This window comes from Eschrichtius robustus, chromosome 13 (assembly GCF_028021215.1).
Source record: "Eschrichtius robustus isolate mEscRob2 chromosome 13, mEscRob2.pri, whole genome shotgun sequence".
In the NCBI taxonomy this organism is placed as follows: domain Eukaryota; kingdom Metazoa; phylum Chordata; class Mammalia; order Artiodactyla; family Eschrichtiidae; genus Eschrichtius; species Eschrichtius robustus.
Genome location: NC_090836.1, coordinates 26,929,287 through 27,073,465, shown reverse-complemented (window position 1 = coordinate 27,073,465; position 144,179 = coordinate 26,929,287). Strand labels below are relative to the sequence as shown.

Below are 144,179 nucleotides of genomic sequence, written 5' to 3'. Positions count from 1 at the left end.
AGGGCTCTATCCATCCCAAGATAATGCAAATATTCAACTAGGTTTTTTTGGTATTTATTGTATTATTACAAGTGTTTCGACATTTCATTTTGCTCCTCTATATTTTTGTATTTTAACTTGAAAGATAATTAAAAATGAATAAGAAAAATAAAAATACATATAGGAGGTACACTGTGTCGAATAAATAATAAAGTAGACAATAAGGGCAGAAAGAGGGAAAAAAGGATGAAAACTAAAGGGTGCTAGATACAAAGTCCTTGCAATCTTGAGAAGATAAATATTTAGTGTTTTCCAGTAATGCAGATTTGTTTTAGGCGTTATTATCTTAAAATAAGGCTTCGTGAAGGAGGTAGGATTGATATAGGTCTTAGAGAATGGAAGTAATGTAAGTTAAGAGGAGAGGAAAAGGAGAGCAGAAAGATCAGGGGAAGGAAAAATGCAACAAAGAATTGAGATTATCTTAAGAGGGAAATAAGTCAGTTTGTCTCAAGTATAATATTTAGGCAAGGAGAAAACTAGGGTCATAGGGTCCACATTAGAACTTGGAATTACGATTTAAGGACTTTTACACTTTAATCTGCAAAACTCAGAGACAAATTGAAGAACTGACTAGAGTTTTAACTTGCATTTGCAAAGGAGACACCTAATCAAGAAAATAAGATGCATTTGCGTAGAAAACCACAAGGTCAGGCGATAACTCAGATTGTTACATGGTAGTGGACAATTCTGATTGGGTAACATTTGGCTCCATTTTGATAAAAAAAGGAACAAAATGTTTCTGTCTTTTGAATAAAAAACAACTTTATGGCTTATCTTGGAATTCAAGGCTTTTAGAATATTCCTGTTTTTCATGGCTTATCTTAAGGTGCAAGGCTTTCAGGAATGTCAGCCTTTTCCAGGCTGTGGTACAGGATGGGCTTGATTAGCTGTTATGGTGGACAAGGTTAGACAAGATATCAGTATTCTTTCTCATGTTGTATAGACTAGAGTGTAGAACCTCAAACGCCCATAGGCTTTAGCAAGACCACCAGGTAGAGCAGTGCTGACTGTACACGTTGTGCACAACTCTAGGGAGTGCTATGCGCACAGTCCCCCTGGAGTTATACAATGCAGTCTGCTCAGCCATACTTGGAAACCTGGAGGCCAGGCAGGTAACACAAATCAGTGAAGCATCTAAAGGATTCCAACTAATTAAAAAACAATGTTCAGAACACTGAACACAGAACACAGAGCACAATTTGCAGACTATGTCCAGCCTTGGAGCTCCAGTTTGGGACCTCTGCTACAGAATGTAGAGTCAGTCAATATTTTTGAGCAGGGTAATGATACATTAAAGAGGTTTATAAAATAGATTACAGAGAAAAGAGACTAGAAAGAAGGAGACCAGTCAAAAACCTACTTCAGTGATTTAGTGTTGAGGAAACAGGGACCACCTGGGCCAGGGCCATGGTAATAGGAATAGAAAGGAAAGAAGTACTAGGATAGAATTCAGATTTGATTCAGAATCAAGTCAATTGAGATGATTTCCCATAAGAAAAAAAGAGAAGTGGTTCAGAGTAGTGCAAGGTTTTGAACTTGAGTCCTTAGAAATATACTTGGAGGGAAAATATTTAACTCTGAAACAAATTCAGATATTTTCTTAAAAGGTTTTTAGATTTTAGAGCTAAAAAAAATTAAATTTTACAAGCAAAAAAAAAATTGAGTTTTGAAAGATTATGTAGGACTTCCCTGTTGGCACAGTGGTTAAGAATACGCCTGCCAGGGCTTCCCTGGTGGTGCAGTGGTTAAGAATCCGCCTGTCAATGCAGGGGACACGGGTTCGAGCCCTGGTCCGAGAAGATCCCACATGCCGCGGGGCATCTAAGCCTGTGCGCCGCAACTACTGAGCCTGCGTTCTAGACCCTGCGAGCCACAACTACTGAGCCCATGTGCCACAACTACTGAAGCCCGCGCACCTAGAGCCCGTGCTCTGCAACAAGAGAGACCACCACAGTGAGACGCGCCATGCACCACAACGAAGATTAGCCCCCGCTTGCTGCAACTAGAGAAAGCCCGTGTGCAGCAATGAAGACCCAACGCAGCCAAAAATAAATAAATAATTAATTTTAAAAAATTATATAATGTTATGGTACTGCTTACAGTTAAATATGTGGAGGGAATTCCCTGGCGGTCCAGTGGTTAGGACTCTGCCCTGTCACTGCCGAGGGCCAGAGTTCAGTACCTGGTCCAGGAACTAAAATTCCTCAAGCTGAGCGGTGCTGCCAAAAAAAAAAAAAAAGTGGAAAAAAAAAAGCAGATGAGGGCTTCCCTGGTGGCGCAGTGGTTAAGAATCCGCCTGCCAGTGCAGGGAACATGGGTTCAAGCCCTGGTCCGGGAAGATACCATATGCCGCGGAGCAACTAAGCCCGTGCACCACAACTACTGAGCCTGCACTCTAGAGCCCGCGAGCCGCAACTACTGAAGCCCACGCGCCTAGGGCCCATGCTCTGCAACAAGAGAAGCCACCGCAATGAGAAGCCCGCGCACCGCAACGAAGAGTAGCCTCCCTTCCACGCAACTAGAGAAAGCCCACACGCAGCAACGAAGACCCAACACAGCCAAAGATAAATAAAGTTCATAAAAAAAAAAAAAAAGCAGATGAGAGGGAGAAGGAAATTGGAAAAACTATGCAGAAATGTTAACAGGGACTATCTATGCAAAATGTGATTACAAGTTATAATAATTCTCTTCTTTATGCATATATGGAGTGTCCAAAATTTCTACAATGAATGTGTTATATTTATAATCAGAAAAAAATATTTGTAAATATCCTAAGGGATTTGCCTTTCACATAGTCCATAAATTAAATCTCCACTATTTGTTTTGGTGGCAACCATTTGCAATAGCAAATGTTAATAGGTCAGCTTTTTGGTGCTGGGAAAATAGGTCCTATTCTAGGGTGCTAGATACAAAGTCCTTGCAATCTCAAGGAGATAAATATTTAATGTTTTGCTGTAATGTAGATTTGCTCTAGGCATTACCTTCTGATTCAAAAATTAATTTCAAATGTGTTAATATTTTCAAAGACATAGTTTTTCTTTTTTTCAGCATTAGCTATTAGCTATTAGCCTTTCTCAAGCTGTATTCAAGACTTAAAGCCTATCATAGCTTTTGCCAAGAACATAAAGATTCAAGGTAATAAGGAATGATAATAATATCAAAAATAAAAATAATAATATGTTTATAATACTGTAAAGTTTTAAAAAAATGGCTTCACATATATTTGATGTGAGGCTCATATGACCTTTAAGAAAAAAATCAGGATGTGGTAATAGCAGGGTTTTTTTATCTCCGTTTTGTGGAAGAGACATTGAGACCCAGGTAAAGACTCTTGTTCAGTATCACTACTAAATAGTAAAACCAGAATTCAGGGAATTCCCCAGTGGTCCAGTGGTTAGGACTCTGCACTTTCACTGCTGAGAGCTTGGGTTCAATCCCTGGTTAGGGAACTAAGATCCTGCAAGCTGTGTAGCTTGGCCAAAAAAAAAAAAAAACAACAACAACAATTAAAATCAAGGTCTTCCATTTTCAAGCACTGTAACTTTTCCTACAGATTATGAATGGGAAACCATGAAAACCATGCCTTGCCCACTGGGTTAGACGTTTCTCTGAAATGACAGTGGAGCCTGTTAATCTTGCCCCCTTTGCCCAGCCCCATGACCTGGTCAAGCTCCAGGCTCTCACAATGGTCCAGCCTGTTCCAACCTAGCGAAATCCAAAATACAATAAAGGAAAATAGAAATTGGTTAAAAACTCTTTCATTAAGGAAAAAACCCACTTTCTTTAAAATTTTTAAGGCATATTTGTCATTTTAAATTTTTCACAATGGTTTGCACATAAGTCCTTACTAAAATGAATAAAAGAGTAAAGGTCTGAGATAAATAATGGAAATGATTGAAAAATTTGCAAGTTTAGTACTGTAGTAAGTCACATCCACCAGCAAAATAATTTTTTATGCTTGACTCTTTTACTTATCATAAATGGTTAAAAGGGGAGGACAACTCTCTTGGATAATCTGAAGCAGAACTTCAAGAATCAATTTCAGTTCCACCTGGTTATACCCTCAAAATTAGTTTTCCCTTCATACCTTTTTTATATGATCCCTTTTGGCAGTCACACCCTCTTGCTGGAAGAGTTTCTCATTGTTCTGTGATCAAGGGTATTCATTTGTCTTAACTGGTACTCTACTGTTCGTCATGCAAACATGATTTTTGCTTTGAACACAATTTTGATTTGATACATTCTTAGATTGTTCTTCACGCATGTGTGGGTTTTTAGTATATATCATTTTTCTCTGCCTGGATAATTCTCACGTATGCTATCTGGTTATTTGTTCGTGCTTTTATGCTAACACCCATACTGCTTTGTTCAGTAAAGGCTTATTGCTGGATAATTTGAATATAGTAGCAAATAGTTCACCTATCAATCACTCTACTAACCACTTTAAAAGCAAAATTGCTTTCTCTAAAGTTTATAATAATGTCACATAACACATCTTTATCAAATGAATGATTAAATGGATATCAGCTAAGAGAAGAAGTATTATGGCCAACTTTGAGTGGGATGTTACAAAACGTAGGAGATTCTAATGTTTTAAATATTTTTTGAAGAGCAATAAAAATGGTTTAAGTCTAGTCGTAGGTTAGAATTTGAAACATTTTAAGAAATCATGCCTAAGCAATAAAGGGTGAGCAGGAGGCTCGCCCTAATAATTAGTTTCTGCAGAGAATGGTAAAAGTAAGAGCTGCACCCAACTTCATGTCAACTCCTATGTGCCAGCACCTCCTTCAGATGCTTCCTGGTGGCTGTCCCAAGACTCCAAGAACCTTGCTGCATTCTGTCCTCCTAGACAAAATTGCTCAACTAAGACCAAGTTCTCCCTGGAATGCTCAGGGTTTCCTATGTAAACTTCTCCTCAATCACGGTCGTGAGACCAAATTCTAAGAGTTATGTCCCACAGTGTGTTGTTAGCATAGACACTGAGTCCACATCCTGCAGCTGTTACTACTACAGCTACTCCTGCTGTCCCTACATTTCTACCTATAAATGTGCTGCACACAAGGGTTCATCATGCTCAATATTACCGTAATGCCCAATCACAGGGTACCAGGGAGCAGCCCGCTGTTCATAGGCATACAAGATCAGATATTTTAACATTTCCATGTTGGTATGTGCCCTTCCTCAAGAGCAAAACCAGATGTCAGGTGGACAGGTGTTTTCTCTTATTCAAGACTTGATCCTTATTTTTGCCAGTGTAATCACTGGCATTGAGACTGAGCAGTCAGAACTTCTTATGCTGCCCTCTCCAGAGCCTCCATTCTAAGAATGATGAAACCATCTCTGTACTTCAAGCCCATCTAGTCAAAAAGACTGCCCAGAAGCCAGTCAGCAGTGCTACTGCAGTCCTGAGGTTTAAAACTGATCGGGGGAGGGACTTCCCTGGTGGCGCAGTGGTTAAGAATCTGCCTGCCAATTCAAGGGACATGGGTTCTAGCCCTGGTCCGGAAAGATCCCACATGCTGCAGAGCAACTAAGCCCGTGCGCCACAACTACTGAGCGTGCACTCTACAGCCCGTGAGCCACAACTACTGAGCCAAAGTGCCACAATTACTGAAGCCCACGTGCCTAGAGCCCATGCTCCGCGACAAGAGAGATCACTGCAATGAGAAACCCGCGCACCGCAGCGAAGAGTAGCCCCTGCTCACCGCAACTAGTGAAAGCCCGCGTGCAGCAATGAAGACCCAACGCAGCCAAAAATAAATAAATAAAATAAACAATTAAAAAAAAACTGATCAGAGGTAACAAGAAGAAACTCATGTTTCATCCAAGAAAAATATCTAAACACTGAAAAACTTCAATAGTGTGTGTGTGTGGGGGGGGGGTGATTACAAAATAAAATGAAATTTTAAGTAGAAAAAAAATTGGAACACATAGACTGAGAAAATGCCATGTCTAACAAACAATGCTGGTCCTAGATTATTTATGTAGCTTTAAAAAAGCAGAGAGGAAGGAAGGAAGGAGGGAGGGAAAGGAAAAATATAAAAAGGGAGCCTCTTTATCCAGAAATCAATGAGAAAGGTACAAGCCTTGGTTCTATATACCCTGAAACTACCTTTCCAAGTTAGTTAACGTTCCTTCATAGCATAGTGCTACTTCTTTATTTATCATTGGTATTGCATAAATTTACGGCTGATGTGCTTTATACTGATATGTTTGTATTTTTGTTGAGAATGCTTTATAGACTCTTTTGTAACTAAGACATAATTCACATCCTTTACTACATAAATTATTTGTAGCCATATGTAATCTTGATGTTCTGATGATTGACTGGGGAAAAGGCACAAAAAATTTCAAATAGTATCTCTGGTGCCAGGACAAACCAGGAGCATTCTGATCCTAACAGTTGTTCAAAGACTGAATAGTACTGACTTCCACAGCATACCAGAAGCCCACAGTAAGAAGATAAGCTACCAGATATGACCTTCACGTTTGACATCATCAAATTAGGAGGAAGAATTTCAGCAGCAAAGCAAATTACAACCTCACTCCATTGATCTACCCAGTTAACACTGCATATTACAGAGTGGTGCATATGTGCAAAAGGAACCACTTCGAGTATCACAAACACTATAGGATGCAGATAATGGTAAGGAGACTCTGATTAATGTTGTAAATTTGGGATGGCTTTAATTATATATGTTATTTCATAAAGTTCTTCTTACGAGCAGGGCTTAAGAAATCATGATACCGACGTGAATCACAAGATCAATAAAACCTTCCAAGATTCTGCAAACCTCGCACCTCTGTCTCCTTGACATTCTCCTGTTACACTTGAGGCAGGCTGTTGAGATTGAGGGGGAGGCTGAATGGACAGCTTGAAGAAAATTGTAAATGTTTGTTAAAACCTGATTGAGGGAAGTTTGGAGAAGCAGATGGCTCAGAACAAATAAAAACCTTGCTAAGCTCTGTTGGAGGTTCACCTGAGTTTAGAGGTCACAGATTTATTGTGGTGTTTGCATGCCAGACCCCTTAAGTTTGTTTTCACATTTAATCCTCATGACATCCATATATGTAAATATAATTTTCTTGATTATACAGAATTTACGTTACTAATATAAGCTTCCACTGCTAGTTAGTTAGGGTTTTATGGTTGTAGACAACAGAAAATTACTCTGGCTAATATAAGATAAAAGGAATTTCTTTTAAAGGATGTGTGCAAGCTGACAAAACAAAGAGGAGGCTAGTGAACCAATATGTAAAGGATGAAACTAAAGCATTTTCACAGGTCTCACTAGTAGAAATGGATAGACTGATTCTTTAGGTCATAGCTGCCTGTGTAAATCACTTAATGTCTTTGGATCACTCCACTCCAGAGTCCAATTCCAGAGAGAGAGAGAGAGACTGTTTGCCCTAGCAAAGGTCATATGCTTACTTAGCAGGGTGCCTCCAAGATTGGAACACAGTGTTGGAGAGTTAATTCACCAAAGGAGAATTGGGATGCTGTCACCAAAAGAAAAGGGGCTGCGATCTCTTACCATACTAAGATATTACATAGTTATTGACTAAATTCCCAAGCTGTACATTTTATCCCTGTGACTCATTTATTTTGTAATTGGAAGTTTGTAACTCTTAATCTCCTTCATCTATTTCTCTTCTCCTACACCATACCCTTGCCCTCTGGCGTCCACCTGTTTCTTCTCTGTTCTATGATTCTGTTTCTGTTTTGTTATGTTATGATAATTTTGAAATGTATAGAAATATTGAATCACTATGTTGTACAATAGGAACTAACATAGTGTTGTAGGTTAATTACACTTTGAAAACAAACAAAAAACCAAACAAACACATAGAAAAAGAGATCAGATCTGTTACCAGAGGCAGGGGGTGGGGGAGGGGGAATTGAATGAAGGTGGTCAAAAGGTAAAAACTTCCAGTTATAATATACATAAGCACTAGGGGTGTAATGTACAACATGATAAATACAATTAACATTGCTGTATGTTATACACAAAAGCTGTTAGGACACACACCTATGGTCAATTCATCTGTGACAAAGGAAGCAAGAATATACAATGGAGGAAAGACAGTCTCTTCAATGAGTGGTGCTGGGAAAACTGGACAGCTACATGTAAAAGAATAAAATTAGAACATTCTCTAACACCATACACAAAAATAAACTCAAAATGGATCAAAGACCTAAATGTAAGGCTGGACACTATAAAACTCTTAGAGGAAAACATAGAACACTCTTTGACATAAATTGCAGCAGTAACTTCTTTGATCCACCTCCTAGAGTAATGAAAATAAAAATAAACAAATGGGACCTAACTAAACTTAAAAGCTTCTTCACAGCAAAGGGAACCATAAATAAAATGAAAAGACAACCCAGAGAATGGGAAAAAATATTTGCAAACAAAGCGACTGACAGGGATTAATCTCCAAAATATACAAACAACTAATGCATCTCTATATCAAAAAATAAGCCAAACAATCCAATCAAAAAATGGGCAGAAGATCTAAATAGACATTTCTCCAAAGACATACCAACGGCCAACAAACACATGAAAAGATGCTCAACATCACTAACTATTAGAGAAATGCAAATCAAAACTACTGTGAGATATCATCTCACACTGGTCAGAATGGCTGTCATCAAAAAATCTACAAACAGTAAATACTGGAGAGGGCGTGGAGAAAAAGGAACCTTCTTGCACTGTTGCTGGGAGTGTAATTTGATACAGCCACTATGGAAAACAGTATGGAGGTTCCTTAAAAAGCTAAAAATAGAACTACCATATGACTCAGCAATCCCACTCCTGGGCATATACCTGGAGATTCAAAAAATATATGCACCCCAATGTTCATTGCAGCACTATTTACAATAGCCAAGACATGGAAGCAAGCTAAATGTCCATTGACAGAGGAATGGATAAAGAAGATGTGGTACATATATACAATGGAATATTACTCAGCCATAAAAAAGAATGAAATAATGCCCTTTGCAGCCACATGGTTGGACCTAGAGATTATCATACTAAGTGAAGTAAGTCAGACAGAGAAAGACAAATATACGATATCACTCATATATGGAATCTAATTTTTAAAAAATGACAAAAATGAACTTATTTACAAAACAGAAACAGACTTACAGATATCAAAAACAAACTTATGGTTACCAAAGGGGAAACGTGGTGGGCGGGGAGGGAATAAATCAGGAGCTTGGGATTAACATACACACACTACTATATGCAAGATAGATAACCAACAAGGACCCACTGTATTGCACAGAGAACTCTACTCAATATTCTGTGATAAACTCTATGAGGAAAGAATCTGAAAAAGAATGAATATATGCATATGTATAACTGAATCACTTTGCTGTACACCTGAAACTAACACAACATTGTAAATCAACAATACTCCAATAAAATTAAAAAAAGAAAGAAAGTTGTTAGGAGAGTACATTCTAAGACTTCTCATCACGAGGAAAAAGTTTTTTTCTATTTCTTTAACTTTGTATGAAATGATTGATGTACTTAGTGTGGTAATCACTTCATGATGTATATAAGTCAAATCATTATGCTGTACACCTTAAATTTACAGAGTGCTGTATGCCAATTATATCTCAACAGAACTGGAAGAAAAGAAACAAAGAAAAGGGGTTGGATGATGGTGAGCAAAAGTTAGTAAATGTCCACGGCAGATAAAATAGCAAAATTAAGATGTGAATTTGTCAGATGTAAAACCTAATGTTGTATGTTCTTTACCAAGTTGCCTCCTGATAGGAATGGAGAAGGTAGATTGCCATTGTGAGGTTAGAGCACAAGTGAAACAGAAGAGTAAGAATGTGCAAACTTTGAGAATGCAGGAAATGATGATGACTGATGGGGTCTCTGAGTGAGGGAAGAGAGTGAGGCCAGGAGGGGACTGGAAAACCAGGAGAAGTGGAGGGACAAGGCAGTAAGACATGCGAAGTGAGGACATTTCTGAGAATGTTCTGAAATGATGCCAGAAATTCTATTATGTAAACCAAGCTAGAGATGTCCTGAGAAGTTGAGTATGTCATGAAGGGTCATCAAAGAACAAATACATTTCTCATTGTGTTTTAGTTTCTGATATGATCAGAAGCACACTAGTTATTTGGTTTATTGAAAAGTTCAGCAGGAGGGAGACAGTTAATGGCCATAGACATCTTAAAAATAAAAGCTGCCCCAGAAATATTAAATATTATGGCTTTGTGTTAAAGAAAAAATGAAAACTATATTGATCATGATATATATATATATATATATATATATATATATATATATATTTATTGACTGTGTTGGGTCTTTGTTGCTGTGCACGGGCTTTCTCTAGCTGTGGCGAGCGGGGGCTACTCTTCGTTGTGGTGCATGGGCTTCTCATTGCAGTGGCTTCTCTTGTTGCGGAGCACGGGCTCTAGGCGTGTGGGCTTCAGTAGTTGTGGCATGTGGGCTCAGTAGTTGTGGTTCCCGGGCTCTAGAGCGTAGGCTCCATAGTTGTGGCACATGGGCTTAGTTGCCCTGCGACATGTGGGATCTTCCTGGACCAGGGCTCAAACCAGTGTCCCCTGCATTGGCAGGAGGATTCTTAACAGCTGCGCCATGAGGGAAGTCCTTGATCATGATATTTAAAAAGTAAAGAATGTCTGAAGAATGTTTTATGAGTGAACTTATTTTTCTACCCACACCCTTTCCCAAAGAACTGTGCTATGATTCTAGGTAATTCTCTCAAACAACAGAAGTGTTAACAGAAACCTAGAGGCAATAGGTTTTAGGTGCCTAAAGATAGTCTTACTGGTTGGAAAAAAAAAATGTAAAAAGGTGTCTTCATTTGCTTTGTATGAAAGAAAGGAAAATACATCAGAGGAAACCTGCCATTTATGAAAAGAGCAGAGCATACTTAAAATGAACCTTCCTAGAGAGTAGAGAAACGGCTGTGGCTATAAAAAGGCAACATGAAGGATCCTTGTGGGGATGGAAACCCTGAATCTTGCCTGTATCAATGTCAATATCCTGGTTGTGATATTGTGCTATAGTTTTGCAAGATGTTCTTATTGGAGAAAACTAGATAAAGACTATATGGGTTCTTCTCTCTGTATTATTTCTTATAACTGCATGTGAATCTATAATTATCTCAAAAGGAAAAGTTTAATTAGAAAGGAAAACTACACACACACACACACACACACACACACACACACACAGAGTGAACTTTCTCTCTGGCTGCACATTTGTTGCCTGGGTGACTTCAAATTGCCAGGAGGGCTGAGAATCACTCAGCCTCTCCCCACCACTCCTTTACTCCTCTCCAGGGGAATAGGAACAACTAGTTGGGCACATGAGTTGGGGAGAACAAGCAACTTGGCCCTTCCTCCCCACTTTCTAGACCTATGTCTTGGAGACAGTGGGTCTGCTCTCCTAACATGAGCCTCTATTGTTCTACCAGGAAGCCTGTGTTTTTCAACTGTGCCAGTGAGTAGTGCATAAGTCTGGGGAAAGTGTGAGTGTGCCCACTTGGCCACGTCTTACAGTCAGCTTTATTAAGACGATATTTTGACCTTCATCTGTCTGACTCATATCTCAATTGATTCTGAATTCAGGAGGAAGAATGGGACAATATTTATTAGGTACCTGGTGCTTGCAAGGAAAGTTTTTTCAGCTGATCTGAATTCTTAGATCAGACCCAGCGACCCTGTGGATATAACCTTAGATTTGCCTTCTTGCCACTCTGCTCTCCAGAATGTAGCGATGTAAGATAACTGTGGAATGTTAGTGGGTCAGATTACACCTGGTTTACAGAAGCACTCACTGTGAAATCTCTGACTGATGGGTTGCAGCTGCACTGGGAGGCATGTGACCTGGCACTCACTCCTAGAGAGACCATGCAGCAAGCATAGGACACACACAGGCAGGGAAGAGGAAGGGTGGCTGCCCTAAGGTGAAGTTGCCTGCACCGGGCTCTCCCTCATTTTTGGGACTGAGCCCTGAGGTGTGGAGGAGAGTAGAAGCTGCACCTAACCTGTTGCCAGATGTCAGAAGGCCTCTGCTATTTGGCTTTGTGCATTGTTACTGTGTATCTTTCAAAGCTAAGTAAACTGGTGTAGGTGTGGGGAACATGTCTTGATCTGTGAGTCTTTTTATCAATTTTGAACATAGGACCAACCAGTATTGAGTAACACTTGTAGCAAATAGTCCATGAAAATTCCAATACCTGCTACCTGCTCTTCAACAACGAGATAAAGTTCTTTGTTAAGTTCACTTGGTTGTTGCAGTCCTTCTGTAGGTTAGCACATATACCACTCATTTCAACCTTTATTTCAATTTTCCTCCTTTTTTTAGAGAAGCAGGAAAATAAAAAACTTACCTTCTCAGATTTCCTTTCCGTTAGAGGTGATCTCATGATTCAATTCTGGCTAATAAGATATAAACTGAATTTTTCTGGTACTGCCCCTTCTACTTCATTATTCTTCCCCGGAACACATGTGTGATGCTTGAGGCTTGGCAATCATTGCTAAATATGGTAAAGTGCAAGACAAAAGGGGATGGTTTCCTTGATGGCATTACTGAGCTACTATACCAGTCTAGGACCTCCCCTTTCCCAGACTTCCTGGTACATGAGACGAAGAGATCCTTTACTGTTTTAAGCAGTCAAGTGCAGTCTTAACTGATATATTCATCAGTTGCATGTGTCGTAGGCAAAATAGTGGTCCCCTAAAATGTCTATGTCCTAATCTCTTGAATTTATGAATATATCACCTTACATGGCAAAAGGGACTTTGCAGCCAGGATTAAGGATCTCCAGGTGAGAAAAGTATCCTGGATTCTCCGGGTGGACCCAATATGATCATAAAATTCCTTATAAGTGAAAGAGAGATGTGACAACAGAAACAAGGTCAGAGGAATGCTATGTTGCTGGCTTTATAGGAGGAAGGGAGCCATAAGCCAAGGAATGTGGGCATCCCCTAGAAGCTGAAAAAAGAAAGGAAATATTTATTTTTCCCCAGAGCCTCCAGAAGAAACTCAGCCTTTCCAAAACCCTGATCTTAGCCTAGTGAGGCCTGTGTCAGACTTCTAACCTTTTATTTTTTGGCTGCGTTGGGTCTTCTTTGCTGCACGGGCTTTCTCTAGTTGCAGTGAGCGGGGGCTACTCTTCATTGCGGTGCACAGGCTTCTCATTACGGTGGCTTCTCTTGTTGCAGAGCATGGGCTCTAGGTGCGAGGGCTTCAGTAGTTGCAGCACGCGGGTCCAGTAGCTGTGGTGTGTAGGCTCAGTAGTTGTGGCGCATGGACATGTCCTCATTTAATCTTTTCCTGTATAAACTTTTTTTTTTTTTTTGGCTGCATCAGGTCTTGGTTCTGGCATGCAGGATCTTTTCGTTGCTATGAGCGGGCTTCTCTCTAGTAGTGACGCACAGGCTCCAGAGCGCACGGGCTCAGTAGTTGCGGCACACAGGCTTAGTTGCCCTGCAGCATGTGGGATCTTAGTTCCCCAACCAGGGATCAAACCCACGTACCCTGCATTGGAAGGCAGATTCTTAACCACTGGACCACCAGGGAAGTCCCTGTGTATAAACTTTAGAATTAGTCTGTCTCTTAAAATTTTTTTCTTAAAATAGGGGTGGGTTTTATAGATTAATTTAGAAAGAATTTTAAGTTTTATGATGTTAAGTTATCCTATCCTATGCCTTTGCATTTATTCAAATCTTCTTTTGTTTCCCTTGGTAGTTAGTTAAAAGTTTTCTTTGTTTATTGCACGTTTTCTGTTAGATTATTCCCAGGAATTCAATCTTACTTTTGCTATTGTAAGTAGAGCTTTTTGAACGGCTTGTTGTTTATATGTATGAAAATGAGTGATTTCTGAATATTAATTTCATACTAACCCACCTCAATTGTCTAATAATCTGTAAGATTTTGTGTTTTCCTCTTAGATTTTCTGGGTATATAATCATATCATCTGCAAATAATTTATAAATTTACCACTTCCTTTCCCTCAAAATTATTTTTTTCCTTTTTTGAAAAGTTGGCTACTATACAATAACTTAAAGCTTGGCAATATTTTTGAGATATAATTAAAATACAATAAAATTTATGATTTTAAAGTGTGTAAGTTAGTGATTTTTAGGATATGCACAAAGTTATACAACTATCACCACTATCTAATTCCAGAAGATTTTGTCACCCCAAAATAAACCCCATAGCCATTAACAGGCATTTCCCATTCCTCCCTCCGGCTAACCTCTGGCAACCACTAATCTACTTTCTGTCTCTATGAATTTGCCTATTCTGGACATTTCATATAAATGGAATCATAAAATATGTGCCTGTTTGGCTTCTTTTACTTAGCATAATATTTTCAAGACTCATCCACATTAGCAAGGTTCATTACTTTTTTTTTTAATTTTTATTTTTGGCTGCACTGGGTCTTTGTTGCTGTGTGCAGGACTTCTCTAGTTGCAGCGAGCTGGGACTACTCTTCATTGCGGTGGGCAGGCTTCTCATTGCAGTGGCTTCTCTTGTTGTGGAGCATGGGCTTTAGGTGTGCGGGCTTCAGTAGTTGCAGAATGTGGGCTCAGTAGTTGTGGCTCACGGGCTCTAGAGTGCAGGCTCAGTAGTTGTGGCACACGGGTTTAGTTGCTCTGCAGCATGTGGGATCTTCCTGGGCCAAGGATCAAACCCGTGTTCCCTGCTTTGGCAGGTGAATTCTTAACCACTGCACCACCAGGGAAGTCCCAGTTTCATTATTTTTATGGCTAAATAACACTCCATTTTCTGGATATGCCACTTTTTTATCCATTCATCAGTTGATAGACGTTTGGGTTGTTTCCACTTTTTGACTACTATGGATAATGCTGCTGTGAACATTTGTGTACAAGAGCTTGTATGACTATATGTCTTCATTTCCCTAAGGTACGTACCTAGAAGAATTCCTTGGTTATATAATAACACAAGGTTTAACTTTTTAAGGAACTGCTAAACTGTTTTCTGTAGGTGCTGAACCATTTTTCATTCCCACCACAATGTATGAGGGTTCCTATTTCTCCACCTCTTTGCCAACACTTGTTATTGTCCTTTTTTAAAATGACTATAGCCATCATTGTGGGTGTGAGGTGGTATCTCATTTTATTTTATTTTATAAATTTATTTATTTATTTAATTATTTTTGGCTACATTGGGTCTTTGTTGCTGCACATGGGCTTTCTCTAGTTGCAGCAAGCGGGGTCTGTTCTTTTTTGTGGTGTGCAGACGGCTTCTCTTGTTGTGGAGCGCAAGCTCTAGGCACACGGGCTTCCGTAGTTGTGGCACACAGGCTCGGTAGTTGTGGCTCATGGGCTCTAGAGCACAAGCTCAGTAGTTGTGGCACATGGGCTTAGTTGCTCCACGGCATGTGGGATCTTCCCAGACCAGGGCTCGAACCCGTGTCCCCTGTGTTGGCAGGCGGATTCTTAACCACTGTACCAACAGGGAAGCCCCCTCATTTTAGTTTTGATTTGCACCTCCCTGATGATTAGTGGTGATGAGCATATCTTCACGTGCTTATAGCCCCTTTGTATTTGGAGAAATGCCTATTCAAATACTTTGCCCATTTTTTAAGTTGCGTTGTCCTTTATTGTTAGGTTGTTAGAGTTCTTTATATATTCAAGATACTTATCCCTTACCAGACATATGACTTGGAAATACTTTATCTCATTCCGTAGGTTGTCTTTTCAGTTTCTGGATAGTGACCTTTGAAGAACAAAAAATTTTAATTTTAATGAAGTCCAATCTATCTTTTTTGTGTGTGTGTGGCTTGTCCTCCTGGTGTCATATCTAAGAAACCATTGCTTAATGCAAGGTCACAGAGATTTATATCTATGTTTTCTTATAAGAGTTTTATATATATATATATTTTTTTTTTTGACTGTGCCTTTGGCTTGGAGGATCTTAGTTCCTTGACCCAGACCCATAGCAGTGAAAGTGCCAAGTCCTAACCACTGGACCACCAGGGAATTCCCAAGAGTTTTACCTCATATTTAGGTCTTGATCCATTTTGAGTTAATTTTTGTATATAGCATGTGGTACTTGGGTTCCAAATCGTTCTTTTGTTTGTAGATAATCCAGTTGTCCCAGAACTGTTTGCTAAAGACTATTCTTTCCCCTATTGAATTGTCTTGACACCTTTATCGAAAATGAATTTATCGTAAGTGTGTGGGTTATTTCTCAATTCATTCCATTAAGCCAGTACCACACAGTTTGATTACAGCAGCTTTAAAATAAGCTTTGAAATGTGGAACGGTGAGTCCTCCAACTTCTAATTTCTTTTCCAAGATTGTTTTGGTCATTCAGGGCCCCCTGCAGTTCTATTCAAATTTAAGGGCCAGATTTTCCATTTCTGCAAAAAAGACTATTGGAATTTTCGTAGATTAATTTGGGTGAATATCATCAATATTAGGTCTTCCAATCCATGAACACAGATATCTTTTCAATTTCAAGTTTTCTTTAATTTCTTTCAGTGGTGTTTTGTTTTTTGAGTATAAGCCATCCACTTTTTTTTGGTTAAATTTAAGTACTTTATTCTTTTTTATGTTATTGTAAATGAAATTGTTTCCTTAATTTCATTTTTGGATTGTTATTACTAGTGTATGGAAATACAACTATTTTAGGGACTTCCCTGGTGGCACAGTGGTTAAGAATCCGCCTGCCAGTGCAGGGGACACGGGTTTGAGCCCTGGTCCAGGAAGATCCCACATGTCGTGGAGCAACTAAGCCCATGTGCCACAATTACTGAGCCTGCACTCTAGAGCCCGTGAGCCACAACCACTGAGCTCACGCGCCTAGAGCCCCTGCTCCACAACAAGAGAAGCCACTGCAATGAGAAGACTGTGCACCACAACGAAGAGTTGTCCCTGCTCACTGCAACTAGAGAAAGCCCGCACGCAGCAACGAAGACCCAGTGCAGCCAAAAATAAATAAAGTAATAAAAAAAAGAATTAAAAAAAAAAGAAATACAACTATTTTTGTATATTGATATTATTTCTCCACAACATTGCTGAACTCATTTATTAGCCCTAATGGATTTCTAAATTCTTCAGAATTTTCTTAGAATAAGATTGTTACCTGCAAAAAGAGATAATTTTACTAGTTCTTTTCCAATCCAGATGTCATTTATTTCATTTTCTTGCCTAATTGCCCTGGCTAGAACCTTCAGTGCAATGTTGAATAGAAGTGAAAAGAGCAGGTATCCTTGTGTCCAGTATTTTTATACTTCTAATTTTTCTTCAAATTATAAAGATAATCACATTAGCTAGAAAATGTTAGTGGAAATAGTAGTCATCATTTTTTAAAACTTTTGTTAATGAGAGTGGCTCTAATATTTTCCTATTGAACATAAGCTGGCTTGGGGGTTAAAATAGATTCATGTTAAGGAAGTGTTCTATATTGTTATTCTTCTTTTTTTTAAAACATCTTTATTGGAGTATAATTGCTTTACAATGGTGTGTTAGTTTCTGCTTTATAACAAAGTGAATCAGCTATACATATACATATATCCCCATATCTCCTCCCTCTAGTGTCTCCCTCCCACCCTCCGTATCCCACCCCCCTAGGTGGGCACAAAGCACGGAGCTGATCTCCCTGTGCTATGTGGCTGCTTCCCACTAGCTATCTATTTTACGTTTGGTAGTGTATATATGTCCATGCCACTCTCTCACTTCGTCGCAGCTTACCCTTCCCCCTCCCCGTGTCCTCAAGTCCATTTTCTATGTCTGCATCTTTATTCCTGCCCTGCCTCTAGGTTCTTCAGAACCTTTTTTTGTTCAGATTCCATATATATGTGTTAGCATACGGTATTTGTTTTTCTCTTTCTGACTTACTTCACTCTGTATGACAGACTCTAGGTCCATCCACCTCACTGGACAGCTACATGTAAAAGAATGAAATTAGAACACTCCCTAACACCATACACAAAAATAAACTCAAAATGGATTAAAGACCTAAATGTAAGGGCTGACACTATAAAACTCTTAGAGGAAAACATAGGCAGAACACTCCATGACATAAATCACAGCAAGGTCCTTTTTGACCCCTCTCCTAGAAAAATGGAAATAAAAACAAAAATAAACAAATGGGACCTAATGAAACTTCAAAGCTTTTGCACAGCAAAGGAAACCATAAACAAGACGAAAAGACAACCCTCAGAATGGGAGAAAATATTTGCAAATGAAGCAACTGACAAAGGATTAATCTCCAAAATATACAAGCAGCTCATGCAGCTCACTATCAAAAAAACAAACAACCCAATGCAAAAATGGGCAGAAGACCTAAATAGACATTTCTCCAAAAAAGATATACAGATTGCCAGCAAACACATGAAAGGATGCTCAACATCACTAATTATTAGAAAAATGCAAACCAAAACTACAATGATGTATCACCTTGCAGCAGTCAGAGTGGCCATCATCAAAAAATCTACAAACAATAAATGCTGGAGAGGGTGTGGAGAAAAGGGAATCCTCTTGCACTGTTGGTGGGAATGTAAATTGATACAGCCACTATGGAGCACAGTAAGGAGGTTCCTTAAAAACTAAAAATAGAACTACCATATGACCCACCAATCCCACTACTGGGCATATACCCTGAGAAAACCATAATTCAGAAAGAGTCATGTACCGCAATGTTCACTGCAGCTCTATTTACAATAACCAGGACATGGAAGCAAGTTAGGTGTCCATTGACAGATGAATGGATAAAGAAGATGTGGCACATATATACAGTGGAATATTACTCAACCATATTCTTATTCTTTTAATGACATTTTTTATTCAAAAGTAGATGTTAAATGTTTTTATCAAATTCTTTTCAAAGTCTGTAGAATTGATCTTTCTCAGATCTATTCATAAAATATATGTCCTAGTATTTAATCATCCTTGTACTCCTGAAATAAATCCGATTTTGTCATGTTATTTCTTTAAGATATTGCAGGATTCCCTTTCCTAATATTTTATTTAGTATTATTTCATCAGTATTTACAAGTGAGATTAATGACCAGGTTTTTTTCCCTATAGTCTTTGTCAGATTTAGTATTGAAATTATTCTTGCTTTGTATAAAGAATTTGGAAGGTTTCTTTCTTTATATGATGGGATAGCTTAAATAATCTTGGCATTATGTGTTCCTGAAAGGTGCAGCATAACCACCTATGAAAAGCACCTGGTGCTTTTTTTGTGCTTTCTTTTATGGTAATTAATTCGTTTAGACTTTCTTTTGAGATCAGTTTTGGTAAATGACAGTTTCTTTAAAAAGAATCCATTTTGGGACTTCCCTGGTGGCCCAGAGGCTAAAACTCCATGCTCCCAATGCCGGGGGCCTGGGTTCGATCCTTAGTCAGGAAACTAGATCCCACATGCTGCAACTAAGAGTTTGCATGCCGCAACTAAAGATCTCGCATACCTCAACTAAAGATCCTGTGTGCCGCAACTAAGACCTGGAGCAACCAAATAAATAAATGAAATAAATAAATATTAATTAATTAATTAATTAAAAAATAAAAAGTATCCATTTTATCTAGAATTTCCAAATTTTTGCGCCAAGTATATTTTTGCTTTTTTTCTTAACTTAGCCAAAAGTTTACTTTTTCAAGCAACCAGCTCTTGGGTTACTTAATTCTACCATTTTTGTTTGTTTGCTTTCTAATTAAGTAATTTCTACTTTTATCTTTTTAATCTCCTCTTTCTGTTTTCTTAATTTTTCTGATCTTTGTTCAACTTCATTTGGATACCTCATTTGTTTTCATTCTTTCTTATTAGTTGATATAGTGAAATTTTCTAGATTCTGTGTGATTTATTCACCTGTGAATAAGACCTAGTTTGGAATATTTGTAGAGCAAGATTCTAGGATATGTTTGTGTCAGCATAACTTGGAATATATGCAATTTATATCTGCTTAAAAACCAAAATCATTTAAGAAGGCACTGACAGCCAGTGAAAAGGCTGGTCAAACTTAGCTTGACATAACTTTAGTCTGTTAAAGTAAGGTTAGGCCCTGAACTTTATGCAAACTTTCTACACTATAATTTGTTTGCTCTATCTAAGAGCCAAACTCCACCCCATGTGCCTAACCACTGACTAGTATTTCCTGCCTTGATCTTCCTGTTTTTGCAATATTTGACATAGTTCATTAAGTTCAGGACTTTCCTTACCAATTTTAATACACCACTTCTTCTTTCCACAGCCACCTGTCCCATGGTCTCTGCATATAAAGCTATGCTTGGGCACTCCTCCTCAGAGATGTTTCTGGCTTCAGTTTTGAGTATCTCCCTATTGCAATAGTCTCCCTTAACGAAATGTTGCTTTGCAGGCTCACAGTTTTGCCTTGATACCAGAAGAGTTTGAAAGACACTTTGATTCCTAGAATTACATTGACTTTTCTCTAAGTTGAAGTATAGTTGGTTTACTATATTATTTATATTAGTTTCAGGTGTACAGCATAGTGATTCAGTATTTTTCCAGATTATACTCCATTAAAATTTATTACAAGATAATGGCTCTAATTCCCTGTGCTATTCTTGTTCCTTACCATTTTATACATAGTAGTTTGTATCTCTTAATCCCATTCCCCTAATTTGCCCTTCTCTACTTCCTTCTCCCCTTTGGTAACCACTAGTTTGTTTTCTATATCTGTGAGTCTGTTTCCATTTTGCATATACATTCATTTGTATTATTTTTTTAGATTCCACACATAAGTGATATCACATAGTATTTGTCTTTCTCTGTCTGAGTTATTTCACTTAGCATAATACCCTCCAAGTCCATCCATATTGCAAATGGCAAAATTTCATTCTTTTTTATGGCTGAGTAATAGTCCATTGTATACATATATACATAGCACGTCTTCTTAATCCAATAGTCTATTGATGGGCATTTGGTTTGCTTCCATATCTTGGCTATTATAAATAGTGCTGCTATGAACATTGAGGTGCATATATCTTTTCAAATTAGTGATTTTGTATATTTGCTGGATCATATAGTGGTTCTATTTTTAGGTTTTTTTTTTTTTTTTTTTGGCTGCACCATGTAGCTTGTGGGATCCTAGTTCCCCAACCACAGATTGAACCTGGGCCCCGGCAATGAAAGTGCTGAGTCCTAACCACTGGACTGCCAGGGAATTCCCTATTTTTAGTTTTTTGAGGAACCTCCATACTGTTTTCCATAGAGGCTGCACCAATTTCATTCCTAGCAGGTACAATGGTTTCCTTTTCTCCATATCCTCTCCAACATTTGTTATTTGTAGACTTTTTGACAGGTGTGAAGTATTACCTCATTGTTGTTTTGACTTGCATTTCTCTAATAATTAGTGGGTTGAGCATCTTTTCATGTGCCTCCTGACCATCTGTCTGTCTTCTTTGGAAAAATATTTATTCAGTTCTTCTGCTCACTTTTTGATTGTGTTGTTTGGTTTTTTGGTATTGAGTAGTATGAGCTGTTTATGTATTTTGAATATTAACCCCTTATCAGTCATATCATTTGCAAATATTTTCTCCCACTCCATAGGTTGTCTTTTTGTTATGTCAATGGTTTCCTTTGCTGTTGCATAAGCTTTTAAATTATTTAGGTCCCATTTGTTTATTTTTGCTTTTATTTCTTTTGCCTTAGGAGACAGATCCTCCATTGATTCTTGGATTATAATTTTGCTGCTAGTGATTTTTGCATTAACTAGTATGTTTATATATGTAGTAGGTTTTTGGAATCCCCTAGTACAATCCTTAGCTATTCTGAACAAATCCAGGTCAATATATCTGCTAGTATGGCATACTATAAAAGTACTTAAAGTATGTTTCCTCTGAACACTGCTTTAGCAATATCACATATGTTTTGATATGTAATGTTTTCATTGTCACTGTTTTCTAAATAGTTGTAATTCTATGAGGATTTTTCTCTTGGGCTCAAGAACTGTTTAACCTAAGATATTTTACTTCCAGATGGATGGAGGATTTTGTTTTCTTGTTACGCCTTCTAGTTTTATTGCATTGCTACTAGAGAAAGTTGTCTGTACTGTTTTATCTTTTTTAGAATTTATTGAGGTTTCCTTTTTAATTGGGAATATAAATAGGAGGTATATTCTCTATTTTCAGAATCACAGAATTTGATATCTATCAATTAATTTTACCTTATTAATTATGTTATTTAAGCCCACTATATCCTTCTTTTTTTTTTAATATGCTTTGTCTGTCATGGACTGAGGGGATGAATTAAAGTATCTTGCCACTAATGTGTTTCTGTTCATTTCTCTGTGTAGACTTTAACTTTTACTTTAAGGGGTATGTTTAAATTGATGCTATGTTATTTGTACATAGATATCTGTAAACACTCTCTCTCTAAATTGGGCCCTTTAGCATATGAAGTGCCCTTCTTCTTATTTAATGCTTTTTGTCCCAAACTCAGCCATATTTGAAATGAAGAGCATGACCACTTTTTTTTGCATTAGCCTATTCAGGTTTGCCCACTTATCATTTTTTTCTTTTCATTTTCTATTCTTTTGATGGTTTTAAGTTTCTCATTCTTTACAGTGTTGAATTATTTTTGTTTTGTATCTAAATTTGACTTTTCCCCTTTTACTGGATGAGTTTAACTCATTTATAACTATCATAATTATTGATATGAAAGATATATTTAGTCATGGTTATGTCATGTTATTTTGTGTTATGATTCATGTTTTCAAGGTTAAAAAGTAATTTCCTGTGTGAGATTTTGCATGGTTTTATGTTCAGTCTTCTGATGATTATGAATGTTTGTATTTTTATGTAATGTTTAATCTTCTTTCTTTAGACATTATAAATGCCCTATTCTGAACAATAATTAAATTAGTAGCTTTCCTCTTCCTTCTCCCCTTTCTCTCCACAACTTTCCAATTTTAGTTAATTAGATTATCTTTCTTAATATTATCTTTCTGTTTAATAACAATTATCCCCACATTTGTTTTAGTTTTAGTCTTATTTATCTGCAGTCCTTATGCTATCTACCTTATACTTTCTAGTCATCTCTTTGATAAAATGTGTCCACTGGCAGATTATTCAAATGAGTTCATGGAAACAGTACCCCTAAAATCTTGTGTTTTCAAAATTGTTTGCCTTTATACCTAAGCAACAGTTTGACTGGTTATAGAATTCCTGGGTCACACCTCTTTCCTTGAGGATTTTGTCTGTATTGCTATATCTACAATGTCTTCTAGGAGTGAATATTGTGATGAAATACAAAGTCAGCCTAAGTTTTCCTAATTATAAGTAACTTATTTTCTTTAACTTTCAAAGAATACTTTATTTTTGAAATCTAATAATGTTATGAGGACATATATTGGTGTTGACCATGTGGGATCATTTTTTAAATTAATATATGTCCTTTTACATTTTCAGACTCAAGTCTCCTTTCATTTCTGCAGTTTTTTCTTGAATTATTTTTTTCCTATTCCATTATTTTTTTCTTCTTTGCTTTCAAGATCTGGATTTATGTTTCTCATCAGTTCTGGAAAGTTCACAGTCATTATCTCTTTATATATTACTTCTATTCCTTTCTCATTTTTCTTTCTATTTGGAACTCTAACAATTGTTAGATCATATCGTTCTATCTTCCATGTCCTTTAATCTTTCTTTCATATTTTCCTTTTTTGTTGTTGTTTCTCTTTCCTGCAGTTCTTCAGATATATCTTTTGGTTCACAAATTCTCACTTGAGTTATCTAATCTAGTTAATCTCTCCACTGAGGATTTTTTTTTTTTTCTGCCAACAATTATATTTTTTATTTCTGATTTCTTTTGAATTGTTTCCAAAATATTTCTGTTCATTCCTGAGTGTTTTCAGTTGAATGTTCACTTTTTAAATTGCATGCTTTATTTAACACACTTCCCATATATGTGTTTTATGTTATATGTATGTAATTATAACTCCAATACTTGAAATCTTTGGGAAATTTAAATCTGTTGTTTCTTGTTTCTGCTGACTCTCACTCATGGTTATTGCCTTCTTGTGTGTTTGGTAGTCCTGTTTGTGAGTTCATTGCTTGATCATAATATGTGGGAGTCTCTGAACCAAACTTGGAGAGCTCTCCTTCAGACAAGGTTTGCTTCTGTTTCTGTCAGTAACCAAGACCACTCAATCCTTCTTGGAGTTTGGGCTTAGAGTGTTCTAGGTTCAGTTTGTCCATACAGCTGCCATTCCAAGGTTTGATACCCACTACAATTGTATTGCTATAGGAATACTTCCTCAGGCCAACACTGTACTTTCTGGCTTCCTGCCCACCCAGGCAGCTTCCTGCTACTCTGGCTCTCTACTGTTTTTCAAGCCATCAGGAATTTGGATTATGACCCAGCATTCTGTGTGTGAGTTTGTTTGACCTTGACTTCTCCCCAGCCAATGGAGATAGGCCATTACAGGGATGTTTGCAATGTAAAGTCTCTCTTCTCCCTGACTGTCACAGATGCAGACTGTTTTCTGCAAAAACAACTTGTCCATGTGATACGTATGTTGCTACACTTTCTCTGCTTCTTGGAACTGTATGGGGTCTAGAGAAGCTCCTCCAAACAGCCTGTGAATCTCATTCCTGCCTCTGAAATGAAAGATTTAGGCTCTAATAAGAGATTTAAGTTATGTCCTTACCCTTCATGCAGTATATTTATCTACTTAATCCTAACCCTGACCCATATCCAATCCCAAACCCCAAATCTAGCAAGATCTTTCTAAAATATGCACTCTTAACATCCTCCCATACTCAGCCCTTCTACTTTTTGTAATTTAGGGATTTGTCTCATAGTTTCTTCTGCTCATTCTTGTCACTTCTGAGTGATACTCCCCCAAAAAGGAAAAATTCTAACTTTACACCGCTGTCTTCAAATCTTAAGTCCCACTATATCTTTTGTGATAATTTCATTTTTGAAGGTACAAGATGCACTTTAAAAACTGTGTTTGGCAGTTTGTCTCCACTAACATTCAATTACCAGGTGCAACTCATCTTGGTTTAAAATATTTTCACAAGACTTTAACTTTTCGTGTGATTACTGTTGTGTGGACTTCAGTGTTTAAAAAAAAATGTTATCAAGGATTTTGAAAGTGTTTTACTAAAGCAAAAACATAATGATAAAAATAGTAATGTAAACATTAAAGTTCAGAATGTCATAAATGTAAAAAAATGAACAGGACTTCCATTTTTAGGTAAATCAAGAGGCAAATATAATAATTTCATACAAACAAGTGAAAAAGAAAAAATATAAACACAAGTATGAGAGTGGATATCTAAAAACTCACAATCCAGCTATTTTTTTCCTCACTGTATTATCTTCTGAGAAAGTTGGTCAAATTTTGGCATGAAGTTAATGCTTTCATCTCAATTTCTAACAAAACACTGTGGCTTCTGGTAACCCAATTAAATTTTTCATTACTAAAACAAAAAATATGGTACAAAATTAAATAATTATTTTGCTAAAGTCAGAAAGAGGCCCAAACTGCAGATATTTTATACAAAGTTGCACTCCTTATACACTAAAACAGGTAGTTCTTACTGTTCTTGAAAGGTTTGTAAAAATCAGCTGCAAAGTTATTGAAAATACACTCAGAGAGAAAGCAAAACAAACTATTGGCAAAATGCCATTGTCGTATTATTTATCATTGTGTAATGTCAATGCCATACAATGTGAAAGAGGAATTATCGTCCTGTGTGTATCCTACCAAGTATTGTTTAGAGCTGGATGAAGCCACTAACCACTAGAAAATGAATCAGTTCTTGGCATATATGTGGTATATGAAGGAGAAGTGCTAAAGTAATTTTTGTTCTGCTCATTACTAAAATCCATTGCTTCAGGAGAAAATATTTTTATTTAGATTATCAGTATTTTGTAGGCTATAACATAGACTGGAGTAGTATGCTGGATTCAGTTCTGATGCTACACCAGCTAAATACATGTAACAATGCAAGGTGCACTTTAATGCCAATACATGCGTTGCTTTATGAAGAAGAACAGGTGGTCAATAATATGCCTACAGATCTTATTTAAAAGAAACTGTAAAAAACGTGAATAAACCAAAGGTTGGCCACTTGTCCAACTCCCCAGTGTGTCGTGTAAAGCCAGTCAGGCTTTTATCTGCATCACCAATGAAATATCTCTTATCAAAGTCGCCAAACATTTTTATCTTGTCAAATCTAATGATTAGTTCTCTGTCCAAATCATAGTTAATCTCTTAGCAATATTTGACCATTCTTTTTTCTTTGAAACATTTTTCTCTCTATGACACATTTTTTTCTCTAAGCCACAGTCTCCAAAATTCTTCATCACTGGCTGTTCCTTCTTAGTCTCCTTTCTAGTACCTACCTCTTTCTCTGCCTATCTTCTAAATATTAGCACACTCTAGAGCTGGGTCCATGATACTCTCCTCTTCTTTGTCTATACTCTTTCTCTATGTAATCTCAACCAGTCCCATGGCTTTAGGACAACAATATGGTATAGACTCCTATAGCCCTGCTTCCCTCACTAAACTCCAGATTCATTTATCTAATTGTTTGTCTTTTTTTTTTTTTAAAGAGCTTTTATTTATTTACTTATTTGGCCACATCATGTGGCATGCAGAATCTTAGTTCCCCGACCAGAGATCGAACCCATGCCCCCCTGCAGTGGAAGCACAGAGTCTTAACCACTGGACGGCCAGGGAAGTCCCTCCAATTGCTTTTTTGACTTCTCTGCTTGGGTATTGAAAAAGCTACTCAAAATTAACATATCCTGAAGATAATTTTGTTTCTCCCCCCCAAACCTTGCTCTTTCTGCATTCATTGCTGTCTCAGTTATGGCACCACCATCCACCCTTTTGCTTCATCCAAAAACACATGAGACATTCCAAATGGTGTTCCTGATTTGTCTCTTGTTCCACTACAACTGCTCTCCACACACAGTATCCAAAGTGATCATTTCTTATTTATACTTTTAAAGCTATGAAATACAGTCTACATACAGAAGAGTATATACAATACGTTATAAAGTAAATGTCCATGTATCTACACACAGCTTTAGAAATTGAACACTATATTCAAAAGAATTATGTTGAACTCTCTACCTCCCACTATATACAAAAATTAACTTAAGATGTACCAAAGATCTGAATGTATGAGCTACAACTGTAAAACTCTTTGAAGAAAATATAGGGATAAATCTTTGTGTCTGTGGATTAAAATATGACACCCAAAGTATAAGCAACCAAAGGAAAAATATATATAAATTGAACTTCATCATAATTAAAAACTTTTGTGCTTCATAGAAATAAATGGAAGTTCTATGCTTCATAAGGCTACTTCCTACTCATATCTCCTCCCTCCTGTTGAGATAACCACAGTACTTATTTATTTGTGTTTTGGATCATTCTGTTGCTTTACTTCAGTTTTACCATATATATATAAGTACAATATAGTTTAGTTTTATCAATCTTGAAATTACATAAATGGAATCCAACTGTATATGTTCTTTTGTGACTTGCTTCTTTTTTCTCAGTATTATGTTCGTAAGCTCCATCCATCCTGATGGATATAGCTGTAGCTCTGTATAAAATTTTATAATATAACATACCATAATTAATACCATTAGATTATACTAGTCATGGACTTTGGGATGTTTTCAGTTATTAACAGTGCTACAATGAACATTCTGATACATGTCTCCTGGTACTTATGTGCAAGTTTCTCTAAGATCTTTATCTACGAGACTGTAGATATTGCACTGTCTAATAAACATGAAGGTATGCATCCTCATTTTTCCAAAATAGTTACACCAATTTAATACTCTGACAACTAGTAGAGGGTGAGTTTGCATTGATATTGTCAATGTTTTGGTAATGTCACATTTTTTCCCACTTTTACCAAGCTAGTGGCTTATACAGTTATGTTATTGCAGTTTTTTTTTGGGGGGGGGGTGTGGCTAATAAAGAGCTGGCCTTTATTTGCCTCAGAGATCTCCAGGCATAAGTCTCCTCACATAAATTAGGTCTGAACCATTTGACCAAAGGTTAAGGTAAGAGGGGGCTTATAATTAGACACAGAACGGGCCAAGCATCTGAGTAACTGAATGTGCGTGTTTCTGAGAGAAGCAGTCTCCAAACTAACCAGAAATGACTATCAAGTCTTCTCTTGTTTGGAGTTTTTGCCTTACTATTTCTCTCTTCCTTTGTTATAGACAATCAGTAGCTTAATGCGCAGGGAGAATTGCAGGCGTGGAAGCTTTGTATGCTTTTATGACGGAGCCCAGCCCTCTACTGGGAGTCTATTTGAGATGATTCCAGAGCAACTAGCTGAATGGAGCAGATTTGATTGTTATAATGAGTAGAGCAGAACTATCCAGAAAACTGTCCTTTACATCACATCTCCCCCTTTGGAGTTTTCTCAGTGTTAGTGGAGGTCGTTGTCTTTGAGACTCAGCTTCTTGAAACCTTGAAGAGCATACATCCCACCCCGGATTTGATAGACTCTTCTCCTTTACCCTGTTCCAGTATTGAGCTCTAGGCCCTGGGCAAGATCTCAGAAGGAGAAGAGCTGACCATGTCCTATATCGACTTCCTTAACGTCAGCTAAGAATGCAAGAAGCAACTGAAGAAGCAGTACTACTTTGACTGCACGTGTGAGCGCTGCCAGAAAGGGCTGAAGGACAACCTCTTCCTGGGTGTGAAAGACGACCCGAAGGTACAGGCAGCCCCACTACTGGGGTGCTTCTGGACATCTTCCCCAAGAGCCAGGCAAAGGCAGATTCCACAGCTAACCAAGGTACCGCCGCCCTTATGGGTGGTGGACAGAGCACTGCAGATGGGTCCCAGCTAGCGTCCTGGTACCACTGCTTGCCAGGTGTTTGAGTTTGGGGAAGTTACTCTGTTTTCTCATTTGTAGAATAGGAATGATGGCCCCCACTACAAGGGGTTGTTATGAGGATTAAACAAGATGATATATGTAAAAGCAGTGGCATAGAGAGTAGACACTCAGTAAATTTAAGTTCCTCTTCTTGCCCCTTTGCAGGTTAAGTGATGCTGAGAATTTCATATAAAGAGACAAGATGGGCAAAGAGATTTGTTGTCTGGTTATCACAAAGATAGTCCTAGTCCCGTGGAAATGGGCAATGTGGAGATCGGGCAATGTTTAGATTGCTTAATATGCTTAACTCCTGAGTAGCTGTTGCTTAATTGATGGTGAGGCCACTGAGCATTGGAAGTCTTACCAAGGGGGATGTCAGGGGCTCTGCTGAGTTGGGAGAGAGCTAGGCTGCCAGGTGTCAGATTAGTCGATGTAAGCAGCAAGGCTTTAATCACTTCCTATGATGGTAAAGCAGGAGGCTGAGACTAGAGCAGGTGCCAACTACCCGTGGTCCATTTTTCCCCCATGGGAAGGCACACAGGTAGAGGGTCAGATGGATCAGCACAGATGTGAGGGTCAGCTCACTGCGGAGGGACCCAGAACAAAAGGCTCCAGCAGTTTTAGGGACCCTGAGGAGCATGTGTTGGGGAGGAAGGTGGGGGAAGGGTGAGGAGTGGAAAAGTACTGGGTACAGAGTCAGAGTGGGGAAAAGTGTCTTCAAATCTCTCCCAACCCTCCCTTCACAATAAGCAGGCCTTAGTAGAGCCTCCTGAAAAAGACCTCAAGACCTCAGATAATCAACTATATTTCAATTAAAAAAAGAGAGAGAGAGAGAGAGAGAGACTTAGGAATGAAGGCACCTGGGCCAGGAATGCAAATATGCAAAGAGCATGACCTGCCAGGGGGACCTGAGTCCTTGGCTGCATCTCCCTTCACAGACTGCGGTGCACTGGCCCTGCACCAAATCCCTTGTGGGGAGGGCAGCTTTCCCCCCACCCATGAGGCCTGCCAGGTAGAGCCTTTGTAATTGCCTATGGCCAGGTCTGAAAAATCACACATAGGTTTTTAACCGGGAGCCATTCTCCTCGGGGAGGCTAGCCCTGCACTTCTATATAATTCACAGTTCACCAGAGCATTTAAGATAAAAATATACTTCTGAATTAACTTCTGCATCCTAAGTGTGGGCAGAAACTTGTCTCTGGTTAGAGCAAAGGCTACAAGCAAAACTGACTTCTAGGTTCAGATGGTGGGACCCCTCTCAATAACTTCATTACCCAGTAGTGTCAGTGCTACTGTCCAGATAACTCTATTCCCCCACTTGATTCACCTTTCTTTCATTTTCTGGCTATTCGAGGCTTCTTTTGCCACTAACTTATTTTTATTCTTAATATATAATATTTTTTACCCTTTGGCCAAGCAGTTCTAAGAATTTACCCTGCAGATATACTTGCATATGTGCACAAAGATATATGTATAAAGAGAGTACATTATGGCATTGTAGGGAACAACAAAATATTGAAAAAAAAACTAAATAACCACCAATAGGGAAATATTTAAGTTAAGAAAATAAACTAATGAGGTAGATCTTTGTGTAGAGACATGGAATGAGCTCTATTTCTTTTTTTTCCATTTATATTATTTTTTTAAATTGAAGTATAGTTGATTTACAGTGTTGTGTTAGTTTCTGGTATACAGCAAAGTGACTCAGTTATAAGTAAATATATATATTCTTCTTCATATTCTTTTCCATGATGATTTATTACAGAATATTGAATATAGTTCCCTGTGCTATACAGTAGGACCTTGTTGTTTATCATTCTACATGTAATAATTTGCATCTGCTAGTCTCAGACTCTCAATACCTCCTTCCCCCTTGGCAACCACAAGTCTCTTCTCTATGTCTGTGAGTCTGTTTCTGTTTTGTAGATAAGTTCATTTGTGTCATATTTTAGATTCCACATATAAGTGGTATCATACGGTATTTGTCTTTCTCTTTCTGACTTACTTTGCTTAGTATGATAATCTCTAGGTCCATCCATGTAGCTGCAAATGGCATTATTTCATTCTTTTTTATGGCTAATATTCCATTGTATATATGTACCACATCTTCTTTATCCATTCCTCTGTCAATGGACATTTAGATTGTTTCCATGTCTTGGCTAATATAAATAGTTGAGTTCTATTTATTAAGGGAAAAGAGTTAAGGGGCTGAACATTGACATATGAATACGTTTCCTAGGGCTGCCATAACACAGTACCCCAAACTGAGTGGCTTACAATAGAAATGTATTGTTTCTCAGTTCTGGAGGCTAAAATCTGAAATCAAGGTCTTGGCAAGGCTGGTTCCTTTTGAGGGCTGTGAAAGAAGAATCTGTTCTAGGCCTCTTTCTTTGGCTTGTAGCTGGCCCTGGGACTTTTCACATGGTCTTCCCCTCATGTGTGTAGCTTTCTCTTCACCTGGCATTCTTTTTTTTTTTTTTTAACATCTTTATTGGAGTATAATTGCTTTACAATGGTGCGTTAGTTTCTGCTGTATAACAAAGTGAGTCAGCTATACACATACGTATATCCTGATATCCCTTCCCTCTTGCGTCTCCCTCCCACCCTCCTTATCCCACCCCTCTAGGTGGTCACAAAGCACCGAGCTGATCTCCCTGTGCCATGCAGCTGCTTCCCACTAGCTATCTATTTTACATTTGGTAGTGTATATATGTCAATGCTACTCTCTCAGTTCATCCCAGCTTAGCCTTCCCCCTCCCTGTGTCCTCAACTCCATTCTCTACATCTGTGTCTTTATTGCTGTCCTGCCTCTAGGTTCATCAGAACCTTTTTTTTTTTTTTTTAGATTCCATATATATGTGTTAGCATATGGCATTTGTTTTTCTCTTTTTGACTTCACTCTATATGACAGACTCTAGGTCCATCCACCTCACTACAAATAACTCAATTTCGTTTCTTTTTATGGCTGAGTAATATTCCATTATATATGTGTCACATCTTCTTTATCCATTCATCTGTCAGTCGACACTTAGGTTGCTTCCATGTCCTGTTACTGTAAATAGTGCTGCAGTGAACATTGTGGTACATGACTCTTTTTCAATTACGGTTTTCTCAGGATATATGCCCAGTAGTGGGATTGCTAGGTTGTATGGTAGTTCTATTTTTAGTTTTTTAAGGAACCTCCATACTGTTCTCCATAGTGGCTGTATCAATTTACATTCCTACCAGCAGTGCAAGAGGGTTCGCTTTTCTCCACACCCTCTCCAGCATTTATTGTTTGTAGATTTTTTGATGAAGGTCATTCAGACTGGTGTGAGGTGATACCTCATTGTAGTTTTGATTTGCATTTCTCTAACGATTAGTGATGTTGAGCATCCTTCATGTGTTTGTTGGCAATCTGTATATCTTCTTTGGAGAAATGTCTGTTTAGGTCTTCTGCCCATTTTTGGATTGGGTTGTTTGTTTTTTTGCTATTGAGCTGCATGAGCTGCTTGTATATTTTGGAGATTAATCCTTTGTCCATTGTTTCGTTTGCAAATATTTTCTCCCATCCTGAGGGTTGTCTTTTCGTCTTGTTTATGGTTTCCTTTGCTGTGCAAAAGCTTTTAAGTTTCATTAGGTCTCATTTGTTTATTTTTGTTTTTATTTCCATTTCTCTAGGAGGTGGGTCAAAAGGATCTTGCTGTGATTTATGCCAAAGAGTGTTCTTCCTATGTTTTCCTCCAAGAGTTTTATAGTGTCTAGATTTACATTTAGGTCTTTAATCCATTTTGAATTTATGTTTTTGTATAGTGTTAGGGAGTGTTCTAATTTCATTCTTTTACATGTAGCTGTCCAGTTTTCCCAGCACCACTTATTGAAGAGGCTGTCTTGTCTCCATTGTATACTCTTGCCTCCTTTATCAAAGATAAGATGACCATAGGTGCGTGGGTTTATCTCTGGGCTATCTATCCTTTTCCATTGGTCTATATTTCTGTTTTTGTGCCAGTACCATACTGTCTTGATTACTGTAGCTCTGTAGTATAGTCTGAAGTCTGGGAGCCTGATTCCTCCAGCTCCGTTTTTCTTTCTCCAGATTTTTTTGGCTATTCGGGGTCTTTCGTGTTTCCATACAAATTGTGCAATTTTTTCTTCTAGTTCTGTGAAAAATGCCATTGGTAGTTTGATAGGGATTGCATTGAATCTGTAGATTGCTTTGGGTAGAATAGTCTTTTTCACAATGTTGTTTCTTCCAGTCCAAGAACATGGTATTCTTCCAGTCCAAGAACAAACATCTGTTTGTTTTGTCTTTAATTTCTTTCATCAGTGTCTTATAGTTTTCTGCATACAGGTCTTTCGTCTCCTTAGGTAGGTTTATTCCTAGGTATTTTATTCTTTTTGTTGCAATGGTAAATGGGAGTGTTTCATTAATTTCTCTTTCAGATTTTTCATCATTAGTGTATAGGAATGCAAGAGGTTTCTGTGCATTAATTTTGTATTCTGCTACTATACCAGATTCATTGATTAGCTCTAGTAGTTTTCTGGTAGCCTCTTTAGGATTCTCTATGTATAGTATCATGTCATCTGCAAACAGTGACAGTTTTACTTCTTTTCCAATTTTGATTCCTTTTATTTCTTTTTCTTCTCTGATTGCTGTGGCTAAAACTTCCAAAACTATGTTGAATAATAGTGGTAAGAGTGGGCAACCTTGTCTTGTTCCTGATCCTAGAGGAAATGGTTTCAGTTTTTCACCATTGAAAACAATGTTGGCTGTGGGTTTCTCATATATGGCCTTTATTATGTTGAGGTAAGTGTCCTCTATGCCTACTTTCTGGAGAGTTTTTATCACTAATGGGTGTTGAATTTTGTCAAAAGCTTTTTCTGCATCTACTGAGATTATCATATGGTTCTTATCCTTCAATTTGTTAACATGGTGTATCACATTGATTTGTGTATATTGAAGAATCCTTGCATTCCTGGGATAAACCCCACTTGACCATGGTGTATGATTCTTTTAATGTGCTGTTGGATTCTGTTTGTTAGTATTTTGTTGAGGATTTTTGCATCTATGTTCATCAGAGATATTGGCCTGTAGTTTTCTTTTTTTTGTAGTATCTTTGTCTGGTTTGGGTATCAGGGTGATGGTGGCCTCATAGAATGAATTTGGGAGTGTTCCTTCCTCTGCAATATTTTGGAAGAGTTTGAGAATGATGGGTGTTAGCTCTTCTCTAAATATTTGATAGAATTCACCTGCAACACCATCTGGTCCTGGACTTTTGTTTGTTGGAAGATTTTTAATCACAGTTTCAATTTCATTACTTGTGATTGGTCTGTTCATATTTTCTATTTCTTCCAGGTTCAATCTTGGAAGGTTTTACCTTTCTAAGAATTTGTCCATTTCTTCCAGGTTGTCCATTTTATTGGCATATAGTTGCTTGTAGTAATCTCTCATGATCCTTTGTATTTCTGCAGTGTCAGTTGTTACTTCTCCTTTTTCATTTCCAATTCTATTGATTTGAGTCTTCTCTCTTTTTTTCTTGGTGAGTCTGGCTAATGGTTTATCAATTTTGTTTATTTTCTCAAAGAACCAGCATTTAGTTTTATTGATCTTTGTTATTGTTTCCTTCATTTCTTTTTCATTTATTTCTGATCTGATCTTTATGATTTCTTTCCTTCTGCTAACTTTGGGGTTTTCTTGTTCTTCTTTCTCTAATTGCTTTAGGTGTAAGTTTACGTTGTTTATTTGAGTTTTTTCTTGTTTCTTGAGGTAGGATTGTATTGCTATAAACCTCCCTCTTAGAACTGCTTTCACTGCATCCCATAGGTTTTGGGTCATCATGTTTTCGTTGTCATTTGTTTCTAGGTATTTTTTGATTTCCTCTTTGATTTCTTCAGTGATCTCCTTGTTTTTTAGTAGCATATTGTTTAGCCTCCATGTGTTTGTATTTTTAACAGTTTTTTTCCTGTAATTGATATCTAGTCTCATAGCATTGTGGTCGGAAAAATACTTGAGATGATTTCAAGTTTCTTAAATTTACCAGGGCTTGATTTGTGACCCAAGATATGATCTATCCTGGAGAATGTTCCATGAACACTTGAGAAGAAAGTATATTCTGTTGTTTTTGGATGGAATGTCCTATAAATATCAATTAAGTCCATCTTGTTTAATGTGTCATTTAAAGCTTGTGTTTCCTTATTTATTTTCATCTTGGATGATCTGTCCATTGGTGAAAGTGGGGTGTTAAAGTCCCCTACTATGATTGTGTTACTGTCGATTTCCCCTTTTATGGCTGTTAGCAATTGCCTTATGTATTGAGGTGCTCCTATGTTGGGTGCATAAATATTTACCATTGTTATATCTTATTCTTGGATTGATCCCTTGATCATTATTAGGGTCCTTCTTTATCTCTTGTAATAGTCTTTATTTTAAAGTCTATTTTGTCTGATATGAGAATTGCTACTCCAGCTTTTTTTTGATTTCTATTTGCATGGAGTATCTTTTTCCATCCCCTCACTATCAGTCTGTATGTGTCCCTAGGTCTGAAGTGGGTCTCTTGTAGACAGCATATGTACGGGTCTTATTTTATTTATTTATTTATTTTTGGCTGTGTTTGGTGTTTGTTGCTGTGCACAGGCTTTCTCTAGTTGCAGCGAGTGGTGGCTACTCTTTGTTGTGGTGCATGAGCTTCTCATTGTGGTGGCTTCTCTTGTTGTGGAACACGGGCTCTAGGCGTGCGGGCTTCACTAGTTGTGGCACACGGGTTTAGTTGCTCCACAGCATGTGGGATCTTCCTGGACCAGGGCCAAACCTGTGTCCCCTGCGTTGGCAGGCAGACTCTTAACCACTGTGCCACCAGGGAGTCCCCATGTCTTGTTTTTGTATCCATTCAGCCAGTCTATGTCTTTTGGTTGGAACATTTAATCCATTTACATTTAAGGTAATTATCGATATGTATGTTCCTATTACCATTTTCTTAATTGTTTTGGGTTTGTTATTGTAGGTCTTTTCCTTCTCTTGTGTTTCCTGCCTAGAGAAGTTCCTCTAGCATTTGTTGTATAGCTGGTTTGGTGGTGCTGAATTCTCTTAACTTTTGCTTCTCTGTAAAGGTTTTAATTTCTCCGTGGAATCTGAATGAGATCCTTACTGGGTAGAGTAATCTTGGTTGTAGGTTTTTCCCTTTCATCACTTTAAATATGCCCTGCCACTCTCTTCTGGCTTTCAGAGTTTCTGCTGAAAAATCAGCTGTTAACCTTTTGGATATTCTGTTGTATGTTATTTGTTGCTTTTCCCTTCCTGCTTTTAATATTTTTTCTTTGTATTTAATTTTTGATAGTTTGATTAATATGTGTATTGGCGTGTTTCTCTTTGGGTTTATCCTATATGGTACTCTCTGTGTCACTTGAGTGACTATTTCCTTTCCCATGTTAGGGAAGTTTTCGATTATAATGTCTTCAAATATTTTCTCAGACCCTTTCTTTTTCTCTTCTTCTTCTGGGACCCCTATAATTCGAATGTTGGTATGCTTAATGTTGTTCCAGAGGTCTCTGATACTGTCCTCAATTCTTTTCATTCTTCTTTCTTTATTCTGTTCCCTGGCATTTATTTCCACCATTTTATCTTCCAGCTCACTTATCCATTTTTCTGCCTCAGTTATTCTGTTATTGATTCCTTCTAGAGTATTTTTAATTTGAGTAATTGTGTTGTTCATCACTGTTTGTTTGCTCTTTAGTTCTTCTAGATCCTTCTTAAATGTTTCTTGTATTTTCTTCTTTCTGTTTCCGAGATTTTGGATCATCTTTACTATCATTACTCTGAATTCATTTTCAGGTAGTTTGCCTATTTTGTCTTCATTTATTTGGTTTGTAGGTTTTTACCTTGCTCCTTTGTCAGTAAGATATTTTTTGTCGTTTCTTTTATTTATTTATTTATTTTTGATGGGTGGTGCTGTATTCCTGTCTTACTGGTTGCTTGGCCTGAGTCGTCCAGCCCTGGAGTTTGCAGGCAGTTAGATAGAGCTGGGTCTTGGTGCTGAGATGAGGACCTCTGGGAGGCCTCACTCTGATTAATATTCCCTGGGGTTTGAGGTTCTCTGTTAGTCCAGTGGTTTGGATTTGGAGGTCCCACCACAGGAGCTCAGGCCTTACCTCCAGCCTGGGAACAAAGATCCCACAAGCTTCGTGGCATGGTAAAAAAATAAAAAAATAAAAAGGGCTTCCCTGGTGGCTCAGTGGTTAAAAATCCACCTGCCAATGAAGGGGACACAAGTTCGAGCCCTGGTCAGGGAAGATCCCACATGCCATGGAGTAACTAAGCCTGTGTGCCACAATTACTGAGCCTGTGCTCTAGAGTCTGTGAGCCACAACTACTGAGCCCACGTGCCACAATTACTGAAGCCCACGTGCCACAACTACTGAAGCCCACGTGCCTAGAGCCTGTGCTCCACAACAAGAGAAGCCACCTCAATGAGAAGCCTGTGCGCTGCAATGAAGAGTAGCCCCTGCTCACTGCAACTAGAGAAAGCCTATGCACAGCAACAAAGACCCAATGCAGCCAAAAATAGATAAGTAAATAAATTTTAAAAATTATTTGAATAAAAATGGTTAAGATGGTCAATTTAATGTTATAAAAAAAGGAAGAAAGAAAGAAAAAAAGGAGCAGTACAATATCAAATAACAAAATTAAATTAGAAAGATAAAAAAATTTTTGGAAAAATAAAAGCATAATTGAAACAACTGCAACAAGGTAAAATAAAACCACAGCAGAGAAAAGAAAAAAAAAGGGTGGGGGGCAACAAGCCAAAAGGAGAGATCACTAACAAAGTATAAACAATAAAATAAAATTAGAAAAATAAAAGCTTCATTTGGAAAAATAGAAATATAAAAGAATCAACAACAATGAATCAACAAGGTAAAACAGAACCCCGGTCTAACAGAGGAAGAAAGAGGAAAAAAAAAAAAGCCTTGGCTATGGGGGCGGAGTTTAGTTGGGTGGTGGAACTTAGGCAGGGGCAGGGTTTAGGTGGGGCGGGACCTAGGCGGGTGGGGGGGTGATGTTTGAGCGTGGGGCAGGGCCTAGGCAGGGCAACGTTCAAGCATGGGGTGGGGCCTCTGCTTAGGACCTGTGCAGAAGGGGAGAGGCAGCATGTGGAAAGGAGGGCCTCTGGAGTGTGGAGTTCCGGAGTTTGGAGGTAGGGCCCTGCGTGAGGGTGTGTGGGTGGGGTTTAGGCCCAGCTCTGTTGGAGGGGCTCTCCGAGTGCAGAGGTAGAGCCCTGGGTGGGGGTGTATGGGGGGGCTTGGGCTCTGTGCGGCAGAAGGGAGGCTCCGAGGGCAGAGGATTAGGCCTGGGAGCTCAACAGGCTCCCCGGTGCCTAAGTGGACAGGGAAGGCGCTGGCCCCGCTCTGTTCTGTTCCTTTGCACCCCTCCCCCACCGTCTCCCCCCAGGGTCTCCCCCTTCCCCACTGGACCTCTAACCGTGGGTGGATCCCTCTGGGTGTAGGAACTCCTCCCCTCCCCCAGCTGCCCCTCAGGGGTGCCGTCCCAGAGGCCCAGCCTTTACTTTTGCTCCCCCTTCCCTCCCTCAGGACCCACCTGGCTGGAGGGGGCCTAGGTGGGCAGAGGATCAGGCCCAGGATCTCAGCAGGTTTCTGGGGATCCAAGTGGTCAGGGGAAACCTGACCATGCTCCCTTTTGATCCTCTGTCCTCCCAATGGTTCCCCATTTTCCCGCCTTCTGGGGTGGGATCCCTTCCCCTCCCCAAGCCGCCCCTCAGGGGTGCCAGTCCCGTCCCACCTCCAGTTCTCCTCCCCTTTCACTCCCCCCACACCTCACATCCTACCCGGTCGCTGGGGTTTCCTCCCGTCCCCTTAGGTGTCTATGGTCCCCCACAGGTGCCTGGTAGATGCCCTAGTTGTGAGGAGATGCTAATTCCATGTCCTCCTACTACACCATCTTGACTCTGCCCCCATTATTGCAGTTTTAATACGTATTTCCCTGGTTAATTAATAAGATTGAACATTTTTCATGTCTTTATTGACTATCTGCATTTCCTCTTTTGGAGAACTGCTTACTCAAGTACTTTGCAAATTTTCTAATTGTGTTCTTTTTCTTTTATCATACTGATTTGTAGGAGTACTTTTAATACTCTAGGTACTAGTCTTCTTCAGTTATTTGTTTTGCAGATACTCTTCCCAAATTTATGGCTCCAAATTGATCTGTTAAAAATGCCTATCAGATCTAGTCATATCCTTGTAAAGTATATAATTTAATAGATTTTAATATATTCAGAGTTGTGCAACCATCACCGCAGTCAATTTTGGAACATCTTTATCCCCCTCAAAAGAAACCCTGTACCCATAAGCAGAGCATTTGCTCTTTACACGTGAATGCTAGTCTCCAGGTTTCATAAGACTGACAACTTCTTGACAAGTCTCAAGTAAAACATTACCATCTCTAGGGAGACCAACTTACTGCCCCTTTTAATTATTCCCTGACTCTCTGTGGATGACAGTGTTTGTTGCTTACACTAATTCCCTGTGCCCTCCTCTTCTCTTTTAACAGAACCCTGATTTTGTTCAAGTGGCCATATGCTACAAGGGCAGTCAGGCCCATCCCCAACCCAAGAGATAAAGCACGACTGATCTAAGCCAAAGGTGATGTCTCATTTCCCTTGGCAATGATTAGTTTAGTCATGGTATGTGCTATAATACAAGGGTACTGCTGGGGGTTCTTCTAGGCAAATATTTTGTGCTCTTAGAAAGGGAGATGTGAGAAAACACAGTTCCATTTTCCCTGCCTCCAGACACCTTAGCTTGAGAATATATTGCTTAGACCCACAGAACCATCTTACAAGCATGAGAGGAAAACTCAAGAGAATCACAGAGATGCTGAGCTGGAGTCACAATGCCATTGAGCCACTGAGTAACCAGCCCTGGAACCATCCTACTTTGACTTTTCATGTGAGATAAAAACCTTAAAGTTAAAGCATTTTGCATTGGGTTTTCAGCCACATCTATCCTACCTCATAATCTATTACATCGCCCTCTTTTGTTTTCCTCTTAGCACTTAGTTTCTGTAATATTTTGTTTATTGCTTGTCTCCATCAATTAGAATGAAAGCTCCTTGAGATCAGGGTCCTTCTCTTGTTTGCCACTGTACCTGAAGCATCTTAGGTAGTACCTGGTATCTAGTCAATAACCAGTAATTATTAGTTGAAAATGGATGAATGAACAACACCTTTATTTCTCTCTTCCCCTTACTTCTAGTCCTTCAGCAGCTCTATTGGTTCAATCTTCAAAATATAACCAATTTTGACTACTCTGACCATCCCTGGGGCTGTCATCAGTGCATGTCCAGGTGGGAAGTGTTGTCTCGCCCTCCTGTTCACCTGGTAAACTCCCCACTCTTCCTATTTTCACTGACTCTACTTTTGCCAAGGTACATGCAGGGCATTGGCTGCCCGTATGAACCCACAGTCTAGTGGGGGAAGTGGGAGAGGGGTACTGACACAGATCTTTTCTGTGTGAGATATGAGGAATGCAGAGGTGGGTATGGTGTTCTGGGCGGGTGGAGAACTGCAGTCCCCACTCCAGTTGCACAGAAGACTAGGCAAGAAGAAAGGAGCCCCTCCTCTGTGCTCTGTGTGGGGGTAGGGGTGGGGCTTAGGATTGGGGTCAGGAACATTTCTGTTTCCTTTGTGTATATGAGGAGAGGCCAGGCAAACCCTTGCACCTGTTCTTCCCCTCAAATAATATTCAAGACAAAAATAATCCCTCAGTCCAGAGTGAGTATATCTTGTCATACAAATAATTAAGTGGGACGGCCCAACCAGCTCCATTTGACAGACAGAAAAACTGAGACTCATCAAGAGGCCATTTCCCCAGGGTTGTGCATCTCTTCTGCAGTAAGGCCACAAGCAGACCATAGGCCTTTTCATTCAAGAGCAATTCACATTACAGCTCGCTGAGCACCCAGCCCAGAGGCTCCCCAGAGCAGGGGCTCAACACCTAGGTGTTTCTGACCCTTTCTGGACTCTTCTGAGAGGCCCTCCTGTTAGAGATGGGGAACCTGAGAGGAAAAGTGACTTGGCAAGGAATAACAGAGCAGACAGGCTGACCTGCCCCAGGAGCTCTGATTCTAATCATAAGAGTGGCCAATATTTATGGAGTACTCCTGGGTGGTAAATCCTATTCCAAGCGCATTACACATGATATCTTTTTTCATCCAACAGCAACCCCGCAAATTTATACACCTCAAGCTCACAATCCCTAATCTGTAATTCGGAAACAAAAAACCTCTGAAAACCAACAGACTTTTCCTATATTTGCTGCCCAAACTCTTCTGGTGGCAAGATTTGTCTCAAACAGATGTGAGGCTATTTCAATTATTTATAATTTTTTATATCTTTTATTTATTAATTTTAAAGATCAGGGAAAAGCATGAATAGCCATACCTTTATTCGTTTTCTATTGCTGTGTAATGATATTACTACAAAGTTAGTGATTTAAACCAACTCATATTAACTGTCTCTAAGTTTCTGTTGGTCAGGAGTCTGAGTGTGGCTTAGCTGGGTCCTCTGCTAGGGTCTCACCAGGCTTCAATCAAGGTGCCAGCTGGGACTGCAGTCTCTTCTGAATTCAGATGGGGAAGGATCCACTTCCAAGCTCACTTGTGTTATTGGCAGAATGCATACCTTGAGTTAGTAGAACTGAGGGCTTCAGTTCAGGTGTTTTTGTTTTTGTTTTTGTTTTTCTGCCTGTCAGCCAGAGATTGCCTACATCCTGATTGTGTGGGGTCCCCTAATGTCATCACATGCTTCCTCAAAGCCGGGAAGAAGTGGGGCGAGGGGAGGCTGAGACTGAGACTCCAGCAAGATGAGTGCTGCAATCCTATATAACATAATCACATAATCACATATGTCTAATCATATACATCCTATTACCTTTGCCTTATTCTTTCAGTCAGAAGAAAGTTACAGGTCCTGCCCAACACTTGAAGGGACAAGATCGCATACCACCAGGAGGTGGGGATTATGGGGCCATCTTAAGAGTCTGTCCACCATAATTTTGAAATCTTTCAATGCAGAAACGTTAATGTTTTGATTATGCCCTAGACCCCCATGGGGGTGTCTCATAATATCTGGTATATGTACCATGACATCTTTCTAAAATCCTGAAAGTTTTGAATTCTGAGACATACTTGTCCTCATGGGTTTTAGGTAAGGTACTATATTACTATTGCCATTTTACAAGTGAAGAAATTGAATTACTTAGGAGTCAAGTGACTCAGTCTAAGGAAAACTCACTTCTGTGTTTTTCTCCTCTACTCTCAATACTGTGGTACTCCATGGACAAAGAACAAGATAAACTCAAAGGCCAACATCGCAGGGACAGAGAGTTACCAGACTCTTATCACTCTGTCACATAGTGACCATTACAATATCCCTGAGCCCTCCCAAGCAGCATGCCCTGCTCCTTTCCCATCCCATATAAGGAAAGGTATTTGTCCTGTTCTTCTCCCGCTCTGCACACTGGAAGTATGCATACCCTGCCCAATCAGCAGGTGAGTTGCATGTTCCTTTGTTCCCTGGCTATAAAAACAGGCCAGTAACTGTTGCTTGGGGTCGGCTCTCCTGGATTATCAGGAAGTCGGCCCGCTGTTCTGGCAGTGACCCTTCCCTTTAATAAATTCTATCTTCTTTATATTCTGCCTTGTGTCTGGAAATTCTTTTCCAACCCACATTTGGACCACGATAAATACTACACTACTACACTACTTCACTTCTGACCCCAGCTGTGTAGGTTTTCCACACATCAAGCAGTTCTGCAGTTCCAGCTGGGTGTCCTACAATTAAACTGAATTCTGACACTACCTGGAGACAGCATCAGATCCCATAGGTTAAGGATTCAGTCCCACAAGACTGCCTTCCCACCAGATGCCAATTGCAAGTCCAGGTTGTCACCTGGGCTTCTGACCTTCTAGCTATAAATTGGAGGTTCCCCTCCCTGGGTTCATTTATACTTGCTAAAGTGGCTCATAGAACTCTGGAAAATATTTTACGTACTACCTGTTTATTATGAAAGGATATAACTCAGGAACAGCCAATGGAAGAGATATATAGAGCAAGTTTTAGGGGAAGAGGCATTGATCTTCCATGCTCTCTCTGGATGTGCCACCCTCCCCAAATCTCCATGTGTTCACCAACCTGGAAGCTTTCTGAACCTCTTCCTTTGGATCTGTATGAATGCTTCACTACACAGGCACAATTGATTAAATCATTGGTCATTGGTGATTGATTCAGTCCCAGGCCACTCTCCCCTCCCCAGAGGTTGGGGGGCAGGGGCTGAAAGTTCCAACCATCTAATCACTAGCTGGTTCCCTTGGCAACCAGCCCCCATCCTTAGGAGCTTTCCAAAAGTCAACTCATTAACATAAACTCAGGTGTAGTTGAAAGGGCCTTTTTATGAATAACAATGTTACCGAACTCAAGTCCCTGTGCCTAACTCACAGTGAGGCCAAACAATACTGAAGTTCGGAGTTTGGAGCAGAGAAAGGTTTATTGCAGGGCCATGCAAGGAGATGGGTGGCTCACGCCTTAAAAAGCCCGAACTCCCGGAAGGCTTTCAGCAAAGCCCTTCTAAAGGCAAGTTGAGAGAGGGCCATGGTTAGTTGTTGCAAACTTCTTGGTGTTGGACCCTTTGTTCTTGCAACTGTCCATGTTGGTCAGGTCACCATGTTCCTGTAAACCTCGAACAAGACAGATGTTATTCTCTGTTCAGGTCAAGTCACAGGTTATCCTGTACATTTCAAGCTATAGGCAACATTGTTTTACAAAAGGTGCAGAGCCAGCATGACTAAGCACAGGCAACAGAGCACAAAGGTTAAAGTAAGGTTAAAGCAAAAGGAACAGATCTAATATGGTGTCAGTTTAAAGTAAGGTTAAAGCAAAAGGAACAGATCTAATATGGTGTCAGTTTAAAGTAAGGTTAAAGCAAAAGGAACAGATCTAATATGGTGTCAGATTTGTTCTTCCCTATTAGAACAAGATGTTCCTCTGAAGCTGTTTCAGGAACAAAGACCAAATACTATAACAAAAGATGCTTCCCTTGCTCTTATTGCTTAGGAAAGTACAAGGGTTTTAGGAGCTCTTTGCCAGAAACAGGACAAAGAACAAATATATATTTCTTGTTATAAATCACAATATCACACTAATCTTGGGCCAAAATAAGGGTTCGGACTCTGAGGTCAGAGCCCAACCATGCAGGTTCCATGTTTCTGAGATTTAGGGGTCTATGATGAAGAGATTACAAGTGTTATCACTGCCATGACAGCAACCCAGGGTCAAAGGCTTCAGAGCCCCAGGCACTGAGGTCCTGTAGATACACAGGCTTCCTGATGCCATTGTAATAAGGAAGAGCAAATCTGACTCCATATTAGATCTGTTCCATTTTACTTTAAACTTTGTGCTTTGTTGCCTGTGCTTAGTCATGCTCGCTCTGCACCTTTTGTAAAAGAATGTTGCCTATAGCCTGAAATATACAGGATAGCTTATTCTCAAGGCTCTGACTTTTAAGAGTTCATTCATATAGAGATAAAAAGTTGCAGAACAGAGATTAACATTTATCTTGTTGGAGGTTTACAGGAACATCATGACTTGCCCTACATGCACAGCTGCCAGAACAAAGGCTCCAACACAAAGAAGTCTGCAACAACTAACCATGCCCCTCCCTCGCCTGGCCTTTAAATAGGCTTTGCTGAAAGCCTTTGGGGAGTTCAAGGTTTTTCTAATGCATGAGCTGCCGGTCTCCTTGTGTGGCCTTGCAATAAGCTTTTCTCTGCTCTAAACTCTGTCGTTTCAGTATTATTTGGCCTCACTGTGTGTCAGGCACATGGACTTGTGTTCGGTAACACCATCACCACTACCACCATCTCCAGCAGCACCACTGACACCACCACCACCACCACTGTTCTTTTTCCCTGGAGGGCACCTTCCACCTGCTTGTAAGGGTGTTGAGGATTCTAGGTGGGGGCTCTGGAGAGGTGTAGCCTTTGGGGAAACCACCACCAGGCTCAGCTCTGTTCAAGACATGCTGTGATTCACTCCCCACAGCTTCCTCCATTCTTCACACTGCAGCCCAAATGGTAACAATCCCCTTCTTTAAACCTTTAGTGGTTTTCATTGCATCTTTTTTCTTGGACAGTTTTTAGTTGTACCTTTATTCACCTTAGTTCATTAAAAATGTACTTGTTTTAAAGATCCTATAGGGACTTCCCTGGTGGTGCAGTGGTTAAGAATCCACCTGCCAATGCAGGGGACACGGGTTCGAGCCCTGGTCCAGGAATATCCCACATGCCATGGAGCAACTAAGCCCGTGCACCACAACTACTGAGCCTGGGCTCTAGAGCCCACGAGCCACAACCACTGAGCCCACGTGCCACAACTACTGAAACCCCCACACCTAGAACCTGTGCTCTGCAACAAGAGAAGCCACCACAATGAGAAGACTGCGCACTGCAACAAAGCGTAACACCCGCTCGCCACAACTAGAGAAAGCCTGCACGCAGCAATGAAGACCCAATGCAGCCAAAAATAAATAAATAAATAAATAATAAAGATCCTATAAATAGTGTCTACCCACTAATGTGGGGTATAAGTCACCCCTCTCAGCATGGTATTTTTGTCTTTAGAAAGCAGAATTCTTATAGGAATCTTATTGATCACACAGTGGTTACAAGAATGTCAGATATAATGATGTATACAATCTAAACAGGACAGGCTGGTTAAAAATGTACATAATGCAAAAATATACTTATTAAAAGTTAGCCATGGGGACTTCCCTTGTGGCGCAGTGGATAAGACTCTGCACTCCCAATGCAGGGGGCCCAGGTTCGATCCCTGGTCAGGGAACTAGATCCCACATGCATGCCGTAACTAAGGGTTTGCATGCCACAACTAGGGAGCCCGTGTGCCACAACTAAGACCCAGCACAACCAAATAAATAAATATATATGTATATATTAAAAAAAAATTAGCCATGAGGACAGATGAATGCAGTGGGAAGAGTAGTTGATTGGGGTTGATGGTCCATATACAGTGATACTGCTTTTTCTTCCTCCATTATAGTAAAAAACTGCCACTAATAGATACAGGTATTCCACACACATCTAACTACACAAGGGTAAGTGGTGACCTGCTACGTGTATATTCTAAGGTGGGTCTGTGATCCTTCTGTGATAAGTCTCACAAAAATAGTACATAGTGAACCCCATGCAGGTAGTAGGAAACACTGGTTATTTATTCTAGTTAGACTTTGAAAATGTTTAACTTTTGACATTAATATCTGTAAAGAACATGTTTCCTTTTGCTGTTTTCAAAATTAACAGGCACATAGAGTGGAGGAATTTTGACGGTTGCTTTTCCTAATAGTGATAACTGAAATACTCTTTTTAAATTTGTTTGAATTTATTTATTTATTTATTTTTCACTGCATTGGGTCTTCACTGCTACACACAGGCTTTCTGTAGTTGCAGCAAGCAGGGGCTTCTCTTTGTTGCGGTGCACATGCTTCTCATTGTGGTGGCTTCTCTTATTGTGGAGCATGGGCTCTAGGCGCAGGGGTTTCAGTAGTTGTGGCACATGGGCTCAGTAGTTGTGGCACATGGGCTTAGTTGCTCTGCAGCATGTGGGATCTTCCCAGACCAGGGCTCAAACCCGTGTCCCCTGATTTGGCAGGCAGATTCTTAACCACTATGCCGCCAGGGAAGTCCCTAAAATACTCTTTAAAATACTTTTTAATAACATATTTCACTCATATGCAACATAAAACATGGATCATCTACAGCTTTAAGCCGAAAGGTAGAGGACATGCATCTGAATTTTAATGCTTTTACTTTCAGTATTCTGCAGTTTTCTACCTTTGCCCTGAAGAGTGAAACTGATGTAACTGCTTGTTTATTTTCCATTTCATTTTGAATAACATTCAAATTCAGTTCTTTGGTCATCAAGGTTTTACCTGGTCTGGCTTCTGACTTTTCCAATCTTATCTCCTACTATTCCCCGCTCCACACTGACCTCTTTCAGTCCTTCAAACTTTACTAAGTGCATTTTTTGCGTCAGAGTGTCAACCAAAAAAATAATGCAGGAGGCTGCAAATAAGAAAGGAGTTTATTTGGGGTCTTAAGAACTGCAATTCGAGAGACACAGATTCAGGTGAACCTAAAGGAGAGTTCTGAGGAAGAGAAAGAGTCAGGAGCTTATAAAGACAAAAAGACAAGGCTGTTAAAAGTTGCCTGGCAAGAACTGTGATTGACTCTGATATGAGTCAGAAAATATTTGTCCTTAGGAATTACAAGTTGTTTTAGGGTAGAGGTCCAATAATTAGATAGACTATCACGAGTTATTTTAGGGTCCAATAAGTATCTTGGGTTTCTGGCAGGTGTTCTGGATTACTTCATCAGGTCAAAAGGTCAGATTCCATCCAGGCTGAGATGTGCATAAGCCATACTTCCTTAATGGTCTCCTGGCTCCATTTTAGAGAGCTCTCTTAGCAATGCTGACTCCATTTTTATTTTCCTTTCACGAGAGTCTTTCTCTTCCCTCTGTCCCCAGATCTCTGCATGGTTAGCTCCTTTTTATAGTTCAGGTCTGAAGTATAAAACAATTAAATAGGGAAACAATTAGATTGGGGTTGGCTTTAATGCCATGGCATCCTATGTAAGCAAACCAAAATCTAAGCCTATAAACACCTCAAAGTTATGATTCAAAACACTTAACCAATCACAAAGAGCCAACTAAGCTTTAAGCTATAGCCAACCAAATAATTTCCTTCTTTGCTTTTTCTGTGTAAGTCTTTCCTCCCAAATCCTATTAGCAGAGCACTCCTAACCACTTCTAGTTTGGCACTACCCAATTCTAAGCAGTTTTGCTCAAATAAACTCTCAAAATTTTTAATAAGCTTCAGGTTATCTTTTAATAGGTTTCAGCAAAAATGTCACAGCCTCAGAGATGCCTCCCTTGACCATCCGAGCAAAAGTAATCCTTCGCTCATCTCTCTGCCTCTCCCGACACCCTCTCTCTCCCTGATCCTATCTTGTTCTTTATAGTCCTTATCTTATCTCCACATATTGTTTGTTTGTGTGCTTGTTTTCTATCTCTCACACTAAAATCTATACTCCAAGAGGACATGTTTGTTTACTGATACATGCTCCCTGGCACATAGTAGGTATTAAATATCTGTTTGAATGAATGTAATTAATGGATTTTAAAAGTATGACTGTCTGACAGAAGTACCAAGCATTTGCTCCCATTTAAATGAACAATAAATGTGAGTTAGGAATCATATAATTTTGTAAAAATAAAAATAACTGGTGACGCTAACTAGAAAAAGACAAGGTTATCTTTGCAGTGGGTCAGCATCCTGATGAAGGACAACAATTGCCATCCTTCTCATTGTTACAAAACTGATCATTATTATGCTGGCTTTACTAAGCTATTATTCTTAATTTTTAAAATGTTAATGATATTTAATTACTTTATCTAAAAATCAGTGGTCTGTTTATGAACTGGTTACTTTCCACTCTATCCTTCTCTACTCTGGGCTCTAACAAGCTGACCTTTATAGATTGCATAAACTGGGATCCCTTGACCTCTGATTTCTGGTTGGGTTGAGGACATGACCGCATCAGCAGATCAAAAGGAGAGATAGAGAATGGGTTAGAGTATTTATTCTTCCAGCTCCCTCCTGGCTGGGTTGCCACAGGCTGTTTTCCCTTACTGACCCAAAGGCCATAGCTCCTTTTAGGTGGGTATGGCCATTCTCTCCAGGTTTTGGTGACTTTCCCTCCCTGCCCTTTCAGGACTAGGAGAGGTAAGGGCTTCCTGCTATTGCTAGTCCTAAGGTATTGAAACATTATTACCCCTGCTTTCCCTTAACTGTGTGCAAACCTTTGTAAGCAGCCCCTTTATTAACACCTCCTTGCTTATCCTGTTTGAATTTGCCCAGCTGTTTCCTGCCTTGGATCTGGAGTCACACACTGTATGCCTCAAACTCATGAGAATTTGAAAGACTTGGATCTATAGCCTAGAAACAAATTAAATCAAGGTCGAGCTAATGGAAAATTTTAACAATGCACAAGAACTCATGATCATGGGCACTATTGTTTCCAATCTGGAGTAAGACATAAGATGAGATATAAAAAGAAATTAAATAAAAAGAACGCATGTTATTTTCACATTACCTTGAATTAAGGACACTCCTACTGGGAAATAACCTGCACATGGTAGGATAATAAAGTAGTGACTCATTTGGCTTATCTTTATTCTATTTGCCCTTAGCCCCCTTCAAAGTTATAACCTAAAGATCAGGTTTTAAAAAGGTACCAGACAAGGGATTGGCTACTTTTACTCCCATCTTTGCCATTTTCCTGCTCGGAAATCATAGATGTGGTCAAGATAGCAGAGTAGGGAGACCCTGAGCTCACCTCCTCCCATGGGCATACAAAAATTAAAACTATTTATAGAGCAACTATCTATGAGAATGACCTGAAGACTAGCAGAAATGATTTTCCACAACTAAAATATAAACAAGCAACTACAGTGAGATGGGTAGGAGGAGTGGAGACACAATATAGTCCAGACTCATACCCCTAGGTAGGCAACTCACAAACAGGAGGATAATCACAATTTCAGAGATTCTCCCCAGGGAGTGAGGGGTCTGAGTTCCACATTAGGCTTCCCAGCCCAGGGGTCTTATACCAGGAAGATGAGCCCCCAGAACATGTGGCTTTGAAGTCCAGTGGGGCTTGCTTATGGAAGAGCCAGAGGGCTGTAGGAAACAGAGACTACACTCTTAAAGGGAGCATGCAAAATATCACATGCTCTAAGATCTAGCACAGAGGCAGTAATTTGAAAGGAGCCTGGGTCAGACCCACTTGCTGATCTTGGAGAGCCTCTGGGAGAGGCAGGAGGCAACTGGGAATCACCCCTGGAGACAGAAACTGGTGGAAGCCATTCTTCTAAGTTCATTCTACCATGAAGACAATGGTGTTGACAAGCACCAATTTAGAACCTTCCCTCTAGCCTATTAGCACCAGGGGTTACCTGCCCACCAGTGGGAAGGCATCAGTCAGTCCTGGACCCCCTCACCCCCAAGACCCAGCCTCTCTCATCAGTGGGCCAAGGGCACTCCCATAAGACTGTCAGCTGACTTTTCAAGCAGAAACTTTGCTGGCCAGAAGGGAGTAGCATGATATTCAAAGTGAATTAAAGGAAAAAAACCTATAACCAAGAATACTCTACCTGGCAAGGCTATCATTCAGATTTGAAGGAGAGATAAAGAGTTTACAGACAAGCAAAAGCTAAAAGTTCAGCATCAACAAATTGGCTTTATAAGAAATGTTAAAGGGACTTCTCTAAGCAGAAAATAAAAGACCACAGCAAGACATGTGAAAACTACGAAAAGGAAAAATCTCATTGGTAAAGGCAAACATACAGTAAAGTTAACAGATCAACCACTTGTAAAGCTGGTAGGAAGGTTAAAAAACAAAAGTAGTAAAAGCATCTATACCCGCACTAAGTATTTAAGGGATATACAAAACAAAAAGATGTAAAATATGATGTCAAAAGTATTAAACGTTGGTTGAAAAGACAAAAGAAAAAGAAAAAGAAAAAAAGTTAAACATTGGGGGCAGAGTAAAACTGCAAGGTTGTTAGAATGCATTCAAACTTGAGATCATCAACTTAAAATAATCAAGTATATGTATATAGGTAATTATATATAAACCTCATGGTAACCAAAAACCAAAAACCTACAATAGATACGCACTCACGAAAAGAGAAAGGAATCCAAACATAACACTAAGGATAATCATCAAATCACAAAGGAAGAGTGCAAAAGAAGAAAGGGAAAAAAAAGAACTATAAAAACAACCAGAAAACAAGAAACAAAATGGCAATGAGTACATACCTATCAATAATTACTTTAAATGTTAATGGACTAAATGCTCCAACCAAAAGACATAGAGTGCCTGAATGGATACAATACCAAGACCTATATATATGCTACTGTCAAGAGACTCACTTCAGATCTAAATATACACACAGACTGAAAGTGAGGGAATGGAAAAGATATTCCATGCAAATGGAAATGAAAAGAAGGCCTGGGTTAAAAATACTTATATCAGACAAAATAGACTTTAAAAAAAGACTGTAGGACTTCCCTGGTGGCACAGTGGTTAAGAATCCACCTACCAATGCAGGGGACAAGGGTTCAATCCCGGTTTAGGATGTCACGGAGCAACTAAGCCCATGCGCCACAACTACTGAACCTGTGCTGTAGAGCCCACGAGCCACAACTACTGAGCCTGCACACCACAACTACTGAAGCCCATGCGCCTAGAGCCCGTGTTCCACAACAAGAGAAGCCGCTGCAAAGAGAAGCCCGTGCACCGCAACAAAGAGTAGCCCCTGCTTGCGGCAACTAGAGAAAGCCCGCGCACAGCAACAAAGATCCAATGCAGCCAAAAATAATGTTTATAATAAATAAATAAATAAATTTATTTATTTTTTAAAAAAAGACTAACAAGAGACAAAGAAGGATATTACATAATGATAAAGCAATCAATCCAACAATAAATATAACTTATTATATTTATAATAATTGTAAATATTTTTGCACCCAACATAGGAGCACCTAAATACACAAAGCAAATATTAACAAACATAAAGGGAGAACTTGACAATAACACAATAGTAAGGGACTTTATTATTTTTCTTCCAATTTTATTGAGATATAATTGACATACAGCACGTATAAGTTTAAGGTATACAGCAAAACAATTTGACTTACATCATGAAATGATTACCACAAAAAGTTTAGTGAACATCCATCATCTCATGAGATATGAAACTAAACAGAAAAAATGTTTTTCCTTGTGATGAAAAATATCTTAGAATTTACTCACTTAGCTTTCTTTTTCTCTTTTTCTGCAAAATGCTTTACTGTTTTCATTTGGTCCAAGGCTTGGGAGAGGGTTCCAGGGTGGTTAAAAAGCTGCCTAGAGGCTGCAGAGAGGGGCTTCAGGTAGAAGCCCTGACACCAGAGGGGCTCCTCAAATGTTTCTGGGCTTCAGAGGCTCCTAGTCATGCTTGCGGTTAAGCTTTTTAAGACTTTCGAAGAGATACTCACCCAGCCCAGCCTGGGGACCAGCCAGCCTGCAGATGTTGGTCAGGTGGTCGCCCAATTTCTAGATGAGTTTCACCTCCTCATCTAGGAAGTGACTCTTCAGGAAGTCACAGAGGTAGGGGTCTGCACGGGCAGAACCCAGGGCATGCAGATCCAAAAGGGCCTGGTTCAGGTTGTTTGCCATGAGTATAGCAGCTTCCATAACATCCTGGGTTTTACCCCTCTCATCTTGAGGTGGCTTCTGCACATCCTGGAAGAGGGCGTGGCTGCCAGGATGGTTTTGCATTTTCAAGAGACGGTCCCTCAGTGCCCTTGCGATTCTCCTTGGCCAGTTCGTGGAAATAGTGGCCCATGACCTCCAGGGCCACATAGTCACGGAGGAAATAGAAGCCCAGAGAGAGGTAGGTGTGAGAGGCCCACACATGCATGTTAATTCTGACGAATCTGGGAGGTCATGTTTGTAAGGAGTTGAGGTCAAAAAATGGTGTTGGCTGGTGCCAGTGGCTGATTCTGAAGGTTGCAACTGGAAAAAATGTTGGAGGATGGTCGCAGAGGCTGGAGCAAGGGGGCGTCCCTGGGTCTGTTCAGTCCAGACACTGTTGAAGCAAGAGACAGATCCATGGGACCCCAAGCGCACTGTGACTTAACTTTCATATATAATATTCAGCAGTGATAATTATATTTATCAAGTTGTACATTACACCCCTAGTACTTATTTATCTTATAACTGGAAGACTGCCTTCATCCACTTTCCCCTCCACACTCACTGCCTCTGGTAACCACAAATCTGATCTCTTTTTCTATGAGTTTGTTTGTTTATGAAATATAATTGACCCAAAATGATATGTTAGTTGCTGTTACACAACATAGTGATTAGATATTTCTATACATTTCAAAATGATCGCTATGATAAATATAGTTACCATCTGTCACCATACAAAGATATTACACAATTATTGACTATATTCCCCACAGTGTACAACTCATACCCATGACTCATTTATTTTATAACCAGAAACTTGCACCTCTTAATCTCCCTCACCTATTTCTCTCTTCTCCTCCCCACAAGTCCTCCCCTCTGGCAACCACCTGTTTGTTCTCTGTATCTATGACTCTGTTTCTGTTTTGTTATGTTTGCTCACTTGTTTTGGTTTTCAGGTTCCACATATAAGTGAAATTATATAGTATTTGTCTTTCTCTGTCTGATTTAATTAATTTCACTTAGCACAATATCCTCTAAGTCCATCTATGTTGCAAATTACAAGATTTCATTATTTTTTATACCACATCTTCTTTATCCATTCATCTATTGATAAGCACTTAGGTTGCTTCCATATCCTGGCTATTGTAAATAACACTGCAGTGAACATAGTGGTGTATATTTTTTTGAATTAGTGTTTTTGTTTTCTATGGATAAATATCCAGGAGTGGAATTGTTGGATCATATGCTAATTCTATTTTTAATTCTTTGAGGAATCTCCATACTGTTTTCCATAGTGGCTGCACTAATCTACATTCCCAACAGCACTGCGTGAGGGTTCCCTTTTCTCCACATCCTCGCCAACACTTGTTACTTGTCTTTTTGATAATAGCCATTCTGACATGTGTCAGGTGATAGCTCACTGTGATTTTGATTTGTATTTCCCTCATGATTAGTGATGTTGAGCATCTTTTCATGTATCTGTTGGCTACCTGTGTGTCTTCTTTGGATAAATATCTATTCAGGTCCTCTGCTCATTTTTTAATCTGACTGTTTTTTTTGTTGTTGAGTTGTATGAGTTCTTTGGATATTTTGGATATTAACCCCTTATCAGATATACTGTTTGCAAATATCTTTATATTCAGTAGATGGTCTTTTTGTTTTGTTGATAGTTTCCTTTGCTGTGAAAAGCTTTTTAGCTTGATGTATATAGTCCCACTTGTTTATTTTGCTTTTGTTTCCCTTGCCTGAGGAGACATACCCCCCCCCCCCAAATATTGCTAACACCAATGTCAAAGAGCATACTGCCTATGTTTTCTTCCAGGATTATTATGGTTTAGGACTACATTTAAGTCTTTAATCCATTTTGAGTTATTCAAATATATGGTGTGAGAAAGCAGTCCAGTTTGATTCTTTTGCACGTAGCTCATGACTACATGCTTAAGAATCCAGCTGTACAGCCTGATTGCTTGGCTTCAAATACCAGCTTTATCACTGATAAGCCATGTGGACTTGTGCATGTTTCTTAATCTCTTTCGACCTCTGTTTCCTCATTTGGAAAATGGGTGATAATGATAACGATACCTACCAATCAGGGTTACTTTGAGGATTATATGAGTTAGAACTTGTAAAATGCTTACTGTGTGCAAGGAATTATAGTAACCACTCAATAAACATTCATAGTTGTCATCGATACCGTTAAAATTTTCCAGAGATAATTTACTGATCAAGTAGGCTTTTATTCAGCAATTCATAAGTGGGGCAGCATCTAATCTAGCAGACAGAAAGGAGCTCAAAAGAGCCATGCAAGGCAAGAAATGTTTACAGACCAAAGCAAGGAGGTATAAGGAAGTGAAACTGGGCATTTGCTGATTGGTTTTAACCAATGGCAGTGTTACTCCCATTATATGGAGCAAAGGGAAATCTTGGAGCCAGGTCAGGTTAACTTCTACTGAGCAGGCAAGCGTTGACTGGTTGGCCTAGGTCTTCCGTTGGGAGAGCAGAGGATGGAAACTAAGTTAAACCCTGGTTTGCAAATGTGGGGGCTTTACATAAATGATTCTATCTTGGGCCTAACTTGGTCACTTTAACAATAGCCAACTGAAATGACTTGGGGTTAGTAATAGATGATGATGTACATGTTACACTGAATTGAAAATTAATATTAGAGGAGCAATTGCTGTTTTTTTTAAAATTAATTAATTAATTAATTTATGGCTGTGGTGGGTCTTCGTTGCTGCGTGTGGGCTTTCTCTAGTTGCGGTGAGTGGGAGCTACCCTTCATTGTGGTGTGTGGGCTTCTCCTTACAGTGGCTTCTCTTGTTGCAGAGCACAGGCTCTAGGCATGCGGGCTTCAGTAGTCGTGGCACATGGGCTCAGTAGTTGTGGCTCGCGGGCTCTAGAGCGCAGGCTCAGTAGCTGTGGCGCATGGGCTTAGTTGCTCCGCGGCATGTGGGATCTTCCTGGACCAGGGCTCGAACCCGTGTCCCCTGCCTTGGCAGGCGGATTCTTAACCACTGTGCCACCAGGGAAGTCCACAATTGCTGTTTTGAATCCAGATATAATCAGTATGGCTTAAGAGTGAAGAACCTAACTCATGGCCTATTCTTATATTTTGAGATATGACATGTAAAGATGATTTGAACAATTTACTGCCATCTGCTTGTGTGCATACATGTTCTTATTATTGACCCAATATTCACTTATATATAGCATAAGAGATATACTTAATCATTTTATATATATACTTATTATATATTTGTATACACACACTAGGAATGAATAACATGATTTAAGGAAAGTAATATTGTTTATTATTCTTATATAACCTACCCAGAGGAACAAACTATAATAAAGTTTTCTTTATATGGTATCTAGGGAAGGAAATGGAGAGGGTTCTGAGCTACAGGTAACTACAGTAAAGTGGACACAGCAAGCAAAGAGGCGAGAAAGGAAAAATGACGTCTTACCCTTTGCCCAGCTTGTCCACAAATCACTGACCACGCACCAGAAAAGACTTCCATTCCTAATACCTTGCATTCCAAGATAAACAATGAATAATAGGAACCTCCTAAAAGCCTTGACTAACAGGAAATCCTAAAAGCTTTGCCTCCTGAGATAAGCCACAAAAACAAGAACATCCTGTTTTCCTTACCAAAAGACAGGAACATCTTGTTCTTATCCAATCTGAATTGTCAACTGCTGTATCTGAACTATAAATATCTGCCATATCATCTGAGCTACAATTTCCTCTTATTGTATTTGATGAGCCACTATTTCTGAAGGCCTAGTTCCCTTGCACTGCTAGTAAAAATGTTTCCCTGCGTTCACATTCGTCTCTGAATTTTATTTTGACAGAGTTCTTGAATAGTCAGTAGTCGTAACTGATTCTCTTGGGAAGTCCTGAGGTCGGATGCACCAAGAGCCAGCTTCATGGGCGGGCCACTTGTGCAGCTGCACAGGCCCCACCCCTGGTTTAATGCTCTGCTATCACCGTCTTGAAATTCTTAATCACTTTTATATTGCTGGTCCTGGATGTACCATAAACCTCTCTCCTGAGCGCCCGAAGAGAGTAGAAAGAGCATGGTCTTTAGAGTCTGACACACCTTTTTATTTGGGAAAGTTCTCACTTTATAAAATAGCATGATACCTCAGATTGATGATTACGTGAACTCATGTAAGTATTTATCATGTTTGACATCTGGGTAAATAGGTCCATAAATATTAGTTCTGAATTGCCCCATTTTACCTTCTTTGAAGTAGAGCTATATAGCCTTATACAATCTACTTTTCTTCTCAGCATGAGTCTACATAGAAGCAGCAATTCATCTGAAGAAGTATTTATTTGAGTGAGAGTTGGGCTACAGTACTCAAAACTTCAAGTTGCGAGCTTTTAAAGATACAAACATTCGTTCACACGTCCAATCACGCAAGTTAGTTCACGCGTCTGGCGTACATTGTCACATGTGTGCATCCTCTACAACTGGTTGTGGTTTTGTGTACTTTACTGTACAGTACTGTATAGCGTACAGTAGTACAGTATCTTTATTTCAAGCCCACGATGTCTGGAAGCAAGAGTAAAAGCAGCAGTGATATAACTGGTACTACTGTACTTTTCAAGGTACCGTACGGTAAGATTAAAAATGTTTTGTTTTTTGTGTTTGTTTGTTTTTTATGTATTATTTGTGCAGAAAGTATTATAAATCTATTACAATACAGTACTATATAGCTGATTGTGTTAGTTGGGTACCTAGGCTAACTGTTGGACTTACAAACAAATTGGACTTACGAACACACTCTTGGAATGGAACTCATTCATATGTAGGGGATTTACTGTACTTACGTGTTCATTCCCTCACCTCCCATTCATTCCTCTCATTACAATCAGGCTACATCCTCCACCACCACCTCAGTGACCCTCAGTGACCTCCTTGCTGCTAAATCATCTTCAAGTGTTATCTTAGTTGACCTCTCTGTAGCATGTGACAATTTTGATGATGTTTATCTTCTGTAGCACCCCACTATTTTTTCCCTTCCTCTTTGGCTATTCCTTCTCAGTGTCAATTGCCAGCCAATTGCTGCTATTCCTCAGCTATCTCTCCAAGGACTGATTGTTCTCACTCTATATACACCTGTTGAGTGAGCTCATCTATTCCTATACCTTCAATTTCTGTCTATATGCTGGTGACTCCTGCCATGAATATGTAACTGTTAGGCTGTTTGAGGCAGCACGAAGCAGAAAACTCAAGTCAACCAATTTTATCAACAACAAAGGGGATTAACTGAATTATATAACAGAAAGTAGTGTTGAAATAAATTTCTAGGTCCAAGATGAGGCTGCTCCTGCCCAGGATGCCATGTCAACAAACCCAAACTTAGATAATTTTCATGTTCCTATAAATGCTCTGCTTGATCAGAAGCACAGTATATCCAGCCAGCCAATCCCCAACTGCCAAGAAACTGTGATGATTTCCTTGTTTTCAGATATGCAACCCCAGCCAATCAACTTAAGCCAAATACTCTTTCCTTATTCCCTGATTGATTGACCTGCTAGCCTTATAAGGAAATCCCTGACCTCCTAGCCAATCATGCCATTTCCTCATTGCTGCTTCAAACACTGTGTAAAATGCACTGTTGCCCAAACATCCCTCAGGAAGAGTGCTCCACTGTTTGTGAAGTACTGTATTCCCCCAATCCATAGATTGTTTCCCCTTGAATAAAGGATATCAAACTCCTTGCGAAATTGTTTTATTTTTGTCATCTGATAGTAAAGAGGAGGGGTGGTGTTCATGCATGTTTCATTCAGGTCTCTGGCTGTTTTCCTGTGATTCTCTTACTCTGTTTTCCTGTTTACCTTCATTCAAAATGACAGTGATGAGAGAACAGAGTGTTGCTTCACAAAGCATCATACAAATAAATTTGAGGAAACTTCTTACCCAGAAATCTCCAGAAAAACTTTTCCTGCTTCTTATTGGCCACGAATGAGTCACATGCCCACATGCCCATTCTTGAACCCATCTTGGTGGCTGAGGGAATATTGTGGTTTCTTGATTAATCTAGGCCTGCTAACCTTTGAATCAATTACTATAGTAATCACTGATTAGCCTTCATCTGGACCCACCACTGAAGATGAAGTCAGTCCCCAAACCACATCGCTGCCAAAAGATAAGGTAGGAATGAGATGGGTACGTTAGGGCAACCACAACATACATCAGACCTATATTATTCAGTGGCAAGAAACTCAAAATTCTTGACATAGTTATGCTAAGTACCTGAGAGGCTAGTTTGTAAATTGTAGGCCCTAAAATCTGCAGGAAATCATTGTAAAAACACTTCTAAGAATTGTGGTATCATGAGGGTTTACACATCTTTGACCTTTAAAATAATTGGCTAGAAATAACTAGGACTTTGTTATCTTACCTTTTTATATAATTGACATTTTCTTAAAAAGAAAAAAAAATTAAAAAGCAGCTGTGACATTTTCTTTTGACTATCTAGAAGAATGCAGGCACCCAAAGTTTAACAACACCTCATAATACTGGGGCAGTGACCTGCACTTTTCTGGTGTTGAAGAATCAAGTAATCAGCAGGAAGACCTAGATGGATAGGTGTGTAGCATTCAAGCTGGGCAGCACTCGACAAACAGATAGGAAGGACCATGAAGTCTGCCCTTAACTGATCTGACAAGGTCTTGCAAGGTCCAAATGACTCCCAGAGCAGCAGATGATTGTTCCCCCAAAGTACTGAATTCATAAGTAAATACATGTACTATTGCTGCTATTCAATCTCACCTTTAAAAGCAAACCAGCATAATTTCCAGATCTATAGCCCCAAGGCTATATCTTCCATAGACACTGCAAAATTCATATGTCCAAAACTTAATCTCCCCTTGTCTTCAAAAAACCCCTGTAATCCTCTCAGCTCATTAAAATGGCATCACCATATGTCACCCAATTCTCCAAACCCAAAGCCTAGAAATTAGCCTTGACTCTTCTCTTTTCCCTCAACTCCAACCAATCTCTAAATCCTATTGGCTCTATTTCCATTACCTCTTGAATCTGTCTATCCAGTCTGCTGCTATTACTTTAGTTTAGGCTATTAGCAAAAGACACCTTTCTGGTCTCCAAGTCTCCATCTGTGACCGCTACAATTCGTTTACTACTTAACAGCTAGAGTTCTTTCAAAAACTCATCCTTCCTATGCATGTACTGTCCTTGCTTAAAACCTATCTATGACTCTGCACAAAGTACTTCAGACAAAGCCTAAACTGTTTAACGTAACACATGCCATCATGCCCCCATTTTAGCTTTCTAGATCAGAAGGCAAACCACCACAGCCACCCAACCCAGGCCGCTGCCTGTTTTTGTACAGTTTTCAATGCAAGGTTTTTACATTTTTAAATGGTTGAAAAAAATCAGAAGATGAATGATATTTCATAACACTGACAACTACATGAAATTCAAACCTCAGTGTCCACAAAGTTTTATTGGAACACACCTCCCCCACCCCCGCCATTCATATGGTCTATGGCTGCTTTTAAGCTACAAGACCTTTCATCCTAAGGTCAAGGATGAAAACCAGTCCTCCTAAAACCGAGTTTTCCTGCCAAGTTTATGATTAACCTCTCTTGCCCAAAACTTATTCCCTTTCTTGTCCCGCCCCTGTTCCCCCTCAGGATTGAGGAGTATCAAAGAAAAGTGGGACTGAAACAAAGCAGGACCCTGCGAGGCCTTCCTGGGTATAAACTCCTCGTATTCCCCTGCTTCTTGCTTGGCCTTCCATGAGTTCCAGAGCAAACTCAAGCAGTTAATGATCAGAACAATAGCCACAGGACTCCTAGCTCTCCTGAAGGGATATAGATAACAATCTGATGCATATCTTTGAGTTGTTCTGCAGAAACTAAGATCCCCAACCAGGTAGAGGATGTTGAACACACGCTGACCACAAGCACACAGAACCCCAGACTGGATGGAACCAGAAGGTTGATAATTAATATTCCCCAAACATCACCCTGTTACCTCACTACCGACCAATCAGAAAAATGTCCGTGAGCTGGTCATGCACCCTGCCACCCTTGCCTGTAGTGTTGCTGCCGTTAAAAACTCTTGCCTGAAAGCCATCAGGTGAGTTCCGGTCTTTTGAGCATCAGCTGCCGGTTCTTCTTGCTTGGCGCCCTGTACTTTCCCTCACCACAACCCAGTTGTCAGTAGATCAGCTTGGCTTCAGGTAGGACACGCAGAGCCCAGTTCGGTTCAGCAACAAGGGATGTCCAACAAAACCTAAAATATTTATTTTCTGCCCCCTTATAGAAAAAGTTTGCCTGTTCCCTCCTCTACACACACCTCACCACTCTCCATTGTAGCCATCCTGAACTATTTGCAGTCCCTAACAGACCACGTTTTTCTCTCGACCTGCTCCCCCCACCCTTCCATGGGTGCTCCGGTAGAACTAACTCCATCTTAGCATTTAACAGTTGTTCTGATTGTCTTTTTACTTGTCTGGTTCAAGTGTTCACCACTGAATCCTCAGCACCCAGCACAATCCCTGCCCTCCTTCAGTGCTTGGTAAATGCGTGCTGATTGAATAAGCAGCATCCTGAAGAGATGAACAAGACTGGGTTCCAACTTTCAAAAGCTTACAAAAGGAAGACATATAAACAACAAATTAATCTACAAGGAAGAATGAAAAAGCACCAAAAAGTAGCAAGTACTCTGCAGCATAACCAAGGAGAGAGAATTCCACCTGGGGAAACGTCCCTCTTCTTTAGAAACCTTTTTGATTTGAACACAAGCCCCTGTCTCCATGATGAAATTCTTACTGAGCTTTTTTGTAGGCACGTAGTGTCCTCATCTGTAAAATAAGGCTAAATAATTCCGACTTCACAGGATTAAAAGAATATGGTTAATTATTGAAAGCACGCAGCTCAGTGCGTGCTTTCTTACAGAAAGTGCTCGGTAAACGGCAGTCACTCTCGGATCCGCTAAAACTCTGTTTGACGGTCACGGAGTCTGTATCCAAAGGGGTCCCCGGTGTGCATCGCCAGATGCTCGGCCCAGCATCAAACGCACCCCTGTAGTAAGAGCAGCGACCTCGCAGCCACGCGCGGCTCCAGGGGTACCGGGCTAGGTCGCGCGCCGGGCTGGCCGACTCGGGAAACCGCTGGAGCCGGCCCGCGGGGCTGCAGAACGACGACTGCCGCATCGCTTCTCTGAGCGTAAGGCTCCCTTCCATTTTATCCCGCCGCCGCTCCGGCGCAGCGCGCCGGACTCCGCCCCAAAGGGGCTCGGCAGTCGTCAGCGCGCCCGCGCCTGGTCACCGGAAGAGGCGGGCGACGTCACGAGGGCCTACGCGTCTCGCGCGGGGCAGGAGTTGACAGACGGTCTCTGGCTGGATTTCGGCGGCCCCGGGACCGCGGAAGAGGCTTCCGAGGGCGGCCGCGATGCCGAGCCAGCAGCGAGTCAGTCAGCTCCTGGATCTGTGAGTCCGCCCCGGCCCGCCTCCCTGTCGCCCCGCCCCGGCGCCGCCCGCGCCCGCCGCCCCGCGCGGCTCCCCTTCCCCGCCCCCTTCTTGCCTCCCACCGAGGAGGCCCCGCGGGTGTTTCCAGACCTGGGTCTCTGATTTTGTCTTCTCCTCGCTGAGGACCGTCGTGCCAGGGGGGCTGCCCGGCAGGCTCGCACCTCTGGCCCCCGATAGATGTCCTGTCATTCAGCCTTGACAGCTCCACGCCCGGGCGGTTCCTGGCAGCGGCCTGAAAAGGGAGCTGAAAGCCTTGGTAAAACAAAACAAAACAAAACACTAGATGGGGCTCTCAAAAGCCTTCAGCAAAGTTCCACCTAGTTACTGTAACAGGGATAAATATTGATTCTTTGACACATCGCTCAAATCCTTGATTGTGCTTGCTGGGTTCAGCTCCTGGTTTTGCTATTATCCTCCAGTTGTGTGACTATGGGAGAGTAACTTCACCTCTCTGGGCCCTAGTTCTTGATCTACAAAATTAGTATAATAACAGTACCTATCTCATGGCGTTGTAGTGAGCAATAAGCTTAACATATTTAAATCCTTAGAAGGCTACCTAGTATTAAAAGAAATTTCAGAGAGCTTTACTTGATATGAATATTTTATTGAGGGAGAAACCAGAAGCACAGAGGCATGTAGTTACAGGATGGCTTATAAAGTGAGCATGAGGAAGTTGTTTAACCTTTACAATGGTTATTACATTGGGAGTTCACAGACAGCAGGGGATTGGTTAAAAGTGATTATCTTATGCTATTTTAAGAAGACGATTTAAGTTGATTATTAGAGGCATTTACAAGAAATAACCTGTTAAGTGTCACTTATGTTCATGATATAAACTAGATTTGGTTTCGCTTATGCGGTCTAACTGGCTTGGTCAGCTTGGGGGATTTTCAAACTTGGTCTCCATTTATTTTATTTAAAAACTCCCCGACTTTTGGTCTTTCTGTCGGCAAGCTGAGAGTGCGAACCAATATGGTGTTACTCTCACTACCCCTTTGATGTAGTCCTTGGGATGGATGGTCATGTAATTGCTGTTACCGGCAGTTACATAGTCACCCTGGACACGGTCAGTGGGATCATTGAGTTCTTCCAGTTGTCTAATCCTGATGGATAACATTTGATGTGTGAGTAGTCGCTGAAAGACATTTAAACTCTTGAGAGGATACAAGGCACTAGGGAGGTTAATATAATGACTATGAGGAGAATAATAGCCAAGGATTGAAAGATTCTCCAGAGCAGAGAGTCCCAGGAGCCATGATTTAACCAACTAAATAAGGGAAGAAGCGTTGCCTATTTGATTAAAGATTGGCATCTGATCTTTAAGATCTTTCTGATATATTAACATAGAAACAACATTTTTTTTTTACCAGTTACAGTACATGCACTTCTGTCTTGGGTGGTTAGGGTGTCTAAGGCTATGCAGTTGTCTAAAATAACTCTGGCTAAAGAATTTACAGATTCTTGCTGTAACTGTAGAGATTTTGCAGAGGATAAGGTCTCTCCCAGTGAGGTTTAAGTGCAGTCTTTTGTTGGTATCTTTTCCAATAAACTGAGTCTCTAGGTTCTAATATATGGGGCACATTGTCTTCTTTTGGAAGCAGATCACAGAAAGCTTTATGGACCTGTGGAAATAAGCCTTTCAATATTGCATTAGTGCCTTATAGTACTGAACTATGTCATGATTACTTAGGATGGGATAAACATGAGGATGTCTTATTTTAGGAGGTGGTGTTATAGGTAAGCTTCTATCTAAGTAGGCTTCTATATGGTGTGAGCAATCAAGTATTCAGTAAGAAGCATTTCTATGGAAACAAAAGAAAGGCAAAGATTAAAGATTAGTTGGAACAAATTATAAATGCAGTTGTTGAGTCTAGAGAGCAGCCAGTCGAGAAAATTTTTGGAGTTGAGCTCGGATTTTTAGATGAAGGTGGAATGAAGGTGGCAGTTTCAAACTGATAGATTTTCCTGGTTTGCAGTTTGAATGTCTTTGATGATGTCATCAGATGTTCTGCTGAGCTCTGAGTGGCCTACATAGAAGTAGGTATGAAGGTTGTCTTGTCTATACATGATCTGTTGTGACTTCTCTGAAGTCTATATCAAGACTGATAGCTTTCGCTTGTAGGGTTTGAGGAAAAGGACAGTTTTAGTTTTTACTTCAAGTCAGAAGGGTGGGAGAAAATTGAAAATATTAGTTTGGAGAGTCGTAGCCAGATATGGGAGAAAACTAGAAGAGTTCAGGACCCAGTCCAGTTTACAGTTAGATACAAAACCTCAAAGACAATAAACAGGACTCGAATTTGATTATGAATATGCCAAAATTTTCTGTTTAAACATAATTTTTCTCTCTGTAGTCACCTCATTTTTACCAAAGATAATCATAAGTAATTTGTTTGTAAAATAAGTCGTCTCTTTAAACTTGGCTTGTTATTTACATAAGTGCAACAAGAATAGTGATTTTATGCACATTCTCAAATACGATACTCCAGTCAAAGCTTTGGTAATATCCAAGGGGCTTTATTGGCTCCATAAAGTCAACTTTAGATCCTTAAAACTGTCTTTATAAGTAAACTCAGGTTAGATCTTTAAAAGCCTCTTTATGCTAAGAAGGCAAGCCAAGGACTTGTCCAGTTGTGTCCTGTTACAAAGAGAACAGATTCTTATTGAATTTATGCAAATATCTATATTGCCATGAAAATAAGAATACTCAGTAAGGGTTTTTTTTTTTTTTTTTTAATTTGTTTGTTTTAATTCCGAAGGGATCAGGTAAGGAGAAAAAGTAAATGTTTCATTTTTGCTTACAAAAGTATACTTTACCAAATTGTTTTAAGTTTAGATAGCTTAGAAGGAGAGGGAAAAAAGGGTTCTTTAAATCTGAAAGACAAGCATTGAAGAACTGACAGTGTTTCAAAAAAAGTCATAAAAGTTATAATTATTTTCATCAGTTCATTTGGTCCCATGTAATTAATCCTTGTTTTGCTTGATCTTGGGTTAGCAGTTTTATGAATTAAGCAGTTTCTCCATTAGAGTTCTAGATATTCTTACTCAGTTTAGTGATATGAGCTTCAAGTTATCAGAAGCCTGTATTCCAGAGTACTTGTCAGGGTCCTTTCCATGAATCTCCATAAAGACAAAGCATTTTGGCTTGTAGTTGATTGTAAATGCTTTACTGTGAAGCAAAACTTAGTTACCTATTCAGCCAAAGTGACAAAAGATTTCAAAAGCCAATACAGAAAGTTACATAGTTAACTATGTAACTTTCTTTGTAACTTTTGTAAAGTTACAAAGTTACAAAACAAAACCAAAAAAACCTTACCTCTTGTAATGTTGTAAAGATTCAGTTTTCCTAAGTAGTTAAGGACCTGATAAAGATAACATGAAGCACAGGAAATTATTTTGCTAAGACACAGAATCTTTAGTTCCTAGACAGTTTACACAAAAGGTAAAGAAAAACCTTTTATAAAACAGTAAGTCTCCTACATACAAACAAGTTCTGTTCTGAGAACGCGTTTGTAAGACCAATTTGTTCATAAGTCCAACAAAGTTAGCCTAAGTACCCAACTAACACAATTGGCTGTATACTGCTGCTTTTACGCTTACTTCCGGACATCCTGGGCTTGAAATAAAGATACTGTACTACTGTACTCTATACAGTACTGTACAGTAAAGTACGCAAAAACACAACCCTTGTAGAGGATGCACACATGTGACTATGTATGCCAGACACGTGAACTAACTTATGTGATTGGACATGCGAATGCACGTTCGCATCTTTGAAAGTTCGCAACTTGAGGGTTCATATGTAGGGGACTTACTGTATCTTATTAAGAGCAGACCAATAATTTAAGAAACTTTGTGCTTTTAACACAGAGGGGAAAAACGTTCTAGTTTGTTTCAGTTTATTACTGAGCTCATTTTTTAAAACCCTTATAAATAAATCCATTTAATTTTAGCTAACTTTGACCTTCCAACATAAAATTTCTAAATAAGCACTTTCTATATCCATTTAGAGTTTGTGTTATTCCTTTCCTCTTTCTCATTCTGGAATGAACAGTAATTTTACTTTACAAAATTACTGTACAAAATTACTCTCTTTTTTCCATAACAAAAATACAACCTATATTCTTTGCATGCTCTTCTTGTAAAAATACATCCCATTTTCTTCTCATACTTTGTATACAAAGTTGTTTTCTTTCATTCTTGTTTCTAGTATTTTTATATATTGATTATAAATTTTAACCTTTATTAACGTTTATTTTCCAGTGAAAACTAGGAAGCATGAAGTTGTGAACTGTCATAATAGCAGCATCCTATAGTAGATTAGCAAATTCATGAATGCATAATTACAAAAAATTATATTTTTTAGAGACGTTTTCTCACAGTACAATTTTTTCTTACAGTTTTGTGGAGATATAATTGACATACAGCACTGTGTAAGTCTGAAATGTACAGCATAATGACTTACATACACAATAAGTTTAGTGAACATCTATTGTCTTATACAGATACAAAATTAAAGAAATAGAAAAAAAGGTTTTTTTTCTTATGATAACTCTTAGAAATTATTCTCATAACAGCTTTCATATGTAACATACAGCAGGGTTAATTATATTTATCATGTTGTGCATTATATCCCTAGTACTTATTTATCTTATAACTGGAAGTTTGTAGCTTTTGACTGCCTTCATCCAATTCCTCCTGCCTCTGGTAACCACAAATCTGATCTCTTTTTCTGTGAATTTGTTTGCTGTTTGTTTTTGAAGTATAATTAACCTACAACACTATGTTAGTTACTGTTACACAACATAGTGATTCAGTATTTCTATACATTTCAAAATGATAACCATGATAAATCTAGTTACAGTGTCACCATACAAAGATATTATATAGTTGTTGACGGTATTCGCCACACTGTACATTTCATACCCATGACTCATTTATTTTGCAGCTGGAAGTTTTGTACCTCTTAATCTTCCTCACCTATTTTTTTTCTGCCCCCCATCCCCTCCCTTCTGGCAACCAGCTCTTTGTTCTCTGTATCTATAACTATTTCTGTTTTGTTTGTTCAGTTTTGTTTTTTAGATTCCACGTGTAAGTGAAATCATACTGTATTTGTCTTTCTCTGTCTGACTTACTTCACTTAGGATAATGCCCTGTAGGTCCATCCATATTGTCGCAAATGGCTAGATTTCATTCTTTTTAATGGCTGAGTAATATTCCATTTTAAAATATATATCACGTCTTCTTTATCCATTCATATGTTGATGGGTGCTTAGGTCGCGTCCATGTCTTGGCTATTGTAAGTAATGCTGCAGTACCAACATAGGGGTGCATATATCTTTTTGAATTAGTGTTTCTGTTTTCTGTGGATAAATACCCAGCAGTGGAATTGCTGGATCATATGGTAGTTCTATTTTTAATTTCTTAAGGAATCTCCATACTGTTTTGCATAGTGGCTGCACCAATTTACATTCTCACCAACAGTGCACAAGGGTTCCCTTTTCTCCACATCCTTGCCTACACTTGTTATTTGTTGTTTTTTTGATAATAGCCATTCTGATAGGTGTGAAGTGATATCCTTCTGGTTTTGGTTTGCATTTCCCTGATGATTAGTGATATTGAACATCTTTTCATGTATCTGTTGGCTGTCTGTGTGTCTTCTTTGGAAAAATATCTATTCAGTTCCACTGCTCATTTTTTAATCGAGTTGTTTGTTTTTTTTAATGTTGAATTGTATGAGTTCTTTGTATATTTTGGATATTAACCCCTTATCAGATATACTGTTTGCAAATATCTTTATATTCAGTAGATGGCCTTTTTGTTTTGTTGATCATTTCCCTTGCTGTGCAAAACCTTTTTAGTTTGATGTATATAGTCCCACTTGTTTATTTTTACTTTTGTTTCCTTTGCCTGAGGAGACGTACCCCAAAATATTGCTAAGACCAATGTCAAAGAGCATACTGCCTATATTTTCTTCCAGGAATTTTATGGTTTCAGGTCTTACATTAAAGTCTCTAATCCTTTTTTTTTTTTTTGCTGCGTTGGGTCTTTGTTGCTGTGCGCGGGATTTCTCTAGTTGCGGTGAGTGGGGGCTACTCTTCCTTGTGGTGCCACGGGCTTCTCATTGCGGTGGCTTCTCTTGTTGCAGAGCACAGGCTCTAGGTGGACGGGCTTCAGTAGTTGTGGCTCGCGGGATCTAGAGCACAGGCTCAGTAGTTGTGGCGCACAGGCTTAGTTGCTCCACAGCATGTGGGATCTTCCTGGACCAGGGCTCGAACCTGTGTCCCCTGTATTGGCAGGCAGATTCTTAACCACTGTGCTACCAGGGAAGCCCCTCTAATTCATTTTGAGTTTATTTTTATATATGGTGTGAGAAAATGTTCTAATTTTATTCCTTTACATGTAGCTTCCAGTTTTCCCAGGAACACGTACTAGAGAGACTGTCTTTTCCACATTGTATATTCTTGCCTCCTTTGTCATAGATTAATTGACCAGAAATGTATATTTCTGGGCTCTCTATTCTGTTCCATTAATCTATGCTTCTGTTTTTGTGCCAGTATCATACTCTTCTGATTTCTGTAGCTTTGTAGTATAGTTTGAAATCAGGAAGCATGATACCTCCATCTGTGACCTTCTTACTCAGGATTATTTTGGCTATTGGAGGGTCTTTTATGTTTCCATACAAAATTTAGGATTATATTTTCTAGTTCTGTGAAGAATGCCATTGGTATTTTGATAGGGATTGCACTGAATCTGTAGATTGCCTTGAGTAGTAAGGTCATTTTAACATTTTTAATTCTTTCAATTCATGAACACAGTGTATCTTTCCATCTATTTGTGTCGTCTTCAATTTCTTTCATCAGTGCCTTATAGTTTTCTGAGTACAGATCTTTTACCCCCTTAGTTATATTTATTCCTAGGTATTTTATTCTTTTTGATGCAGTTGTAAATGGGATTGTTTTCTTAAATTCTCTGTCTGATAGTTCATTGTTAGTATACAGAAATGCAACAGATTTCTGTATATTTATTTGTATCTTGCAACTTTACTGAATTCATTGATGAATAATGGTAGGATTTTGGACAGTGTCTTCTGGGTTTTCTATGTGTAGTATCATGTCATCTGCAAACAGTGATGGTTTTACTTCTTCCTTTCTGATTTGGATTCCTTTTATTTCTTTTTCTTGTCTGATTGCTGTGGCTAGGACTTCCAATACTATGTTGAATAGAAGTGGTGAGAGTGAGCATCCTTGTCTTGTTTCTTATCTTAGAGGAGATGCCTTCAGCTTTTCACTGTTGAGTATGATGTTAGATGTGGGCTTGTCATATATGGCCTTTATTATGTTGAGGTATATTTCCTCTGTACCCACTTTGTTGAGAGTTTTTTATCATTATGATTGTTGGATTTTGGCAAAAGCTTTTTCTGCATCTATTGAGATGCTATGATTTTCTTCTTCAATTTGTTAATGTGGTGTATCACATTAATTGCTTTGTGGATATTGAAACATTCAAGGATGAGATTGGTTCAATCTCATCCCTGGGTTAAATCCCTATTGATCATAGTGTGTGACCCTTTTCATGTATTGTTGAATTCAGCTTGCTAATATTTTGTTGAGGATTTTTGTGTTTATGTTCATCAGTGATATTGGCCTGTAATTTTCTTTTTTTGTGATATCTTTGTCTGGTTTGGGTATCAGAGTGATGCTGGCCTCACAGAATGAGTTTGGAAGCATTCCTCCTTCTGCAGTTTTTTGGAATAATTTGAGAAGGACAGGTGTTAACTTTTTTCAAAATGTTTCTTAGAATTCACCTGTAAAGCCATCTGGTCCTGAACTTTTGGGAGGTTTTTAAATTACTGATTCAACTTCATTCACATTCATAATTGACCTGTTCATATTTTCAATAGTACAGTTTTTTAATCTAGCAAAAGACATGTTTATTATAACCCCAAGTAGCTTTTATCTGTAAAAATTAAGAAGCCAAAAACTTCTGATAAATTTATGTTTAGCAATTAATGTTTCAGTATATTATTTTATTTGGAAATGATCTAGATATGATATAATAGATAATGAATATCCATCATTTAAGTTAACTTAGTATAAACTTTTATCTTACATCTATTTAATTTACTTGTTTTTAGTAAGTATGCTTGGATTAAACATTAAACAGCTAATCATCATCTTATATTGTTTTTCTTGCTGCCAAATTTTGTAATGTAGAGATAGCACGAGCTTATTTTACTAGTAAACCTGGGTAGAAATGTTTGTATATTTGCATTATATTTAATGATGACAACTCTGAGGACAAGCCTATTTTATTAAACCAATACATTTCAAATAGCTTTTATTTACCAAAAATCATTCCAGATCACACAAACTTGAAAAGCATTTGGATTGGTTTCTATATTTATGAGAGTTTTAAGAGCACTTAATTTATATAAGTGCTTATTTTCCTTTAAGCAGATTAAATAGAGCTCTTTAAAAAATATCACAGACCATACATGAATTCATATATACATAAATATATAGACAGACACAAACAGATTGTATAATTTTCATTTTTAAATTTTAACCATGTGTCAGGCACAGTAATATAAAACTCAAAAGAATAGCTGGATCCAAATTATTTCTGGCAGATGGAATAAATTAAGGTTACCTGCTTATGGCTAGAGCTTTTTACCAAAATTTTTTTTATTTGTGTGCTGTAAGGATTCTTTTAGAGAAGCTATTTTTGGAGTTATTTTGTCTTTTAGAAGCTTTTGCCTACCATTGTCTCTGAGAAGTTTGGAATATTCTCTTTTTAAGGGTGTCCCTGAAGTGGACTATCTTATCTAAATTAAAGGTTCCACAAAGTGGCTACTGCAATTCCAGTCGTCCTTCATAAAGTTCACCCATTTTTCCAAAAGGCACAAGATCCTGGTCTGTGATTTGGACCAGGTGGAACCCATCTTCACCTTAGATTCTCTAGGACATCTTAACTCTGAGGGGTCCTGTTTTTGAACAGCTGTTCTGAAACACAGGGAATTACACTTCCCCCTCTTTTTCAACAGAATAGGGTGACTTATCAAAAAGTTTCAACAATAGTTGCGCAATAAAATTGGCGAGCTCAACACGAAAGGGAGTGAAGCTTGGATTCAAGAGAGGTTTACTGTGAAACTTCTTGGTCAGTGAGAAAACAGTGAGCATAATGGGCTCCATGAATACTGGCACTTGTTTACTCACCAGCCTCTTGACTAATCAGGGATCTTCTGTAGGTCCCACTTCTGACACCAAAAACTGTCAAGAGAAAATTCAGAGAGATTTATTTGATATGAATATTTTATTGAATGAGAAATAAGCTATTCGTGAACAGAGAGACTTCAAACTGAAAGTGGTTAGAAGTTCAGAGGCACGTAGTTACAGGATGGTTTATAAAGTGAGAATGAGGAAGTTGTTTAACATTTACGATGATTGGTTGTTACAGTGGGAGTTTACAGATGACAGGAGACTGGTTAAAAGTGTTTATCTTATACTATTTTAGAAGATGATTTAAGTTCTGCTTATTGTTATCAGAGGCATATACAAGAAATAATCTGTTACCTTTTGCTTATGTTCATGAAATAAGCTATCAATAGATTAAGTTTAATTTATGCAGCCTAACTGGTTTTGTTTGCTTGGAGGATTTTCAAGCTTGGTCTCCATTTTATTTTACTTTAACACTAGCAAATAATAAACACCACTAAATGTTAGTTATTGTTATTATTGGTTATTTCACACCAGAAATTGTGCTGAAAATTACAGTTATAATGGCAATTGCTTCTCTCCAGGAGCTTTCAGTCCATTATTATTCCCACGTAAAAAAGTTAAGGCTAAGGAGAACAATCACTATAATCTACTGAATGCCTTCTAAAACAGTAGGATTTGACATTTGCGTTATATCTCATAAACTTCTGGCCCTTTGTCCACAGTCAGTTTTCATAAAAGGGAAATCTGTTGATTCTCCTTTGTGTAGACTCAGACTTGTGTAGAGTCCTGAGAAAAGTATCTTGCTTTAGTTCTTGGTGAAACTTTTACACCTCATCCAAACAGAATATCCTTTCTGTCAGTAAAGACAGAGTAGGTTAAGGGTGCAAGTTAGGAAAACAGACTACATGGGTTCTATACATACACCTAACATTTACTAGTTATACAATCTTGAGCAAATGTTATAACTTATCTGGGATTCAGTTTTCTCATCTGTAAATGGAAGATGATGATATTATTACCTACCTTACTGAACTGCTGTGAAGATTAAAAGCCAGTACATGTAAATTCCATAAAACAGTGCTTGGCACATAGTAAGTATTCATTTACGTTAGTTATTAATGTTATATCATACCTACCATGGAAAGCACTGTAACAAGGAATATGTTACCTAATACCTGACCTTTTTTCTAAGACCTAGCTTAATTCCTGCTCTTAGTTCCAATCTCTATTCTAAGGCTCCTTGAGGGTTCCATGCAAATGATCCTATGAACTCTTGGGACCAGAATCAAGTCTTTTGTCTCTTTGTACCCACAGTTCCTTATTTTTAGGAGTTACTATTCAGTTAAGCATGTATTTAAAGAGGACATGTGGCCTGTGAAGCACTATGCTGATGATTGTTGGAAATACCTAGCATAAAAGAGGTGTAGTCTTATGGGACTAGCACAAAACAAGTATATGAATAAATATAATCTAGGTATAATAATACCACAAAAGCTGGATTTACAAATGGGAGGAAATGCATTCAAGAGGGAGTACAGGAATTTCCCTGGTGGCTCATTGGTTGAGAATCCGTTTGCCAATGCAGGGGACACGAGTTTGATCCCTGGTCCGGGAAGGTCCCACATGCCGCGGAGCAACTAAGCCTATGCGCCACAACTACTGAGCCTGTGCTCTAGAGCCCACAAGCCACAACTACTGAGCCTGCATGCCACGACTACTGAAGCCTATGCACCTAGAGCCCATGCTCCGCAACAAGAGAAGCCACCGCAATGAGAAGCCTGCGCACCGCAACGAAGAGTAGCCCCTGCTCGCCGCAACTAGAGAAAGCCCACATGCAGCAACGAAGACCCAATGCAGCCAAAAATAAATAAATAAATTAATTAATTTTTTTAAAAAGAAGTATAATAATAAGAGCAAAGCCTTGATGAACAGGAAAGTTAGGAATATATGAGAAGACCAGAAAATAGTATTTCTATTTGGCTGGAGACTACAATATGAATAGTGTAATAGTAAGACATAAAGCCAGATAATTAGGAGCAGAACCTTGGCCACCAAAATGAAATAAGAGTGTTTAATTCTGTAACATGGGAAGCTATCAAAGGTTTTGGAACTCTTGGGAGCAGAGGGAGAGTTGAATTAGGGAGCAATTAAGAATAAGAAGACAGGAAACTTTTAAAATTTTGGAAAGGAGTAAGGAGAGCCCAAACTAGGAGACATATGTGAAGATGTTCTTGCAGAATTCATTCTGGTAAAAGAGAATTGGAATGTCCATCACTGGGAGAGGTGCCATGGAATGTTATGCAGCTATTAGAAAAGTAAAGAGTATATGTGTATATATTCACATGGATGGAACTTGAAAACATAGTGCTTAGTGAAAAAAAGAGGAAACGAATATATTAAGAAAAATTATCCAAAAACTGGAATTAAAACAAAAAGATGACCCTATGACCTTCATTGTCATACTAGAGTGTTGTCTCCCATATAAAGGTCCACATTTGCCTTTAGGATAATATTTTCTAACCTTTTTTGGGATGAGATAGTCAGACTGACAGTTGTTCAGCAGGCTATTTCTGGGTTACCTTGGGTTTCTGTTACTTTGGTAACAAGGTAAGGAGCTTGATCCAGAATAGCAGTCAACTGTTTTACTAAGTGCACTGTTAAGTACACAGGAATGGGACTTCTGCGTGATGGAAAACTGCTTGGTTTACATCCTTGCATAAGTTCCTAACCTCTTCACTGGACCAGCACTTTGAGTAGCACTGCCTTGGAGAATCCTTTGAATCTGTGATACGGTGAACAATTTTGAATTAGGGGAGCAAGGAAAGGCAAAAATTAAAAATTACTGTAAAGTTTTTAGCTTCGTTGACCAGGAGAATGGTGATATCATTAGATAATTGTGGAGGAGTAAGTATCTTTTCAGGAAAATTAATCAGAACATCCAGTTGAAATAGGCAGTTAGAAATATAATTTAAAACATTTTTAATTCAGTTTATTTAAACTAAAAAAACCCCAACAATTAACCCATTTCTCCCACCCCCCACCTCTGAGAACCACCAATCTGTTTTCGGTAGCTATGAACTTTTGTTTGGGGGTTTTTTGTTCTTAGACTTCACATATAAGAGAAGTCATATGGTATCTGTCTTTCTCTGTCTGACTTATTTCACTTAGCATAATGCTCTCTAGGTCCATCCATGTTGTTGCAAATGGCAAGATTTCATTCTTTTTTATGGCTGAATAATATTCCACTGTATACATACCACATCTTCTTTATACATTCATCCACTGATGGACACTTTTGTTATTTCCATATTTTGGCTATTGTAAATAACGTTGCAGTGAACATGGGAGTGCAGATACCTTTTCAAATAGTATTTTCATATTCTTTGGATAAATACCCAGAAGTAGAATTGCTGGATCATATGGTAGTTCTATTTTTAATTTTTTGAGGAACCTTTATACTGTTTTCCATAGCACCTACACCGATTTACATTCCCACCAACAGTGCACAAGGATTCCCATTTCTCCACATCCTTGCCAACACTTGTTATTTGTTTTCTTTTTGATAATAGCCATTCTGACAGGTGTGAGGTGATATCTCATTGTGATTTTGATTTGTATTTTTCTGATGATTAGTGATACTGAGCATCTTTTCATGTATTGGTCATCTGTGTGTCTTCCTCAGAAAAATATAATTTTTAATATGAAAGAGATATCAAGGAGTAAGTCTAAGATTAGGAGTAAACTCCTTATAGATAGTAGGTGAAGCCATGGTTAAGTTTAAGGAAGAGGATATAGAGAGAAGAAAAGGAGACCAAAGACCAAATTTTATGCAACACTTACATTAGAAGCAGACCAATTTGCCCAAAGTCATTTCTTTGTTAGATTAATTTACCGTATAATTGATTGGCTAAATATTAATAAGTTGTTTCTTTTAACTATAAAATTTAGAGCAATTCATACTGGGTGAGATATCTATCTCTCCTCCCACACCCACACCCTTTTTTTTTTTTACAGCTTTTGAAGATTTGTTTAGTTTTAGCTGACCACTTTTCATTTTTGTCTTGAGAACTGAGACCACCTGTGTTAACCTTTGGGATTGAGAACTAAGATTGCTTATGTCAATATAACTTTTTGCTCCTGGAAATTTTTGCAGTTTATCTAAGTAAACATTTGGTTATTAGGATAAACATTTTGATTGTTAGGGCGAACATTATATCTATCAGGATAGATTATTCATGAGGCTTACTTCAAGACCCCATGTCCATCATTCTTAAACCGTTACATCACAAATTTTGCCTAATCCTATCCCATTCCCCATCTTGGAGGGGGAGAACCCTCTTAAACTACTTGAGCTTTCATCCCCAAATCCTGAATGTACTCTTCCCTACCTTTCCCCTATTAAGACACTATCAAAACCCTGTTAAACCCTCACTGCAGCGAATTTAATAAACTTGCTTTGTTTGACCAACAGGCTTTTTGGATGGTCTTTGTGAGCCATTTAATAGTTCTCATAGCAGCATATTAAGAAATATTTAATTTGTTTCTGTCCCGGCTTTCTGCTAGTGCTGCTGTAGGGAACTGGAACAGAAAGAGGAAACCCTTTATTCTGTGGAACACATGGCACAGCCTGAGCTCAGAGAAGAGACCAAGAACAAAATGGAAAAGACTGAGAGGAAGAGGGAGGGGGGAGAAAAAAGGGTGTTATCATGGAAAGAAGAAAACATTTAAAATATAGCTGAAATCTGTATAAAGGAAAATATAAGAGGAGTGATTGTGGAATTTGAGTTTTCTCTTTTTCAAGCTAAAATGCTTTTAGCTTGGTCTTGTTTCGCGAATGCTGGTAGAAGACTAAAGGCTTGGGTCTTGGGTCAGAGACCCTAAAGGACTTTATTATTCATTGCACAACAAGCAGCATGAGCATTAGCATGTTTATGTCACTTTCCCTTGACCTCCAAGACACACTCCAGCAACACAGAAGGCCAAGTTGGATACCTACACAAAGGGCAGGTTGTGTTATAGGAGACAGACTCTGAATTTGGGGACTCTGCATTTTATAGCAAGCAGCAAGCAACCTCTTTGTTCTGGAGGGAGACATTATCTCACAGTGTTGCTCATTGTAAACACAACCCTGAGAGTGGCCCAGATAGAGTGTCAGGGCCTTGTAATCTTGTCATTCCCAGCAAGAATGGTAAGACCATGAAAAACCTGTAGAGAACTGCCTTTCCCAACATTTCACCTTTTGGCCCTACCACCTTGGCTTCTGACAAATTATCACATGAGTATGACGCTTCTTCACCACGCTGATTCATTTAATCAGCGGAGGCTAGGACCAAATTATTCAATTTGTGTTATACAGCAATCAACTAAGACTATTAATATTGCTCCCAAAAGGAGGATGAGGCCAACTGGCAATATTGACTTCAGCTATGACTCCAGAGCCCCAGACTCAGGCAACTGTGACTAAATCCCAGGGGAGACCAGTAGGTCTTATTTCAGACATCCAAGATGTAGTGTAAGCCCAGTATATTCTCCATTATGACCTGCACAAGGAAATTTAAGTTTACCTGTTAATCTTTGGTGCTGTTATCTGTAATTACAGGGACAATAGATGGGCCAAAAAACGAAACCCAACTGAGAGATATTCTGTGGCTTCTTCTCTATATACAAGCATATAAAACAAAGAGACACAGGTCACTCTAGTTTGGATTTATTGTTAAACTTGATTTGGATCACCATGACATTGTTTTGCCTATATCACATGGGAAAATGTCACTGAGTAGTTGCAGCCTTGATTGTTAACACATAGCTCAAGATCACTTGGACATCAAGGAAAACATGCATTTGTATTTGTCATATTGAAACAAGTTGTGCTGGTCCATGTTTTTATACCCTTATGAAGAGAGGCTAGGCAAAGCAGAATAGTTCAGCGCCTTCCATATTTACATGAATTATTTGGTTATCATAGCACAAAGACAATGATGAGAAATCCAGCAGTAGGTCAGATTGTCAGCTGCAGCGGCTGCTTGCCTCAGGTGGACCATATAATTGTTTTGCCAAGGTGCAGTGCTGGATCTAGAGGAGGAAGGGAGCATTAATTCCTCCCCTTTCTTAAGTACTTCCCAGGGTCTAAAGTGTTCCTCCCCAGGTTCTGGAGTTATTGCCGTCCCTTATGATCATGAAATTGGTGTGCCTCATACCAATGCAAATGATTTCACTTTTTTCCAATCACCTGCTACTAGCAGTGGTCAAGTGCAGGAGGGACAAGGGGATTTTTATTTTTGTTATTTTTTTAATGTATTTTTTTGTTACTTTTTTAAAACATCTTTATTGGAGTATAATTGCTTTACAATGTTCTGTTAGTTTCTGCTGTATAACAAAGTGAAAGAGCTATATGTATACATATATCCCCATACCCCTCCCTCTTGCATCTCCCTCCCACCCTCCCTATCCCACCCCTCTAGGTGGTCACAAAGCACCGAGCTGATCTCCCCCCCGTGTGATGCAGCTGCTTCCCACTAACTATCTGTTTTACATTTGGTAGTGTATATATGTCACTGCTGCTCTCTCACTTTGTCCCAGCTTACCCTTCCCCCTCTCCATGTCCTCAAGTCCATTCTCTACGTCTGCTTTATTCCTGTCCTGCCCCTAGGTTCTTCACAACCTTATTTTTTTTTTAGATTCCATGTATATGTGTTAGCATATGGTATTTGTTTTACTCTTTCTGACTTACTTCACTCTGTATGACAGACTCTAGGTCCATCCACCTCACTACAAATAACTCAATTTCATTTCTTTTCATGGCTGAGTAATATTCCATTGTATATATGTACCACATCTTCTTTATCTATTCATCTGTCAGTGGACACGTAGGTTGCTTCCATGTCCTGGCTATTGTAAATAGTGCTGCAATGAACATTGTGGTACATGACTCTTTTTCAATTATGGTTTTCTCAGGGTATATGCCCAGTAGTGGGATTGCTGGGTCATATGGTAGTTCTATTTTTAGTTTTTTAAGGAACCTCCATACTGTTCTCCATAGTGGCTGTATCAATTTACATTCCCACCAACAGTGCAAGAGGGTTTGCTTGTCTCCACACCCTCTCCAGCATTTATTGTTCGCAGATTTTTTGATGACGACCATTCTACCTGTATGAGGTGATACCTCATTGTAGTTTTGATTTACATTTCTCTAATGATTAGTGATTTTGAGCATCCTTTCATGTGTTTGTTGGCAATATGTATATTTTCATTGGAGAAATGTCTATTTAGATCTTTTGCCCATTTTTGGATTGGGTTGTTTGTTTTTTTGATATTGAGCTGCATGAGCTGCTTGTATATTTTGGAGATTAATCCTTTGTCCATTGCTTCGTTTGCAAATATTTTCTCCCATTCTGAGGGTTGTCTTTTTGTCTTTTTTATGGTTTCCTTTGCTGTGCAAAAGCTTTTAAGTTTCATTTGGTCTCATTTGTTTATTTTTGGTTTTATTTCCATTTCCTTAGGAGGTGGGTCAAAAAGGATCTTGCTGTGATTTATGTCAAAGAGTGTTCTTCCTATGTTTTCCACTGAGAGTTTTATAGTGTCTGGCCTTACATTTAGGTCTTTAATCCATTTTGAGTTTATTTTTGTGTATGGTGTTAGAAAGTGTTCTAATTTCATTCTTTTACATGTAGCTGTTCAGTTTTCCCAGCACCACTTATTGAAGAGGCTGTCTTTTCTCCATTGTATATTCTTGCCTCCTTTATCAGAGATAAGGTGACCATATGTGCATGGGTTTATCTCTGGGCTTTCTATCCTGTTCCATTGATCTATATTTCTGTTTTTGTTGCAGTACCATACTGTCTTGATTACTGTAGCTTTGCAGTGTAGTCTGAAGTCAGGGAGCCAGATTCCTCCAGCTGCATTTTTCTTTCTCAAGATTTTTTTGGCTATTCGGGGTCATTTGCGTTCCCAAACACACTGTGAAATTTTTTGATATAGTTCCGTGAGAAATGTCATTGGTAGTTTGATAGGGATTGCATTGAATCTGTAGATTTCTTTGGGTAGTGTAGTCATTTTCACAATGTTGATTCTTCCAATCCAAGAACATGGTATATCTCTCCATCGGTTTGTATCATCTTTAATTTCTTTCATCAGTATCTTATAGTTTTCTGCATACAGGTCTTTTGTCTCCTTAGGTAGGTTTATTCCTAGGTATTTTATTGTTTTTGTTGCAGTGGTAAATGGGAGTGGTTCCTTAATTTCTCTTTCAGATTTTGCATCATTAGTGTATAGGAATGCAAGAGATTTCTATGCATTAATTTTGTATCCTGCTACTTTACCAAATTCATTGATTAATTCTAGTAGTTTTCTGGTAGCATCTTTAGGATTCTCTATGTATAGTATCATGTTATCTGCAAACACTGACAGGTTTACTTCTTCTTTTCTGATTTGGATTCCTTTTATTTCTTTTTCTTCTCTGATTGCTGTGGCTAAAACTTCCAAAACTATGTTGAATAATAGTGGTGAGAGTGGACAACCTTGTCTTGTTACTGATTTTAGAGGAAATGGTTTAAGTTTTTCACCATTGAGAACGATGTGGGCTGTAGGTTTGTCATATATGGCCTTTATTATGTTGAGGTAAGTGCCCTCTATGCCCACTTTCTGGAGAGTTTTTATCATAAATGGGTGTTGAATTTTGTAAAAAGCTTTTTCTGCATCTATTGAGTTTATCATATGGTTTTTATCCTTTAGTTTGTTAATATGGTGTATCACATTGATTGACGTGCGTATATTGAGGAATCCTTGCATTCCTGGGATAAACCCGACTTGATCATGGTGTATGATCCTTTTAATGTGCTGTTGGATTCTCTTCGCTAGTATTTTGTTGAGGATTTTTGCATCTATGTTCATCAGTGATATTGGTCTGTAGTTTTCTTTTTTTGTGACATCTTTGTCTGGTTTTGGTATCAGGGTGATGGTGGCTTGTAGAATGAGTTTGAGAGTGTTCCTCCCTCTGCTGTATTTTGGAAGAGTTTGAGAAGGATAGGTGTTAGCTCTTCTCTAAATGTTTGATAGAATTCGCTTGTGAAGCCATGTGGTCCTGGGCTTTTGTTTGTTGGAAGATTTTTTTTTTTAAGACATCAGGTTTTTTGTTTTTATTTATTTATTTTTATTTATGGCTGTGTTGGGTCTTCGTTTCTGTGCGAGGGCTTTCTCTAGTTGCAGCAAGCGGGGGCCACTCTTCATCGCGGTGCACGGGCCTCTCACTATCGCGGCCTCTCTTGTCGCGGAGCACAGGCTCCAGATGCGCAGGCTCAGCAGTTGTGGCTCACGGGCCCAGTCGCTCCACGGCATGTGGGATCCTCCCAGACCAGGGCTCGAACCTGTGTCCCCTGCATTGGCAGGCAGATTCTCAACCACTGCGCCACCAGGGAAGCCCTGTTGGAAGATTTTTAATCACAGTTTCAATTTCAATGCTTGTGATTGGTCTGTTTATACTTTCTATTTCTTCCTGGTTCCATCTTGGAAGGTTGTGCTTTTCTAAGAATTTGTCCATTTCTTCCAGGTTGTCCATTTTATTGGCATTTAGTTGCTTGTAGTAATCCCTCATGATTCTTTGGATTTCTACAGTGCCAGTTGTTACTTCTCCTTTTTCATTTCTAATTTTGTTGATTTGAGTCTTCTCCCTTTTTTTCTTGGTGAGTCCGGCTAATGGCTTATCAATTTTGTTTATCTTCTCAAAGAACCAGCTTTTCATTTTATTGATCTTTACTATTGTTTTCTTCATTTCTTTTTCATTTATTTCTGATCTGATCTTTTTGATTTCTTTCCTTCTGCTAACTTTAGGGTTTTTTTGTTTTTCTTTCTCTAATTGCTTTAGGTGTAAGGTTAGGTTGTTTATTTGAGATTTTTCTTGTTTCTCGAGGTAGGATTGTATTGCTATAAACTTCCCTCGTAGAACTGCTTTCGCTGCATCCTGTAGATTTTGGGTCATCGTGTTTTCATTGTCATTTGTTTCTAGGTATTTTTTGATTTCGTATTTGATTTCTTCAGTGATATCTTGGTTATTTAGTAGCATATTGTTTAGCCTCCATGTGTTTGTATTTTTTACAGTTTTTTTCTTGTAATTGATATCTAGTCTCATAGCATTGTGGTCGGAAAAGATACTTGATACAATTTCAAGTTTATTAAATTTACCAAGGCTTGATGTGTGACCCAAGATATGATCTATCCTGGAGAATGTTCCATGAGCTCTTGAGAAGAAAGTGTGTTCTGTTGTTTTTGGATGGAATGTCCTATAAATATCAGTTAAGTCCATCTTGTTTAATGTGTCATTTAAAGCTTGTGTTTCCTTATTTATTTTCATTTTGGATGATCTGTCCATTGGTGAAAGTGGGGTGTTAAAGTCCCCTACTATGATTGTGTTACTGTTGATGTCCCCTTTTATGGCAGTTAGCATTTGCCTTATGTATTGAGGTGCTCCTATGTTGGGTGCATAAATATTTACAATTGTTATATCTTCTTCTTGGAATAATCCTTGATCATTATGTAGTGTCCTTCTTTGTCTCTTGTAATAGTCTTTAAGTCTATTTTGCCTGATATGAGAATTGCTACTCCAGCTCTCTTTTGATTTCCATTTGCATGGAATATCTTTTTCCATCCCCTCACTTTCAGTCTGTATGTGTCCCTAGGTCTGAAGTCAGTCTCTTGTAGACAGCATATATATGGGTCTTGTTTTTGTATCCATTCAGCCAGTCTGTGTCTTTTGATTGGAGCATTTAATACATTTACATTTAAGGTAATTGTCGATATGTATGTTCCTATTAGAATTTTCTTAATTGTTTTTGGTTTGTTTTTCTATGTCTTTTTCTTCTCTTGTGTTTCCTGCCTAAAGAAGTTCCTTTAGCATTTGTTGTAAAGCTGGTTTGGTGGTGCTGAATGCTCTTAACTTTTGCTTGTCTGTAAAGATTTTAATTTCCCTGTCGAGTCTGAATGAGATCCTTGCTGGGTAGAGTAATCTTGGTTGTAGGTATTTCCCTTTCATCACTTTAAATATGTCCTGCTACTCCCGTCTGTCTTGCAGAGTTTCTGCTGAAAGATTAGCTGTTAACCTTATGGGGGTTCCCTTGTATGTTATTTGTTGCTTTATCCTGCTGCTTTAATATTTTTTCTTTGTATTTAATTTTTGATAGTTTGATTAATATGTGTCTTGGCGTGTTTCTCCTTGGATTTATCCTGTATGGGACTCTCTGCGCTTCCTGGGCTTGACTATTTCCTTTCCCATGTTAGGGAAGTTTTCAACTATAATGTCTTCAAATGTTTTCTCAGACCCTTTCTTTTTCTCTTCATCTTCTGGGACCCCTATAATATGAATGTTGGTGCGTTTAATGTTATCCCAGAGGTCTCTGAGACTGTCCTCAATTCTTTTCATTCTTTTTTCTTTATTCTGCTCTGTGGTAGTTATTTCCACTATTTTATCTTCCAGGTCACTTATCCGTTCTTCTGCCTCAGTTATTCTGTTATTGATTCCTTCTAGAGAGTTTTTAATTTCATTTATTGTGTTGTTCATCATTGTTTGTTTGCTATTTAATTCTTCTAGGTCCTTGTTAAACGTTTCTTGTATTTTCTCCATTCTATTTCCAAGATTTTGGATTATCTTTACTATCATTACTCGGAATTCTTTTTCAGGTCGACTGCCTATTTCCTGTTCATTTGTTTGTTCTGGTGGGTTTTTACCTTGCTCCTTCATCTCTGCATATTTCTCTGTCTTCTCATTTTGTTTAACTTACTGTTTGGCATGTCCTTTTCACAGCCTGCAGGTTCCTAATTTCCATTGTTTTTGGTGTCTGCCCCAAGTGGGTAAGGTTGGTTCAGTGGCTTGTGTAGGCTTCCTGGTGGAGGGGACTGGTGCCTGTGTTCTGGTGGGTGGGGCTGGATCTTGTCTTTCTGGTGGGCAGAGCTGAGTCCAGTGGTGTGTTTTGGGGTGTCTGTGAACTTAGTATGATTTGGGGCAGCCTCTGTACTAATGGGTGGGGTTGTGTTCCTGTCATGCTAGTTGTTTGGCATGGGGCGTCCAGCTCTGGAGCTTGCTGGCCGTTGGGGGGAGCTGGGTCTTAGCACTGAGATGGAGATCGCTTGGAGAGCTCTCGCCAATTGATATTACGTGGGGCCGGGAGGTCTCTGGTGGTCCAATGTCCTGAACTCGGCTCTTCCACCTCAGAGGCTCAGGCCTGACACCAGGCCAGAGCACCAAGACCCCGTCAGCCAAGTGGCTCAGGCGAAAAGGGAGAAAAAAAAGAAAGAAAATAAATAAAAAATAAGTAAAATAAAACTATTAAAATTAAAAAAAAATTTTAATTATTAAAATAAAAAAGTAATAAAAAAAAGAGCAACAAAACCAATAAACAAATCCGCCAGTGATAACAAGCACTAAAAACCATACTACGATAACATAAAAATCAGAAAGAAGTCAGTTGCAGGCAGCAAACCCCAAGTCTACAGTTGCTCCCAAAGTCCACCGCCTCAATTTTGGGTTGATTTGTTGTCTATTCAGGTATTCCAAAGATGCAGCGTACCTCAAGTTGATTGTGGGGATTTAAACTGCTGCTCCTGAGGCTGCACAGAGAAATTTCCCTTTCTCTTCTTTGTTTGCACAGCTCCTGGGGTTCAGCTTTGGTTTTGGCCCCACCTCTGCCTTTAGGTTGCCCTCAGGCTTCTGTTCCTGCCCAGACAAGATGTGGTTAAAGCAGAGGCTGATTAGGGGCTCTGGCTCACTCATGCCAGGAGGAGGGAGGGGTACAGTAGTTATAATTGGAATGCGGGGTGAGGCAGCGGTGGCAGAGGCCGGCGTGACATTGCAACAGCCTGAGGCGCACCGTGTGTGTTCTCCCAGGGAAGTTGTCCCTGGATCATGGGACCCTGGTAGTGGCGGGCTGCACAGGCCCCCGGGGTGGGTATGGATAGTGACCTGTGCTTGCACACAGGATCCTTGGTGGCTGCAGCAGCAGCGTTAGTGTTTCATGCCCGTCTCTGGTGTCTGAGCTGATAGCCGCAGCTCGCGCAAGTTTCTGGAGCTCCTTTAGGTGGTGCTCTGCCTTCTGTGGGCAGACAGGTAAGGAATCCCCTCTCCTCGTGCACCCCAAAGCAATGGTCTCTTGCCTCTTAGGCAGGGCCACACTTTTTCCCTGACTCCCTCCTGGCTAGCTGTGGCTCATTAGCCCCCTTCAGGCTGTGTTCATGCAGCCAACCCCAGTCCTCTCCCTGGGATATGAACTCCGAAGCCCAAGCCTCAGCTCCCAGCGCCCACCCATCCCAGCAGGTGAGCAGACAACCCTCTCAGGCTGGTGAGTGCTGGTTGGCACTGATCCTCTGTGCGGGAATGTCTCTGCTTTGCTCTCTGCACCCTTGTTGCTGTGCTCTCCTTCATGGCTCCGAAGCTTCCCCCCCACCCACCCCCCATCTCCGCCAGTGAAGGGGCTTCCTAGTATGTGGGAACTTTTCTTCCTTCACAGCTCCCTCCCAGAGGTGCAGGTTCCGTCCCTATTCTTTAATATCTGTTTTTTCTTTTTTCTTTTGCTCTACCCAGGTACGTGGGTATTTTCTTGCTTTTGGTGAAGTCTGAGGTCTTCTGCCAACATTCAGTAGGTGTTCTGTAGGAGTTGTTCCACATGTAGATGTATTTTTGATGTATTTGTGGGGAGGAAGGTGATCGCCATGTCTTACGCCTCCGCCATCTTGAAGGTCCCCCTAATTTATTTTTTTGGGGGCCACGCTGTGCAACATGCAAGATCTTAGTTCCCTGACCAGCGGTTGAACCTAGGCCCCCTGCATTGGGAGTGTGGAGTCTTAACCACTGGACCACCAGGGTAGTCCGACAAGGATATTTTTCCAAAATTTATAGGGATCCATCATATTTCCCACCTTCATGGGCATGGGCTACTGTAGGGGAACTTGGTGAGCAGTTTACTGAACCAAATGGTCATTATCTTCATAGGATAGAGGTTGGGAAACTTTTTCTGTAAAGGGCCGAAGAGAAATATTTTCAGTTTTGTAGGCTTCTGTCACAATTACTCAACTCTGCCTTTGTAGAGCAAAAGCAGCCATAGACAATACATAATAAAGAAACAGTCATGACTGTGATTCAGTAAAACTTTATTTACAAAAGCAGGCAGCAGACCAGGCTCAGCCCATGGGTTATAGTTTGCTGACTCTGATCTAGAACCAGTTCAGTCCAAAAGGAGAATCCAGGTGACTAAACCAAGATTAAGTTTGAATTCTGTAAGCTCCTTTTTGGCCAGGCTGCCACCCAGCTGTACCAACCAGGCTGGCTTGGGGTAACTGTTAGGGAAAAGAAAGATGCATCATGCTCAGGAAATGTCAGAGTAGAATTCTAAAATTTCAGAATAGGTCAAGATAACCCCCCACCCCTTTTATCCTGATCATTATCTAGAAGGTGGCCAAGGGGATGTGAACTCTTTCAGTGGATGCTTGCATTTAAGTAAGATGTGTGGACCAGGAGAAAGTGAAGGAGGTAGAGTCAGAAATCTCTTTAGTTGACTTTTAAAAAAATCCATTTACATCTTGTTGGAACCAGCAGCTTGAGGATGATAAGGGATATGAAATGTCCATTGAATGCCTTGACTATTGGTCCAGTGTTGAGTGAACCTTTGCAATAAGAGACATCATACTGTCCAAATGAATATGGCCTGAAAGGCCAAAAACATAACACATTTTATGTTATGGCCAATGTGGCTTGAGTTGGTTGATCAGACTGGAACAGTGACACCATAACCTGAAAACATATCAACAACAGTAAGGCATCAATGGAGGACCCAAGGCAAGTGGTCAAAGGCTCAATATAGTTAGCTTGTCAGAAGTTAGAGGGGACAACACTCCATGTATTGTGGCCTATTTCACTAGAAAACAAACAGGCAAACTTTTTTTTTTTAATTTATTTTATTTATTTATTTTTGGCTGTGTTGGGTCTTCATTGCTGTGCACGGGCTTTCTCTAGTTGCAGCAAGCGGGGGCTACTCTTCGTTGAGGTGCAGAGGCTTCTCATTGTGGTGGCTTTTCTTGTTGCGGAGCACAGGCTCTAGGCGCATGGGCTTCAGTAGTTGTGGCATGTGGGTTCAGTAGTTGTGGGTCATGGGCCCTAGAGCGCAGGCTCAGTAGTTTGGCACACGGGCTTAGTTGCTCTGCAGCATGTGGGATCTTCCCGGACCAGGGCTTGAATCCATCCCCTGCATCGGCAGGCAGATTCTTAACCACCACACCACCAGGGAAGCCCAACAGGTAGACTTTTGAAAGGAGGCACAAGACTGGCATGCAGTGGTAGCTTTAACATCAGACACAGATAATCCTTACTTTCCTTGGCCATGATGGTGGATGTGTTGCCATGTTCAGTGTGATGATGGATTCCCAGTAGCAATGACAGGGATCTGGGTGGGGCATACTTAATTAACAGCATGAACCCAGCCCATTCTATTAGGGAGTGAGCCATTGCCATGTATATCAGCTACAATTTGTTTCTACAATTCACAGTCCTAAAGAAGACTTGATCTTTAATCTACCAATCTGTGGTCTTCCAAGTGGCAGACCAGGTGACTAGGCAAATGGCAATAGTCCAAGAGTCAGTAAAAATATAAGCCTTAATCTGAATAGTATTACCATTATCTAAGGTAGATATTGGCAAACTTCTGTAAGTCTAGACAATGAATATTTTCAGACTTGCAGGCCATACGGTCTCAGCTCTGCCATTATAGTGTGTAAAAGCAGCCATAGACAGTACATAAATGAACAGACATGGCTGTGTTCCAAGAAAACTTTATACACAAAAGCAGATAACAGGCCAGATTTGGCCCATTGGCCATAGTTTTCTGACCCCTGGTCTAAGACAGTGGTAACAGCTTTTATTGTATTTACCCAGAAACTGCCTTTGAGGGGACCCAGATGTTGGACTTAGGAAAGACTTAAAGAAACTACTATAAACCTGTTCAAAGAACTAAAGGATACCATACTTACAGAAGTCAAAGGAGAAACAGCTTGGCAGTTCCTCAGAAAGTTAAACATAGAATTACCATATTACCCAGCAGTTCCACTCCTAGGTATGTACCCAACAGAATTGAAACTAGGTACTCAAACAAATAGTTGTACACAAATGTTCATAGCAACACTGTTCACAACAGCCAAAATGTAGAAGCAACCAAAATGTCCATCACCAATGAATCAATAAGCAAAATGTGGTATATCCATACAATGAAATATCATTCAGCCATAAAAAGGAATAAAGTGCTGATACATGAGCATGGATGAACCTCAGAAGCATTATGCTAAGTGGAAGAAGCCAGACACAAAAGTTCACATTTATATGAATTAATTTATGTGAAATACTTGAAACAGAAAATTCCATAGTGAAAGAAAGCATATTGGTAGTTGCCAGGTACTGGGGAAAAAGAGGAATGGAAATTGACTCCTTAATAAGTGTAAGTTTTCTTTTGGGCTAATGAAAATGTTTTAAAGGTAGATAGAGGTGGTGGTTACACAACATGAATATACAAAATGCCACTGAATTGTACACTTTAAATGATCAATTTTATATTATGCGAATTTCACCTCAATTTCAAAAAAAAAAGGAAAATAAAAGAAGTAAAGAAAGGTATGATGACAATGTCTCATACAGTAGATACAATAGAGACCATTTATATAGAGATAGAAATTATATATAAAAAAGAACCAAATGGAAATTCTGGAATTGAAAAAGTACAATAACTGAAACTTTAAAATCACTAGAGGGACTCAGTAGTAGATTTGAACTGGCAGAAGAAAGAATTATGAACTTGAAGATAAATAATAGTATGCAATCTGAAGAATGGAAAGAAAATAGGATGAAGAAAATGGAACAGAACCTCAGAGAAGTATGGGATAAGCATGTCAACATACATGTGATGGGAATACCAGAACAAAAGGAGAGAAAGGAGCAGAAAAAAATTCTTGAAGAAATAATAGCTAAAAGCCAGATTTAATGAGAAATATTAATCTACACATCCAATAAACTCAGTGGATTGAAATTAACTCAATGAATTTGTAGGATAAATACAAATAGATCTAAACACAAATATCATAGTAAAAATGCTGAGGCCAAAGACCAGAAGAAAATCCTGTAAGCAGCAAGAGAAAAACTACTCATGTATAAAGGAAGCCTAATTAGATTAACAGTGGACTTCTCATCAGAAACAATGGAGGCAGAAGGTAATGGGATGACATATTTAAAGTGCTGAAAGAAAAACCTCAACTAAGAATCCTATAAATAGCAAAACCCAACTTAAAAGTGGAAGCAGGATCTAAGCAGATGGTTCTATAAAGGAGATATACAGATGGCCGACAAGCACATGCAAAGATGCTCAATATCATCAGCCAGCAGTGAAATGCAAATCAAAACCACAATGAGCTATTACTTCATAGCCACTGGGATGGCTATATTAAAAAAAGATAGATTAGGGACTTCCCTGGCAGTCCAGTGGTTAAGACTCCACACTCCCAATGTAGGGGGCCTGGGTTCAATCCCTGTTCAAGGAACTAGATCCCACATGCATGCCGCCACTAAGAGTCCGCATGCCACAACTAAGAGCCTGCATCCCATGATGAAGATCCTACGTGTCACAACTAAGACCTGGTGCAGCCAAAAAAATAAATAAATAAATTTTAAAAAAAAAAAAAAAGACAGATTAAAGAAAAAAGATAACATCAAATATTGAAAAGGATGTTGAGAAATTGGAACCCTCACACACTGCTGGTAGGAACATAAAATGGTGTAGCCACTTTGGAAAATAGTTCAGCAGTTCCTCAAATGTTTACACATAGAGTTACCATATGACCCAACAGTTTTATGTGACCCAGCAACTGAGCTCTTAGATATGTCCCCAAAAGAAATGAAAACATATGTCCATCCAAAAACTCATACACAAATGTTTATAGCAGCATTATCCATAATAGCCCCAAAGCAGAGACAACCCAAGTACCCATAAGCTGATGCATGGATAAACGAAAGGTGGTATATACATATGATGGAGTATTATTTGACGGTAAAAAGGAATGAAGTGCTGATACATGTTACAACGTAGATGAACTTGAAAATGTTATGCTAAGTGAAGGAAGCCAGTAATAAAATACCACATATTTTATGATTCCATTTATATGAAATGTGCAGATACGCTAATCTAGAGATACAGAAAATAGCACCCTGTCTCGATGTGTCCTCACATGGTAGAAGGGGCTAGGGATTTCTGTGGAGCTTCTGGTAGTTCCCTAGGTTGTGGAAGATGGGCAGGATTGACAGTTGACTGCTAATGGGTACAAGATTTCTTTTTAGTGTATTGAAAATCTTCTGGAATTAGATAATGATGATGGATGCACAACTCTGTGGATTCACTGTAAACCACTGTTATATCAGTTATATCTTAATAAAGCAGTTACTCCCCAAATGATCCTTTTTAGTTAAGCTTTTAACTTTTAGAATAAATGACATAAATTTATGTTGATGGTAGAGCATCTGATTTCAATATCATAACAGAGTTGAGGATAATGAGAGCTGAGAGAGTCTAAACTCGTTACCCTTCTTATTTCTTGTAGTCCATCCAGTATGAATTACTTAAAATGTGTAAACAACCTAAATAATACATAGTTTTGGAAAACGGGAGTGAAACCCATGGAGATGTGCCACCCAGCTCACCCTTCAGGGAAGGACTTTCTGCCCTCCTGTGGGAGGAGGGTGAGCAGATAGATTCCATTACTCAGCTCCATCAGAATCTACCTCTGTTGCAGAGCCACCTAGCCTAAGGTCACACTCTTCCCAGAGCAGCCCACATCAATGTCAAGGATATAAAGTCCCAGCCAAAAATAGAATTCCTGTTTAAAAACTAGTATCTTATGCATTTATTATGCACAGGTGTATGGTTTGAATTTTCACTGTTAATATCCTCAAGATGGATAGATAATAGTTAACTATGCTTTGGAATTTGTGAATACTTACGAGGTCTGCTATGGTCTGAATGTTTTTGTACCTCTAAAATTCATATGTTGCAATCCTGCCCCTAAAGGTATGCTGTTAGTAGCTGGGGCCTTTGGGAGGTGTTTAAATCATGAGGGTGGAGCCTTATGAATGGGATTAGTGCCTTTACAAAAGAATCTCCAGAGAAATCCCTAGCTCCTTCCACCATGTGAGGACACATAGAGAAGGTCCCAGCTGTGAATCAGGAAGAGAGCCCTTACCTAACCATGCTGGCACTTTGATCTTGGACTTCCAGCATCCAGAACTGTAAAAATTAAAGTTCTTTTGTTTTTAAGCTACCCAGTCTATGGTATTTTGTTATTGCAGTTCAACAAGATAAAGACAGGGTCCTTAAGCAGAGGAAAACTGAAACCTTCGCTATGAGGTTTGCGTTCACAACGCAAAGAACACAGGACTCTCATGCAAAACTACTTGTGCAAAGAAGCGTTAACAGTCAAAATTTACAAAGTATCTAAAGAAAAAAATAGCATGAAAGAGACTCAACAGAAAATAGGAGAATTGACACTTTAAGAACTAGACAGTAGAATTTTGAAAAATATTTTAAAACAAAGATATTGGAAATGTTCAAAAACAAAGGAACAGTTATCCTTAAGGGAAGGAGTTAGATAAAATAATGGACAGATCTTTTAAAACTTAAAAGCCCTAAGAAAGAAAAATGTAGTCATTGAAATAACCACCTAAATTCCTTTGCATGTTTCATAATGGATGATAGACTGGATTTTGACCAAATCCTGTCTTAAAATAAGACCTACTAGTTACCCCCCTCCATTCCATACTTTTTCACAGTTAGCTGAGTCTGGGACCCTGCAGGCACTTTTTTTTTTTTTAACTTCTTTATTAGAGTATAATTGCTTTACAATGGTTTGTTAGTTTCTGCTTTATAACAAAGTGAATCAGCTATACATATACACATATCCCCATATCCCCTCCCTCTTGCGTCTCCCTCCCAACCTCCCTATCCCACCCCTCTAGGTGGTCAAAAGCACCGAACTGATCTCCCTGTGCCATGTGGCTGCTTCCCACTAGCTATTTTACATTTGGTAGTGTATATATGTCCATGCCACTCTCTCACTTCGTCGCAGCTTACCCTTTCCCCTCCCTGTGTCCTCAAGTCCATTCTCTACATCTGCGTCTTTATTCCTGTCTTGCCCCTAGGTTCTTCAGAACCTTTTTTTTTTTTTAATTCCATATATATGTGTTAGCATACGGTATTTGTTTTTCTCTTTCTGACTTACTTCACTCTGTATGGCAGACAGAGTCCATCCACCTCACTACAAATAACTCAATTTCGTTTCTTTTTATGGCTGCCTGCAGGCACTTTTGAGGTCATCATTACTGCAGGTTGGCCTTATCCTGCTACTTGGAGTACTGTTGATAGTAGCTTTAATTAAATGCTTTAAGTGACAAATTGAACAGATTTGGCTTTAGCCTCTGTTGGTCAAATTAATTAAAATGACTGACAGAGTGGCATACTTACATGAATATTTGAATTCAGCCAAGAACATGTTGGGGTAGATTGTTGGGAGAGGCAGTGCTGTAGACTTGCACATTCTTGCCGGGTATACCAAGAATGCGGGGCCTTGATTACCTAGGACATTTCTCAAGGTTGTGCTTGTAGCAAACAGACTTGAGGGATGAAGTATTTTCTCCTTCCAAAAAGGGCAGGCTTGCTTCAGTTTGATATAAAAATGGTGAATTCCCCCAAGCTCAGTGTTCCTCTCCTGTAACACAACCCACTGCATGGGCAAACATCTATCTGGACCTACCTACATTATATCTGCAGGACTTGGAGGGCATGGGGAACCAACAGAAACATGAAGCTCTGGCTACTGCTCTTGTCATGAGTAATAAAGTCCTTTTTCTCTGACCCAGGGATCTCATGTCTTCTGCTAGCATTCATGAAATGGTAATAAAGTTAACTCATAAACTAGTAAGTAGGGTAAACTCTCAGACTCTGCACAGTTCTTGACAGTTGCAAAAATCAATTACAAGAGGGTTTTGAAGTCAAAAAGTGAAAGGCAAAACAATGAATGAATTTTTTCTAGAAGAAAGCATAGGAGACTATTTTCATGAATGTAGAACAGTGAAAGAGTTCATAAACAGAACACAAAAAATACTTGCTATAAAGAAAACACATAGTGGACCTCATTAAATGTACTTCTCTACAACATAAAACATGATTAAGAGAATGAAAAGGCAAACCACAGAATGGGAGTCTATAATTGCAACATATATAATCAACAGAAGGCTCATGTCTGTAATATAAGAGGAACTCCTACATACCACTAAGTAAAACAGTCAACCCAAAAGAAAACTGGACATGATACTTGAACAGAAACCCCAAGAGACTATCCAAATGTATCAGTACAATAAAGGAATGAAAATGTGCTCAAATTAAAAATCTGGGATTGCAATTTAAAGCCACAATGCATTGTTACTATACCCTCACTATACTGGCAAAAATTAAAGAGACTGACAATGCCAAATGTTGACAAGGATATGGATTCCAGGAACTTTCATTGACTGATGGTAGGATTTTGAATCAGTACAAACACTTTGGAAAACTGTTGGGCATTAAGCTAAACATATGCATACCATATGAGTCAGCAGTTCCACTCCCAGGTATATACTTGATTGAAACATAGGCACATGTGTACCAAGAGACATGTCCCAAAATATTCATATTAATATTCCTAATAGTAAAAACTTATAAACCACCACACTGTACATCAACAGTCGAATAGATAAATAAATTGTTTGTACAGTGGAATATTATGCAGCAGTGAAAATGGGCATGAACAAACTATAGCTATCTACAACAATGCAGATGAATCTTGCAAAGATGTTAGCAAAAGAAGCCAAAGAAAGATGGTGGAGCAATAGTAAAACCAGACTGAATGGTTTTACTGAAGTGAAAAACATCAATATAGATAGAGACATTACTTAAGGGTAAAAGGAATGTTCCACGAGAAGATAAAATGATCATGAATTTGCAACCAACACCATAGTCTTATAAAAAGGAAAACTGTCACAATTACAAGGACAATTGTCAAATTTAGTCATGGTAGGAAACAATACACAATATTTTATAAGTACAGAAAGAATACTATATGCTCTTTATGCATATATACTTTAGTATTAAAAGTATAATAAAATCATGGACAGAAACTATTTTTAAAACTTCATGGTAGTAGTTGTTTCTGCAAAGGGAGATAAAAAGAGTCAACCTGAATAGGTGGACAGAGGCTTTAATTTTGTCTGAAATGTTATATAATGGATTTAATCTTATTAATCTTATTAGTATTAATATAATTATATTATTAATAATTATTAATATAATGTTTTGAAATGGATTAAAGACCTAAACATAAGGCTGGATACTATAAAACTCTTAGAGGAAAACATAGGCAGAACACTCGTTGACATAAATCACAACAAGATCTTTTTCGATCCACCTCCTAGATTAATGAAAATAAAAACAAAAATAAATGATTGGGACCTAATTAAACTTAGAAGCTTTTTCACAGCAAAGGAAACCATCAACAAAATGAAAAGACAACCCTCAGAATGGGAGAAAATATTTGCAAACAAAGCAACCAACAAGGGATTAATCTCCAAAATATACAAACAGCTCATGCAGCTCAATATCAAAAAACCAACCCAATCAAAAAATTGGCAGAAGATCTACATAGACATTTCTCCAAAGAAGACAAACAGGTGGCCAAAAGGCACATGAAATAATGCTCAGCATCACTAATTATTAGAGAAATGCAAATCAAAACTACAATGAGGTATCACCTCATACCAGTCAGAATGGCCATCATCAAAAAAAATCTACAAACAGGGACTTCCCTGGTGGTCCAGTGGTAAAGAATCTGCCTTACAATGCAGGGGACGTGGGTTCGATCACTGGTCAGGGAACTAAGATCCCACATGCCACGGGGCAACTAAGCCCACATGCCACAACTACTGAGCTTGTGCACCTCAACTAGAGAGCCCGCGTGCCGCAAACTACAGAGCCCATGTGCTCTGGAACCCATGCACCACAGCAACAGAGCCCACATGCCCTGGAGCCAGTGCACCACAACTAGAGAAGAGAAAACGCACATGCCACAACTAGAGAGAAGCCTGGGCGCTGCAATGAAAGATCCTGCATGCCTCAATGATGATCTCGCGCGCTGCAACTAAGACCTGATGCAGCCAAAAATAAATTTAAAAAAAAAATCTACAAACAGTAAATGCTGGAGGTGGTGTGGAGAAAAGGGAACCCTCTTACAATGTTGGTGGCAGTGTAAATTGGTACAACCTCTATGGAGAACAGTATGGAGGTTCCTTATAAAACGAAAAATAGAACTACCATACGAGCCAGCAATCCCACGCCTGGGCATATATCCAGAGAAAACCATAATTCAAAAAGATACATACACCCCAATGTTCATTGCAGCACTATTTACAATAGCCAGGACATGGCAACAACCTGAATGTCCATCGACAGAGGAATGGATAAAGAAGATGTGGTACATATATACAATGGAATATTACTCAGCCATAAAAAAGAACGAAATAATGCCATTTGCAGCAACATGGATGAACCTAGAGATTGTCATACTAAATGAAGTAAGTCAGACAGAGAAAGACAAATATATCACTTATATGTGGAATCTAAAAATAGGGTACAAATGAACTTATCTACAAGACAAAAATAGAGTTACAGTCATAGAAAACAAACTTACGGTTACCAGGGGGTAGGGAGAGAGGGAGAGATAAATTGGGAGGTTTGGATTGACATATACACATGACTGTATATAAAACAGATAACTAATAAGGACCTACTGTATAGTACAGGGAACTCTACTCAATACTCTGTAATGGCCTATGTGGGAAAAGAATCTAAAAAAGAGTGGATATATGTATATGTATAACTGATACACTTTGCTGTACACCTGAAACTAACACAACATGCTAAATCAGTTATACTCCAATAAAAATTTTTTAAAAAAAGAACAACAACTTCATGGTAGTAGTTGTTTCTGCAAAGGGAGATAAAGTAAACCTGAATAGGCAGACAAAGGAGGCTTTAATTTTATCTGAAGTGTTTTTTATCTTATGAAAGGTATCTGACACAAAATGATAAAATAAATTTTAAAATTCTTGGTTTTGGGTACATGATTTATATCATTCTATTTTATTTTTCTGTATTTTTGAAAATTTTCATTATAAAACAGTAATGTACATAAACTAGCAAAAACTTGTAGAAATAAAAAGAAAAGTTGATTTCAAAATACAAGTATTGCACACTAAGAATTCTACGGATTTAGTAGAAAAAATAAGAACATAGAAGAATTAAATGATACTCATCAATAAATAATCATATACACATAATATATTTGTGTATACATACGCGGAGAGAGATATTTAGACACACATATATAATACACAGAAAGAGAACATTACGTCTCTCAGAGAATATACAGTCTCTGAATATTTATAGAGCATATACAAAATCAGTCATGTATTTGGCCACAAAAATACCTCTTACAAATTTAAGTAAAAAACAGCAAAATACACAAAGGATATGAATAGACAATCCTGAGAAAAGAATATCTAGATAGCCAGCATGTTTATGAAAAGATATTAAATTTACTAGTAATTAAAGAAATACGAATTAAAGTAATGAGATACCACTTTTCACCCATGAGATCTTCCAACATTTAAGAGTAAGTCGATCTTAAAAACAGTGCTAAGGGATTTCCCTGGTGGGGCAGTGGTTAAGAATCCACCTGCCAATGCAGGGGACATGGGTTCGAGCCCTGGTCCGGGAAGATCCCACATGCCACGGAGCAGCTAAGCCTGTGAGTCACAACTACTGAAGCCCCTGCACCTAGAGCCTGTGCTTTGCAACAAGAGAAGCCACCACAATAAGAAGCCCTCACACCGCAACGAAGAGTAGCCTCCACTCGCCGCAGCTAGAGAAAGCCCACGCATAGCAACGAAGACACAATGCAGCCAAAAATAAATAAATAAATAACAAAAAACCAAACCAAAACAAAAAAAACAGTGCTGAGTGAAAGACTAAGCAAATCTATGACAAATACCACATACATAAATTAGAAATACATCCATATAACAATCATGTTAAGAGGGCACATACAACAAAAGGTTACATATTAGACATTAGAATGGTTTCCTGGAGTGGTGGGGGATGAGATTGGGAAATGGACATAATGGAAAGATAAATAAAACGAACAATAATACCTACTGCTTAAGGATGTAGAGGAAAGGGAACCCTCCAACACTGCTGATGGAAATATGAAGAAAACAATCTGACACCATATGTTAACATATCCTAGAAACAGTGGAATTCTCATCAATAGGGGATGACTAAAGTCATCCACACTGTGAAATATTATATCGGCATTAAAGGAGAGTTAAAACCACACTTGATGCTTTAAAGAATTTCCTAAGGTATTATTGAATGAAAGAGGGTGTAGAAAAGTGAGTATACAGTGATGCCATTCTAGGAAACAGTGATCTCTCCCCACCCCCAATCTAACCCTTTCGATGTATGTTTGAGTACATACATACATGTGTGAGTAAACGTGTGTGTGTACAAGCACAGAGAAAAAATAAGAGGGAACATACACGGAATAGGGTGAGGAACTAAATAGTGGAAGGGGGAAGGAAAGGAGAGGGAAAGGCAGAGGCAACCAAAAGAAGAAAAAATAAAGATTGCACTAAAAAATTCAAGTGTATGATCATATTTATTCATGAATGTAAAAGTGTATATATGAGGGAGTATTTGTAGGCAGAAATTAAATAAGGTTTGTATTTATTTGTTTAACATATGAGTGTCTCAGATAGTTGGAATCTCAGGCCACATATGAGGTATGTTGGTCATGTAGGTCTCGGTTGTTGCCTGCTTTGATAACTCTGTGCATATGCAATACTGGCACTAAGTTTATTATCTCTGTGATTTGTACTATTTGTGGAATCTTTGTGGTTACAGTTCTTTCTTGAGTGATTCTAATACCTGAATAATTTTTAAGAAAAATAGTGAAAGCAAGATTGTTGGATTAACAAATAAAATTTGTCAATTCATAGGCGCTAGTTTAATGTTTACTTAGAAATATGTGACTAAAAACTTGGTGGAAACTGTGTCTTAGGAATTGGAGAGACTGACTTAAGAAAAATATCTTGTCATCAGAATGCATTCTAGTAAATGAGGTATGCTGAGGAAAAAGTCATAGAGGAAAAGAAACTTGCCCATAACTGAGGACAGACTAGGCTTTTGAATTTTACCAAGCTTAAGTTGTAAATATTCATATAAAATGTACACCCTGTTTATGAAAGGACTAAGTACTAACAAATAACATTTGGAGGTTCCTTAAAAAACTAAAAATAGAACTACCATATGACCCAGCAATCCTACTACTGGGCATATACCCTGAGAAAATTATAATTCAAAAAGAGACATGTACCACAATGTTCATTGCAGCACTATTTACAATAGCCAGGACATGGAACCAACCTAAATGTCCATTGACAGATGAATGGATAAAGAAGATGTGGCACATATACACAATGGAATATTACTCAGCCATGAAAAGAAACGAAATTGAGTTATTTGTAGTGAGGTGGATGGACCTAGAGTCTGTCATACAGAGTGAAGTCAGTCAGAAAGAGAAAAACAGATAACATGCTAACGCATATATATGGAATCTAAAAAAAAAAAAAAATGGTACTGATGAACCTAGTTGCAGGGCAGGAATAAAGATGTAGACATAGAGAGTGGACTTGAGGACACAGGATGGGAGGGGGAAGCTGGGATGAAGTGAGAGTAGCATCGACATATATACACTACCAAATGTAAAACAGTTAGCTAGTGGGAAGCAGCAGCATAGCACAGGGCAATCAGCTCCGTGCTTTGCAATGACCTAGAGGGGTGGGATAGGGAGGATGGGAGGGAGGCTCAAGAGGGAGGGGATATGGGGATATATGTATGCATATGGCTGATTCACTTTGGTGTACAACAGAAACTAACACAGTATTGTGAAGCAATTATTCTCCAATAAAGATCTATTTTTAAAAAAACCCAACAAATATTAGGAATCAGTACCTGTACAGTGTAATTTACTATATTGTATTTGTATTTCAGATGCCTTTGGTGCTTCATGAAGAATATTTCTAGATACATCACAGACATCAAGCCTTTGCCACCCAACATAAAAGATAGACTGATCAAAATAATGAGCGTGCAGGGGCAGATAACAGATTCAAATATAAGTGAGGTAAGAGCATATACAAAGAGCATGTATAGCCTGTAAAGCAGGCTATTATATTTTACTATTTAGCTGTGGTTTCAGATTTTTGGAACAGTGGTTTATAGTAGGATTAGTAATAATTTTAAAATATAATAAAGTGTTGGGGTTCTTTTTTTCTCCAGATAACCAGAATGTCCATGTGTAATAGTTTCTAAAAAATCTTCTCCCACTATTCTTTCAGGTGTTTCTCTTGTCTTCATGGTACCAGCATCCATGAACTCCATATTTTCAAGAAGTTTAAACTTTTTGATTGAGTACACCTTAATAAAGCTGGAAAAAAATTAAAATTCAGGGTGAATGAACAAACGACAAAAAAAAAGACCCACAGTAAGAAATATATATGTTACATTGTGATGCTAGCACACAAGCCACACCTATGTGTAACAGTACTCTGTACAGTACACTTGGATATTTTCTATTTTATTCTAGTACGTCTTATTCCATTTAAAAAATGATCGTAGGGACTTCCCTGGTGGCGCAGTGGTTGAGAATCTGCCTGCCAATGCGGGGGACACGGGTTCGAGCCCTGGCCCGGGAAGATCCCACATGCTGCGGAGCAGCTAAGCCTCTGCTCCACAACTGCTGAGCAACCCCCGCTCTCTACAACTAGAGAAAGCCCGCACACAGCAACGAAGACCCAGTGCAGCCAAAAATAAATAAATAAAAATAAATTTATTAAAAAAAAAAAAAAATGATCGTAGCCTATTGATTTTGTCCATTCATGGTTAGCAGTCAGTTAAAAATCACTCTTCTAAATTCTTCTCATTCTTCTTGGGTACCTCACTCCAGCTAATTTATACTTATTCCCCTTCGCTAACTAAGCTAAAATTAACTATTCTGTAAGGGAATAAGTATAGTAAAGGCCTCCAACCTGAATCAAAATTCCAGCCGTGCTACTCCTTCTGACATTGAACCACAGTTGTCTTAACTATAAAATGGGTTTGCAGCTATCATCACTCACTGCCTATAGAGACTGGAACTACTTATTGCTGACTTTACTACATATTCTGCCCAAAGCCTGGGATCAAAAGGAAGCAAGCTCTGATGGTAGCACTCCCCATATGTCTACAGTGGTGACTTCACATTGGAATTATGCTTCAGTGTGCCATAGTGTTTCCTCTACATTAACCTGATGTGCCTTTAATGCTTTATTTTCTTCCTGATAGCTTGCATTTGAACACAGACATTTTAGTGTTGTAGTCTGCTTTGCTCTTTGGAGGTAGAATCCAGTTCTTGTTGTTGATGGTTCTGTGGATGTATATAATGTATGTGTGGCTCACAGATGAAACATTATGACGCTACAGTAAACGTGGTTTTCTTCACTTCCACACATCCCTTTAACCTGTATTTCAGTGACTTAAATTTTTGTTTTATGACAATCCTTAACATTCATTTAAACCTAATTTTACCTGAATAAAAAAGGGCTAAGGGGGTAAATGAGATAGAAAAATCAAAAGCATTATTTCCCTTGGTGTTTCCATCTAATCCCCATCCTTATGAAAGTCCTGCTTATGAAATTATTTAAAAGACCAGATCTAACATTTTTTTTAAAGTTGCACACATCTGGTGATGGCTTTTTTTGAAAAATTTACTAAATCTTTTTATAGTCTCTGGGCGGAGAAGGCCTTTTTAAACATGACACCAAGTTAGAAAACAAGAAGAAAAAGATTGATAGATTTAAATATATAAAAATATAAACTTCTTTATGGCAAGAAGAAAAAAATAAAGTAACAAACTAGGAAAAATATTTGCAATATGTATGAAATTCTATTTTTTTTTTTATCTTGCCAATGTAAAGCATGCCTGCAAACCACTAAGAAAAATCAAAACAAACAAATAATAAAACAGAAGAATCAGGAAATACCCCAAGGAAAAAATATAAATCACCAATAATACGTAAAAGGATATTTAACCTTGTTAGTAATCAAAGTCACAGTTTGTCTTTCAGTTTAGCAGAGACTTAAAAAATAGTAATACCTGGTGCTGGCAATAGTGTGGGGAGCAATCACTTTTATCCCCTGCTGTGAGAGTGTAAATTCATTTAAAAAAACCTTTTAGGAGGACAGTTTGGCATTCTATCAAAAGTCCTAAAAATTTGCTTACCATTGACTCAAAAATTTCACTTCTGTTATTTTTTTCCAGCTTTATTGAGATATAAGTGACATATAACCTGGTGTAAGTTTAAGGTGTACAACACACGTGATGACTTGATACACTTAGATATTATGAAATGGTTACCACGGTAGGTTAGTTAACATCTCCATCACCTCACATAATTACCATTTACTGGTGTTAATCTCAAGAAAATAATAATTTAAAAAGCACGCAAGAATGCTCACCATAACATTTTCGTAATAATAAAATAGCTAACAGTTATATATAGCATATATTGTAAGCAAGGCACCTTTATTTCTCACAAATATTATCCTCATCTTAATGAGGATGGTGAGGCACAAAAAGAAAGCAGAGCTTGACCACAATCACAGGGCTGGAACTCAGGCAGCCTGCCTCCAGAGTGCATGCTCTTATACACTGTACTATATTGCCTCTTAAAATCAGTCTGAATGTTCAACTTAAGTGTTTGCCAGTGTAGGATGCATTTAATAAGTTACGGTGCATGCATAAAATAAAATAGTATGCAACCACAATTAATTATTTTTATAAAAAGTGCCCATTTATAAATATATGTGATCTGATCCCATTTTTCTTCAAATGTTTTTTTAAAAACTCAAAAAACATCAAAACTAATATTATGTTTGTCACTGGGTGTTGATATCATGGGTAATTTTAGCTGTAACTAGTTAAACGCATGGCCTTCGGAATTAGGAAGACCTGGCTTCCAGTCCTAGCTCTGCTCCTTTTTTAGCTGTGTACTTTGTGTTGCTACTTAAGCTCTGGGTGCCTCAATTTCCTCTTTTATAAAATAGCAATGACCAGTCTCTTAGGGTAGTGTGTGTGTGTATGTGTGTGTGTATGTATATGTGTATGTAAGAGAGAGAGAGAGAGAATATTAAATGACATATTTTATATAACACACTTAGTACCCTTCCTGGTAAGTGCTCAATAAATAGAAATAGTTATTTGTATCATTTCTATAATTTTGCTGTGCTGTGTGAATGTTTTACGATAACAGTACATTACTTTCATGTTCAGAAAAGTATAAGCCATTTCTATTTTCATAAAAATAAAGCAAAAGAGAAGGAAAATACCCCCAGAGAAAGAGCTCAGAATGCTTTGAAATTGATCTGCTATTTGTTGCCCTCAAGTAAACATTCAGTAATACTGGGTTTGTTTGTACAGGCTCCCAAAAATAAAAATGAAGGAGGTAAATATTCTAGATAAGCATTTGGTATATAAGTGCTTAAAGACTCATACTTGCTGAGCAAAGAGACACATAGCTAGAATCTCTAACAATAGGAACCACTGGAAGAGGATAAGCTCCCCCTACCACCTTGGTTCTGCTTGCAGCTCTAGTGGGTCCTTACTCTGTACCAGCTGTCTCAACAGTGCTCTGTGTCCCAGTAAGACTTTGGGGACACTAGAAGCTGCACCTCCAGTTGGAAGTAGGTTGGTTTTTTCCTGCTTTATGTATCTGTCTTCACACAGATATGTTTCTGTATTCTTTACTGTATTTTCCACCTGCTGTTTGTCTGTTATGACCATCAAAACACTGAATATGGAATAAACATTTGTATTTATAGGAAATATTAATTTCTCAAAATCATGTATTTATTATAGATTTTACATCCTGAAGTCCAAACTCTAGATCTACGAAGCTGTGATATTTCAGATACTGCTCTCCTGCACCTATGTAACTGCAGAAAATTGAAGAAATTAATTTTAAATTCCTCAAAAGAAAACAGAATTTCCATAACTTCAAAAGGTATGTTTATTGGTTGAGTACTGTTCACCATCTGGCATAATTTTGGAGCAGAGAAGGGGAAAATATGTTAAAAGAGAGTATAAAGATGTCAAAGAAATAGGAACTATATTTATCAATAAAATATTCAAGCTAAGCTAAAGAATCCGAATTAGAATTCTTGCTTATAATCAGTGCTGAAAGTTGGGAAATACACTAAGTCACTACCTTGAAGTTTAAACATATTTAAAATAAACATGGATAGATACCTCTATATTTTAAATATTTTGCCTAGTATAGTGAAACAAGAAATGACCAGTTCATACTTTGTTAAGGCTTTCTTGTAATATTACAACAGAAAGTTAAATCATCATCAGATTAAATTTACTAGGCACTCTCCTATCAGCCTGTTCAATGCATAGTTTTGTAGCCAGAGCATAAGCTGCCCCATTTTGAACAGCACAAAACTAATCATATGTTTTCCACTTCTGCTGCCATAAAACTATTTTAGACAATGACTGATTGACTAGGAAAGAACTAATCCTGCTTGCTTAATTCCAGATACTAACTTCAAGTACATGGGCCCGGAAGATGGCAACAGTTTACAGTATAAGCCAGTCACATAGCAAAACCACAAAGCTCCCAGTTCCCTGAAAGATATAAAGGTCTAACACACACTCCTAAGTTGTTTTTACAGGAAGCATACCCCCACGAGATGAAAACTGCTGACCATCAGCACGTAGACCCCAGACTGGTTGAAACCAGAAGATTGGTGTTGCTTGAAACTTCACCTTGATGCCAACCAATCTGAAAATTGTGTACAAACTGCTCATGTACCCTGCAGCTCCCTCCCTCACACTGCCTATAAAACCTTTATCTCTAAACCGCCAACTTGGAGATGGTCTTAGGACAGTAGTCCACCAGCTTCCCAGGTTGCTGGCCTCCTGAATAAAGCAAACTTTTCCTTTTCCACCAACACTTGTCTCTGGAGTATTGGCCTTTTGAGCAGCAAGCAGCAGAACTTGGTACCGGCCTTGTCCAGTTACAGTTTTTTATAGCCAGACAAACTGCGTTTTTCAGTGTGACTGTTACATAAATTAATGGATTTTTTTTCAATACAGGATTTTTATCTTTTTCTTCAGTATAAGAAAGAAGGGGTTATTTGGCTACATAGGTTTCTGAAAAATCTTGTGGGTAGTTAGCTCTATTTTACAATCAGCTTGGTTAGAAAGTTAGGATATTCATAATACTGCAAAGAAGCATAAGTTTTAAAATGTTCACACAAATATTGATTCACTAAAAAGAACTTTCATGCTGGACACTAATGAATAAAATAAGAGTTCTTTCTTAAGATATGGAAAACAATAAAAATGACCTACACACGAATTTACCATCTTCCCTTTTGTGTATTTTGCCCATGAAAGTGTCTTTTAACAGTGCAATAATGTTTGTTCATGACTGAAGGGCCCAGGATTCCTGAAGTACATTTCTATTTATGTGGCACATTATCACGTACCTGTCACCAAAGTGCTTTTACATCAGTTGAATTGGATTTAAGGGCTTCTCTTTTCTTGACCCTTGATAAAATGTAAGATTGGTCCAGGCTAACAAAGAAGGAGCATGGTGGTAGCAAAGGGCAGAATCAGAGGGAAGAGAGAACAAAGAGATACAGGTATGATTCGTAAGGATAAGCATGAAAACTATTACTTAAGACATTTGGGCCATTTAACTTTTGATTTCAGAGTCCATGAGAAAATTAACTTTATTTAAAACTTTTAACAAAAAGGAGAATCATCTACTATTTAATTACCTGTTTTGGTTCTGAATGACTTTTGGCTATTTCCTAAAAGCAAGTCTAATCATAAACAAAAAAGTCTTGTTATTAATTGCAGATATTCTGAAGAATATACTACAGATTATGTAGAGAATTCTTGAAACATTCCAAAAGAGTTTTAAATAATGACAACATCACTGGAAATAAAGTATATCCCCACATGCACTACTTTGAAAAAGGCTAACATGCACTTGGATGTATCAGTAGTGGTGATTGCTGAAATGAAAATCAGTCACATTTCTCATATATAAACATATATAGCTCATTGATACAGAATTATGTTTTCCCTCAGGAATAAAAGCTGTGGCTTCATCTTGTTCTTACCTGCACGAAGCTTCTTTGAAAAGATGCTGCAATCTCACTGATGAAGGAGTCCTTGCTCTTGCACTCAATTGCCGGCTGCTAAAGATCATTGATTTAGGTGGCTGCTTAGGTATTACTGATGTGTCCTTGCAGGCATTAGGAGAAAACTGCCCATTTTTGCAGTGTGTTGATTTTTCAGCTACTCAGGTAAATGAAATACAGACTTGAAATGTAGAGACTGTATGTATTTGCCCAGAGTATTTCCATAACTCATCAGAACATAATTCTTTTTGTTGTTGCTAAAATTTTTTTTATTTACTTGTTTATTTATGTATTTATGTATTTATTTATCTATTTTTGGCTGTGTGGAGTCTGCGCGCGGGCTTTCTCTAGTTGCGGAGAGTGGGGGCTACTCTTCATTGCAGTGCGCGGGCTTCTCATTGCGGTGGCTTCTCTTGTTGTGGAGCACGGGCTCTAAGGTGCGCGGGCTTCACTAGTTGTGGTGTGCGGGCTTCAGTAGTTGTGGCTCGCGACCTCTAGAGCACAGGCTCAGTAGTTGTGGCGCACGGGCTCAGGTGCTCCACAACATGTGGGATCTTCCCGGACCAGGGCTCGAACCCATGTCCCCTGCATTGGCAGGTGGATTCTTAACCACTGCGCCACCAGGGAAGTCCACTAAAATTGTTGGCTTCATGCTTTGGTAGTTAAATAATTGCAGTATAATTTGGCACAACCCCCCTCAATTATTTTCAGTAAGGGTGGAAGTTATGTGTGGCTAAGACACGTTTGCCAAACGGGAGGAAGTAAAACTATATCTAAATAATTAATAATTTTTATAAAAGTTTGCTTCCATCATCTCCATTTACGTGCTATGTTCCTTTTTTCCTTTGCTCAGGTATCTGACAGCGGTGTGGTTGCACTTGTTAGTGGACCTTGTGCCAAGAAATTAGAGGTAATTTTAAAATATCTGTAAAGATGATGATTACCTGAATTCATATTATCCTCAGAAATTCTTTTTTAAACCTAGAAGACAACCAGTGCCTTATTCTCAATTAGGTATTTCCATGGACTTTTTTTTTTTTTTTGCCTCCACCTCTTTATTCCCAGAGTGAAGAAAAACTGGTTAAAGTTAGGAGATAAAGTTTGCTTTATAATAAAACCCATTTTACTTCCAATAAAAGTTCTTATTCTCCAGAAATTTTAGCTTCTAATACATTTAAAGATAGTCTTATTATGGATGAAAATACTGAAAATTTATCAATGTAAAATGACATTCTTTAGAATTTTCATGTCTGACTGATATTTTTACCAGGACTACTTATTCTCTTGCCAGTGTATTTTTCTTGACATCATATTTATTCTCTTGCCATCATCTTTTTCTCAATCCATGAAGGGATCCAGAATATACCACTGTGGCATAAAAATTATTTTGATCTGAAGATGTCTGAGAAACAAGGGTTAAAAAAAAAAAAAAAAGACTTTGTCTTAAACCCCACCTTCCCCCATCTGCCTAAAAGCAGACCCTTCCAAAACAATTCAACTGCCTCAAACCCCATTTAAGGTAGACTTCCCATACATGGGGAAGTCAGATGAGAAATTGCATTAAATAAACATTGTCACAAGATTATCGTTAAGTCCCATCTAGTCTCCTAAAGGTCACTGTGTTTTCCCTAAAAAGTCACCTGTTCTTCTATGAGTATCCTTTCTCCCCCTCCCCTTCCCCTATTAAGATGGTATATAAACTCTAAATTCTAGCCATTTCTTTGAGCCACTTTCTTTGTGAACTTGTGAATAAACTTCGTCTTTTCTCTTGCTAATCTTATTGTCAGTTTAATTCGAAGGCTTCCAAAGACAAACATAAGAGGATAGAGAAAAGGTTTTTCCTCTCCAGAAGCCACATTGTGCAGCTGTTTAAAAAGATCTTAAATTAGTGTTCGGCCTTTGTGTTCAATGACTGATGTGACACCTGTAACCTATTTCTAAATATTAAGAAGCCTTTTGTCCCAAGATTTTGTTTTTTTCCTTTTTCAGTTTACAGTGTTTTATTTTGTTTTTACTCATAATTAATGTAGCTGTGCTTTTCAACAATAAGTCACATCAACTCCTTTTTGGAAGTAAGCTGGCTATAAATGAATTATAAAAGTTAGTAATTACTATTATAATAGAATGGTGGTGCCATGTTTTTGCCAAAATATTTCTGCTTGATTTAATGCTCAAAGAGTTTTTTTGGTGATATTTATATATTTGCATCCTGCTTGTATGTATGTATGTATGTGTATGTGTGTATATAAAATAGCATATATATTTTTACAAATCTTTTAATTAAGAAATTCCTTTCTTTAAAATATGAAGTTCCAAATTCCAAATTGCATTCTAACTGTAGGGACAACAACTGCCCTAATTTTTACTGTTTTAAATACTAACATTTGTTGAGCACTTACTACATTCTAGCCTCCATGCTACTGCCTTATATTCATTAGGTTATTCAGTTTTTACATTATCCTATAATCACCATCATTTTTTTTTTAACATCTTTATTGGAGTATAGTTGCTTTACAATGGTGTGTTAGTCACCATCATTTTTAACAAAGTTCTCAAACAGTTAACCTAGTTTATCACTTCCTAATAAAACCACCAGGAAATTACTTGTTATGCAGTGGTAGGAAATATACCTACATATTTACTTCAGCTTTATAAAATTAGGAGCACCAACCTAAGCAGACTTAGGAAAAAATCCAGTAACCAATGTGTTGGTCATTGTAGTGTCATTGAATTTTTCACTTTTTCAGTTTTCCAAAGCTTATTTCTGTAAGTGCCAAAACATTTTAATGGAAATCTTTCTGAAATTTGTTAGAACTTAATTCCTTCCTTAAAGGAATATATTTTAACCTTTGGCTCATAGCATCTTTCTGACCACAATTTCTGACTGAAACTGAAATACAAAAGTCTTCATCTTTTTAACTGATTCTTCTCTTTTGGGTAACATGTATGCCTGCTATTTATTAGATACCCTGTTTTAATCTGTTGCTTTTAATTTGTTCAATTCTGGAAAATTAAATTACCAATGTTGCTAAATAGTTTATAATTTGAAAATAAATTTGATTAAAAGTCTAAGGACCTCTCCTAAAGATTGACATTTAGTACAAACGTATGCTACAGCATTTGTTGAATGTCAGGATTGCCTCTGAAATCTCTGTGGATCTGAGTTCTCAGTGAGCATGGACCATTTTGTTCATCACTTTGTCATCATTTTATCCCCAGGTTTGACTGCAGTTCCAGACATATGGTAGCAGCTAATAAATGTTATCATATTCTTAACTTCATATTACAGTCATTTTATAGTTTTCTGTAGTCTTCATGATTAAAAGTTTAATTTGCTGTATAAAATTATTCATTTATTAAACAAATATTTATTGAGTATCTGCTATGTTCTGGGTACTGGTATATCAGAGAACAAAATCTGTCCATGTTATATATCACTTTCCTTTAATCATTTTTCTAATGTTGGTAATTCAGATTATTTACAGCTTTTAGCTACTGGAAATATTCATATGTTGGGACATATCACTTTTTTCTTCCATTGCTATAATGAACTCTCCAAAATGAAACAAGTGGATCAATAGGTATGAATCCTTTTTTTAATGGTCCCAAATTCATATTGCTAAATTGTTTCCCATAAAGGTTGTGATGTGAATTCACAGTTTTTGCTAGGACCCCAATTTGCCAGAGTTGAATATTTTCTTTTTTTTAATGCCTTAATATATTTTAAATGAAACCTGACTTGAACACTGTTCCTTCCATCTGTTGTTCTCAGTTGTATTTCATTGTCTGTAGCCTTTGCCAATTCATATCATAGGATGCCTTTGCCAATGTATAATATACAATGCTTTCTGCCTCAATTTTTATGAGTTTTCAATATATTCAAGTTTCCTTTATTTCTAAGATATGATTAATTATAATATGTACACCAACATAGTATTTCTTTTCTCCTGAAAAGTTGATATTACCATAAGTATACGTATCAATTACCACATGAATCTTATTTCCAGAATTGTTAAATTTTTTTAATGTGGGCAAATATACATAAAAATTGCTATTTTAACCATTTTTAGTGTACAATTCAGTGGAATTAAGTACATTCACATCATTGTGCAGCCATCACCATTAACTATCTCCAGAACTTTTTCATCATCCCAAATTGAAACTCTTTACCCTTTAAACAATAACTCCCCATTATCTTCTCCCTCAGCCTCTGGCAACCTCTGTTCTATCTTCTGTCTTTATGAATTTGCCCATTATAATCTCATTTTTTTTTAACCCATTCATCCATTGATATGTTTCTACCTTTTGGCCATTGTGAATACTGCTGCTATGAACATAGGTGTACAGATATCTGTTTGGGTCCCTGCTTTCAATTCTTTTGGGTATATCCCTAGAAGTGAAATAGCTAGATCATATGCTAATTCTATATATAATTGTTTGAGAAACTGCCATACTGTTTCCATAGCAACTGTACCCTTTTACATTCTCACCAGCAATGCAAAAGGGTTCTGAATTAGAACATTAAACAAAAGATAGATGTTTCAAATATATGAAAAAGTATAGAAAGTAATATAACAGAGACCTGTGGACCAACCACTTGAATTTTAACATTTTCTGCATTTGTTCCAGTTCTTTTTTAAAAAATTATTATATGTTATATCTAAAGCTCCCTCCCCTCATTTATTCCCCCTTTCTTCCTTCAGAGGTAACCACTCTTCTGTGTATCTTTCCTTGCATATTTGGATACTTCATCTCTCTCTCTATGCATATGTGTGTGTGTGTGTATATATATCCATAAATAAGATATTGTATTGTTTTATATGTTTTTAAATAGTACATAATAGTTTCATAGTGTGTGTGTTGTTTTACAATTTGCTTTTTTATTCAAAATTATGTCTTAAAATTTTTTCAAGCTTTATTGAGGTTTTACATACAATAAAACTCACCTATTTTAAGTGTACAGTGTGATGAATTTTGGTAATTGTTATACAGCCTTGTAACCACAACCACAGTTAAGTATAGAATATTTCCATCACCCTAGGAGGTTTTCTCCCATCCCTTTGCAGTCAGTGCCCTGCTGTGGCCCTCTCCCAAGCAACCAATGATTTTGTCAGTATAGTTTTGCCTTTTCTATACTTTTATATGAATGGAATCATGCAGTAAATTGTCTTTTGGTTTTTTTACTTTTTTCTTTTACTTCTTTCACTTGGCATAATGTTTTTGAGATTCACCCATGTTGTTGCACGTGTTAATATTTCATTCCTTTTTTTTTGCTGAGTAGTATTTCATAGTCTGGAATATGACACAGTTTGTTCATACATTCACCATTTGATGGACATTCAGGTTGTTCCAATTTTGGACTATTATAAATACTGCTATGTGCATCTGCATACAAGTCTTTGTGTAGACATATGGTTTCATTTTGGGGGGGTAAATACCTAGAATGAAATTGCTGGGTCATATAGTTGAGTACATGTTTAGCTTTATAAGATGCTGCCATACTGTTTTCTAAAGTGTCTGAACTAACATTACGTTTAAGATTTATGTCTATTAATACAAATAGATATTTTTCATTGTAACTGTTTTATCTTATTACAATATATTAATGGACCACCATTTATTTACCCAGTCTCCACTTCTTTACTATTACAGATAATATTGCAATTGGCATACTTATAAGTTGTTTCCTTACTCACATGTACAAGAGTTTCTCTCTATATAGTGGACATCTGCAGTTGGAATTGCTGGGTTCTGGGGGATACTTATTGTCAGTTTTAATAGATACTGCCAAATTGCCTTATAAAGTGGTTGGGCATTTAATCTTAAAGCTGCTATACCTTCCAAATTACTACAGACTTTCACTGGTCCTTTCTATAGAGTTTTTCTTGCAAGTAGATATTTGGGTTTTTTGTTATCAGAGTACAGTATTTCCCAAGCTTTTTCACACTGTTATTATTGTCCTATTTTTTCTTTTGATTATACTTTCTTTATTTTTAAATAGGAGATTCATATGGGATATTGTGTGAATCTGACTGATGAGGCTGTAGAAGCTGTCCTTACTTGCTGTCCTCAGATATGTATATTACTCTTCCATGGATGCCCCCTGGTAACAGGTTAGTATGAGGCTGCTTGGGTTCAAATCTTGGTTTCACCTTTTAATAACCATGTGACCTTGAGTAAATTACTTAACCCATTCCATTATTCAGTTTCCTCACATTAAGTGCGTATAATGACAGTATCTACCTCATAAACTTGGTCATGATGATTATCTGACAACACTTCATATGGTGCCTAGCACATAGTGAGGGCTCAGTAAATGTTAAGTCATGATGATGATGGTGATGGTGGTGATGGCAAATGCTCACTAAATGTTAACCGCCTTGAGGATGATGATGGTGGCAGTGGTAGTGGTCATGATATTAAACATTATGCTTTATGAAGTCAAGTTTATAATATTACATCTTTCAAATATGCTAAATGACCTGTTAACTGTAATCTCATCAAGCTGTAGCCATTGAGATTCAGAATCATTTGGCTAATGTGGTACTTCACTAAAGTAGTCACAGCCGTTTTGGCTTGTATAAGAGCCATGATACCCCTTTCACATCACCCCTACAGTGGGTCCCATACCACAATATAACCAGGATCTTACGTGTGAGTCAGTACTTATGCCCAGCCCTTCCAGCTCATTTTCCTAATTACAGTCTAATAGTTACTATCCTAGAAGTCCTTTTGACATCTTCTGGTTTTTCTTGTGTTTGGACTGCCAATCTAAGCTAAGCCTGTAATGGGTTATATTTGGTTATCAGTGACATCTATAATGAAGACTAAATCTTATTTTAGGCAGACATTTCTCAGAATGCTAAAGCCAAAAGTGACGTTAGAAACTGTTACCAGTGGGTACCTCTAGGGAAGGTTGTGGAGAAACAAGACTAGGAAAAAGCTTTCACCATATACCCGTTTGTCCTTTTGAATTTTGTATCATGTGAATGATTTTACCTATTAAAAATTAGTAATCATAATTTTAAGAAAATAACAGAACCAGAAAAATTCATGTGACTGAGTACAGGGAATTGGTACATGTGAACACTATTCTAGGGGTTATGAGAAGGCAGGCAGAGGCTCTCTGGCCATCAAACAAGGCAGAAAATTATATTCTAACAAGTAGGCTATTATTGTAAGGTGGAGGAGACCACAATATATGAAGTGTAATAACAGCAATTTTTGATAATTTCAGAATACCAACTAAAAGTATGTAAATCTACTCACTGAGCTATATGTACATTTAATCAATACACTGAACAAGAAAGTGGTACTCATAAAGTGACTCCATTTTCCTCACACTATTTTAATTACAATTTTGCTCTAAAGGGCCTAATTTTTCCCAAAGCCAAATGAAAATCTCCGACATGTGCCACTGACTTTTCTTATCATTCTCAGACAGTTAAAAGTCTGGTCATTTCATATCACTGAAACCCTCTCTTTTCAGTAATTAAAACGTCTTAGACCCATGTAATACTCCAAACAAGTTCAAATTAAAGCTTTTTGCTCCTCCAGTCAGCTCAAGTTTGCTGTGGGTGGAAAGGCTGCTGTGGGTTAGGGGATGCTGTTAGTTTCTCTGTTTTACCACCTCGCGCTTCTCTTCCCCCTTTCCCAGCTGGCCCACCATGGTTTCTGACCCCACCAGTGTCAGTACAGGGTGGGGCTGCAGTGAGCAGAAGGGAAGGGAAGGGAAAGAAAAGTCTAACTTGACTACCGCCACTGTGATCTAGTGGCAGCACTGAGGGCTCTGCGGGTGAGCTGATCCCGATCCGTACTCTCTCAGAAGTGGGGCACTTTGGATCTTCTTCAGGGTCCACTTTCCACCACTCGCCTCATCACTGCATATATCTCCTATATCTACAGTTCTCTTGATTCAAGCAAATGTGTCTCTTCTGGCTAGTAGCTAGCATTTTCTTCCTCTGCGCCCAGGCAGCTGGCAGTACACCTTCAGTCTCTTTCTGTTGAGGCTTCCTAGACCATCCAAGTTGCTTTCATGAGCAAACTACAAGGCAACCCATGCCAGCCCACATCTGTCCACAGGAAACACAATACTTTAGACAGTAAGAGTGCAGGTATTTCCCAACGTCAGTTCTCTCTTTAGCCACATGGACTCTTACCATAGCCTTTTGCTTTTTAGTTTTCTTAGGTCTGATATTAGTGTAATGTGTCTCCCAAGCTCCAAGGGACGAATCAGATTCTCCAGCTGATCTCCTTAGAGCCCCCTCTCACTAGGCTTGAAGGCAAGAGTAAGCACCTGCAACCCTCTTTCTACAACTCGAATCATAACTGTCTTCAAAGAAATCCTTTCTTCAATTTCCAGTTTTCCATCACTTCCCACTTTAACACTTTTATATCTTTGAATGGATGAGGCACCATGGATTCCAAAATGAGTTTTCAGCCAAGCATTTGCAAGTCATGTACAAGTGGTCTGGTGTCTCATTTTGGAATGAGAGAGTAGCTGGTACCTCTAGTCCTGGAACCTTAGCTAAAATAGTTAATGTTTTAATGTTCTGTTATGCTTGTCTCAGGATAACTTGGCTACATAACATGTTATAAACTCAGTCTTTGCTAATTTTATCTTGATTATCTTTCTGGTTACAATTTGGAAATAGTTAATTTGGCATCTTCCCTCTACTTTTAATAGAAGTGAAGACAAACTATACACACAGTCAACCAGAAAAACTTATCCTTAGGCAGACTGCTTAAAGCAATCATCAAAGACCCTATAGGTAATGAAATCTTTAGAAGGTACAACCAAAAACTTAAAATTTGAGTACAACAAGGCCAATGATAAAATGCTTAAAGGTGCCTGTATCAATATAGAAATGACTAACAGATATGAATTTTGAAGTCTGGAAAATATGTTGCAGTGATTAGTCTGATTATTAAAGCAGAAGACTTTTGAGATAAATTATATAATTACTGAGATCACTGGAAACCAAAGATGTATTATCAGTTGGTGAATTCAAGAGAAATGCCTACCTGGTATGATTATAGATACTAGGAAAGCTTAATCCCACTAAATCTTTCCCTACCCACATAATGGCTCAGAATACTGAATTTACCAACTATCTTGCTGCTGAGCAACAGCTACATAACCCCCCTCCTCAGCTCAGTCTTCTGGGAATTCCCTTACCTTACTCCCTTTCTGTGTAAGTGGAAGTTCTTCTGTTGTGAGGGACTCCCCTTCCATGCAAACCTATCAAAGTGCTGCCCAATTAAAGCTCGTTGTGTGCTACTGCCACCTTGTGGTCGTATCTTTTTCCTAGATCTGCCCCACAATCCCTTGATCTCACTAACTACAGTTATATGGTATGGTGTTCTAACATGGTATGGTGTTCTAGAAGACATCAAGGGATAAAGCATAAAACAAAATATGTTTATATGTCCAAATGTTTGGGAAATGCAACATACCACTATAATGAATATTAATTTCTCAAAGGCTCTGAGAAATACTATTGCTAAGAAACTTAACTTTTTTAATCTAAGTGCCAGGGAGTTAGACGTTTTCCTCTACCCTTTTAGGTTCTTCCGGCTGGTCTAAGAATTAAATTGATAGGAGGCAGATTAAGAGGCAAAAATCAAACAAAGTTTAATAACATGTATACATGGAAGAGACCCAGGAGAACTGAGTAACTCGCCAAAATGGCTGAAACCCTCACCTTAAATAACATTTTCAGCAGCTAAAGAGGATGTTGGGGGTAGAGGTTTGGGACTTCAAAGGGGAGGAAGGCAATTCACATGAAAGATGAAAAAGCAAATGTTTGGTAAACAAATATTTGTTGGGCCATGCAGAGCAATTGTGCCATAAAGGTACTCTCATCTCTAGGCCCTGCTGAGTTCCCACCACCACACACCTAGCCCATATTCTTTGCAGACAACCTCTGGCGATAACTTGATCTATACTTCTTTTAGGCAGTAAGGGGGAAGGTCAAAATTTCTTCTTGAGTCTTTCGGGCCTTGATTGTTATCAGCTTGAAATAATCCTCATGCCAGAGAGACATTTTGGGGTGGCACGTTTTGTTCCCCCACCCAAGCATTTCCCACATATTTTTTAACACAGAATAATTCGTATATTATTATTTTGATTCCTCCTTTCACAGAAGAGGAAAGTGAGAAACTGAAATGTTATTTGTCCATTGTGACATAGTTTTTAATAACAGTGCTAAGATTAAACAAAAATCTCAAGACAAAGTGAAATGAGCACCAATCCCTAGTCTCCTACCATCTCTCCAAAACATTGAATAACTTAACCTCTATGGACCTCAACTTTTCCTTACATATAATTGCCAGTCATAAAATTGGGTGATCTGATAATAATATAAGAGTTCACATACAATGGCTTTTACCAATAAAGGTTCTTAAAGAGAAAAAAAGCTGAAGTTTTTCAACTACGCAGATCATCTCTACTCTTCCCGCTTTCCCGTCAGCACGTACCATTATATATATATATATTTTTTTTTTTTTTAATTATTTAATTATTTAATTATTTATGGCTGTGTTGGGTCTTCGTTTCTGTGCGAGGGCTTCCTCTAGTTGTGGCAAGCGGGGACCACTCTTCATCGCGGTGCGCGGGCCTCTCACTATCGCAGCCTCTCTTGTTGCATGCGGAGCACAGGCTCCAGACGCGCAGGCTCAGTAATTGTGGCTCACGGGCCCAGTTGCTCCGTGGCATGTGGGATCTTCCCAGACCAGGGCTCAAACCCGTGTCCTCTGCATTGGCAGGCAGATTCTCAACCACTGCGCCACCAGGGAAGCCCCCATTGTATATTTTTGCTGCCATCATTGAATGAAAATAAAGTGGGCTAATATATTCACCTTATATTTATTTGTTAATTTCTCTTTTTTCCAGAGAAGACAAATGCTTTTTTTTTTTTGCCTGATAAATAAATGTTCTTTCTTCTTTCATGACACCTTATGTTTCCTCTTACGTATTCATGTGATTGCTCACATCTGACTAGATAAGACAATAACGATACATATTCTATAAAAAGAATGTATGTATATCATATGTTTGTGCAATTCTAGTGTTATGTTATCCTCAAAGCAACCTGACACCCAAATTGGCAGTGTCAACTGTAGTTACCCATCAGATTCCCTGAATTAATAGGTTTATCTTCTCCACTGTATTTCTAAGTTTTTATAAAATTTCTTAACATTACAATCAGACTGTAAGCAAAACTCCACATTATAAATTAAGTCTTGAAACTGTTAGAAGCACTCTGATTTTATTTCTGCAGAAGAGACAAAAAAACTAAGCTGCTATTTAAAATACTGTAAATCATAGACATTATGGAAGCAGAAAAGAATTTTTAAATGTATTAAATTATTTTAATTTCAATTATGTCTGCAATGATTTTCAGTAATTTCAACTCACACAGTTTTGTTAATCTCCTACAGTGGACATGCATTTCAGTTTCTATCATTATCTAGATGTGTTTCACAGTAATCACAGGCATCTAAGTTTAGGTTTTAGAAGGGCAATAAAGCAATTAGCACTAGAGTCTTTATGTTTACATTGAAAGGCAGGAAAACCCAACAGGACATCTGCCACTTTGATTGAATCGACTCAAATTTTAGTGATATCAGAGGATTTGTTTCAGCTTGATTACTTTATAAGCAAGTTCTTTACTTAGATTCCTGGATAATCAATATGTCAAGATATACCACAAAGAGCCAAGTGGTTTGCTTCAGAGTTTCCCTGTAATTAAAGCTGATTCCTTGCTTCAAGGACAACTACTTCTTAAATTTCATATATTTTATTTTCTAAATCCTGTATTATTCTCTTTCCTTATCACTATTTATTCATCCATTACTAATCCAGAATTACGAAACTTCTTTATGCCATACACTGTAATGAAGCATTAGAACCTTGATCATTGTTTGTAAAAATGTGTCCAGCCTCACTTTTTTCACTGTGTATTCTATAAAAATGTCTAAATTACATTTTCCTTGATCATTTGAAAAACTTAGTTTGTTAATTTATATTTCCCATAGTTTCTTCTTTTTCTTGGGGCTCCAAAAGCTCCCGTTATGAATCTCTTTCAAAAAGTGGTCTCCAGGGCTTCCCTGGTGGCGCAGTGGTTGAGAGTCTGCCTGCCGATGCAGGGGACACGGGTTCGAGCCCTGGTCTGGGAGGATCCCACATGCCGCGGAGCGACTAGGCCCGTGAGCCACAGTTGCTGAGCCTGCGTGTCTGGAGCCTGTGCTCCGCAACAGGAGGGGCCGCGATAGTGGGAGGCCCGCGCATCGCGATGAGGAGTGGCCCCCGCTTGGCGCAACTGGGGAAAGCCCTCGCACAGAGACAAAGACCCAACACAGCCAAAAATAAATAATAAATAAATTAAAAAAAAAAAAAAGTGGTCTCCAACTACATTAGTCAGAGATTTTTAGAAAGATGGTAAAAGTTTCCTTAGAAGTCATCTACACAACTCCCTTGTTTTAAAGATAAGGGAACAGAGATACAATGAATTTAGGTGGCTTGCCCCAAATCTTAGAAATAGTTAATAGTAGAACTGGAAGTAAAAACCTAAATCACCTAATCCACAGTTTCTACTTCTTTCCCCAGTAGAGCAATTTCCTAAGCCTTTGGTGTCAAGTGGTTTCACTGTTAATAGAAAAGGGAAGGAAGTAGGAGAGCGACATCAAGCATCAGTAGTGCGATTGGTATAAACGACCTTTAGAGTCTTTTTCAGTCCTGAGAGTCTGTGTTTTGGTGAGTGGCAGAATAAGCCACCCCAAAATATGCCTCTTTGGCATAAAGATTATTTTAAGCTAATTTTTCTTGAGAAACAGCAGACACTGGAGGAGCTCTGAAAGCAGTAGAAGTTACCCTTTTGTAAGGAAAGTTTACATTTATAAAGGAAATCTCCATTTGTAAAGTGTCTCCCTCTCTGTACTAAGAAGGGAAGGGTGACTCTAAATCAGAATCATATTCAGTGAAGGCACTGACTTAAATCTGTATAGTGAATCTTACTGTTACCGAACCGAAATCAGGTCTCCTTGCTCCATCTGCAGCAAAGCCAATCTGCTGACACCGGGTTGTGGTGCAGGGTGCAAGCAAGGAGAAAGGACAGCTGATGCTCAAAAGACTGGAACTCCCTGATGGCTTTCAGTCAGGGGTTTTGAAGACAACGTTAGGGATGAGGGTCACAGGGTGTGCGATCAACTCGTGGACATTTTTCTGATTGGTTGGTGGTGAAATAACAGGGTGATGTTCTGGGAATCTTAATCATCAGTCTCCTGGTTCCAGCCAGTCTGGCTGGGGTCTGTGTGCTGGTGGTCAGCATGTAGTCAACATCCCTCACCTGGTGGTGGTGGGGGGGGGGGGGGCGGTCCTAGTTTCTGCAGAACAACTCAAAGATATGTCAGATTGTTATCTCTATCCCTTCAGGAGGAACTAGGAGTCCTGTGACTCTATTGTTCAAGCTATTATTACTTTTCTTGCTTGCCTGCTTTCTTTGTTTCTGCATTTTCTACTTCTCTAATCATTAACTGTTTGAGTCTGCTCTTTGGAACTTGGGGAAGGCCTAGGAGAGGAAAGCTTTTTCTGCAAACAGGAAGTGGGAGACATGGAGGGGCTTGTACCCAGGAGGGTCCTGCCTGGTTTCATTACCCTTGTTTACTATGCTTTTCCTGGTAACTTCCCATAACCGGTCTCCCAACAACCCCAAAATCTTTCTTTTGTCTTTAGCTGAAGATGGTATTTAAGGTGGTGGCTTGGGCCGTCTCAGGGAGTTTACTCATTTTTCCCGGGTATCTCCCATGTATACATGAAGTATACTTGTTGATAAACTTCTGTTTGTTTTTCTCTTGTTAATCTGTCTTTGGTCACAGGGGATCTCAGCCAAGAACTCAGAAGGGTAAAGAAAGTTCTTTTTCCTCCTCCACAGTTTCTACAGAGTATTCTGGCAAGAGATCATGAAATACTTAGAGACCCCCCAGTTTCTCCCTACAGCGTAATAAACTTACAGGCATCGAATATTCCTACTACTGACTCACTGCTCTAAATACTCTATACTTTTTATGGGGAAAAGAAAAGCTGCCTGAGGAGAATTTGAGTAATGTAATACTGCCCTCTAGCATCCAGTTTTTAAAATTACATAAAAATATACTGTATGCTCACAACTAGAGGGAAAAATGTTTTTCTATTTATGTGCAATAATAAATTCCTACAGAAGAGTCACAAATATAGTCAGAAAACAAATATTTACATATCATATTTGATAATATATTCATAACTAGTAAAAATGCCAAAATAGTCTTAGAACCACCAGCTAAAGTGAAATCGGGAAGTACACGTTTCCAATTTTGTTCTTTTTCAAAACTGTGTTGGCTCTTCTGGGTCCCTTGAATTCCTATGTAAATATTAGGATCGTTTTGTCAATTTCTTTTTAAAAAGTTTGCTGGGATTTTGCTAGGGATTGCATTGAATCTGTAGATCAGTTTGGGGAGTACTGCCATCTTAATACTAAGTCTTCTGATCTATGAACATGGACATCTTTCCATTTATTAAATCTTCTTTGATTTCTTTCAACAATGTTTTGTAGTTTTCAGAGTATAAGTTTTTCACTTCTTTTGTTAAACGTATTCCTAAGTATTTTATTCTTTTTGATGGTAATGTGGATGAAATTATTTTCTTAATTTCATTTTGTAACGGAAACCAGGTTTGGCTGCTTGCCACTCATATGCCAGTAATTCAAGAGGCAAGTGTCAGTAGAAAAGAAAGGTGCTTTGGGACTTCCCTGGTGGCGCAGTGGTTGAGAATCCACCTGCCAATGCAGGGGACATGGGTTCGAGCCCTGGTTTGGGAAGATCCCACATGCCGCGGAGCAACTAAGCCCTTGCGCCACAACTACTGAGCCTGTGCTCTAGGGCCCGCGAGCCACAACTGCTGAAGCCCGTGCACCTAGAGCCTGTGCTCTGCAACAAAGAGAAGCCACCTCAATGAAAAGCCTGCACACCACAAGAAAGAGTAGCCCCCTCTCACCGCAACTAGAGAAAGCCCGCGTGCAGCAACGAAGACTCAACACAGCCAAAAATAAATAGAAAAAATAAAAAGATATCACCATTAAAAAAAGAAAAGAAAAGCTGCTTTAATCAGAAAAGCCAGGGGAATTCCCTGGCAGTCCAGTGGTTAGGACTCTGTGCTTTCACTGCCAAGCACCCCGGTTCAGTCCCTGCTCGGGGAACTAAGATTATGCAAGCCACACGGTGTGACCAAAAATAAGAAGAAGAAGAAGAAAGAAAAAGAAAAGCTGGCAATCTGGGGAGATGGTAAACTCGTGTCCAGAGGCCAACTCCAAAGATTCTGCTCAGCCATGAGAGTTTTTAAATGGAAAAATGGGGGAAAGAATCTCATTGAATCATTGAGGCATGAGGTTGGGTTTTGCATCATTCTCCATTGAGTGCAGACTGGCTGACTCTTTCTTCAGAGAGAAGAAAACCTTGCCTGTGTGGTCTGCCTGCAGGATTGCTAAGGGAGCTGTTGGGGGTAGAAAGCAAGTCATTTTTTTAACTGCTTAATTCTTCATTCTTACTTCTTTTTATCTAGGAAAAGAATCAACAGGTTAGACAAGGCATGGTGTGCATTCAGGAGAGCATAAGTCAGGAGTTAGTTTCAATTGCTTAGTGATCTCATTCCTATAATTAGGTTCTTTTAAGGTTAGAGGGGAACACAAATGGGCAAACAGGAAAAGGGCAAAGAGCTGCTTGTAATTTTTGGATTGTTCATTGTGTAGAAATAAATTGATTTTTGTATATTGATCTTGTGCCCTGCAACCTTGCTGAACTCATTTATTAGTTCTAATTTTTAGTGGATTCCTTAGTACCATATTACCTAACTACAAATAGTTTTACTTTTTCCTTTCCAACATGAATGCCTTTTCTTTTTCTTCCCTAATTTCCATGGCTGGAACCTCCAGTGCAGTGTTGCATAGAAGTGGCAAAAGGAGAAATCCTTATCTTTGTTCCTGATCTTAGGGGGAAAATATTTAGTTTCTCACCATTAAGGATGATGTTAGTGGTGGGTTTTTCATAGATGCCCTTTATCATGTTGAGGAAGTTCCTTTCTGTTTCTGGTTTGTTGAATGTTTTTATCATGAATGTCGGATTTTATCAAATGCCTTTTCTGTGTCTATTGAAATGATTATGTCATTTTTGTCCTTTATTCTATTAATATGGGTGCCACAGGCAGAAAAATGCCCCCACTCAAAGATGTCCATGTTCTAATGCTCAGAACCTACAAGTATATTGACCTTAAAATAGGGAGATTATCCTGGATTACCCAGGTGGGCCCAATGTAATCATAAGGGTCTTTAAAAGTAGAAGAGGGAGACAGAAGAAGGAGAACCATAGAGATGGCAGCATAAGAAAGACTTTGTCCAATGTTGCTCACTTTGAATATGGAGGAATACAAGGAATGTGGTGGCCTTTAGAAGCTGGAAGAGTCAGGGAGGTGGATTCTCCCCTAGAGCCTCCAAAAAGAATGCTAACCTCCTAATACCTGCTTTTAGCCCAGTAAGACCCATTTTGAAATTCTGACCTTCAAAACTGTACAATAATAAATTTGTGTTGTTTTAAGCCATTAAGGTTGTGGTTATTTGTTACAGCAGCAAGAGGAAACAAATACAGTGTACTACATTAATTAATTTCCGGATGTTTAACCTTGCATTCCTGGGATAAATCCCAGTTGATCATGGCATATAACCCTTTCTGTGTTGCTAGATTTGGTTTGCTTGTGTTTTATTGAGGATTTTTGAGTACATATTCATAAGAAATATTGGTCTGTTGTTTTCTGTGTATGTGATGTTTTTGTCTGGCTTTGGTGTCAAGGTAATACTGTCTTCATAGAATAAGTTGGAAAGTGTTCCTCCCTCTTCTATTAGTATAACCACTACAGCTTTGTTACAGTTGCTGTCTGCATGATATATCTTTATCCATCCTTTTACTTTCAACCTGTTTGAAACCTGTCCTTAATCTAGATCTCCTGTAATAACAGACTTCCTCTATAATAACTGATATTTTTTATGACAATGAAAACTGCATTTGTTATATTTTTAGCTGCTTTTAAAAAAATTAGCTGCTGAAGTAAACCTTTGTTTTCACAACTATAACTTCTTGTTTCCAAACACTCTCTAGTTCTCTTTCTTGCACTAAATCTTTAATGTTTTGGCTTATTTTTGTTTTACTTAAAATAAAACTTAGTAACCGTATGTTGGGCCTGCTTTTTTTCCTAGTGGTCTATGAAATCTTTAAGTCTGAGAACGACTAAACTTAGGAAATTTCCCAAGACTAGGTTAGAGATATGTTATACATACAACATAGGTTGTATCTATGGAACAAGTTTATTAAACTCCTGAATAATTTTTAAAGTAATAAAATTATAGCAGTGTTTTTGCATTAAAGCATTAAAAGCATTAAAAGATATTGTAAAACTGACTTTGCAAAAGATATGTAAACCATATTAAAATCACTGCTATATATTGTGAATAATTGAAAACCATCTAAATGTCTAGTCATACAGATTGGTTAAATTACAAGGAATTCATGTAACAGTTATCTATTTAAAATCATGTTTTATAAATATTATATGACATGGAAAAATGTTCAACTACAGGTCAAGTTGTCCTGTTCTAGTAACTACTCTGTCCCCTAACCTTTATGGGCATGTTGCCCCTTCCCAAGGTGTTTTACCATACCTGTTGGCTTTCTTTAATCATGCTTGCTTTAATCACTCCTTTATAGTTAAAACCTGTTCAAGCACCCTAGTTTAGTGTGTCATCTACTTCCTGCCAGGACCCTGAGAAACTTTAACCCTATTACTCTCTGGTTGGTGAAATTAAGATGAAATTACAGAGAAAACAGTAAATACCTGTTTTTTAGAAGTATTACTATGATATGTTTACTGCAGCTAATAATAGTGATGGTTACCACTAATTAAATGTATTTTTAGCTTATAGTATGCTTTATATATCATCTCATTTAATCCTTTAAATAACCCTATGAGATATAATAGTTATCATCATCCCCAGTTTATACATGAGGACACATTCAATATCTTTGATTACTATGAATTAATATATTGTCATTGTTTTCTTTTGTAGATCATTCACGAGAAGTCTTGGAGCAATTAGTAGGCCCAAACAAACTAAAGCAAGTGACGTGGACTGTATATTGATTCTTATTGAAGCTTATCAAAGCTATGATCTTCATACTACTTTCCCAGGAAACAATGATCTAGAGATTGGCTTTCCAATAATATGATTTATGCTTTGAAGTTAACCAGGCTCTTAAACATTTTTAATAGTGCTATTATTTCTAAGTTTGTTTGAGGAGTGATTGTTCTTGAAATGGCAATCCTAGCATGCCCTCTGATGTATTTGGGGAGGGTATTGTGTTTGTTTCCTTAATAGCAAAGTTTTAAATTACCTGTTTGTCTGGAAATTTCCTTCTCCTACCTAGATATTTGAGCTGCTGTAAGAGAAATTTACCAATATGGATAAACATTAGGAGAATTCTAAGTAAAGATATTTCTAAAAGCATAATTACCTTCCTAGCTATTTTTTGGCTGCTACCTTCCAAATTATTTAAATGTCCACTGGCCAAAAAGCAAAGCTGAACATCAGGCCTGTAACTTCTTCACAGAATTTATTATTTCAATGAAACAAAGAAATATAATAGTTTAATGTCATAATCCAGGACATCATATACCTTAGCCATTCAGCATATGAATGTTACTGAGTATGGCTACTTTTCCCAAATACATGCTATTCATCTACAAACTTTCATCCTTAAAAACTGCAGTCAAGAATGTGTAAGAATGAGTAAACACAAAATGTCATCACGGAAGTTGTATTCTGAAGCTCTACTGGTTTCACATTGTGAAATAAACACACAGGTCTTAGTTTTCAAATGAAATGTATTACTCTGTATAATCACAAAATTCTCTGAAGTGTACTGTGCTTAAACTACCCCAAAATTCCGCATATTCCCTGTGCCATGAGCCTGTCTCAGTGGGACTTTCTTAAAGATTTCCTATTTTTACTGTGATGTAGTGAATAACAGGGAAAGTGTGGTATGGTAGATTTCTTGTATATGTTTAGAGGGAAGGGTTTACATATTCAACTCTACTTCTTGTCCTTACTATTAACTACTTTATAAATGTGATATGTTTATAGCATAGATACATATATTGCCACTGCAAAGGTGGTACGTATGTATATATGTGTAAAATGGGTAAGGCCTGTTCCATCTATGAAATTTTTCTAAAGACAAATTCAGTAAGATTTAATATTGAACACCTAACCAAGTCAGTAGCTTTTTCTGCTTTTGGGAAAACTAGTTTCAAGATCTAAGGTATCAGATTTTTAGAGTCTGTAAAGGATTTATCATCCTAAAGCAGTTGGCAGCTTGATCTTTTTTTTCATACTGCTAGTTATCTTAGCTGTTTCTCAGCACTCTGTTTAAAATTTGGGTCTCCCGTCCCTATCCTGCCTATCCCTGTCACCCTTACCTGTCACTCTAAACTCTGTTTTTCCCCTTTCCATCTGTCACCATCTGACATCTGTTTTATTTTTTATTTATTATCTGTCTCCCCACCCTAGTATATAAGCTTCATGAAGACAGAAATTATTTCTCTTTTTTTCACTGCTGTACCTCCAATGCCTAGAACAGTGTCTGGTACATAATAAGCACCCAAATATCTGTTGAATGAATAGACAAGAAAATAAATAAAAGTAATACCCGTACTTCGAGTTTCTGGTCTGTGACATGTACAGAGATTGGAAGTCATTACTCCTGTCCTCACAAGATAAAAGCTGAACAAACTGAAAATCATGAAGCAGTACAGTGTTTGTTATTTCAAAGTGGACTTGTATTAGTTGTAAATATACACTGCAAACTCTAGGGCAACTGCTAAAAAAATTTTTTTAATAAATATAACTGACATCCTAAGGGAGGAGAGAAGATGGAATCACATAAAATCCTCAATTAAAACCAGAAAAGGGGGAATTCCCTGGTGGTCCAGTGGTTAAGGACTCTGTGCTCGCACCACCAAGGGCCCGGGGTTTGATTCCTAGTCAGGGAACTAAGATCCCACAAGCCGTGAGATGCAGCACACACAAAAAAGATAAAACCAGAAAAGGCAGAAAAAGTAGAACACAAAAAAGAAACAAAGAACAAAGGCAACAGTTATAAATATGGTAGAAATTAATCCAACTATATCAATAATCTCTTTAAACGTGAACAGTCTTAATACAAACGTTTGTTATGCTATGAAGTCATTTCAAGGATCACTGTTATATATATGGGCGATTTAAAAATATTTTAAGTAATATTTGGACGTCTCAAAGACCTTCTTGTACCTTCCTCATAAATAATTAAGAAAGGATAACAGAAACAGTGTTGTAGATATTTATTTTGTAATTTATTTATTTATTTATTTATTTATTTTTTGGCTGTGTTGGGTCTTAGTTGCGGCGCTCAGGCTTTTCACTGTGGCGCTTGGGCTTCTCTCTTGTGATGCGTGGGCTTAGTTGCCCTGCGGCATATGGCATCCTAGTTCCCCAACCAGGGATTGGAAGGCAGATTGTCAACCACTGGACCACCGGGGAAGTCCCATGTAGATATTTAAAATTAAATCTACTCTTCGCCTCTTCAAGCTGATTTCCAACAGTGCTCCAGAGTATAATTTCCTTTAATTTTCTTTCTTATCTTGCTGAGAAGGACAATACCCAGAAGACTAGCCTGAATTTTCAAGGAATATGTCAACAAAACCCTTTCCTCTCAAATGCCACCCAGTGCCACTGTAGCCTATAATTTCCATTAATTTTAACCAATGCTGAATCAAAATTTTGAGTTTATAATTAAGCCCCAGTAGACCAATGGAATTGGATACAACAAGAGTTGATTCATTGGGTTGTAATAAACTCTGACTTCCAGAGTTCAAGAATCACAAGATCCTCTGTGACCCAGCTCCAAAACTCCCACCTAATGATACCGTTTTCCTGCCTAAGCAACAACCTGCCCTTAACTGCTTTCTCTACATTTCTTTTGAAAGACTATAGCTCTGATCATGTCTCCCTGGTATCCTAATCCCACTGGCATGTGTGTATTATTAGAAAGCATATAATGCAAGTGTCATAAACAATTGCTAAGCAGTATATGAGAACACGAGAGTACAGCTGACCCTTGAACAACACGGGTTTGAACTGCACTTATATGTGTTTTTTTGTTTGGTTTGTTTCAATAAATACTACAGTACTACGCGATCCATCCCCAGATGCAGAAACTTGGATGTGGACTGTAAAGTTATACATAGATTTTCAACTCCAGGGGGTGGGTGGGGTAGTCAGCACCCCTAACGCCCATGTTGTACAAGGGTCAACGGTACAATCGCAAGGCTGCGTTTTATACCTGTAACATATATCGTGGTCATGTTTTGTTTTAAATTGGAGAATAAGAAATATAGTATGTATAATCGGTACAAAATTACAAGACCCAAAAGTAAGAACTAGGTCTCCCTACCACCCTCATCCACCAGCCATCTGGTACCCTCTCAGAAGACAACCACTGTTACCAGTTTCTTACTTATCTTTCCAGGGATATTCTATATCTACTACAAGTAAATATGTATTCTTTACATATACATTCACATGTAGGTATATACATGCATCTTTTTTACATAAATAGTGTATACTATACACATTCTTCTTCACATTGTTTTTTATTTATGTCCTAATGTTCTTATTGATATATAAGATCCTGACAAGCTGGGGCATGTAGTGGTGGCATAACCAATTTCTAGCTGACCTTAGTAAACCATAAAGAGGCATCATAAGGTATCACAGTACTGAGTATGTAGGAAATTATAAAATCTTTATCTGTGTTTCTTAACTGATGCCCTATTATATACTTATCCTATATTATACACTTTATACTTTCATTTATTATAATAACCCTTTGAGGTGCAGTTTATTAAATTTTATTACTATTTTATAGGTGAAGAAATGAAAGCCCAGAGAGCTTAAGTAGCCCAAAATCCCAACTAGAAAGTGACAGAGTGGCCTCACTCTGAAGCCCATGTACAGTAAGTCCCCTACATATGAATGAGTTCCATTACGAGAGTGGGTTCGTAAGTCCAACAAAGTTAGCCTAGGTACCCAACTAACACAATCAACTATATAGTACTCTACTGTAATAGGCTTATAATACTTTTCACACAAATAATCATAAAAAAACAAACACAAAAAATAAAACATTTTTAATCTTACAGTAGCGTACCTTGAAAAGTACAGTAGTACAGTACAACAGCTGGCATACAGGGGCACTGTAACATCTTTGAAAGTTCACAACTTGAAGGTTCATATGTAGGGGACTTACTGTATTCTGTACCATACCAACTGCATCTCTGATCTTAACAGATAATTTTTTTAAATATAGTGTTCTTCTGTATTTTTTATTTTGTTTAATTCAAAGATACATCATAGTTGTCCTCAACTATAGAAAGAGACTGTGCTAAAATATCTAATTCCTCTCAGCTACTTAAACTACATGTGGATATTGCCTTCTATAATTATATTCTAGCAGTAAAACTAGAAAAAAAATTTCAGATAGAGATTTCTATATTTGGCTTACTGCAGAACAAGTTACATGACAAAGGGTGACAAAACTTTAACCTTCATATTTTGGAAACAAGATTGTCCATTTAACACGAGTTGCCTTCTTTGAACTGGACAGTCTTATAGGGTTAAACACAAACATAGCTATATCCATATCGGAGGTACTTCAACAGCTCAAGGCTGAAAATCCCACACCGTGCTTGTTGTCAGTCCGTTGTTCTCCTGCCTAGTAGGCTCTGGAAGTGAATATTCTGCTACTTTGTGCAGTTGATGCTGAATGCTATGTCCACTGAACTGGGGTCGCCCAGGGTCACCAATCAGTACTCGAGTTCTGTAGACCCAAAAGCAATTTTTCAGCCATTGATGTAGACTGTCTGCAAGGTCTTCATCATAAAACATATCTCCAAGCACAACAAGGTCCCACTTATCTTGTTCCAAATCCAGTATGTTTTTGGTTAAAATGGGAAAAGGATTCAGTTGGTTCAACTCACAGTTTAGTGTAATAGCCATTCCTGCAACTTTAAAAAAGCACATAGTGAATTGGTATATGCTAGGTTGTTTTAATTCCCTATTAATTAATTTAAATAATCTAGAAAATCTCCAACGTTTTTTTCCCTTTCTGTTTAAAGTTGTTTTTTTAGGTAAAGAAGCCAATATATGCTATTATATATGCCAATATAAGCTATTTCCTGCAATTCTCAAATATATGAATATCCTGAAAATAAAACAATACCAAACACCTGGAAATGTTGAGGTTTTAAGGAACATTTGCTGATCTACAAGCCTTGTGCTTGAGCAGGATGACAAGTTGGAACTGAGACCCCATATACAATAAGGCTCCTCAAGGGCTAGATCCTCAGTGAAAGGGAAGACTAGAAGAAAATCAGATAAAATTAAAACTTACCTGTCTCAACTTGGGTTCGAATGGAATAAAATCTCCCTCAAAGACACAGGCCTATCTTCACTTGGGTTTTGGTCAAATAAACACTACCTACATATTTCAGGAAATCCCTAGCCCAGCAATGACCAACAGTAAGTGCTCCCAGGTTGGTATCACTTTGGTATATCTGCCAGACACAAATGGAAGTCCTCCTGTGAAAAATGCACCATCAACTCAGGCCTCACAGGATTCCCACAGATAATGTCCCACTGAGTAAGTTCACAATATCAGATTATAAGATTCACATGGAAATGGGCTAGGCTATGATGGGTTGAGGCATCTGTAGATATTTATCCTGGAAGAAAAAAAGATGAGCTTCAAATATTTTAAAATGTGAAATTCTTACTAGGGTCTATGTCATTGGCCAAGATCCTTAAAGCTCCACTCATCTTCGCAGCGATAGCTGTAGCTCCACATCCACTCCCAATATCTAACACAGATTTTCCTCTGACAACGTCAGGATTATCCAAAAGATACCTAAATTAGAAAGAAAAGGGAAAACATTATCTAAGATAGGAGAAGGTCAATAAGAGGTGTACAAAAATTTTTCTTTGGATTGACTGGACAAAGAAATGGTGAAACTTAGAAGAATTTGGTCCAACATTGGCAAGTTTGGCCTGACTAGAATGAGATAAAATGTCAATCTTAAGAGCTGGGCAGAGGTGGCAGAGAGAGGACCTAGTCATTTTCTTTCTCTTTAGTAGGTGTGAAGAGCAGTTCCATACAACTGACTAATCATGCTCTTCAAGTCAACTTTTTAGAAGTACTGAGCACTTACTATGACCCAGAAACTACTAAGCACCAAAAACACAGACTGACAAAACACTGCTAAAATCAGGACTCAGTAAGCTAGATGCAAAATTCACAGTCTCCTCTTCATTGTTCAACAGAGAATGGTTTTACCTACTGCTTGAACTGTTTTATAATGACCTCTCTGGTAGTACGATCAAAGTCCAGTTCAACCAAAGAATTTGGACCTGGGCTAAGTAGTTACCAAGCAAGTGAAGATGAATGGGAAAACACTGAAATAATAAATGTCAACTGACACTTGACCTTAGTATTGTAATAATAAAGAAGAGCAGAGGGGATTCCCTGGCGGTCCAGTGGATAGCATTCCACGCTTTCACTGCTGAGGGCCTATCAGGGAACTAAGATCCGGCAAGCCAAAAAAAAGACTAAGGAACTATGGCAAGGCAGGGATGTAGTACCCTGTCTAAAGGGACAGCTGTTACCCATCTTGAGCTAATTGTTGCCCCATAGAAATGGGGTGTTATCAGAGATTTAAATCCAGTGTTATCAGATATTCTTTTTTTTTTTTTGGCCTTGCCTCGTGACTTGTGCGGTCTTAGTTCCCCGACCAGGGATTGAACTCAGGCCAGGCAGTGAAAGCGCCAAGTCCTAACCCCTGGACCACCTGGGAATTCCCCAGAGATTCTTTCTTTTTCAAATCAAAATAAATTTTTACATGCAATCCCTCAAGTTTTAAATGTTAGCAACTGATTTTCTTTTTAAGTTTACAAGTAAAGGCCAAAGAAAACACATCTGTGGATCACCTATTTGTGACCTCTGATTCAGACAGTCTCTTAAGGAATTTGATTGCACTTATATTTGGAGTTGATAACAACTTGTATAGATATCACTTAAAATGTATTTTTTAAAATGATGTAAGTAAATAAAGCTTGAAAATTTGGCAACACAACAGCCAGAATATTGGACTTGTTAGATATTAGAAAGCTTTCCAGAACTTAGGATTCTCCAGAAAGCTCTATGTTTGCATTTATTTATTTTGCATTTAAAACTATATACAACCTGAATTCTGCTAGACCATACCATTCCTGTGAAAGAGAAGTCCTTATCCTTTTCCCTTCAGTTTTGTAACCTCAAGGTATAAAAAGATTAAATCATTTGCCAGTCTAAGAGCAAAGACTAGATTAAAATGCTGTTAAGTTCTTGCCTTTGTTTCAGCGGCTGTTTTAATAAAAAGCACTGTGTGAATGTGTGAGAAAATGTCCTAAAGAAGACCTTTGCAGTATGGGGAGTTGGAAAGGGGGAACCTTAAAAATTCAGAGGCAGTGCCGCAACTAAGAGCCCGCATGCCACAACTAAGACCCAACACAGACAAATAAAGAAATAAATAAATATTTTTTAAAAAATCATTTTAATGCACGTGCAACTCCAGAGTTCACCTGAGTAATGTCCCAATCACTCACATCCCTCGTTCTTCGGGAGCTTGGGAAGAGGCAATGATGGAGGAAGTGTGAGGTTTAAGGAGCAACATTTACAGGATTAAACCAGGCGACCTGAAGGACTGAGGCTTTAAGCTCCACTGAGGAACTCTGCACCGGCCATGCATCATATCATGAACCATGAACCTGAGAACAGTGTGAGATTTCTGGATCATTACCAGCTATCTAGGGTCTTGACAGCTGACTTAGGATTTCTCTTGGGGAGAGAGCTATATATCGGGAAACACCTTGATCAGCTTGGAGCAGAAGGTAAAGCTATGCAACAAAGCAACCCAACACTATTCCTAAACTGCTCTAAATTAAGAAAAGAATTTGGGGTTTTACTCTGATTTTTTTGGGAGGAGCAGGGAGAATGAGGAGTTGGAAGGGGCTGAAAAGAGTAAGGATATGAGGAGCCCTAAAGGCTCCCGCTTCACTTATGGCCGTACCTAGACAAGGCTTGGCCTCCTGGCCAGTAGATTGCCCAGTAAGGATCACTGTGGGGCCACAGGTCAGCTCTCTCCCACCAGAACTTGCATCTGGGGGTCAAAAGCCGCAACTGGATTTCAGGGGTGAGGCTACCACGGCTGGTGACTTCAGTGTTCTCCTCCAGGAAAGCTTTCATCTCAGGGTCCAAAAAGCTTCCAGTTCCCCTCCAGGGGCAGTGGCCCCAGGGAAGCAAGGGAAAACCACTGCTTCTCACAGCCTTCCGAAGGACACTACAGCGGTTCATGGCAAATGATGTAAACGCTCTCCAACCTGGGCGCAAGGCCATAGGTCCCAAAGCACAGGTTTGTTGGTGCTTCTCTTGATAACAGCTGCTCCTCCTGGGGAAAGAATAAGGGTCTGGCTGCCAAACTGATCTCAACTGGAATCTCTGGACCTCTAAAAACATAAATGATACTGAAAACTCCAAGGCTCACCAACACTTCCAAATCCTACTGCATAGTAAGAAAATGTTAGTGTTAGCTCTGTAGCAGATGATGCACAAGTGCAAGTTCATTTTAGGTGAAAGCGTTGGTGCATTAATTTAGGAAAATCCAATCTTCTAAAAGATGCCTTTCCACAACAGAATCCTTTTTAATAACTTATAACAACAAATACACAAGCATCTGATTTTCAGAGAATCCTCAGGAACACGCCTTTTATATAAAATAAGGTATACCTTTAAAGTTCTTTCATTCATTTAATAAATCACTTCCCTTTAAGCAGGCACTGTGCTTAGCAACTGTGAACAAAATAAAGTCCCCACCTTCAGGAAGCTTAGATTCTAGTGATGGAATAGAGCAATTATCAGGGCAAACACAGTTCTTGCCTTTATGAAGTCTAGCCAAGATTGTGCAGATTACCAAATTGTAACTGTGGTTAGAGATATACAAATTATACTGACTGGCTCAATAAAGATAGTCCTAGCATAAAACATCAATGTAATCAAGATTCAGGTGTTTTCCTAAAAACAAACAAAAACAAAACAAAACAAACAAAAAACTATGGATTTAATTGTAATAAAAGAATATCAACTCCCAAATCTCTTTCTGTAAATACCTCTGATGAGTCATCTTTACCAAACCTGGACTTAATAGAAAGACACCTTGATAAAAATAAGAATGAGGAAGAGCAGTTTAAGCATGAATTATACACCCAGTTGTTTGGGACCTCTGATCTGTTCTGCATAAATATATAAATAGTCTTATGTCCACCCAAGTATTTAGAGTAGGGGCCCCAAACTCAAATGCCTACCCAGGGCCAGACTGGTGATAAATGTGTGATGCAGGCTGGTTGTTAGATCACAGAAGGGCTGTGGCAAACTGGAAACTATTTCAAAACAGTCCAAAGGAGGCAGCCAGGGGACACGTGGCCAGATCTTTCAATTTCTCAAAACAATCCAGCTATTTACCCATAAACTCCCACTTTTAAACGTGGGCAAATAGTTAAAATACCAAGACACGAGGAGGGGCAAAATGTCTGTCTGTGAACCAAGGATAGACCTTAAGTGGGTGTGCCAGCCCACGTTTATCCCTTTTAATCTCAGGGTCTCTAACAGCCTGACCTCATTGGACTAATTGTGTAGGGAAGGATTGGGTCAGCCCTTGAATCGCACGAGCCTAAGGTTTGAAAAGAAAGCAGAGCAAATACAAGATGATTGATTTTCGACACCCTGTCGTGCAGACCGATGATGCACCGCCCACGCCAGCCCCAATGAAGCATCCGTTATGAATATATGATTATGCGGTGGACACTTGGTACATGGATTAACTGGTAAGGAAAGAAAACAGGTTTAAAGGGGCAAGTTCCAAAGTGTTAGCACGTAACTTCCCTCGAAGGAGGACGGGAGTCAGTCTTAAAGGGGCAGGCACAGTCCTCCTTTTCTCCTTACCTGGCTGTGCTAACACCGTCCTGGGAAGCTAAGCACAGGGCAGGTCGGTCACTCGCCTTTGCGCCTCTTTTAGCGCCTTCTTTACAACTGCACGCTGGGTCCCACCTCCCCCCCAGAGCCGGCCCCCAACACCCAGCGCCCCCACCCCCGCCCTGCGTCCCCACCCCGCCCTCCTGCTCCGCCCTCCTTCCCGGCAGCACTTTCTCTCCCTTACCTGGGGTTCTTAAAGGGACAGGAAGTGCGAAACCAGCGGGCGCCCTGACCTCACTTGGGAAATAAGGGAATGTCAAATACTGATTTATAAAAAATCCACTCTGGAGCCGTGGAGCATCTGCTTCGTGTCAGTCACACTTCTAGGCACTGGGCATAGAGCGGTGAGCAAAATAGACACAGCACAAACCCTTAATGACGCTTATATTCAACTGGGATTAAATCATAATATGTCCTCCCTTTTATAATAATTTTCATACACGTACAATCTTTTTTGTTTTCTCAACTGTAACTTCTCATTTCAATAACACTCACTGATTCTCTTGCTAGTAATAATTTGTAATAGATGTTCAAGATCAATTTGTCTAGGGACTTCTCTGGCAGTCCAGTGGTTAAGACTACACGCCTGCACTGCAGGGGGCGCGGTTGCCTTCTCGGTCAGAGAACTAAGATCCCGCATGCCACCTCCCCCCCCCACCCCGTTTGAAAAATCAATTTGTCTAAGGTTTTTTTTTTTAATGGATGAGCAATCAAACCACATTATTTTTGGCTGCCTTGGGTCATGTTGCTGCGCATGGGCTTTCTTTAGTTGCGGCGAGCGGGGGCTACTCTTTGTTGCGGTGAGCGGGCTTCTCATTGCGGTGGCTTCTCTTGTTGCAGAGCAGGGGCTCTAGGCACGGGGCGCTTCAGTAGTTGTGGCTCGCAGGCTCAGTAGTTGTGGCGCACACGCTTAGTTGCTCTGCGGCATGTGGGATCTTCCCGGACCAGGGCTTGAACCCATGTTCCCTGCATTGGCAGGCGGATTCTTAACCACTGCGCCACCAGGGAAGTCAAGCGTTGTTGTTTTTAACCAGCTTCTGAATTCTATCCCAGTGATAGTTTTAAAATTGATCCGCTTCTCTCCATCCCTCCTGCCTCTGCCTTATGATTGCTTGCTTGAATTCCTGCAACTGGTGTCTCTGCAATCCTGCCTTCCTCTATCCCATTCTCTATAGTTCAGCTGAAATGGTTTTTCTGAAACTTTCATTCCATAGTCCAAAAAAAGGCCTTACATTCCTACAAGATAAGATAAACCAGATAAGCCAAGAGAAACAGACAATAAGCCCTGAGAAACAAACCTGGATTTTCTTTTCTATTGTTTGGTGTTTTCATTTTATTTATTTATTTTTGGTCACGCCGCTTTTCATGCGAGATGATCTTAGTTCCCCAACCGGTGCCCCCAGCATTGGGAGCTGCCTGGTCCTAACCACTGGACCGCCAGGGAAGTCCCGCCCTTTTGTTCTTTTTAATTGAAAGAACTGTCTCGCTTTTATCAAAATTGACCCAAATGCAACCAAGCAGACCCATCAACTGTCTGATAACAATTGAGCTATCATCTGACTTTGTGATTTTTGCCTTTAAATATCTGCCTACATTTTTGTACACGAGCCAATTCTCTAATAACTGGACACTCTTGCAAGTGCAAGTAAAAAAAAATTTATCCCCATTCTCAAATTTGTTTTTAAGGGTTTTTTGAACAAGTTATTTAATTATACTTATTAGCTGTATGTCCTTGGGCACATTATTAAACCTTCCTAATGAAGGGGATTAGGATATGCCATTGTGGCACAGGAATTATTTTGAGTGAAAGAGTTTCTGAAATCTCTTACCTGCCTAAAGCTGACTCTCCCAAAAAAACTCAACTGTCATAAAACCCCTCTTCGAGAACAACTTTAATCTTCTTGGACTTGAGAAGTGGACAACACACCCAAACAGACATTGTCTCAAGACTGTCATATCTCCTATCTATTCTCCTAAAAAACCATTTATCTTTCCAAAAAGTCATTCCCATAAGTGCCCTTTCTCTCCTTCCCCATCACCTATGATGGAATGAAATATATGTTTTTTAAGGCAGGACAAGAAAATTTAAGCATAGCAGATGCCCTTCCCGACAGGGCTCTTCCTAATGTGCAATGTGCATCTACATTATACGTTAACCAGACCTCCTCAAAGACAGGAATGTCTGCTCAACCATAAAGATCGTTTTTTCCCCTTCTTCTGACGCCAGCAATGTAACTCCTTAGAAGATAACATTCTTTTCTTAATCCTGTAAGGGGTCATGGTGACCTGCTGCTCCCTTCCTACATGTAGGTCTGGTCTTTGTATCTCTGGTTAACGTTATGTAAAATGTCAGTGTGTCATTTTGATGAACGATCCTTTGTCTCAAAAATGTATATAAATGTGCTTTCGACTTCTAAGTAGGGGAACAGTCCTCAGAGTTTTCCGAAAGACTGTCTCCAGGGTTATAATCCTCAGGTTGGCTCGGAAAAAAACCTCTATTTCTTCTTTAGATTGACTATTAATTAATTTTTCATCAACACCTACTAAGTTATGTATATAAACACAAAATTTTAACCACCCCCTATGAGTTATTCATCACTGAATTCTCATGTGCCTATGCGTTGCCTGTGTAAACTCTTTTTTTTTTCTCCTGTTAATCTGTCTTTTGTCAGTTTAACTTGCAGATCCCAGACACTGAACATAAGAGGGTAAAGGAAAGTTGTTCCTCCCCTACAATAAGTACCAGTGTTCTTCTCTGTAAAATAATAATGATGATAATAATAATGTACTGGGAGGATTTAATGGGATAAAAGTAGCTTAGCACAGTTCCTGGCATATCGTAAACGCTGTGATTATCATTATTGGAACTATGGAGTTAGTGTTGGTAAGACGCAAGACTGGAGGCTGAAGATTAGGTTTTCAGCGAAGAGTGAGGGGATCAGATTTGAGTTTTAGAAAACCGTTTTAAGCTGCGGGTATCAAAGAGAGAGGTTGGATTGAAGGAGACATCAGTTGAAGAATGTGGTGGTAACCCAAGCAAGCACTGATGAGGGCATGGAAAGAATTGGACATATCTGGACGTGACTCAGGAAAAGTCATTAGCAGGACTTGGAGAGCAATGAAATATGCTTGCTTAACCATAATGATAGACAATCTAAGGGAAAGATATCGTTTTTTCTTTATCAACTTGACCTGAATGACCGTGCTATCTGATCTCATTCTTCCTTGCTTGAAAGCCTCTCTGGCTCCCCATGCCTTCAATATCAGAGCCAAATTCCTGATCACAGCTTCCGGAGCTCTTAGTAATCAGTCCCTACTTACCCATCCTACCTTGTATCAGAACCCTCCCCTCCTCTACACTTTGCTTTCTTGTGGCAAGCCCTTGTCCTCTCACTCCATGCCTTGCTTAAGACAAAGTTGCTGGGGCCACCACACATACACCCTCTCCTCACTGACCCTAACCGCCTCCTCATCCTTCAGAATGCAGCTCAGAGTTAAGGCCCTCAGAAATGGCCCCTACACACACACTGATCTTGACATTTTCTTAGCTTCCTATAGATATATCCAGCAAGAGCACCATGCAGAACTGTCACTGCCTGCCTCCTCTACTGGGCTTAGAGGCAGACCATCTCATTCCTCTTTTACCTTCTGCCACAGTTAAGACACTCAATAAATTCTGTTAAATGAAAGAAAAAGCAAATAAAGGAGGAAATTAACAAATATTACATATCAGTGTCTCATTTCCAAATGTTATTTTTAACAGCTTTATTGAGGTATAACTTACGTACAATAAACTTCACACATTTAAAGTGTACAATTTGATGTTTTGCTGTGTGTATACCCTCGTGACATTGTCACCAAAATCAAGAGACTGAACATATTCAGTGCCCTGTGTTATCTCTCCCTCCTGTCCTCCACATCCCCTCCATCCCCAGGTAGCCGCTGATCTGCTTTCTGTCACTACAGATTAGTTTGCATTTTCTAGATTTTTATATAAATGCAGTTATACAGTATGTACTCTTTTGTCTTTGCTTTCACTCAACATGATTATTTTGAGATTCATCTGTTGTTTCATGCATCAATTGTTCACTCCTTTTCATTGCTAGGTAGTTTGCCATTGTATGTATATATAAAATGTGTTTATCTGTTTATCTATTGATGAATATCTGGGGGGGTTGTTTATTTGTTTGCTATTACAAATAAAGCTGCTTTGAATATTTGTGCACATGTCTTTGTATGGACATATGCTTTCTTTTCCATTGGGCAAATACTTAGGAGTGAAATGGCTAGATCACATGGTGGTGTGATTAACTGCAAACCTTCTCCAAAAGGGTTGTCATTTTACATTCCCATCATCAGTGAATGAGAATCCCAGTTCCTTCCATGTGATGAGGAAAACAATTTCATTTTTCTGAGTTGCTGCCTAGTCGTTTTACAGTATAAAAACACCACTCACACCTAGAGTCTGAGCATTTAGAAAAAAACGAGTTGAGGATACCCACAGTAAGTACCCTCTTTGTGTTTCCTGGGGCACCTTTTAAAATAACCACTTTGGGTTAAGCCTGCTGAAAGTTAGTGACCTCTGCCCAACTACCTCATGAGTAATAGGTGCTTGCTACCCTGCTCTCCATCTCCTGCTCGCCCAGCTCTCCCTTCCCCCAGCTCATTGTACCCTCTTGCTTCTGGGGTCTGTAAGTAATAATAAATCTTGTGATTCTACTTCCTTTGTGTGGGTGTACTAAAATTGCATCTTCAATCAAAATGACCTGTGGGCTTTACTTCCCTAAATGGGAGCTCGGATGCTGAGGCAGCCTGACCCTGGGTGGGTGGCTTGTGCCCCTTCATTCATCAGGTCATAATCTACATATTCTTAATTCAATACACCAGCTCCGGCTTCTCAACACACTCCACATCCTCACCAACACTTGATAGTGTCTTTCTTTCTGATTATAGCCATCCTAATAGGTATGAAGTGGTATCTCATCATGGTTTTAATTTGCATTTCCTCAACGACTAACAATGTCTGAGCATATTTTCGTGTGTTTGTTTGCCATGCATACATCTTCTATTCCAATTATGTCTCATTTAAGTTCAAATTGTTGCATTATTTTTCTGATTTTTCATAATTTGGGCACATTAAAAATAGGCACTTTGGGGACTTCCCTATTGGCACAGTGGTTAAGACTTCAAGCTCCCAATGCAAGGGGCCTGGGTTCGATCCCTGGTTAGGGAACTAGATCCCACATGCATGCCGCAGCTAAGGAGCACGCCTGCTGCAACCAAGATCCAGCGCAACCTAAAATAAATATTTTAAAAAATATAAATATGGACTTCCCTGGTGGCTCAGTGGTTAAGAATCTGCCTGCCAATGCAGGGGACACAGGTTCGATCCCTGGTCCGGGAAGATCCCACATGCCGAGGAGCAACAAAGCCAGTGAGCCACAACTACTGAAGCCTGCGCTCTAGAGCCTGTGCTCCGCAATAAGACAAACTACTGCAATGAGTAGCCCCTGCTTGCCGCAACTAGAGAAAGCCCACGAGCAGCAACGAAGACCAAATGCAGCCAAAAATTAAATAAATAAATAGGCACTTTTTATCTATGTTTTTCCTCAGTGCTGGAAGAACAATTCAATAAAGCTAATGGAATGATGAGAGAAAAATAACCTCTCTTGCCATTTTTGGAGAATATTATTTGTAAATATAACACAATTTGAAGATGTTTATAAATATAAATTCTAAATAAATTTGTAAATATATTTCTAATAAAATATATACTAAAATCAGCCTCAAGATGCAAACAACAGATAAATCGTACTCAATCAAGTGTGATTTGCCTCTGCCATCCCAGAATGTGTTTCTCCCCAGACTTTTGCATGAAGCTTTGAGGTTTTGAATTTTCTAGAGCTTCACTTCTTCTTCTCTCCCCCAAACTGCCCTTGCAAGCAGTCTACAGCGCCACGTCTCTGTAAATTCAGAGGCTTCCTCTTCTCAGTTCCTTATCTGCGTTTGCAGCCTTCAGTTGGTCACTAGGCAAGCTTTTGTTTTATTTATTTAATTTTACTTTTTGGCCACGCGTCCCGGCATGTGGGATCTTAGTTTCCCAACCAAGGATCAAACCCACGCCCCCTGCAGTGGCGGCGCGGAGTCTTAACCACCGGACCACCAGAGAAGTCCCTAGGCAAGCTTTTAAACACCGGTCACTAAGTCATGCCTAAAAATCCCGGCATCTGGCCCTTTAAGACCAGTTTGTTGTAGAAAGGATTGCGCGCCCACTGAGAAGTGAAATCCTCAGCCAACTAAAGCTATAGTGCCATCTAGTGGTAATTTAGGTGTGTCTGAGCTAAAATGGTAAAAATAAAAAAATAATAAAGAGCAAAGATTCTCACCCACAATTTGACCACACACTGGTATACTTGTTTAGTTGTAGGATGTGGCAGAAATACTTCTCACTGATAAAAGTTAAGGCCTGGGCCTTCCCTGGTGGCGCAGTGGTTAAGAATTTGCCTGCCAATGCAGGGGACACGGGTTCAATCCCTGGTCCGGGAAGATCCCACATGCCACAGAGCAACTAAGCCCCGAGCGCCACAACTACTGAGCCTGCGCTCTAGAGCCCGTGAGCCACAACTACTGAAGCTTGTGAGCCTAGAGCCCGTGCTCCACAAGAGAAGCCACCGCATGAGAAGCCCGCGCACCGCAACGAAGAGTAGCCCGCACTCGCCGCAACTAGAGAAAGACCGCGCGCACCAACGAAGACCCAACACAGCCAAAAATAAATAAAATTGATTCTTTAAAAAAAAAAGAGAAAAAAAGAGTTAAGGCCTAAAATTTAGGAAAGATTTGGTATCACCCATGACACATTCTCCATCTCTGGCTGTCTCCCTTTCTCTCTCTCTCTCTCTCTCTCACACACACACACACACACACACACACACACACACACACACATACACACACACTCCACAATTAACCCACCAGGAAATCCGTAGGCTCTACCTTCAAAATATACCCAGAATCTGACCTCTCTTCACCACCTGCAGTGCTTCCCTCTAGTACAAGCCACTATCACCTCTAGCGTGGATTATTGTGATGGTCTCCTAACCAACCCCTTGATTTCCGCCCTTGCTCCCTGTGGTCTATTTGCAACAAAAAAGCCAAAGTGATCCTTTTAAAAGGAAGTTAGGTCCTGTTGATGCTCCACTGGAACCCTCCGACATCACCCCGTTGCCCATTCCTGTCACATCCAGCCCAGCCCCTTCTCTGACTTCCACTCCGACTGCCTTCCCCTTTCGACGACTTTTCAAATACACTCGACCAACTTTTGTTTTGTTTTGTTTTGGTTTTTTTTGCTGTCCTGCGAGGCTTGTGGGATCTTTTTCTCCCCACCAGGGATTGAACCCGGGCCCTCCGCAGTGAGAGCACGGAGTCCTAACCACTGGATGCCAGGGAATTCCCTCCGCCTACAGTCTTGATGTTTTGTAAACACACCTTGCTGTTTCCTGCTTCAGGGTCTTTACACCTGCTCCACCATCAGCCTGGGATGGTCTTATCTTAGACGTGTGCACAACTAACCCCTCATATCCTTGATTTTTGTCAAATGCTTTTTCTGCATCAAAGAGACGGTGGCGTGGTTTTCCCCTTCACTCTGTTAATGTGGTGTATTACACTGATCAAGTTTTGTATTTGAATCATCCTTGCCTTCCAGAGATGAATCCCACTTAGTCATGGTGTATAATCCTTTTAATGTGCTGCTGAAATTGGTTGTCTAGTACTTTGCTGAGGATTTTTGCCCCTCATCTCCTCTAAGTCTTTGCTCAAATGCTACAATCTCCATGAGGTCTGACCACCCTATTTAAAATTGAAAACAATTTCCCAGCTTTGTTTTTCTCCATAGACATTCATCACTTATTTTGCTTGTTGAACTCTCACGAGGACAGGGACTTGCCATGAGGACAGAGATTTGTTTCCTTTTTCCCTTTTTTCTAATTGAGGTCTAATTCACATACGCTGAAGACACAAATCTCAAGTGAACAGTCTGATGAGAATTTTGATAAATGTAATGCACGTAACCATGTAACCCACACCTATCAAAACATAGAACATTCCCATTGCCCCAGGAAGCTCCCTTCTGCCCCTTCTCAGTCAATCTACACATCCACCCACTCACTGTGTTGATGTCTATCACCATAGGTTAGCTTGACTTGCTCTAGAGTTTCTTATAAATGGAATTATACAGTTTGTACTCTTTTGTATCTGGCTTCTTTTGCTCAGCATAATGTTTTTGAGATTCAGCCACGTTGTTGCTTGCAGTGGTCCTTCGCTCCTTTTTCTTGTTCAGTAGCATTCCACTGTGTGAACATACTTCAGTTTGTTTACCTCTTTCTCTGCTTATTGACATTTGTGTTGTTTCCAGTTTGAGGCCATTATTGATAAAGCTATAAAGCATCTATGAACATTCTTGTAGAACTCTTCTTGTGGGCATATGTTTTCATGTCTTTTGGGTAAATAACTAGGAGTGGAATTGCTGGACTATAGGGTAGGTGTATGTTTAACTTTATAAGAAACTACTGAACAGTTCTCCAAAATGATTATAACATTTTAAGATTCCTACCAGCTGTGTAAAAGCTCCACATCATGGACTGTGGTGTCAGCCATTTCAATTTTAGCCATTCTGCTGGCTGTGGGGTGGGATCTCATTATGGTTTTTAACTTGCATTCTCCTATGACTTATTTCCACATGCTTTTTTTTTTTTTAAATAAATTTATTTATTTATTTTGGGGCTGTGTTGGGTTTTCGTTGCTATGCGCGGGCTTTCTCTAGTTGTGGCAAGCGGGGGCTACTCTTCGTTGCAGTGCATGGGCTCTAGGCGCACGGGCTTCAGTAGTTGTGGCACGAGGGCTCAGTAGTTGTGGCTCACGGGCTCTAGAGTGCAGGCTCAGCAGTTGTGGCACATGGGTTCCGTTGCTCCGCGGCACATGGGATCTTCCCAGACCAGGGCTTGTACCCGTGTCCCCTGCGTTGGCAGGTGGATTCTCAACCACTGTGCCACCAGGGAAGTCCCCTCCACATGCTTATTGAAGGCTGGGATTTTGTCCATTTTATTTATTGCTTTATTTCCTGCCCATTAGTGCAAGGTGGAGCCCATATTAGGATATCAATGAATATTTGTTGAATGAATTAATCAATGATTTACTCTAAGAAATAAACAAATTAGATTGGATTCAAGGTTGTTATCCCTTAATAATAACCCAAAGAACATTCTCTCTGACTTGGATTTTGAAATCTTTCTTTAGTGGAAGAGAAAAGATATCCTAGCTTAGTTCACTAGAAATGATATTCAACTCACAGCCCATTTTTCCCATTATGAACTAATATTACATTGATGGTCATGGTAGTTAGAATTTGCCATAGTGCTTTAGTTCCCTAAAACTTTGTTTAAATTTTTTCAAATTATTTTATGCCCATAGTGCTGTTGATACTTTTGAACATTATCAGGCTTTTATAGCTTGGAGAGAAAAAAAAATGTAAGAACTTTTAATAAAATTTAGGTAAGTGATTGGAAATTATCCTTGGGTTTTTATTTGATACGCTCAGAATTCTTAAAGTGTAATGACCACCATGTGCACAAGCTTTCACATAAACTATTACCTTATCTAATAAAGAAAAATTAGGCTGGGAATAGAGGTGTTAAACTATAAGGATCTCTGAGGTTAGAATTTCTAACACTAGTAGGGAAAATTTTGTTTTAATGGAAAACTATGCATTGTTTAGCATACAGCCTCTCTCAGTCATCCGAGTCTGATTCTCTGGGAACTATTTTACAACTTTGTAAATTGTAGACAGCTTATAGCAATCCTAAATAAATCCCAACCATAGTCATGCAAATCTTATCCTGTCCAGTTTCCTTCTCTCCTGCTCTACAGAAAAAGAAGCTAGTTTTGCCTCCATCTGCAGATTCATTTCAATTCTCCTGCTCTATGAAATGAATCTGTTAGAGTCCTCTTTGAACTGGTTGTAACAGCTTACCTGTGTCAAAAGAAAATTCAGAGGGAATTCCCTGGCGGTCCAGTGGTTAGGACTCAGCGCTTTCACTGCCGGGGCTGGGCTCAATCCCTGGTCATGGTACTGAGATCCCACAAGCCAGCGAGGTGCTGCCAAAAAAAAAAAAAAAAAAAATTCAGAGAGCTGTACTTGATATGAATATTTTATTGAGCAAGAAAAACTTCACAAACTGGGAGACTTGAAAACCAGAAGGGGTAAGATGCTCACTTTCATCAGCTACAGCTCAGTTAAATGAGGAAGGATGTTGTTTTCTAACGCGATTGGTTAATAGAAACTTACATTCTTGCAGGGAGTGTAGCATCGCACAAGCTTACCTGTTTATAGCTGATGGGCTAGGAAGCTGTAAGGGCATGCTGATGTGAAGAAAGCTTAAGTTTTGTTTAAGGTCAGAGTCAGCATTTGGGGGAGATCAGGACACTTGAAGCTTTGGTTATGGGGCTAGGGGTGATTGCTTAGGGTATATTAAAACTGTGGCCTCCATTATGGTTTCTCTTTGACACCAGTTTCCTCATTAATGAGTTTTAAAAAATATTTTACACATGTTCATTTCATAATATCTGTATGGGAGTAATAATTTTGCCCTTTGGAGGATAATTATCCTTTAATTAAATAATTGGCTGATCAATTAAAGAATTAGTTAACCATATAAGAAGGCTCATAATTAAGTTCTAACTTTGGGAATCGGGTACATACATCATTAACAGAGAGAGGATCTGTAGTAACTGGGATCTGGCTTACTTTAGCCAGAATTAGTTTAGTTGTTGTTTCGCCCCACACTTACCTACTGATCAAGCTGATCAGATTGCAGAGAGGTAATTAAGGTAATATTTGATCAGAAACTTGGTCTTCATATATAAATAGATAAACAAAACGTCCTACTGTATAGCACAGGAAACTATATTCAATATCTTATAATAACCTATAGTATAAAATAATATGAAAAAGAATATATATATTCATATATATACATATGGCTGAGTCATTTTGCTATATACTGGAAGGTAATATGGCATTGTGAATCAACTATACTTCAATTTAAGAAGCTTTATATTACAAAAAAAAAATAAGAAAGAAACTTGGTTTTCAATAGACATGGTTCTTATGTCTTTTAAAAACAAAAGTTGTCTAAGATAGACTAGCTCTATATTTTCTCTGCTTCAAAATATATTTTAAATGTGGCTTGTGACAGGAGCTATTCTTAGAAACAAACAGAATGCTATCTATTTCCCAACAGTTTCATATTAAGAGACTGAATATACAAATGGACGATGACCAGCCTGTATGACAATAGACTCTGACCCACAACCTTGGCAGCAAGCGGTCCCAGAAGCCAAACCACAACCTCTGCAGTTATCAGTCCAGAATGATCAGATGAGGTCAATGACTGCCGGCTTCCTTAATATTTGCCCCACTTCCAACTCAGGAGCTACCGGAGGAAGCCAAATATGCTCCTCAGACCAAAAGCATAAGATGCCCTGCTCTAGTCAGCCCA

General features: G+C 38.8%; 2 protein-coding genes and 1 pseudogene across 3 annotated transcripts; 1 reads left to right on the top strand and 2 right to left on the bottom strand.

Moving 5' to 3' along the window:
• Positions 1 to 52,007: 52,007 nt before the first annotated feature.
• LOC137775774 (ferritin light chain pseudogene) lies at positions 52,008 to 61,454 on the bottom strand (annotated as a pseudogene).
• Positions 61,455 to 61,589: 135 nt separating this feature from the next.
• AMN1 (antagonist of mitotic exit network 1 homolog) lies at positions 61,590 to 124,199 on the top strand. Of its 2 annotated transcripts, none has more exons than XM_068561655.1 (7): positions 61,590 to 61,730; positions 98,191 to 98,323; positions 102,095 to 102,239; positions 104,342 to 104,559; positions 105,248 to 105,304; positions 110,396 to 110,507; positions 122,541 to 124,199. In XM_068561655.1, the coding sequence occupies exons 1-7, from the start codon at positions 61,693 to 61,695 to the stop codon at positions 122,612 to 122,614; spliced, it is 777 nt and encodes a 258-aa protein (XP_068417756.1). In that variant the 5' UTR covers positions 61,590 to 61,692; the 3' UTR covers positions 122,615 to 124,199. The 2 variants fall into 2 exon arrangements, with proteins under 2 accessions (XP_068417756.1, XP_068417757.1); XM_068561656.1 differs by lacking the exon at positions 61,590 to 61,730 and adding an exon at positions 61,792 to 62,025.
• Positions 124,200 to 126,152: 1,953 nt separating this feature from the next.
• ETFBKMT (electron transfer flavoprotein subunit beta lysine methyltransferase) lies at positions 126,153 to 132,701 on the bottom strand. The gene is made up of 4 exons (XM_068560701.1): positions 132,598 to 132,701; positions 130,670 to 131,047; positions 128,342 to 128,472; positions 126,153 to 127,573 (listed from the first exon to the last, which is right to left on the bottom strand). Exons 2-4 carry the CDS (start codon positions 130,993 to 130,995, stop codon positions 127,230 to 127,232), a joined length of 801 nt encoding a protein of 266 aa, XP_068416802.1. The 5' UTR covers positions 130,996 to 131,047; positions 132,598 to 132,701; the 3' UTR covers positions 126,153 to 127,229.
• Between the last annotated feature and the right edge of the window lie 11,478 nt (positions 132,702 to 144,179).

Excerpts from the sequence above, each read along its gene's own strand:
- AMN1 (XM_068561655.1), top strand. The coding sequence starts at position 61,693 with ATGCCGAGCCAGCAGCGAGTCAGTCAGCTCCTGGATCT. Across the intron at positions 105,305-110,395 it reads CTTGTGCCAAGAAATTAGAG|GAGATTCATATGGGATATTG; the intron begins GTAATTTTAAAA and ends ATTTTTAAATAG. Across the intron at positions 110,508-122,540 it reads TGGATGCCCCCTGGTAACAG|ATCATTCACGAGAAGTCTTG; the intron begins GTTAGTATGAGG and ends TTTCTTTTGTAG.
- ETFBKMT (XM_068560701.1), bottom strand. The coding sequence starts at position 130,995 with ATGGCCTTGCGCCCAGGTTGGAGAGCGTTTACATCATTTGCCATGAAC. Across the intron at positions 128,473-130,669 it reads GGAGGCCAAGCCTTGTCTAG|GTATCTTTTGGATAATCCTG; the intron begins GTACGGCCATAA and ends TTTCTAATTTAG. Across the intron at positions 127,574-128,341 it reads GGCCAATGACATAGACCCTA|TTGCAGGAATGGCTATTACA; the intron begins GTAAGAATTTCA and ends GCTTTTTTAAAG.